The sequence below is a fragment of the Populus nigra genome, chromosome 9, assembly GCF_951802175.1.
Source record: "Populus nigra chromosome 9, ddPopNigr1.1, whole genome shotgun sequence".
Lineage (NCBI taxonomy): Eukaryota > Viridiplantae > Streptophyta > Magnoliopsida > Malpighiales > Salicaceae > Populus > Populus nigra.
In genome coordinates, this window is record NC_084860.1 from 313,989 (window position 1) to 458,167 (window position 144,179).

The window sequence follows — 144,179 nt, forward strand, 5'->3', positions numbered from 1 at the left end:
TGGACTTTTTAGTGTACTGATCCATCTCTTGTCATAGGAAGAGTTGCGATTTCAAATAGCTGAAAAATGTTTGGTCCTCGAGCCACCACAACAGCAAACAGTCCCTGAGTCCACTGAGCTTTCATTTGTTTTAAAAAAATAATCTAAGCTACTTTTATAAAGAATTCAATCCATTGTTCACATCATAGTCATCATGTAATTAGCTATACCTCTCATTGTCATACATTAATATGACATGTAACCAATAGTTACTTATACTTAGTTTTATTATATTCATATAAATATATATTTATTATTAATAAAAACTTAATTTATTTTTAATAGTTGTATAATATTAGATTAATGAATCTAGAGCAAAGATAAAAGATAAAGTTCACGAGATAAAAATATTTTGCAAAGAAAATTATAATAATTATGAGATTTCTTATTACATCAAAACATTGTTCTTAAAATATTCTTGGTCGATACTCTTTTAAATACTGAACATTTATTAGAGTCATAAAAACTGATATATAGTATATTATTTTCTTTATGAAAAGAAGAAAACAGTTGTTTTCATAATCTGAAATATAAGAGATACCTAAAACTAATATGTAGGTGTTTGTCATAAGACATGTATACTAAACTGACCTGCATGAGAAATTACATATGAAGAAATCATTTATGTTTATGGAAAGGCTCACGTAACGGTCGTGTAAGTGATCCTCACACTACCAGAAAATTGGCGGATACAAACGGAAACATCGATAGATTTTTTTCTATCGGTATTTTGTGGTGATATTTACTGATTGAATTTTTCCATCACTAACCCCATCGGTAAACATCGATAAAAATATATCATCGGTATACACCAAGAGAATTATAGTTGGAATATAAGGAATAAAAAAAAATCCAAATAGTGTGATGACGTATAAGTTTTTATAAACACGATTACTAACAAAATTATAGTAGGATTCAAACAGGCAAACCGTACAATGATGTGGCATTGATATCGACATAATGACTGATGGAATCACCATCATAATAATTTCATCGATAACTCCATCGATAATATTTAATATATGACATCGCGCTCGACCCCCCCTCCTTCTACTTCTTCATTGTAAAATTTCTTTACAACAAAACAACCCTCCCTTCCCCACACCCCCCCCCCTTTAATCTCAACACAACTCAACATCCCATAACTTAAGTAAGCAAATCTTTTTTTTTTTTTAAAAAAAGTAAACATAATTTTAAAATGTTAATTTTTTTTGCATATTTTTGTAGTATATATATTTTATTTGGGTGTTTACTTGTTTTATTTTTTTTCTCAATCAAACTTATCATATGAATTTATGATTTGTACATGTATGATTTGATCTAGATTTTATAAAATTATATTTGTTTGTAAATTGTTGAAACCTATGTCAAATTACCGACTTAGGTGTTTTGTGGTGAAATAAATAATGACTTGTTTAACGAGTCTATTTTATATTTTATCAATTTCATTTCCAAGTTGTGATTTCCATTAATGTGTATAGATTTGTATCTACATAGATAATTGATAATGAATTAAGAGAATTATTAAAGTAGGTTGAATAATCTTGACCTAAACCAATATCTTTGCAAATTTATTTAGTTAATGTAGTTAATTAATATATGCTGTCATCATTATTTAATATAGGTTCGATAAAATATGAATGACTCTTTACAGATTATGAAGAATTCTGTCGAATGATCATGGATATTAGATCATAGATGAGTGGTACATATGCACTCTCTTATTGGCCCCACGGTCCCGAGAACAATCAGCCTCATTTTCCTCTCCCTCCTCCAACACTGTCTTTATTCTAGTTTCATTTTATTTGAACGTATAAATTTGTAATAAATATTTGGATTTTATATTAAGATAATTGATTTTTAAACACTTGAATTTTATACAAATTTAATTTTTTTGTAATTATTTTCTATTTATGTTCAATAGATTTTTTTAAAAAAATATTTTCAAATTCTTACAAACGGGGTTACCGATGGATTTATTCTGTTGGTATATTCTAAAGAGTTGGAAAAGAATTATTACAAATGCCGCTACAACTGTTACATCACCGACATAATAATTTCATCGGTATTTTTAAGAGAGTTGAAAAAGAATTACTGCAAATGCCACTGTAACTATTACATCATCGATGGAATTATTCTGTCGATATATTCTAGAGAGTTGGAAACGAATTATTGCAAATGTCATTGCAAATCAATGATGGAATTATTCCATTAGTATATTTCAACGGGTGAATATTTGTTTTGGCACTCATTGTCCGTCTATAAAGCCATTGCTTTTTTTTTTTATTAAAGATGAATTTACCGACAAACCAGAAATTACTGACAAGATTTTTCTGACGACCGGTTTCTGCTCGTGAATCCATCGATAAAATAATCACCGACGACATATCTGTGTAAATACTGACAGAATTTTCCATCGAGAAAATTGTTAAATGTGGTAATGTTAGACTTGAGATCACTAAGTCATGTTATATAGATAATATTATACTTTGATCCTATTACACGTTATCTTAATCGAGGTAACGAAATGACAGACATTGGATATAACATGAACTATATGAAGGTACATGAGTGATTAAGAAAAAATTCATCACTCCAGGTGAATTAGGGAAAATGTTCCATGTGTTTTTAAATAATATTGACTGATAAATATTTGGCCAATGTGGAATGAGATTTGAAAAGAGTTTCAAATCTTAATTATTCAAATAATCAATGACTATTATGTAGAGAACAAACATGATTTAACATGAAAGATATATTACATGCTTTAATGTTAAATCAGAATATTATTAATGAAAAGATATTAATTACATTGAAAAGCCAGTCACTGAAAGATTAAGTCAAACAACTGATGAATTTTTTTAATATTTGGGGGATTATGATATATTGCTAGATAATGCACTTGATCTTCAAATATAAATTAATCAATTTTTTAAATTAATAATAAATTAATTTGCTTAATTTATTTAATTCTATTTAATTATAACTATAATTTATATTTGGGATAATATATTAGGAACCTAATGGGTCATACATATTAAAAACCATTAGTTAGAAATAAAACTGAGATGATTTAATTAAGTATGATTTCATTAAAATATATTTTAGAAATTAAGTACTAGAATATAATTAATACAAGGATTATATTTCTAGATCTAAAAAAAATCAAGGAATTCATTGACTTAATTTCTAAAATTATCCTGAATTAATTTATGAATATTATTTAGGGAGTAAATTGATATTTTGCTTATTTTCTAGGGTTTTTCATATTTCTCTATAAATAGTAAGTTATACCTCTTATTTTTTAGAAGTTGTCTGTTAGATAGAAAAACTACGCAAATACAAAATTAGAACTAGTACTCTAAGCATAGTAATCCCTCTCCCTTAAATAGAGATTTAAGAGATTTCTCACGGTAATTTGTGCAGAATATTATTGGAAGCCGAACAATTGAAAAACTTGTGGTTTACAACAACACAACCTTTAAGAAATTATTTAAAACCGAAAAAAATTAGATCTTTAGATAGCAAATCTCTAAACAATTCTAATTTTTCTGACAGGAAAACTCTAGAATAATTTTGTTTCATAGTTTTTATTGCTGGACAGATGAGGCCTGCATGCAAATTGGTCCAGTGAATTAACTGCTTTGTTTTAGCTTCCTCTACTGTTTATATTTTGGCATGTAGATGCATGTTGTTGAACTATGATCTTCTCTCCTGTGTATTGTGTGTGTGTGTGTGTGTGTTGTTAAGGAAGAAAAATGGGAAACAAGCTTCCTTCTATCAACATGAGTGCATATTTTTAGAGGTTATTGCGAATACGTACACTAGGTAAAGTAATTTGGCAATGTATCTCTTGTCTCGATGATTTCGATGATCGAAAAGTGTTCAAGATAGAAAATGGATTGCCTTTTCGTTGTGTAACCTAACTATCAAAGATTTCAAAAATCCATTCCAATCGGATCAAGGGGCCACCACCATTGCCAAAAGTTCAAGAGAATTGTCCTCTGCTCATTGTCCTTGGACAGATTCTTGCTAGTAATGGTATCAAGATCTGGAACAATATATCACCAGCACTTGTAACTCAAAGCTCCCCACAGCTCCAAAAGATGCATGTACATGTCTTTGACTCTTTTGCCGACAGGAATATCAACGATTTCCTTTGCAAAATTCTCCATTCCTTTCACTTCCCACCTCTAGATTTCACATGTTAAGTATCCTCCAACTGTTTCAAGGACCACTTCAAGGAGAAAAAAAAAAAAACCTTTTGCTATTGCCGCGAATACCCACCAAAGGGTTCTTGAGTTAAAATCATAAAAAAAACCTTTTTAGAATTTTTTATATTTTATATGAACATATTAAAATCATAAAAAATTTATTATTTTGATGTATTTTTTAAAAGAAAAGCAATCTAAAAAACAGAAATTATAGCAGTCCCAATCGGAAATCACTAGTCCCTTGATTGAACATTGCTTGGTGATAAGCCGATATTGTTCCCTTTTTATGATATTGCCATCTTCTTTACCCATTGGCAAAATAAAGGTGTAGCAGCCCATATGCTAGTGTTCCAAAAGTGCTTTATTATGTGTGCTTGTAGTTCATCAAAAACCTCTAAACTAGAACCTTTTGTTCAAATGGATATTCCATTGCATAAAGTACAATATCCTAAATTAACTTGCTGCCCCTTTATTTTATCTTTCCATTGATGCATTGATTAAAAAAAAAAAAGGTGTAGGCTGCTAGTTTGTGTTTACATGACTTCACCTCTTATTAAAGTTTTCCTTTTTGTTTTTTAATTTTGTGAATTTGTATATTGGCATCAATGCTAAAGATGATTTATTTAGTTAGATATATATATATATATATATATATATATATATATAAATGTATCTAAAATTGTTTAAAAAGAATTTAGTTTATATTGATATTAAAAGTAGTCTATAAACACTTATCGTTGAAAAAATACAGAAGAAATAAAGTTATTGTTCAAGCTCAACCCTTGTTCTTTGTTGTTGTTAGATATTAATATAAATTATAATACCTACTAATTTAAAATTTTAGATTGAAAGAGTTTTTTAATGTGATATCAAAAAATAAAAAAATAAAAACCTTACTACCCTACATATTAAAAATAATATAATCCATACAATATATCAGAGCTTGACAATTACATTTTTTCGCCTTGTTCTCTTGTGAGTATTACTTTCACTTCGGCTACTAAGAAAAAAACAAAGAAAAGAGCAAAATGAGTAGCTTTTTCTATGCCATTCAGTCCAAATTTAGTTTATTTTTTTTAAGTTTCTTTTATAAAACATATTTGTTTTGTTTTGTTTCTTACAAAATTTAAAATGATATTATTTTAATTTAAACTGAAATAACTTATAAACATATGAATTGAGTCTTGAATTGTACGAGTTTAAATACTAAAATAAAAACATTTCATGTTACATCTTTTGTCATGGTTATGTTTTATGTATTATAGTTATTAAATCCAGACTGTCTGATGAGTCGACCCAACACCCAGTCAATCTAGCTAGTGGCTAGACCAATTCGAGTAAGGTGAAAGACTCGTAAGAGCAAAAAAAGATCAAACTCGATCGACTCGCCAAGTCGATCCAGCAAAACCTGGAAGAAACCTATTTTTTTTTAAAATTTTTTCTCGTAGCTAGAAAACCTTTTTTATATATATTTTTTAGTTGGTTATTAACCCTTTTCAAAGTTCACTATATAAATGCTAGAAGAATGTTTTATTTTTTCAATATAAGACTTAAACCCTTTTAGTATATATACTTTATGTTCACAAGAAAAAAATTAATTTTTCAATGTGGAATTTGAAACTTTTTAGTATATATATTCTATGTTCACAAGAAAAAAATTATGTTTTTTCAATATGGGATAAAACATCTTTTTGGTTTAAATATTTTAACTTAAAAGGATAATATAGTATTTTTTTTACTGTGGAATAAAAAACCTTTTGAAATAATCTTTTAAACTTCATTATTTACAACATATATAGTCTATATTCACATGGATTGTTTCTTAATTTTTTCATATAAAATATTAAAACTTCAAATATATTTTTTTAATTTTTCCGGATTGATTCGAGTTGACCAGGTCAACTTGTGTAACCCGGGACTTGGCTCCTTGACCGGGTTAACCCCGGGGTCATGTTTGATAACTATAGTATGTATTACTTTCAATTGGACGACGAGCCTGTTTGGTATTGTGGTAGCAGTTATGTTTCAAAGTGTTTTTCGCTCGAAAATGTATTGAAATAATATTTTTTTATTTTTAAAATTTTATTTTTAACTTTAGTACATAAATTTTTTTTTGAAAATACCAAAAAAAAATTGAAACAAAGAAAAAAAAATAAAAATATTTTTATAACACAAAAATAAAATACCCAAAATTGAACAAAAGTAGCTTTTTCCATGCTTCAATTACGAGAAGAGATAGCCCACGACCGATTTTGCCAAGATATTTGCAATAAGCCCAATTCATTCTCAGAATATGATCAGTTCTGTTTTCAAAACCAAGCTAGCAATATTAAAATTTTACAAATCAATATATTTTTTCAAGAACAAGGCTAGAGCCCAAATTTAGAGAGATTAATTTTCGTTAGGGGTAAAGTCATCGTCAACAACAGGTAAGGACAATTCTACCAAGGGCAGTGATAAGAGGATGAACACTAATTTGCGTAGTATGACCCAGATCAGCCAACAAATCCCACAAACATTTCCTTCATGCAACATGGATCAACTTTGTTTTTGTTGCTCTAAACATTATTAATATGTACTTTTACTCTCTTTTTTAATAACTATATAAGTTTGTTAACTTAATTTCACAAAAATAATCAACCCCAAATGTTTCTTGCTCTTTTCTAGTTGATGTTAGTTTTTGCGTTACAAATTGCTTTTTAAATTTTTTTTCATATGAAAAAATAAAAAAAAATGTTTTTAGATATTTTTTGATGATTTTAATATGCTAATGTTAGAAATTAAAAAAAATCTTAAAAACAATTATTTTAATGTATTTTCAATAAGAATGACAATTTAATCTAAACTCGATGGATACCAACCTAAATAAATAGATATTTTTTGGATAATTACCTTATATGATAGATAATGAATACGGTATAAATATTATCAAACCCGATTAAAAAATCACCCAAGCATATCCCAAAATATATATATTTATATTATATAAATATATTTGTAGAACATTTAATTTTTTAATATATTATGATATATACAAATCTCAATATTGACATAAAACACACACACACATACATACATACATACATACATACATACATACATACATACATACATACATATATATATATATATATATATATATATATATATTGAAGAATGTATATATATATATTAAATGATAAAATATAGTTTTTATTCAATAAAAACTAATATATATACACACACACTATTTTAGTTTTTATTAAATAATAAATAATGATAGATAATGATTAACCATATAAATACCAAAATCCTGATTAATAATTAATAAGGTATGAATATAAAAAAAATATGACTCACAAATACCCGTTATCATCTTTAATTTTTAATTAAAAAATATTTTTAAAAAGCTATTTTCACGGTAATACCAAACTAGAGAAGCTTTTATTGAATTCTTAGCAAGAGAAGACCACATTAATGCCGAATTAAAAAACCTTCAAATCGTTTGTAAGAAAATAAAAACCTTTAGCTTCATAGGTTTTTTTTTTAAAAAAAAGAAACGTGAACTGAGTTAATGCTGCCCAAAATAGAACATCTTCACTGTTTAAATAGCATTATAAATAGGTTTTGTTTAAAGGGTTTTCTAAAATTTGCCATAATGACATAACTAATTGAGAAAAATAAAATATTTTATTTTCATAATTAAGTGGAATAACTTGTATGATTTAATACAATTCTAATTTATTACAGTTAATTATGAAAGTTATAACATTGTGTTTTTATTAAGTAAGGGCATATGTTAGAAATACAATTGTTTATAATTTATACAATTCTAAAATATAATTTATCCTCTTCTAAGATGGACTCGACCCACTTGGGTTCCGATGTCTAAATTAATTTAACCCTATGAACAATCAAAAGAGAAAAAAAAAAAAGTACTAACCCTCTCAAAATGAAACTGTTACTGTTATTAATGTAAGACTATAAAAATTATTGTTATGGTTTCAAAGAAAAAAATACATTATTGTTAATGTTGTCTAGAACATATAACATCATAAGTACATTAATGGCGACAAGCTGGAACATTTGATTAAGAGGTCGGTTAAGTGATTTTTGAGCTTATATAATGAGTGGCAGTTGGTAACCAGGTCTTTTCACTTTGCACCCTTCTCTCTGTGTGTCTTTGCTCTTTTGTGGAGGGAGAGAATAGTGTGTGTCATTGCATAGAATGAACACTTGTACAACACCACTTGCATTTGTTTTTTGAACCAAAACATATTCTGGGTTGTCTCTAAATTTGGTTTAGAGCCTCATTTTTTTATGAAGTTTTAATCTTTTTGGTTTTGTGTGTGTAAGTTAAAAAGTAGAACAGAATGTCAGTGAAGGGTAGAGGAGGAGTTGGAGTAGGAGAGATGGGTTCAAGGAATGTAGTAGTGTCAAGGAATTTGGCACTTTTGCTTTGTTTTAGTAGCTTCTTTGCTGGGATATTGTTCACTAACAGGTAAGTTTTTATTAATGGGCTCTTATTGCTTTCTTCAAAGTTGTAAACTTTGGTGGTTGTTTTGATTGTATGATGCATTTTAACTCAACTGGGTTTCACTGAATTCTGAGAAATATGTGATCTTTGAGAGAGATATTGAAATAAGTGAGGCTCTTTGACTGATTTCTTGGAGTTTTAATTTGCAGTATTGTCATTGATTTTCGAAGCTAAGTGTCTTAAGACAGAAGATGAATGTTGTAGAACAAATTGTTTAGTAATTTACTCTTCTGTTCTTGATTTTTGGATATTGTGGAATCAAATGGCAGCCATGATTATCTTTTTATTTTTTTTGGAAAATATGTCTCCACCGACACTATCTTCACCTTGGAAACAGAAAACTGTGAAGGTGTGCTGTCGTTTCTTTCTTTATTTTCCTTTACATAAACTAATGTCTAATGGTGTAGGGCTGGTTTCAATTGCACTTTTTATTCTATGTTTTGAGCCACATAATTGATAATTCCATATATAGCACTATTGTTGGTGCCAAGTGGTAGCAAGCTTCATTTATTATATTTTGGCAGACATTTGAAGTTGTATTTATTTTTTGTATTTACTTTTTTTTTTTTTGGTTTTGGACTTCTTTAATACAAGTTGAGGTGAATGATATGTCATATATATGTATATGTATGGATGTATGTATGTGTATGTATGTATGTATTTATTAATCAAGAAATATTGTACCAGGACATGGACAGAGCCTGAAAGAACAAATTTAGAATCTGAGGCTTGTGATCAGAAGCTTGTAAGTGCATACCAGGCTTTTATCTAAATCTCACTTTAAAGCATATGGATAAAGCTTAAGCTTAGTGTTGTGTTGGACCATGTGGCATGGAGTGAATTCAGAATGCAGAATGACTATTTGGTTGCCAATGAATAAATTCGTATAACTAAATTTTTTCTGTGGTTGATCAATAATTTCTTCGAATTAAGAATTTAATTGTTTAATTTGACTATGGTTTGTCTTATCATAAAAAGCCGTTTTCTTATATATAAAACTTTTGATTTGTGCTTGCAAAAGTGGTGGACAAAAGAAGCAGTTTTCTTCAAAAGTGTATTTTTGATTTGTCTGCAGACATGGTGGAAGAATATATTGTTGCATGTTAGTTTTGATATCGGTGCAGTTTTTTTTTTTTTTTTCATTTTTTCAAGCAAAGATTAGAATTTGCTGTGTGCATGTTTCTGGAAATCTATTTTTCTGCGTAACTAGCTTTCCTATGATCAGATTTAGCTATGCTTTTTCTATCAAGCCATTGCAATTGACATGCCAATTATAGTATTTGCTCTGATTTTTTGCCTTTATCAGGAGGTTGGAAATCACATATCCAATTACAGTCTAGGGCAAATTTCAAGTACTCAGAATGATATCAGGTAAGCTCTGCTGATACATGTTGTGTTGTGTTTTTACATATACGAGGGTGTCGTTACCCTTCCATTGACCTAAATTCAAATCCTAATGCTGTATTCTGAAAGCAGTACACTCAATAGTAAAATTTCAAGTATAGAGATGAAATTAGCAGCTGCCAAGGCAGAGCAGCAATCTTTGTCGAGTGCTGATGCTGCATCAGGAAACTTGAAAAGAAAATACTTTATGGTAATTGGAATCAATACAGCTTTTAGCAGTCGGAAGCGGAGGGATTCAGTCCGTGCAACTTGGATGCCACAAGGTGAATTGACTGGGCCGTTATTTGTTCATATGCTATTCCAGTTGTAAATTTTGCAGTTAAAGTATGACTAATGGGTTCCATATTTCGAAATTTTAACTAGGTGAGGAAAGGAAGAAGTTGGAGGAGAAGGGTATAGTCATACGCTTTGTTATAGGTCACAGGTGAGATTTTATACCTATCTTGTTGCTAGTGTTATTTGGTGGTGTGCTGGATTTTCTTAGAAAGTTTCTGCCCCTTATCCATCCTTTCATCTACTATGTATGCAGTCCGTGGTTCTAGCAAGGGAGTACAAGTTTGATTATATCATAGTAGACAGATCTCAAAACTGATGCATTGATGAATGCAGGACTTTGTTTCAAAAGCCAGGAATCTTGAAAGATTTGAAAACTTGTGGATAAAATAATTGCAATGTCATGAGAAGGTGTCGATGTATGTGAAAGTGAGGAACTATTTGTCTGGTCATGTTATGAAAAAACCCACAGCTAAGAGCTCGATGAACCTTTTCGTCAATGTTTACCTCAACAAATAGTCACAATAGGTTAAGAGTTTGTATGCACGCCAACCTTAGCTATCACTAGTCCCTGCATGATATGATTAATGACTTGCTTAATGAGATCTGGTGGCTTATGTACATATATTTATTACATTCTTGATTGCTGAGTCCACTATTCATGCTAGATGGCAGTACATTATGTGGCTGTGGAGTATGGATTTATAGAACAACTGTTAACTGGTTTTTCCCATAGTTCAACCGCCGGTGGCATTCTGGACAAAGCTATTGAAGCAGAGGAAATGATGCATGGAGATTTCTTGAGGCTGGTGATGCTCTTGTCTTAATGGTTTTACATTTAATTCATTTCCTAGCCATTACATTATCTCTGCACTTCCGATGGTTCAAAAATAGGTCTAATCATTATGTTTTAACAGGAACATGTTGAGGGCTACCTAGAATTATCGGCCAAGACAAAGACTTACTTTAGAACTGCTGTTGCTTTGTGGGATGCCGACTTCTATGTCAAAGTTGACGATGATGTTCATGTGAATTTAGGTAAAACGAATTTTCATCTTTTCTTGCATGTTTAATTTGTAGATCTTGTATGCAATGTCTCTTTCTACCCCGCCAAGCACCCTCACTAATATGGAGAATTGGAGAAAATGACATCAACACTCTAGAGATGAGTGCCTGTGAATTTTCCAAGTACCATGTTTGTCACTTTTCTCCTATCTGATTGAGTTCTTATACTGTGAAATTGATGTAGCAACGCTTGGCACAATCTTAGCTGGACACAAAAAAAAACCTCGGGTTTATGTTGGCTGTATGAAGTCTGGTCCTGTGCTTTCTAAAAAGTAAGCTGAATGGCCTGAGCTTTTTGAATTACCTCAATATTAGATAGGTATGATTTATGATGTTTCCATGAAACAGGGGTGTGAGATATTATGAACCAGAGTATTGGAAATTTGGAGAAGCTGGGAACAAGTATTTCCGACACGCTACTGGACAACTTTATGCTATATCAAAGGATCTGGCAACCTATATATCAGTAAACCAGTGAGTCTGCACTCCAGTCATATAGGTTTTTTGGTTTACAGAAAAATTTAAATTCCCTTATGAGTAATGATTGAATGAGCTGAAACATTTATTGTTTAATCCAGTTTATTACCAGGAAACTGGAACGAGGGGTTCTAATTCCGGCTCCACATATTTGATTCCTTATAGATTGTGAGCTTTCTTTCGCTAAATATGCACTTAAATTGTCTTTTAATCTTATCTTTCAGGCACATCTTGCATAAATATGTCAATGAAGATGTTTCTCTGGGATCTTGGTTTATTGGCCTAGATGTGGAGCATGTTGATGATAAGAGACTTTGTTGTGGCACCCCACCAGGTAAATGTGAAATTGCTAGCCTTACATGTTTATTATTATTTATTTGGTTTTCACATGGGAAAATGGAAAATCACTCCGGTCAATGATAGGCTAAAAGGAAGATAGCAACACCTGAATATGTGTAAAATTTCCATGCCTCTATGGACAGATTCATTTCTGCAACACCCAAATTGACATCATGCTTCTCTGTTGAACTTAATTACCTGGTTAATGTTAAAGGTTTTTCCTACTATCTGTGAGTTATAAACAGACATATTCAGGATTCTTTCAGGGTAATTATCCTTTAACCAAACGGAATATATTGATTAAAAGAGTGCGGATATAGCATACAAGTATAAATACTTACAGAGTTAATGATGTGATTTGTTACTGCAGATTGTGAGTGGAAGGCTCATCTAGGCAGCACTTGTGCTGTTTCGTTTGATTGGAAATGTAGCGGGATTTGCAGGTCTGTTGAAAGAATGATGGAAGTTCACAAGACTTGTGGTGAAGATGTGAATGCTCTAGAGCACGCAAGCTTCTAACATAACAGACACCTTTCCTCCAAACTCAGAAAGGGCAACTGGGGAAAGTAGGTTGTAGAGATGCATGTGACATACTAACAGAAATCATAGATTTACAGTGAAAGAGAATAGAGATCCTTGCTGCTTTAAGGGCCCTTGTCAACAGGCGACCAGCCCCAGATGGTGGTAAGACAGTCAGAGGAGAGGGCTGTAACAATCGTTCTTTGAATGGTTGGAGGGCTGTGTTTGGTGGTTCTCTGCCATGATTATTAATACCAAACGTTTATGTTAGAAAATCTACATGGACAGCTTTTACTTATATTTTGCTTAACAGATCAATATAATATACATCAGGTATTTTTTTTCTTGTATCATGTATGGTTTTCACTTTTTAGTATCCCTTTCTTTTCATGCTCAAGTTACATTCTGTAGGTCACACGGATCTTTATTGCGTTTGTTAGGATCTAGGAAAGAAAAGATAGACATGGAAATAGAAAAGAAAGAAGCATGTTCGGTTGAAGGGTTGACGAGACGAGGATGAAGGTCTAATTAAAATAAACTTCTCTACAACAATGGTAGAGTAAATTTTTATCTTTTTAAAATAAAAGTTCAGGAAAAAAAAACATTACTAAATACTGATTGCTAATGGCAATGAGAAGAAGCTAGTCATCGAACTTGGTCACATTATGTTTACCATATCCAAGCTAATGAATATGAGAATGCTTCCAGGTCAAATGGTGAGTTTCAGCTTTGAAACAATTAGGCACCTACAGGCTACAGAAACGAGTCGGCAACCCTTGTTTGTTTGATAACCTAATAGGACCAGAGAGGAGAAAGCAAATCCCTTCAGTACCCCTACTATCACCTAGAATAACAGTTGAATGCAACACTGTCTTCCCCTTTCAATAGTCTTTATCTCCCTTTAGACCTCTGCTAAGAACCCTCAGTTGTCAATGAAATTAAAGAGAGTGACAGAGAAAGTGATGAAGAATCCCATGGATCATATTGACTCAGGAAAGTAGAAGTAAAACTCAAGGACAAAATTATTGCAAGGCACGTTTTCAAAGTCTACAGGGACACAAAATACTAGCACTTGTCGCCATAGGTGACTTGGAAGTTCTGTGTAGTGACAATTTTCACCTCCCTGACATTATGTGCTCATAGGGCCATGGGTGGGTGTTGAGTCTGCGAACTGTTCATAGTGTGCTTCAAAATATAATTAATAACATCAAAGGATGCATGAATACACTCAATTCATTAGTGTCCTATATACTACCAACTACAAAGTTAATATAATTCGTTAAAACTCATTCGAGATTCATGTTTTAGAAAGAATAACATGCCGTTCACATAGAAATCTTAGCTAGAATTCCATGTGTTTAAGATTTTTCTTTCATTTCCCCTCTGAAAACACACGGGAAAATGTTGACTATCTTCGTTTCAATGGGATAAACAGTTGACCTATAGTAACTCGAATGAAGAAATATTTGCCGCATGAATTATACACTTCGAAGAAAAACTATATTTTCGAAATATTTTTACAATGTAAACCTAGGGAGTTAGATGGTTTTGCAAGGAATTTGAAAAGGAGGGAGGAAAATACTGCAATTGTTCAACTTTTGGGTATCATAGCGTCTTGCACATTTGGAAAGTTGTTATTATTATATTCAAACTTTAAAATTGCTTTAAATTAATGAATCTTGCTATCTACTAAAACCATTTTGTCAAAACAAAAAGGAGTGATGGTACTCTACAATGGAACGAACCACTTGTAAAAGAAAGAATATAATTATTAATTTCTGGTCTAGTCCTTACCTACCACAAAAAAAAAATCTCATTTATTTTGATGATTTGGTTGCTCAATGATCATGGTTTCTTTAAAGCCAAAGAAAAGGCAAATTTACTGGTAAGAAAAAGGGAAAAAATCCAAAAGATTATATCAAACCATCCAAATACATATAATTTGTACAGATTAATCTTGCCAATCAAGTGTCTTGCTGGATTCACTTAATTTTCTGCATGGAAACATGGCCCAGATAGCATAACAAGATGTTGCAACGAACAGTATTATTGTTAACAATGAACTTATAACTCGATTAAATCCCATGCCCCCTCTAGTATAAAGGTATTGGGATCGAGATATTTTAAACAATTAAATTGTGAAAAAATTATGAAGAAAATGTTTTAACTAATGACAAGTTTAATATATACACAAACTATTGCTTTGCATTTTAAATCACACAATAATCTGTCTTGGAATAAGAAATTTAGACATGAGAATATGTTAGAGACGAGGAAACAATTTGAAGAGGAGATCAGAGTTAAGAATCATACCTTCCAAGTACATCACATTTTTTTTTCCCGGAGGAACATATACGTGATATTGGCACGGCTCAATCAAACAATAGAGCTCTATGCTTATGGAGCATTACTATCTGATTGAACCGCACCAATATCTCGTTATATATAATTATGTTGACAAGTTTTATAGTAGTACATAATTTCAAGAGAAAAACTAACCACACCAATAAAACTTAGTTCATAAAGAAACAAACATAAGTACATGCAACACCAGGCCCTAAAAATTCCCAAGAATTGAAGGAATAAAGAGATGGTTTCAGGTGAAATGTATATACCAAGAAAAGGGTTTTAAGAGAGCTTTCAAGTGACTCCATATAGAGATAGAAAAATCAAGGGAGTAGGGAAAAGAAACTATGAAGGAAGAGAAAATGGGATTTTGTTTCCTGCAAGGTAAAGAAATGTTCCATGACTCTGAGATTGTAATTCATTACTTAATGTGTATGTCTGTGTCTGTGAGAGAAAGAGAGATGAGAAGAAGGGATGTATAGGCAAGAAGTTAGCAATAAATTCACTGACAACCCAACAACAAAAAAAAGAAGGTGAGCATATTAAATTTAAAGCTTATACGAACGATGCAAAAAGCACTCTGAGGTCCCTTGAGCTTTCAATTTGTATTTATGACTTGTGAAAGAGAGCTTGAAAGAGAGGGCATGTTGCCATTGGGATGGTGCCACCGGTCATCATTTTGAATTTTAAAAAAGCAAAGCAAAGCAAATCTTTTGGTGGTGAAAATTTCTGGGTTAAGTGTAGTCTAGCTAGTTGATTTTTTACGAAACAAAATTGATAGCAAAGTTGGTTTGAAAATAATAATAATAAAAAAAAAACATGAAAACTTCTTTTGTAAGAAAAGTGTCGTAAAATGCCTGAATTTTGATGGAAAAATAATAGTGAAGTTTGATGCCATCTTCTGTATGGCTTGCGTCTCTAAGAGATTTGTGTTTGTCTTGAAACAATATGAATTGTCGAACTCAAAGGCATATGATTTAATTACTAATATGAATTGTCGAACTCAAAGGCACATGATTTAACGAAGCATGAATTAATTACTAATATGAATTGTCGAACTCAGAGGCATATGCTTGTCCTGGAGCCTATGTCATTGGATTAATTAATACTTACTCTATGCAACATGTAATTAATTTAATCTTGTAATTAACAGAATCCTAGCATGTATATTTATAAATACATATTGAAATTTTCAATGAGAATCAAAACAAAATCTAGCATATATACTAATCATATAAAATAATTATTAACTTTGAAATGATATAAATTCACAAGTAAAATACTTACTTATTGAAACACTTAAATCAGATTAAGATGAAAATTATTATCATCAAGAATAAATAATTTATTTTTAAGATTTTATTACTTTTTTCTTGGTATAAATATAGTTAATGCAATCAGCTTCACACGATTTCAAAAATATTATTTTATGTAGCTACACTACTAAATAAGGTTCACAAACTCTAAGATATAAGACTTAATATCTCTCTATAATAAATAAAATCTAGGCTCCGAGTGTAGGAGAAATACTTGCTAAGAAATAAAGGAGGTAATTAGAAATTTGAAGTGAATAAGAGTCTCAAAATATGTTTAAAGCAATATATCTTCATTCTCTTTTTATAATGGATCTTGAAATCAAAACTAATGTAAAATTAATTATGGTAATTGCTAGAATTAATTTTCAATGTTTTCCTTTAATTACCCATCATAAAAAAAATTAACCTCATAATATTTTAGTTAAATTCTATAAATTTAACCTAACAGTCTTTTAACTTTAAAATTTGTCCATTTATTCATAAAAAATTATTCAAGTTAAAAAAAATAATTTATTCAAACTCCTTTTATTTATGGGTTGGATGTATAAATGGGCTAATAAAAAATAATTCTTTATTGTCCAACAAATTATTTTATAATAAATTCAAATTCAAAATATGTTAATAAAAAACAAATTCAAACACAGGACCCAAGACCTATGCCTATACCAAACCACACCAAGCCAAAGCTTACGTGTGGCTTGAGCCTAAAGCCACTTTGCTTAGGCTCATTTGTACCTCTTTTCAGTTTCTATTAAATAAACTACAAAATACTTTTGTATTTTTTTTATGTGTGATATACAGAGGGTTTTAAGTTCAATAAGAATTATCAGTAAAAGATTCTTTAAAATTAATTTTACATTCACCTATAGTTTATTTAATTCTTGTTAATATTTTGTGTTAAAGAACTTTTGTTGAATAATCATTTCCAACAAATTTTAACATAAAAAATAAGTGAAATCCACTTTTAATTTGGCCACATTATTGATAAAGTGTTATTGAGTGTCTTTTTGACAATGTTTAGTGGCATATCAACAAGTTTATTTTTTAAGATTTTTATCTTCTTCTTCAATTATAAAATCCACACCTTTTAATTTAAATCAATGATTGAGATTCTAATTCACATATGAATAGTGGGTACTTATTCAAAAACATAATATGAGAATTTATTAGAATTTGATAAAATCATACTATGTTCTTTATAATTTTAAAAACATAAAAGAATCTTAATATTTTTTTATAAATTCTTTTTTTTCAAATAAAAAATGGTATGTTAGAGAATAATATAAATCATATCTTGAAACCTCACCTAACAGTTTAAGCTACTGGTTGAGATAGTTCTTTGATATGGTATCAGAGCCTTGATGACCAAGCGGTTACAAGTTCAAATCTCATCATCCTCATTTATTTGATAAAAACAATTAAGTATAAGATAATGTAGGCTCGTGTAAGTTTCAAGCCTGATATGTTTTCACTTGAGGAGTATATTAGAAAATAATATAAATCATATCTTGTAACTTTACTTAACAGTTTAAGTTATTGGATTGTTGAGATGATTTTTTGACATAATAAGACTTTCTTATTCTAATTTAGATGAGAAAAATTAAACCGTTAGTTTTTTTTATTGTTTTTTTTCTATTGTTGCTCATTAATAAACCCATTTGGAGTCCAATTGGGAAATTATAATTTTCAAATTTGAAGATATATGCTCTTTTTTCCACTATAGACTCTTGGATATATCTTCAGAAATTCCAAAATATATATATATATATATATATATATATATATATATATATATAATTACCCTTTTAATGGATCAAAACTCCAAAAACTAATGAAATTACATCAGAACTACAAAATTAAAAATTAAAAAAATATATATATCTATAATTATTTTGGACATCAAACAACATTAGGTTTTATGATAAATCACTAATTTTTGGATGACTGATAAAGATAAAAAGAGAAGAAAAGAAGAAGAGAAAATGATATTTATAATGTATAATGTATTTGCATGAGTAAAAAAAGAGAAATTAAGTAAATTAATTATAATTTTAATAAGCCTTGTTATGGTCTTGTTTGATTACGTGGAAGAAGTAGAAAAACAAGAGGGGCAAATAAGGGGAATCATTGAAAACTAAACTTATTTGACCATTTGCTCTTGTAGAATTTAGTATTTTGATTTTAAGTAAAATAAATTAAAAGTTTTCATTATAGCTATAAAACTTGATCAAACTCTAACCAAAGGTTGATGGGTTGACCCGGATCTAATGGGTTTTTTTTTAATGAAACAATATTATTAATTTTTAAGAAAAAGCAAAAAATAAAATGATATGTTTTAGATAAAAAGAAAATCTTTGATCAAGTCTCTGCTAGAGAATAATATAAATTATATCTTGGACCTAACCTAATAACTTAAGCTATTGGGTTGAAATGGTTCTTTGACTTGGTATTAGAGGCTTAACGATCAAGCGGTCACAAGTTCAAATCTCATTATTTTCATTTATTTAATAAAAATTTATATTAATGTATAAAAATTCAGGAAAATAGTATTTTTTATTGAATGGATGTTTTAGAACATTGAGATACTTGACTCAATTGCACTCATAGTTAATGAATTAGGACATAAAATTAAAGATATTGAGGATTAAAATTAGCAACCTAACCAAAAGCGAAAATATAAAAGCTAGCTAAAATCATTTATGAGTATAATGCAATAGCCTTTCGCAAATTCATGTATTTTGACCAACTAAATTGAAGAAAAAAAAAAGCGTTTGTTATGTGGTGCACCGCATAAAAATCAACAATTTTTTAATTTTTTTTATATGGTACACGGCGTACAAACAATCAAACCTTAAATTGCACAGCTCCCATACAAGAATCCTTTATTATAGTAGACATTAAGGTCATGCTCCAAGTGAAGTGAGCTTTAAACATTTATTAGGAATAAAATCCATTCACACATTGTAGACTATACTCGATCCACAGCTAAAATTTTGTGGAGAAATCAGGCATGTAAATTACGAGAAATAAAGACACAACTTACAGCAACTTGTAGATAAAAGTATTTTTTAACCTCAAAATAATGTTAATAAATGGTTCATAGGATAAAGCTAGCTCTAACTTGACATAATAGACTCAAACTTGATAAATAAAACTTAACACATTAAAAATCTAAAATAACTAAAATAAAATATAACCCAAATAACTCTTAAATAATCTAAAGTTGTTTGGGTGTGCAATAACTTTTATTTCTAAATGTTTTTTAAAATATGTATTTGCATTGAAAAAAATATTAAATTGAAGTTTTTAAGTGCTTTTTTTAATGAATTCAATGATTTAATATAAAAAATATTTTAATGTTTTTTTTTAAAAAAACATACTTTTAAAAAACCCACGGTGGGAAATCAAGGATGTGATATAGCACAATTGTCCCCTTTGAGAACCATTATTTTGAAGGGGACAAATGTCGATATTGCCTTGGGACAAGGATTGATTTAATTATTCAAGTTGTTTATAACACTTAAGGAATCATAGGTTAGTTTTGGATTCATATTCTACATTCGCTAGGATTGAGCTCTAAATTATATTATACGTATGTTGAACAAGTCCAAACACTAAAAACCTCAACCACTCAAATATTAGGGTCTTAAGGACAATTGGGGCCTAAAAGCTTGATGCATATTGGTATAGTGATTACACACATCTTTTTGCTGCTAACGGTTAGACTCTGCAATTGAAATGAATTTCGACCTAATTTGATCTTAGACAAGCTACTTAGTTCTTGATTACTATATATATATATATATTGATTACAATTTTTTTGTTCTTAGAATCCGTTTGGATATGCAGATGTGACTACAGTTGTACTCTACTGGTGTTTTCAAATGAAAAATATCAACAGTACTGCAGTCGTGCTCGTCACTTAAGAGCTTTAACCCCTGCAAAGATTCAAACTCAAATGACAGCATGCATGGGCACACTTACAATGCAATGATAAATTCATCAGCATTCAGCCAATGATGGTAGAGCAATTTGTTGGATTAGATCGAAAGTCGAGAGGTGAAAAGGAGTTACAGTTGGGCATGAACCGAAGCATTTGAGACTGAAGATTTTTCTAGCATGGGGTCTCCTAGAGGAAGACCTTACCGGTCAGCATTCCCATAACGTTAGATATGCATTAATTTCACTTCTTGCTAATGTCAGAACCCATGGTCTACAAAGATTTGAATGCTTGGAGCTTGTTCCCCGGTAAAATAAAATAAATGTTCAATTTAATATTGCGGTATATTGTTTTTTAAAATATTTTTTTATTTAAAAGTATTTTAAAATAATATATTATTTTATTTTAAAATTTATTTTATACATTAGTATATCAAAATAATTTTTTAAAAAAACAATCTGCAATTAAAAATAATTTAAAATTTTTTAAAGTTATAATTAAAAGTGGAGAAGGAAATCACAAAAGTGAGGATCACCGTTCCATAATGCGAATATGGAAACATAAGTATTGTCAATAGCCACAAAATCCCAACTTTGTTATGTTGTCTGAGCTAATGTTGTTTTTAGGGGTTCACCAAGTAGTTGTTTTGGGAGATAGAATTAAACTAGTTAGACTGTCCGTGGTGTTTTGGTGCTTAATATTGTCTATTATGTCTCAATATCACAGCTCCGGTGACTTTTGATATTTGTTTTCATTGTGTTCTGCAGATTTATTTATTTTTATCTTATTTCACATTTAACATGCGTTGTTATCATCCTGCTTGCAGAAGAAGAAAGAAGAAAGAAGAAAGAGGATGAATATCTTTGATGAAGAAGACGACGTCTTACCTTAGACCAAAATCCAGCCCCATCACTATCAAACATCAAATGCAAGTAAAATTGTATTGTCTTCTCCGATTTAATTTACCATGTTTTACCACATTTCCTTGATAATATGCACATATGAAATAAGCCATAAAATTCAGTTAAATCCAAGCAGGATTAATTTGGGGTTAAACTTTGTGGTATTACATGGACAGGTAGTAGGTACATATAGCCAACAAGCCGAATCTAGCCCTTGTCTCCCAAGTCCCACCAAAAATTGCCCTGTGTCTAAGATCTGCTGTCCTTCTCCCGATGTGAATTAATGGCTGTCTTTTCCTAGCTTTCCCTTACGGTAAGGTAATAAAATTAAGCAAGCCCCACTTTAATCAATGTTTTCACGTGAAAACCCTGCAGCAACATATTTCATCTCCATCTTGGTGCACAAAACCCTACTGTATGTATATCATGATCAATTCATCCTCTCTAACATTCTTCTAATGACTTATTAACTGACAATATCCCCTGACTACATGTCTAATCCTTAAGAGTCAATGCCCTACTTAGGATCTTAATTATTAAGAAAAGCACAACATTAACCACCCAAAAATTCATGACCATATTGATCATTAAATGCCTCAATTAAGCTTGTTAGAATACAAAAGAAAAGATAAACGAGCAAACCCCATTTTCTTCGATGTAATTCCTCAACCTCCATGATGGTTTTGTAGCCTTAAAGTTGTCCATGCTATCAAGAGACAAGGAGTCCTACTGGTGCCAAATATGTAATGAGCTTAGTGTTATTGATACTTGCCGTATTTCTGCCAGCATAGTAACATAATGATGCACCTCCTCATTATGTAGAGCCTAGACCTTTGTTCTCTAGCCATAAGCACCCATATATCTTTTCCTCAAGCTTGAAGAAGTCTGATCATGATCTCCACTACTGTGTCCTCCTTGTGTTGATGATGATGATGAAATAACACTGACCCATATTCCAATTTTTTACCACAATTAAGGAGCCACGAGCTAGAGGGAAACTCTAGTAAAGAAGATGAGAGATTTGTGCGGGCTTGAAGGGGTTAGTAGATGCTCTTTTTTTTATGTTACCTAGATGGACCACTTCCACAAATCTCTTGGTATCTGGTCTGTCCTCAAAACAGGACTAGAATAGAGACTTTATGAAGAGAGAAGAAGAGATGTAGGAGATGCCAATGCCTAGAATACTAATGTATATGTTGAGATGAAATTTTGGACTGTTTACACACATTTCTTTATTTTCTGCTGAAGTGTACTAGACTAGACCAAGCTTTTGTTTGTATACAATGCAATATTTAATGTTGTTAGGTACATAGCAATGGACAAGTTGAGATCATGTACATTCCTATTTCAAATCCTATAAAACTCTAAATTCTTTGTAGATGTAAAATTAAATGTGATTTATTGGGCTTGCTATGCATTTGTTGCCCAATCTGATGTACACATCCTGAGCAGCCCAAAACTGTGATTGAATATAGGGGTGGGGCTTCATAGAAGTTTGAATTTGAGAGCAAAGATAGGACTTTTTGTAGGCTTATAGTTGAGGGAATTTGTAAGTAACATTTCAAATGATGCATGTGCTTTATTGAAAAGAAAAAAAAACTGTCATATTTTCTTGACATTTATTATTGTTTTTTCTTTGAAATCCATTTACATGTTATCATTGTTTTATATAATTTAACAAACTTCACAATAAATCAAAAAATGTTTCTTTCACTTTATTTTTTTTGCTCAATAACATTGTGAATTCGGACAATATCAACTTTTTTTTTAGTTACAATTTGATCCTTCCACAAATATATTGCAAAATCAAACACTCATCAAGTGTTGGGATGTATTTTTGACACCTCAAGAATCCAAACTCAAATTTATCAAGACTAATCATTAAGCTCAATATTAAATCGATTCAATATGAAAGGATCAAATTAAAAAAAAATCAAGCATTATGTAAATTCACAATGTCATTAGATGAGGAATACAGAGGAAGGAATAATATTTGACCTAACTCTAATTACAACTTTTAAAATAAATTGAGATGAGTTCGGTAGAATTGAACATAAACTTCATACTATTTTTAACTCATCTTTAATCTAGAAAGTAAAAATATTAATGTGAAAGCTATCTTCTTCCTTGCTTTAGAAGAAAAATTAAGTAACTCAACACTTATAATGCTAAGAAAACTAAGATACACTTTTCTTTTCCTTGTGCAATAACTTAATTAAGTATTAAAGGATAACATTAATTTTTTTTTTTGCCTTTGATAGCAAAGACATCTTCATTAAAACTAAATCTCAAGTCTTATGCATATCATTTATGTCCCAATCACCATAATCATGAAATTATTCCTTTTCCATACTTCAATTGTATTAAAATCCCAAATATCAAAGAAGGAACAAATTTACCCTTGCACGTCTAAAGGTTATAAGTAATATTAGCTTTTCTTTTTCTTGGGTCATATATAGCAATAACTATCTGAATTAGAGCTCTAATGGCTGTTAACTTATTATATGTTTGGTAATACATATTAATTTTAAAAAATATTTTTCAATGAAAAATATATTAAAATGATAATTTTTTTTAAAAAAATATTTTTAACATTAGCATATCAAAAATATTTAAAAAATATTAATTTAATATATTTTTAAATAAAAAAACTTTAAAAACACATATTGTAACAAAAAATAATTTCTCATGTTGATCAATAAAATTCTTTAGTAGGCTAAACCAAGCCCAACTAACATGCACTTGCTGCCTCAAACCAGAATTCTTTCTTGACAAGCAGGCAACCCAAGTATTGTTTGTGATCCAATACAATCTTCCTAAGACACTTCTTGTACCAAACCAATAGGTTTCTTGCTGGCTTCAAATTAAAACCCTAACAAGTTACCTCAAGTCCTCAACCTCTTCCTCCCATAATTTATATATATATAAACAAACATAAAAACACACTCTTTTAAAACAAAGACACCGAATCATTCTCTCTTTGATATTGACCCCTTTAAGGTTCTTGTTGTCTTTTCTTAAGCTTCGCTTAGATCGATCAATCAAACCTCAAACCACCTTCAATTAATCTTTGTTTTTTTTTCTCTCTGTTAGGTGTGTTGTAAAGTTTGAAACTTTATCTGGGTTCATTGTTTTTGATACAAGATTGAAACTTTTTATTGTTTTTGATAAAAAGATTGGAACTTTTCTGTGGGTTTTAGTGAAAGAGAGGATTTTAATGATGTTTTGGTGTTTGAAATTTGCAGTGAATTATAAAAGTTCCAGTCTTGATACAACCACCATGGCTAAAAGTTCATTCAAGCTTGATCATGCTTTGGGTTAGTTTTTTTTTTTTGTGAATTTCATCGGTTGTTTTGTTTATTTTTGATTGAATTGTCAAGACCCATATCTTTGTTTTCATCAATTTTATTGAATATACATTTTGGTAGTTTGAAATTTGTGTTTTTATGAGTTTTTTGAGGAGTTGTGGAAGATATTGTTAATTAGAATTGTTGCAATTGTGAAGGGAAAAAAAAAGCTTGATGATCTTATTTTTAGTAATTTGCTCTTTATGTTTTGAATTGTGAGTAATTTGGGATGTTTGAATTTCAACTTACTGTTTTGATGATCTTGTTTGCTTGTTCATGCTGTGATTTCTTGTTAGGTAGGTATTTAGTTTGATATATGCAGATAAGATAGGCTTATTTTTGGAAAGAGAATCTGGGGCTTAATCTGGTTTTGTCTTTGGTGACATTTCAGTGTGATGTATAAAAGAGTATTTATTTTCATAATGAAACTGTTGGACTTGATACAGTTTGATATGAAGAGCTCAGATGTGTGTTTATTTTGGTACGAGACTCATATGAGTTTGCAATGTGCTAATGTGGTCAGGGAATTTCGCTAATTTCATTGTTTCCAAGTATTCTGTCTTTTGTCTCATCTATGCTTTTCTTTGATGACATGGAAGAAATCAACTTTATAATGAGATTTGAATTTTGTGACTGATTGTAATCAATTGGTTGGATTTGTTAAAAATAACAAAATAAATGTCACCTTTTCTTTTTCCTTCTTGTTAGCATGTAGATCCTATATAAAATCGTCTACCTTGCATCTAAAATTTTGTCTTACTTCAGAGAGGAGGCAAGCAGAAGCTTCTCGCATCAGAGAGAAACATCCTGATAGAGTACCCGTAAGAATATCATCTGGCTATGAAGATTCTTTAGATTCAAGTAATTCTGGCAATACATTCCCTTCTAACCAGGCATGTGGTGCACTGTGCAGGTGATTGTGGAAAAGGCTGGGAGGAGTGATGTCCCTGACATTGATAAGAAGAAGTTAGCTCCATGTTCTCTTATATTCTGTTCAATTTCATATGTTCTTACAAATTTAAGTTGCAGAACAATGATATCTTACTTTAAGGAGCTCCTATTAGATATTAGTTAACCACTACGATCTTTTTAGACATCACTTTGTTCTTTTTCAAAATATTTTGTTGGCTATTTGTTGGTCATAAGTTGGTATTATGACTTTGTAATTTCTGCTAAAGACCTCCCAGGATCCATCTTGGAAAAGCTACTGGATTATCTCTCAATATGGGTGGCCGATAAAACAATCCTTGAAGAAGACACGATGTCGAAACACACATTTCCATAGAATGCTGTACATATAAAAATTAGAAATCGTTGATGAAAATGACGGGGGTGCATTGGGATATGGGATAGGGTAGGTCAACCCAAAAAAATCAGCGGTATAGGTAATAGGTATTAGGAAAGCTAAGGAAAATAATGAGGCTCTTATCATGAAGCTAGGATGGGGTTTATTAGCACAACCGGATAAACTTGGGTGCAGATTTTGAAAGGAAAGTATGCTCGAGTATTTAGCAGCATTAATGATGCACTTCTGACTGAAGTTCTGTAGACCAGAAAGAAGATTTCATTTTTTACTCAATACTCCTTTCGGTTCTAATTACCTCTCTGTTGTTGTAAATTCAGATATCTGGTGCCAGCTGATTTAACTGTGGGTCAGTTTGTTTATGTTGTCCGAAAAAGGATCAAGCTCAGTCCTGAAAAGGCTATATTTGTCTTTGTAAAGAACACTCTGCCTCCCACTGGTGAGTAGTACTCTGTAATATTCAAGTTGGAAGACTTCTGTGAATTATGTTTGTAATTTTCCTTTCCTTTTTGCAGCTACATTGATGTCTGTACTCTACGAGGAAAACAAGGATGAAGATGGTTTTCTTTACATGACATACAGCGGGGAGAATACCTTTGGATTTCACTAGATTGTGTCGTCAATTTGTGTAAATGAATCCTGGAAGATGTATATTATCAGTATTCAACATAAGCTCTGGCTTTTCTATCTTTAGTTTTGAGTCATGCCATTGGGTGGATAATGGGAGTTATTTGATCTATGAAATGGAATTGAATGGATGGCATGGCATCATTGCACATATAATGAAAATTGAATGGATGAATAGATTCAATTTGTTAGTGCTGCTTTTCCACTTTGCTTTATGTTTTCTTGTTTTTTTGTGCTAGTTGCTTTGGAAGCATATCTGTTTTCGAGATTGTTTGATCTTTTGCTTGGTGTTCAAGGATACAAAGTGAAACTTGTTCTTGATTCTCCTCGAAGCAATAACAGGTGCTGAACAACTTATAAACATGGTGTTCAAATCATCAAGCTATCAAGTTACCAGAAGAGGATAACCTCGCAGAGTAAAAAAAAAAAAAATCAAAGCTTTCCGGTCAAATAAACATGAGAAGATGAAATGAAAAAAAAAAGAAAAAAAGCCAGCCTGTTTAACTAGCATAGCTTGTTAGAATGGAGTAATTTTATAGAAAGTAATTAAAAAAAAATTATAAAACTTAATTTTTAAACTAGCACAATGCATGAAATAAAAAAAAATATATTTCAAAAAAACTACTAAAAAAAATTGGGTCAACATGATAATTTCATAGAAAGAAAAATATAAAAAATTAAGATCAATTTCACAAATCTAATAATAAAAGATAAAATTAAAAAAAAATTAAAATAAGGATCTAAAAAAGGTAAGGTAACCAAGGTAACTTTTTAAATCTGTGACTTGGGTTATGACTCTGTGATTACTTTATAAAAAGCAAACTGGAAAAAAATAATGAAGTTTAATTAACAATCAATCTAATGATGAGGATTGAAATTAAAAAATAAAATCCAATTAAAAAAAGAATATAAAATAAAACAAATAACAATAAAAAGAATCAAAACTAAATTTGATATAAAAACAAAATGGAAGGACATTGTGGTATTTTTTATAGAATTTGCATGAAAAACAAAGTGATGAGAGAGAAAGGAGAGAAGAGAAGGGAAAAAAGAAAAAGAAAAATGAACCTCTTCGCATGACCACTTTATATACAACTGCACTAACTACTAGGCCCTGCTGAGACGCATCCAACGCCACTAAGAAAGGCAACATTCTGACACCATAAGATGGTGCATGCCCCATTTGATCGCAATGACATCCTTCATACACAATGCACGTGCCAACCATTTTGTCATTTTCTATTGTCCTAGTTCCTGTAATTGTTTAAGTTTATTTTTGATCTTTTAAGTCTTAATTGTTTTAGATTAATAAAATTGATGTTTATTTTGTGAAATGGAGCATCAATTGCATTAGAAGTCTTCCTTAACATTGCATGATCCCTTATATCTGGACAATATTCAAGAAATATTATTAAGCCCAAAACTCAAATAAATTCAATGTTAAAAGATTAAATTGAAAAAAAAATGACTGAAAAGATAAATGGGGTTGATATATATTTTCTTTGCCCTGCAATTAATTCTCTATTCTTTGAAGAAAAAAAGGCTAGATATTTGTCTATTATTTAATTTTAATTCTTATAAATAATAAAATTTAATTTAATTTTTTTAAAATTAAGCATCAATCTATCACCTTTTTTTAAAAAAATCTTAAGAACCCTACTTAGAGTCAATTAAATCAAACTACCAAGTCTAATCTGAATTTAAGCCAATTTAAAATGATGAATTCAAATAGCCAAATAAACTCTAGTGATGGAAAAAAAAAAGCATGTGGCACTATCACAATCCATTGCAGTGTGAATAGTGTTTCCATAAAAAAAAAACTATTGTAATTGTAATTACCATAGTTTTCCAAAAGTAGTGGTTGGTTTCATGGTGTGTGTTAAGTTTTTTGGATGCCGCAATGGGGGAAACACATAAGATACTTGTATGGAATGCAAAATGTTGCTTGCTTTGGGTGCTGATCTTGTTTATTTTTTTAGCCTGCAAGCTTTCTAACAACCTCTTAGACTGATAAACATGCAAAATACAAAAGAGGGAAGAAAAAGGAAGGATTAATAGCATCCCAAAACATTATCTGCCGGAAATCATCTGATGTTGCAAGTATAACAGGCATGAGGCCAATTTCTTTACATGTCATTCAGAAGATTATTTTTTCTGGCATTTACTTTTAACCCATTTGAAGCTGTTGGATGCTCCACTTTTGAGCTTTTGAGCTCCAGACATAGCAGCTGCTTTGGCTTTGTTTAATCCCCCTTTGGCATCTACCTTCTTCTTGTTGCCGGTATGTTGCTTGGTCCCAGTGTAATTGTCATCTTCCATTGAACCAATACCTCCTGCACCCCATTGATCTGCCCAGCTTGGGGCCTCACTTGCCATTGTTTCTTCTTTTCCTTCAATAAATCCAAGAATACAAGAGCAAAGCCATTGATTAGTAACCTATATTGCATACATCGAAAGGAAAGCATAGATCCAAATAGCCCATAAGAACAGGATAAGTAAAGGATCAAGAGAACTGGTCACATTTGCAAGAATTTCAAGGGAAGCATTGAGAAAAGCCATTGTTCATTAATATGTAGCGTTTAAGATCATATTCAAATGCATGGAGGGGACCTAAACTTTTGTCATTTTATGGAGGCAAAGGAACAGATCCAAACCATGAACATCTTAATTCAATATTAAAAACAAAACACAATCAAAGAGAAGATGAAGATATTGCATATAATTAGGTGGGTGAAAGAGAAAGAGTAGGGTTTACCTTGTGGTGATAAGCTTTGGTGAGACAGAGAACCTTGATGGAAGAGTTGATGGAAAATGATTAAGGACTCAAGAACCTTTAAGCTAATGAAAAAGAAGAAAGCTGCCTATTGATAGGCTGTCTTTAACTCCATTCTATGCTTTAAAAAAGAGACTTCCCAACCTACTTTTTCTTTCCTATCTTTGGCATCCAACCACCATTACATTTTAATGCTCTTTCTTTCTAGACTTCCAGTTATGTCCACTTGCAAATTTTAAATGCTAAGTTCATGTATTCCATGTCACTTCCCATTGGCTTTTACTTATAGTTGTTCATCCTTATATAATACACAAGATTAATCAGGAAAACTTCCAATTTAAACCTTTGAGCCAAGTTTCAAGTTGAATCAAAAAATATATTGATTTGGTAAAATTCAGTTGATGCATGACCTGATTAAACCTAGTCTAAACTTAAATGAGTCAAAAAAAAGTTTTTTTTTTAATAAAAAGAATGAAACAATATTGTTTTAATAAAAATAATTAATTCAAATTGACCTGATAATTCGATTTTTTTTTCTAGTTATTCTTCAAATCAAGTTTAACAAATACATGCAACAACATGTAATTAGACATGCATAAATTAATACATAATTACATGTTGGTGTTTTTCATTCTATGTAGACTTGTGTGCTTATTTTGACATATTTAAAATACATAATTACATGTTGATGTTTTTCATTCTATTTAGACTTGTGTGTTGAATCTTTAATTTGAGTTGAAGCATAGCATGATCTTGTAAATTAATTTTAATTATAAATTTGTCAACTTCTTATTTATTTATTTTATTTATTTTATGCTTCAATTAATCTATTGTTAGAGAATAATATAAATCATATCCTGGGACCTCACCTAATAGCTTAAGCTTTTAGGTGAGATGGTTCTTTGACATGGTATCAGAGCCTTGATGACTAAGTGGTCTCGAGTTCGAATCTCATCATCCCTATTTATTTGATAAAAATTAAGCACAAGGTAATATGGGTCTATGCAAGTTTCAAGCCCAAAAAGCTTTCATTTGAGAGGGTGTGTTAGAGAATAATATAAATCATATCCTGAGACCTCACCTAATAGCTTAAGCTTCTAGATGAGATGATTTTTTAATATCTATTGAGATTTTTAACATTTCTCATTGAGCCTACCATGCCATAACTTTAATCCACCTTGAACATATCATGGTCACGAGAGTCTTAGGTGGGAGCACTTCGTGCTAATCTTCTCTTTTTATGTGTTCAAGAAATGCTTCTCCTTGTTATTATCACTTATTATTTTGTATAATTGCTCTCTTATAAATGGATTGTTCTTGTACCATTTAATTTGTCTTTAGTTCTTCGGTGATGTTAAAGAGCATCTCCATAACATAATAATACGAAAAATTAAGACAAAAATTAGTATACAAAAAGAAATTAACAAAATCTTTTACAATAATTTTGGCTATTGGCTATGATGATTAAGTTGCTACTAGATGTAAGCCTTTTTATTATTATTATTATTATTATTATTATTATTATTATCCGCTTCTATTTAATTATATAATGATCTAGTAGAAACATTTTATAAAAAATTAAGATTCTCTCAGTTCAATAATTATTTTATAAAAAAATTACTTCTATTTGTAACAGTTTTTACAATATGAAGACCAATTTCTAGTTAAATCTCAAAGATCATATATTTATAATTAGTACAAGAATTTCTTATCGTTTTTTATTCATAAAAATTTCTCAAGAACTTTTATATTATTTTTCATTTACTTTCTTATGTGATAGGGATTTGCTTCCTACTTGTATCAATGACGTTTTTCAAAGAATAGGATTTTGCTTTCTACTTTTATGATTTTTATACTAAAATTATCATATAAAAATCTAGCAAATTATATAAAAGTGTGTGTATAATTTATTATTTTAGTTTTTTTTTAATTAAGAGACTCAGATTCTCACCTTGTAAATTAAGAATGTAATTAAAGAGACTCTTAAAATATGTAATTATTACTTTAATTAGAATAAAATGATTTGTAGAGATTTACCTACCTTGTAAAACTTTCTAACCTTTGGTTTGGAGCCTATAAAAGGTCAATGAGCTCGTTATTCTAATCGGGACTCAAGTTGTCTTTGTAGTGTTTTCACCGGAAGTAAGCCTCTTTTCCTTTGTTGATCCTTCTGTTAAATCCATTTCTAATCACTTTCTTGGTATAGATTTAATAGAAAGGATGATCAAAGGAAAAGAGGCTTACCTCCAGGTGAAAACACTACAAATGCAGCTTCAGTTGACACTCAAATTCATAGTTTCAAAAGTATTTATGTTACAAATATGTGTTTGTGCGAGCGCACGCGATTTTTCTAAACCCAAACACAATATCAAACAAGCACGCCGATCGATGAAGAAAATATCAAATGGTGAAGGATAAGTTGAAAGAAAATGAGAGCAAGGATTGATGGGACGATCTTGTTGAGGAGCTTAACTTTCATGAGAAAAAGTTCTATGGTGCTACACATAATCTTGTGCAGGAGATCGAGTCATGAAGAACATCACTAATGGATCCAGCTCTTCTTCACATTCTGAGCAAATGAACAATCCCTTTACTTTTATTTGTAAATCGCAAAGAATTTTCTTCTTGGCTTTCCTTCTAGACGTGTGAAGTTTTAAATAAATATTTTCTGTATTTATGCTATGATTAATGGTATTCTTATTTAATTACCCCTAATTAAGTCATCTCATTATCTTTAGAGAGAGAGAGAGAAAACTTGTTGTCGTCGTCTATTGTGAATATTTGAGAAAAACTATGGCTATAGCCTATAAGAGTATCCTATCACTCGGTTCAATGTTCATTGAAATTAAGCTACACGGGTAAAATAATAATTAATGTATTAAAATTGATATGATGTTTGTTTTTATTTTAAATAATATTTTGGTTCTTCTAAATCATTTAAATTTCTCAAAATTGATATGATAAGTCATTTTGTTTATGTGGCACTCTTAATTAATTTTTTTCTATTTATTGTAAGAACATGATTCTAACAACTCACTATATTCAATGATTACAGTACAAATGAACTCATTTGACTAACAATTAAGAAGAAAATTAATTTGTCATTGTTTTTATCTATATTTTTTTATATAAAAAGAACATAAACATAACAATTGAGTTATAGCTCACAAAAGATTTGTTTGCAAATATTATATATATATATATATATATATATATATATATATATATATATATTACTATAACATTATTATTCAATTAGCAGTTTAACCTTGTGTTTTATAAAATATTTTTTTTTAAAGTAGCTATTGCAATAGTGATGGTAAAGTTTTTGTAATAGAAACATGTACAAGAATACATATGATTTAAATCATTTCATAAATGGTAGAATGTTGGGTTTTTATTGTTATTGATTGGTTGAAAGTTTTTCTACTGTTTTTATTAATTACTTCATTATTTTTTAATATCCATAAATGAATTCAAATAATAGTTAAGAAGACTTTAAGTTATTTAACAAACAACATACTTTATTTTTTACAAAATATATTTTATTAATAATACAGATCAAACAAATAAACCATTATCTTTGTTGTATAATAATACAAAAAACTAAGATACGAGTTAAATTTTTATCTTGTAAAAACAAAATTGATAAAATCCTTTCCAATAATTTTGATTGTTGGCTATGATGATTAAGACACTATTTAGTATTGTAGTAATTTTTGTTATCTAACCAATTATGAAGAAAAAACCGTTTAACCTATACTTTTTGCAATGAGCCCCATATATAATTGCGTTGCAATCCTTTATTTTGTAGAAGTTAAAATATCCTTTTTATTTATGGAGACTTGTTTTTTATTTATTTTATGTACAAAAATATATCTCATAATAATTTTAACTAAATATATATTAGTACTGTTATTATCTATTTTTGAGATTCTATATAACCAGAAAATAAAAAATTAACTAGAAAGGAAAAGAGAAAATATTAAAAAATCAAAAAAATATAGAAAAAAAAAACAAAAAGATACATCAGTGAGAAGAATATACTAGAACGTTCAAGAAATTAATAAAAACTAATTAAGAAAGATCAAACATAGAAGATAAAAAACAAATTACAGTGTATTTTCTACTATTAAAAATCCTATTAATAAAAATATTTAATTTGATAAGAAAAATTAAAAATTGAATGTTTTTCACATGTTAAAATTAATATATACAAAAGGTCTTAATTAAAAGAGGTGAAGTTTCTTTATGATGAGCCAGGCACACAGGCCGAGAGCATGAATTATTTTGTTTTATTTTATTTTTCCTGGCATTTTACACCTTAGCTTCTTTTTTTTTTGTTTAACACATTTTCAGTCCCTCAAATTAAAAACAAAAGTGTTCATCATTTGTTATTCAATGATCCATTTTTTATTTATTTAACTTGAAAAAAAAACCTCCTTTTAGGTATATATTAATTTGCTATCCTAATTCATATGTCTGTTCTAAATATTTTTTTAAAAAAAAAATATTTATTTCATACAAAAAAATCCCACAAGCAGTATAAATAAAATAAAAAAATATTTTGCGTAAAATATAAACCTCCCTTAAATGCAAAAGGGGGCCAGTAATAGCTGGCTGATCTGGTTCCCCTTACAGTGAGTGCATGGCATGGAAGAAAGTGAAATCAATTAGGGTTTGGTCTAGGCTAATGGAGACGTATTGTTCCACTGTTGTGGGTTGCTGCTGCTTACGGTCACGACAAGGGGAAAAATGCTGCTAATCATTTTTTCATCAGCTTCCTCGAGTTTACCTGAAAAATTAACTTCTAAACAGTCAGCTATTTTTATTTTTTTTAATTTTAATTTGGAATTATATATTTTAATAAGATAAGAAGAGTGTCCAATGACTGTCCCCATCTGGAAATTATAGTCAACTGGATTAGTGATAGAGTGCCCAATTACAGAATGACAACTCATCCTCAATTCTCTTTTTTTCTGCCCTTGATTGTCTTTCTAACTGTTGGCTTTGCTCATTAGTCACACAACTGATAAAATTGCAGAGACTAGAAACAAGGCTATTTGTATGGGATTTATCAACACTTATCAGGAGTCACCTGACCTGTATATATATCAAAACTAATATTTTTATTATTTTTTTTTTAAAAAAAGTTTTTGTTTTAATAAATATACTTCGCTAACTTCCTGAAGGGCTTAATTCTGATTAAAAAAAGAGAGCAATTTCTCACAAATAGCTTACCAGTAGAGAGCTAAATGTTCCCGATCGAATTAAAGTCTGAATCTTGCTGAATATAATTCATGTTTACTTGAGGAATTATTATCATCACAATCATTAGCTTGCAGATAGCAATTGTAACTTAGAGTTTTTATATGATATTTCTATTCAGTAAAATATATATATATATATATATGCTTGTTGTCCTTCCTGTATTGATTTTATTCGTAGAATACATGCATTTAGTTATAATCGGTGTAGAATTCATGACTGTAAAACTGGGTCCAAATCAACCATATTGTTCGAAGAAAGTAGCAAGAAGGGCCCAAGAAGAGATCGGAAGCTTAAAAGGCAAAAATGGCAGATAGCTGGCTCTGGTTTTCCTTACAGTGTATGGTAAGGCATGAAAGGGAGTGAAATCCGTTAAGATTTTGGTGTAGGTTCGTGCAGACAGGCTCCACTGTCGTTGGTTGCTTATGGTCACGACAAATTAAGGAATGCTTAGAGACTCTTCTTTTTTAATCATTTCAGGCACAACATAATCTTGATGTGCTTCAAATCAAGTGTAGTTTAAGCTTTAAGATTAATTGTTCACTTGCTGTCCTCGTCTCAGGATTAGTCATTTTAATTAACAGTTCGTTTAATTAACGCCACGATCAGACACACTTAAGATAAAAGAAATATTTTATCTTAAATGTTTAATGTTTGTAAGTATGAATTTTTATTATATAATAAATTAAGTTTATATGGATCGGCTCTCATAGTTGTTTTTTTTTAAATTATTATATAAATATTTATAATATACACTTGACACTTAGTAATTTATCAATGAGATTATTATTTTTTTAGTTTATTTCTTTTAGTTTTTATAATTAATTAATTTAAAAAAAAAAACATGCCAGAAACATATTTTTTTTCTTTTGTTTTTTCTTTTAATTCTTTCAAAGGTTTAGAGAATTTAGTTATTTAATAAATGTATTCTTTCTATGTGGAACAAATAAATACTTCAAAAATAGTATTTTCGCACTTCTAAACTAGCTTTTTATTTGGTTCTTTTTATATTATTATATAAATATAATAATATAGAGAGAATTGACGAGTAAATTATTTTAAAAATTGAATTTATTATTCAATATCAATATTGCTCAATTTACCAATATTGCTCAATTTATATTAAATATGTGTTTGATATAGTGATGCAAAGCATCTTGTAAAAATGTTTTTTGTTTAAAAATATATCAAAATAATTTTTTTTAATATTTTTTTATATTAATACATCAAAATCATGACAAAAAACTAAAACAATATCAATTTAATATTTTTTCATTTGAAACATATTCTTAAAACACAATAAAAAATAAAAATTACTATATTTTCAAACACTCACTTAGCCTCACATGTGTTAGATTTATAATTATAAGCCTTGATTCGGTGTGTAGCTCAAGGTCCAAATAGTGAGTTAGTTAGATCGACTTAGTTTTTGAAAAAAACTAATTCTAAATTTATCTCTAATTTGAAGGATATTTCAATTGTACTTTTGAAATTCGGCCCAACAAGTTAATTTGAGGCTGGAACTAGGCTGGTTAAAGAAAAAATAAGAAAAATTATAATTCGGTTGACCCGACAAAACTATGTCAAAAACCCGATTACAATTTGTTAACTTTTATTTTTATTATTAAAATAATATTATTTTAATTTTTTAAAAAATAAAAATTAATCTGACCGATCAAAACTCAAAACTCAACTCACGTGAAGTTTAAAAATTATGTTTCCAATACATATAAGAGAGAAAGGGTCGCCAGCCAGTTCAAATGTTGTGAAAAAAGGGCATCTTTTATCATTAGATCATAATTTCAAAAGCTCAGTCATTCGGTCAAAAATCAGTCCCTCTTATTTGAAAAGGAGAAAAAAAATCAAAAATAAAAAAAAAGGAAGGGAAGAAAAACCATTACTGACAGGGAAAGTAAACATCCACAGACTCCTTCCTCTTCCAGCTCCCTGCTGTCTGTTGTCTGTCTCCGGCGTAAGCCAGAGAGCATCAAGAAAAGTCGAGCCACAGACAAGATTCCGTGCATCTTCCCTCTCCTCTCTTTTACACTGCCTCCAATAAAACCATACCACACTCTTTCTAAAATATCTCGTACTCTGTGTGGCCAAGTTCTTCGGGTACGATTAAGGAGAAAATTTGTTCCTTTTTTTTATAGCATCAATACAATAAAGTTTTATAAAAAACAATGAAAATATCAGAAAAGAAACATTCAAAAATATAAAAGAATATTGAATTTAAATTTATTTTCGACATGTAAGTAATTTACTAGCTTGTGATTAGATTTAATTTCAATACATACAAATTAAATGAAAACAACACCTCAAACTCCCTCCTCATTATATATAAATTTAATTTTCCATCCAATTTGAAATTCTTTTTTGTTTAGTAAGAGACATTTCTAAATTAGTAAGAGACAATTATTTATTATTATTAATTTAGTAAGAGACATTTCTAAATTAGTAAGAGACAATTATTTATTATTATTAATTTAGTAAGAGACATTTCTAAATTAGTAAGAGACAATTATTTATTATTATTAATTTAGTAAGAGACATTTCTAAATTAGTAAGAGAGAATTATTTATTATTATTAATTTAGTAAGAGACAATTCTACCCTGCCCCCAATCCTTCTCCTTGCCTCCATAACATTCTTTCACCAGTCAAAAAGAAGACAGAACACAGACACATGCTGTCTACTTCCCTCTCCTTCTCTCATCACTTTTCTCTCTAACAAGACCAAAACTAGACGATGTCTAGATCCTCTTCAACGTCGTCGTCCTCCTCAGCAACGACACCGTCTCCTTCAATAAAACCCGAATCCTACTCTCACAGTCCAGTCCACTACGCCGTCATACTGGGCGACCACACAACCCTAACCCGCCTCCTCTCCACTCTCCCCAAACTCACTGATCCCACCAAAATCCACACCGAGTCAAACTCACTGAATCAAGAGCAACTCGCAGACAAAATCTCCTCTCTCGTCGACCGCCGTGATGTCCCTTACCGAGAAACGCCTCTCCACCTCGCTGTCCGCTTAAATGACCTCTTCGCCGCCAAATCCCTCGCAGCTGCTGGCGCTGACGTGTCCTTACAGAATTCCGCTGGTTGGAACCCTCTCCAGGAGGCATTATGTCGCAGGTACTCAGAAATCGCTCTCATTCTCCTCCGCCTCCACCACCGCTCCGCCTGGTCCAAGTGGCGCCGCCGCTTGCCTCGCCTCACTGCCGTGCTCCGCCGCATGCGTGACTTCTACATGGAAATCTCCTTCCACTTTGAAAGCTCAGTCATTCCTTTCGTAAACAAACTCGCTCCATCAGACACTTACAAGATTTGGAAACGTGATGCTAATCTCCGCGCCGATACTACCTTAGCCGGATTCGACGGCTTGAAAATCCAGCGTGCCGATCAAAGCTTCCTCTTCCTCGGCGACGGCGACCAAGCTCACTCCATTCCTCCTGGTTCTCTCTTAGTTCTCAACCACGATGAACGTAAAATCTTTGACGCATTCGAATCCGCCGGAGCGGCGATGAGCGAGTCCGACATCGCTGGATTCTGCTCCCAAAGTAGCGTTTACCGTCCCGGCATGGATGTCACTAAAGCCGAATTAATAAGCCGAACGAACTGGAGACGACAAGAGAAAACAGAATCTGTTGGCGAATGGAAAGCTAAAGTTTACGAATTAAACAACGTCGTTTTTAGCTTCCGATCTCGGAAAGTAATCGAAAGCGACGTCGCAGGAAGCGAACAGGTCTTACCATTAGAGCTTGACGAAGATGATGACGGCTTCTTAGTAGCTGAAAATCCTAGCTTTCTCAATTTCGAGTTTAACAATGGAAATGAGAGTAAAAGGAGGCACAGTAGTTTTGTGAGGGAGGAGAGGGAGTTTGTGAGTGTAGGGAGGAAGAGTGTAGATATTTATCCGTCGTCAACGGTTACGGAGAGGAGGAGAGTGGTGGCGGTGCCGGAAAAGGTAAAGGAGAAAGAGTATGTGAAGAGTTTGAAGCCGTCAGTTTGGCTAACGGAACAGTTTCCGTTAAAGATTGAGGAGTTATTGCCGTTACTTGATATTTTGGCGAATAAAGTGAAAGCCGTTAGGAGGATGCGTGAACTGCTGACTACAAAGTTTCCGGCGGGAACTTTCCCGGTTAAGGTAAATTAATTAGTTAATTAATTGCGTATTTAGGTGGTGATTTTTGGATTAGTGTTTTGTGTGTCGTTTGGGGTTCTGTTTGACTGTTGGATTCTGTCGTTTCACTGGTATTTAAATTTCTGTTAGACTTCCGTGCAGTGCCGTGGTTCAAAGCTACGGAGATTTGTGGACCCCTCATGCAAGTAATTTTAGTGGGGTCCTTCGTTTTGTGTTTTTCTTTTTTATTCATTTGACTTCTGATGTGTGAGATTAAATAAACTTGGAAAAGGATTACTTTGGTAATTAAATAATAATCATATAAGTTTCAAATTATATTATCAAAACGATCAATGAACTTGTGCATCCATTATTGTTCTATGGATTTCTGTGTGGTGTTGTAGTCCAAACCTATAGAGATTTGTTGACTTATTTTTTACTCTCGGGTTTTGACATGGTCATTATTGATTGATGAAGTCCATAGAATTAATTATACCATGTTAATTCTAAATTGATTTTAAAGTTAATAAAGTTAACTCTAGATATTCAATTCTAAATTAATTTTTTATAATTTTCGAATCTGGTTAGGGGTCGAGTATAGTACCGGTTCCAAGTCGGACCCGACATGGGATTCGTGGGACCCATTTTGTGTTTTTGATACAAGCTAGGGAGAAGAAAAGGGATGTGTGCGATGAGTGGAGAAGAAACTTTTGTGAGGAATGTAAGGTGGGGTTGGGGGCTTTTAATGGTCGGTGATGTGACGTGGGATACTGTGATCAGTATGTGACCTGATCAACGATGATGGTGTATGGGAAGGGGACCCAAAAGATCCGGTGTTTTCCTTTTCTTGGGAAGCAGGGAATGGAGCGGGGGCCAGAGGGGACCACATGTTTGCTCCCTTCTGTATCTCCTCTGCTCTGATTTCTTTTCTTGACTAAAAAAAAATAGTACCGCCCTCATTCTGCCACGTCTGACATGGCAAGATCAAGGGCTTGATGAAGTGCTTGAGTAATTTCAGATGCTTGACGGGGAACAAGTTTTATTGATTTGATTTGGTGAGTTATAAATGTGTTAACAATGGTGGTGGTGGTTGGTGTTTTTGTGGATGCAGGTGGCGATTCCGGTGGTCCCAACGGTGAGGGTGGTGATAACGTTCACTAAGTTTGTTGAGCTCCCACCTGTTGAACAATTCTACACTCCACTTTCTAGTCCAAGACTTTTTGGTGGTCATGAAGGAAGTAGAGTAGGATCATCAGATGAATCAGACAAACATTATCCATCATTGTCATCGTCCTCCTCAACGTCGTCGACCACATGGTTACAGCGAAACAGCAGCCAATCGGCGAGCAAGCAGCACCGGCATAGTTCTTCAGTATCGGGGCAGCAGCAGCTGCTGCTACAAGGTGACCCTTTTGCCATACCAAGTGGATATACATGGACAAGTGTTGATGAGAAGTCGACCAAAATGAAGAAATCCAAGTCCACAAGGAAATCCAAGTAAAGATGGCTACTATAGGGCAAAGGCAAATGAGGGATTTAATTAGGGCAAAAGGAGTCAGGAGATTGGTTGGTGGTGATTAATTAATTACTTCCGTGGATCTTTGAACTTGCAAATATATATAATGTAGATATCTCCATGCTATTTAATCATATTGAGCCTTTCATGTGTGGTTTATGACAGTTTTTGACAACATTATGATTAGAAGATTAACTAATTAATTACTACAAGTCCTGGTTTTTGTCCCAAATCTTGTTGATTTTCATTGCTTTTTTGAATTAGATCATGTTGTTAATTTTACCATCAATTTCATGACCTTGAGCTAGCTAAGGCCAAGCTGTAAGAGATGCTAGTTGGCTTCAATTTTTTTAATTTTTTTTAAGTTTCTGTTTTCTGCTCATACTAGAATATTATCCATGAAATTCACCTAAAAGGTGGCGGGAATTTGATGATGAGGGTTGAAAAACAGTGGGACGTTCTTACATCATGACAATCATTAACAGCAGTAAACATGAAAGCTACCTATATCCCTTGGTTGAAAAACAGTGGGACGTTCTTACATCATGACAATCATTAACAGCAGTAAACATGAAAGCTACCTATATCCCTTGCTTGATATGGGGCATGTTGATCCTGTTCAGAAATGGCAGGAGCCATTATTATTGCTGAGAAACAACTGCCTCTTTATTCTTTTTACAGTAACTCAATGTGGTACCCATGCAAAGGCAGTCCCAGGTCTGTAACCACAGTTATGGTTGCGGAGATTTATGTGTTCTAAAGTTTAGATTACTGGACTGTCGAGATCACTAAATCAATTTATATTAATTATTTTTATTTAAAATAATATTTATAGTTTTGACCAGGTTAATCAATTAAAAATCATTATACTATGCTATTAGAGTTTGACTGACTAAATATAAAATCGGTTCAAAATGAAACCTGATCCATGTCAAGCTCCGAATCACCGAGTCACTAAATGGACCAGCAAGGCTAACAGTATTCGTTTCAGTGTGCTCTCCTGTCAAAGCAGGGTATTGCCTCAATCAGTCTATAAATTAACTGGTACTATTAATTTAGCACAACTTTTTGTTCATAAGTAACTGGGATTATGCTACAAAGCTAATCATTTTTCACTTGTGCCCATGCTAATAATTAATGGACCTCATTTGATGGCTAGTCTGGAAAAGATAAATGTAAAACTTGATCATCATCATGCTTCCCTTTCACTGCTAATTATCAAGTTCAAGTGGGACACAATCTTTTCATGTTCTTTTCTTTTGGTTGCCAATGGTACAAGGCTTTAGATGCACAAAAAACTGTGACAATCTGAGCTTAATATATTTCTATGCTAAGCAGGTGTACTAGCTAGGCATGAAATGATTAGTGGGGCTAGGTTAAGAAGAACAGTCTCTAACCATTAATTCCATTGTCGTGACCTTAAGCAGCCAACAACAGTGAAACATGTCTGCAGCAACCTAGACCTAATCTAAACACATTTCACTTCCTTACAAGCCATACCCTCACTAAGGGGAACCAAAGCCAGCTCTAAACCCTTTTCTTTTCCTTCAAGTTTCTTCTATCTTCTTGGACCCTTCGTCGTCCTCTTAATTTCCTCCTGCATGGCGCCTAGCTGTTGTCATGCCTAGTCATACAGTAAATGTGGCTGGTATTTTTTTCGGATTCCATTTTCAAGTCTTGGTATCAATGTTAGATGGCTTGCAGCTTTGACGATGAACTTTGAATCAATTAGCATGGTGTGTACGTATAACCTTTCCGCAAGGCCGCAACCTATGCCAATGTTGCCATCAGGGAGGATCGAGCTGTTTACCATTACGTGTGATCACCATGAAGACAATGAGCCCACGCCCGTGTTAGCATATCATGTTCACTTTCTTTTTTCTCAATAGTCGTCCATGAGTGGAGGATTTTTATCACTATATGATAATAACAAAAAAAAAAAAACTTTAAATACTTTCCCTGATGATTAACTATAATTTATAGTCGATAATTTTAGAAAAAAAACTGCTAGTGGAAAGCAAAAACCTGTTCTTTAACAAGAATTATGATAATTTTTATTTTTATTTTACTAAAACTCAATTGCATCTAGTTAAATGCCAAAAAAGAAAATAGTACAGTGGGGGTTTGTTATCATTTTTCTTTCCCTTTTTGGAATGGAAGAAATTATTTGTGAACAATTTCTGTGTACAAATGGTAGAACTCCATGGAGGGACAAAAGAGATAGGCCTGTAGGCCCGATGATGTCTGTTTTTTCTAGGTTCAGGCCAGGCCTTGTAATAGTTTTAGAACCCACCTGCGTTTTTTTGGGGGCCATGGGTCTTTTTGAATCCTAACGTCATAAAATGGGCCTTGTAATGAACACAAAGACAAACACATGAAAGATTTCAGTAAATTCATAGGTTTTTAATGAGTTAAAGGGAAATCAAATTATTTTTAAATGATTTAACTTTTTGAAGTACATCAAATCCTTGACTATTATGCTAACTTAGACTAATTAAAGAATATGATTGAAATCTATTGGTGTGTTAAGGATCTAATTGAGATGGAAACTATGGACTGGGAACTTTTTTAAGGCTTGCCCTTGAAGTTTCTAGTGTGCCATATATACCGCTAAATTTTTTGTCGGCGACAATGAATGATGATATTGTCTACTTGCCATGTACGTACAATATCTTCATCGTTGTGGAAATTATGTGACAACGAAATTTCAACCATACTAGAATTGACCTTAGCTAGAATCTATAGTGTTTCTTTCCTTATAGCTGCTTAACCCAACATGTCATTTGACACATGGGGTCCAAGGTAGTTGCCAATCTTGTCTAGAATTATCTCTCCAAGAGATTTCTAGCAGCTGCCACATAAATTTGGATGCTTGCTTGTCAGGAATTCTAGCTTGTACATAAATGGAGATGGACAGAGAAATTGTGTCTCCAAATCAAGAACTCAAAGAAGAAAAAACCCTACTCGATCTAAAGAATTCGTTTTCGACATAGTTTAAGAGCTCAAATATTGCCACAGCTAGCTTCTTATCGATGGCTTTGTTGCCCGGTTTCTTTAGTTGCTTCTCGGATTTTGGCAGGATTGCATGTGAAGGAGAGGGATGTTCAGAAAGAAGATTGAACAAAGAGGACGAGGTTAACGAAGACAAGTCCATGAAGAAGAACAAGTCGACTAGCAAAAGCCGCTCTCCAATTCCTGTGGCATATTTTCCTCTTGGAACAAGATTCTCTCACTTATGAGATCACGAGCATTTTAGCTAGCTAGGGCACATAAAACTAAAGATCATTTAACATGTATAATATATAATAGCTCCTGTTTCTTATATAGTAATTTACTAATAAATTACATATTAGAGTCCGATTTTGTAAGTGAATTCTTTTTATTTTCCTTCTTTGAATCTTCAAGGTAATCCTTGCAGACAGATTTTGTGATATAGTATTACTTCCAATCTTGTATTAAAGTCAAAGTAAAGAAAATACACTTGATGACCAAATAGTCAATAAAATTTAGCAAGAGACTAGATCATATGATTCAGTAATAATAAATAGCCAGACAATTACCTCAGACAGGATTGGCTAAGAGAGCAGCTTTAGGTGTAAGATATCCCTTCAACTTGAAGCCCACAGATTGAAAAAGAAGAAAATGATGCTCCGAATTCCCCTCTTCTTAGGATAACATCATGCTTGCAATCATCATTAATTTTCTACTCTATGCCCTACCTCCTAGCTATCACTCTTCTTAGATCAACTTCCTTTTCTTTTTCCCATGAACTTTTCAACACCTACCTCTTCAAGAAAATACAACTAGGTTAGGTGGAGGACTTAATGCAACATCCAAAATTAGAAAATAAATAGAATTAGCTAGCATGAGGATTTGATTCAACTACCTGAGGAAATATGTGGTTTGTGAAGGGAAGCTGTGACCGGGACACTCTTTGTTTTTTTATAGAAAATTCTTGTACATATATTATAATCCTCCCACAGATTCTCCTGTAAACAGACTAGTAGACGACTCTATCACATTGTGGGATGATCGGCAGATGGGTGAAAAATGGTGCAGTGTTTAACATAATCAAAGAATTTAGTTGACTAATTAATAACTATAATTGCATGTCCTCCACATAAATTTTCATTTGGGTATCAAGATTTGAATTTTAACTTAATTGTATTAATTAAATACATCGAGAATCATATGCGGAAAAATATTACAGTGTCTCATACACTAACTCTAAGGTCACTAGCTAGCTAGCTCGATATATTATTGCAGGTATATGATATTGTGGGATGATTGGCAAATGAGGAGACAAAGGATCGATGTAGTGATCGATATAATAATCAAAGGAATCTAATTGACTCCCTATGATATGTCCTCATCGTACATTATATATATATATATATATATATATATATATATATATTATTATTATTATTATTATTATTATTATTGGCTTTAGCTAAATTAATTACTACTGCCTATGAAAGGTGCATATGCACCCAACTTTCTCGGCATTCTTTATAAGACCAAGACAGGTGTGTGTGTTTTTGGTAGAGTGTGTTTTTTATAAATATTTATTAATTAAAAATATATTAAGATAATTTTTTAATTTTTAATATTAAAAAAAATGAATTTAATATCTAAAAAAACACAATAAAACGATTTGAGTCTATTCGAGTTAACTAGCAAAACATGTGACCCAAGTCATAAGATCAAGATAATCTCATAAAAAACAAACCAAAATAAATTATGAAGGTTAATTCCCAATTAATTGAATGTTGAAAGATGAAATTGAAAAAAAAACTTGTCAATTGAAAAGGCACAAAAAACACTCGAGTCAAACGAGTTAACCCGCTAAACTATGACACGAGTTATGAGACCAAGCTAACCATGTATAAATCAAATCATAATAAATTATGAAACTCAATTTTCAATAAACTAAATGTTAAAGTATGAAATTAGAAAAAAGAAATATAGATTTAGAGAAAAAAAAAATACTATTGAAATGAATAGTATTTTGTGAGGGGATGAACAATAGTAAAAACATAAAAAACTATTTTTTTATTTTTTAAAATTTATTTTTAATATTAATACATTAAAATAATAAAATAATAATATAAAACTAAAATTTGTTTTAGACAAGTTTCCATAATGTTAGGACGAAAGTGCAAAACACCACTTTATAGTATAATAACGAGTTGCTTTCATCTATCACCAACTTTCCAAGTAAGCCGAGCAATCCAGTGACTGCAGTGGGGTTTCAGAGGACAAATAGCCAGCTCAGTGTACTATAAAGAATCTACACAAAACCAATAGAGCAATTCCATGTCATTGTGTACCCTGTCCTTCCCTTCCTGTCTTGCCTTAACATGGAGATTGATCTTATCTGGTAAGAAGATTCTGCTTCCCAGAGCCAAATCTAGCCATTTTTGGTTGCCAGAAAGTAAAATTGCAGGCCTTTTGGCCCTACCAAAGTGAAAAATGCATGATAACAGTGAGTCCCTTACTTCTGTCATGTTTTTTTAATTCATTCAAAACATATTAAATAATTATTTTATATCTTTAATATCAAGACGTTGGAACATTTGAGATATAAACAATTGCCCCAAATGCAACATCGTTCTTCACATATAGTAATCAAAACATACAAGGAAGAAAACTCTCAAATTGGGATATCACTAAACCACTAACCGAAACCTAATTACTATCACACTAAATTAGGGAAACAAAGTTGTTTTTATTTTTTTAATATGTTACACCTATGATTTTAGCCTTAAATAACTTTGATTTCAAGTGATGAAAAACTAGTTCCTATGGTTTAAAATGCTTAGCAATACCCTAGAATGATTGAAAGAATCAAAGAAAAGAAAAAGGGTGCATTCTAGTTTTATTTATCATTATGGTTTTATCAATGTCATTTCCCTGTCCTCCATAAGTTTAAAATTTCCCAATCTTACCTCTACAGTTTTCAAAATTCTTCAATTGTGTTTTTTACAACGAAATTATTATAATAAATCTCTCTTTTCATCATGTTTTTGTTACCTTTTCTCCCATTCTTTCCTCTCGAATCCCCATGAACCTATAATATTTCACAAAAACACTTAGCAGCCTAAGAAAACTCAAAATCCAAATATATATATATATATATATATATATATATATATATATATATATAAATGGAATTGTTAAGGGGGAAACATGCTGACATAATACACTTGGGAGTTGGGACCTGCTAGAAAGGTAATATTGGTAATATTTAATCAATAGGTACTAAAGTGAAACATTGATAAATCTTCAAGGGTAGAAATAACGTTTTCCCCACCACAAGTTAGAAGTTAGAACCACCTCTCACCCTCTTCTATGGTAATACCTGTAAGAGATTGAGTTTACTTGTAAATGCATACTAGAGACATTGAAAGCAAGTAAACACATTTATTTCTCATTCAATGCTGTCTCTTTAGTGCCTCTTCCTCTTGTAAAGCCTTTTCTCTTTTGTAATTCTTTTTAATTCTTCTCTCTCTCTAGAATCTGTGGAAACGTGTAGCCAAAATTCTGGCTCACCTACCTCACTAACAATCCCTTGTATCCCTTGTAAAGACCCTTGTTTTTTTTGTTGTCAAATTCTTTTTGTGAAATAACAAAAAGTGAAAAAGATCACTTCTTTTCTTGATTTTCATTACATAGAGAGACCATAGAATTGTGGGTTTCTGTTGTATGGTTTTTTTGGGTTAGTGGGGTCCATTTATTTGAGTCTCCTTGACAAATGTTGTAGGAGATTTCACCAAAACTCACCTCCAACAACCCCATCACCAACAACCCTTCTCTTATGTTTTCTTAATACCTTGTTGGTGAGGTTGTTTTGTTTTGGTTTGGTTTTGATTTTGGTTTACATTTGCATATACATTGTGAAAGTTGCAATCTTTTTTACTCTTTAATGGCTTTAAGGGCTGCTTCTCCCATCTGGATTAGCCCTTTAAGGCCTCATTCTAAAGTGGGCGTGTCAGATTTGGGGTTGAGGAGATGTGTGGATTTGAGGTGCTATTGGGATCTTGAGAGGCTTCGTAAATGGGAATGTTGTTGTTTAAGTGTTTTGGCTCAAAAAGCTATCACTCCTGTTGAAGATGAGAAGCCTTCAGCTCCTCAGGTGGATGCCTCTGGGGCAACTGATCAGGTTCAGGACACTCAGTCCAGAGGGTTTCACAAGGATTTGAACCTTCTTCCTAGTGAGTTATTATATATTCATTCACTGTTTTTGAAGTTAAGCTGTTTATTCTTCTTGGATTGTTATATAGTGAATTAATGTTTTAAATTTACTAGCTTTGTATGCTGTAGAATAGCAAAACAGCCTGCTTTAGTGTAAAACAGGACCTTGATTCACCGGTGGATTACTAATTTATGTGCGTCTGTAGTTGAATATTCAATTTGGTTTGGACTTGAAAACCAAAACATAATCAATTGGTTGGCAATGCAGATTGATTTTCGGTTCTGTTCTATAGTTTTTGTGGTCCTTAGCCATTGTTATTGTGGTTATAGCTGGGATGAATTTATCTTATTTAGCTGATAGAATCAATTGTGTGTTTCCATTTATATTTGGAAGATAACTAGTGATTTGAAGCTATTAGGATGATTTTGAATGTTTGATCAATTTATGGGAAGAAGATTAATTCAGAATCTTGAAATGCAATATATGATGGTGATTGTGTTGGATGCTTATAGAGGGCATGCATTCAGGCATTTTTAGGTTTATATTACAAGAAGAATTTGTTGAGAATTTGTATTTCCATAGAAGAAGATTTATTCAGAATCTGGAAATGCCATATAAGATGCGATCAAGTTGGATGCTCATAATGTGCATGCATTCAGGCATTTCTAGGTTTGTGGAAGAAGATTTTGTTGAAAATTTAAAAATTCTATATAGGGTGCTAGCCCTGTTGCAGATGCTCGTCGAGTGCATGTAGTTGAGCATTTCCTGGGTTAATTTTCGTGTTCTGAATGCATAATTGGTCTAAGGATTGATCTTTCTAGCAGTAATTAATTTTATTCCTTTTCAATCATTAATTTGAAATCAGTGGTTTCCATTATTTGTATCAGTTTGTCCACTAGTCTGGGTATGATCTTTTGGAGGTTTGTGATGGATATTATTCATACTTGCAAGCTTCAAACCACGTGATGGATAATTACCATGTCGCCTGTTAAGTTAGTCAAAGCAATAACAATGCATTGTGCTAGTGCAATAATGACAAAGAAAATCTATTAAGCTGGTGTCAATTTCCAAAACTCCAAAAAATGTTCTTTGATCCATTTTGCATTTTTGCTATGTATTGTAGAACCGTTGTCCGCTACAGATCTTTCTTCTTCTCCTGGAAATGGTGCACAAGTACGGGTAGCTTATCAGGTAACCACTTGGATATTCTTCTCCCAAACATCCATGTCTTTTGTGCTATTCTTATGTTTGCTTTGATGCCCACTTTTAGGGGATGCCGGGTGCATACAGTGAGGCTGCTGCGCTAAAAGCATATCCAAAGTGCGAAACTGTTCCATGTGATCAGTTTGAAGCTGCTTTCAAGGTTCATAAATTTCTTATGCATCACTTTTCTTTGTTAAACTAAGCTACAAATGATTGTCACCAATATTTTTCTGTGCTCAATTGACCAGGCAGTTGAACTCTGGTTAGTGGATAAAGCAGTCCTCCCCATTGAGAATTCAGTGGGTGGCAGCATCCACCGTAATTATGATTTACTCCTTCGTCATAGGCTTCATATAGTAGGGGAGGTGCAGATGGTAGTTAACCATTGCCTTTTGGGATTGCCTGGTGTACCAAAGGAGGAGTTGAAACGTGTTTTGAGCCACCCCCAGGTTAGTTGTACTCAGAGTTCTGCTCTCGCTCTTACATTTTTATTAGGTCCACATAGTTTTTATGAGTAGATCTTATATGAATGTTAGACAAGGGAATAAATACCCAGTTTATTGATTTACTCTTCTGGAAATGGTGTTTTTTTTGCTTGCATGAGACAGTAAATGGAGATAGGCTTCTCCAGAGTGTTTGATCTAATGAAGAGCAATATCATGATTTGCCTTGAGAAGTGCATCCGATTACATACAAAATTTTAATTTTGTTGATATTGTTAGTGTCATTACCATTATTGTTTTCCTTTACAAGTATAACTAACGATTTTCTGGATAAAGAGATACTAAATGATTTGGAAAGCCAAAATTTGCATGCAGGAATTTATTGGAAGTTTGTTTTAGATTAGGAGACACTCTCCAATGAATGCTTGTACGAATTTTGGTTTGTTTTAGAAAACATCTACTGATGTATACCATGAGATCCAGCTGTTAGATATAAACACTCATCAATTTGTGGTCAAAGTGCTTGGGAAATTTCATTTATTGCTAAAAACTCTGGAGCTGATTCCATTATGGTAAATTGTTTCTAACCTTGTATAACACCTATTAACTAGTGCTAATCCAGCCAATGTAGGGTCATTTTAGTGTGATCTAATTACTTTCTCAACTTTTGATTCTTGACATTTCGAGCATTTGATCTTTAAACTTTATATGAGACCGACTAATGATGCTTGGACTTGATGGTTAAATTCAAAAGTAGTAAAGTACATATGATGCTCTATTAAAAGATATTCTAACTTGTAGGCACTTGCTCAATGTGAGATGACTTTGACCAAATTAGGTATCATCAGAGTTAGTGCTGATGATTCTGCAGGTGCTGCTCAGGTAATTTTCAGATCCTTTAAATCTTGTTTTGACTAAGCTTGAATCATGCTATAGATTGTCTGTGTACTAAATGTTAAAATATTCGGGGACAGATGGTTGTGGCAAATGGGGAAAGAGATACTGGAGCAATAGCTAGCGCTCGTGCAGCAGACATCTATGGGCTTAACATTCTATTGGAAAAAATCCAGGTAAGGCTTCTCCTTTAAGTTTCCCATGACTGTTTATTGCATGAATTTTAAAATTACGTACTTTCCTCATACTGAACTTAATTTAGCCTGATTTTGTTCACTTACACATGTTAGGATGATGATGATAATATTACCCGCTTTTTGATACTTGCAAGAGAACCTATGATTCCTGGAAGTAACAGGCCCCATAAGGTACTCTTATTCACCTCCCAGTCCTGTATACTTTCTTTTAACATATCAACAAGAAATTTGTTATAAACATTTGTTACCGAGTCATGATTTTTCCCCATCTTAGACAAGCATTGTTTTCACTCTCGAAGAAGGTCCTGGCATGCTGTTTAAAGCTCTAGCAGTGTTTGCTTTGAGGGACATCAACTTGACAAAGGTAATTTTTCTAATAGCTAACATATTTTCCCCCTTAATTGTGTCCAAAAAACCAATTTCTTTTTCTTTTTGACCAACTTTCAGATAGAGAGTCGCCCTCAAAGAAAGCGTCCATTACGGGTTGTTGATGACTCTAACAAGGGAAGTGCCAGGTTAGTGCTAACCTTTTTGATGAAGGTTTGCAAGTTGTGAGGTTGGACGTGAGCTAACCTACTATTTATATCTGGCAGTCGATTCTGTTGATGAAAATCAATGCATTTTAAGATGAATGATTTGGAAAAACCATCAAATAAAATTGAAAAGGAGAATAACACTAGAAAAATATTTGGAGAAATAGGTAGTTAATAGCAAAACTAGGAAGTAAAAAATGTATATACTTTGGGTCAATGGAGCTTTGTAAATTATGAAGAATACCTGCTGAAAGACCCGAGAGAGAGAGATGTAAAATGCAATGGTTACGTATTACCATGCGCTTTCCTATATTTAATGCACCTGTAATGATCAAGATGATGACTGGAAAGGATTTTTGCTTTATATGGAAAAATGCTGCCAAGAACCCTGTTCTTCTATCAAGCAAATAGAACCATGGTTAGAATTGAGTGAGATAATTTCTCAAAGCACTCTTTTATGTCTTTGGTATGAAGAAGATGAGATAAACCATTTCATGAAACATTCGGAATGGAAGTCTTGTGCTTTGTCATTGTTCAGAAAGCTTGTCATTTTTCAGAAAGTGTATATATTTTTCTGTTTTCTTATCATCAAGACTTGAGACATTTCCATGCTCAATTCAGAGCTGAAAATATACTGTTCATCTCCATTTACCTTTGCACCATAAGTTTTGCATTATTGTCCACATGCAAAATATAGACTTCACTTAACTGAAACTAAAATGAATTTTTGGTGAATCTCAGTTTCTCATTTCTTTCGAAGGCCTCTGCAGCTAAATGGTCTATGCTGTCTTCTGTAGTTTCAAATGTAAATACCATTTCTTGAATTCTGGATTCTGTGTAATAGTGATGATGTATTTCTGGTGACAGGTACTTCGATTACCTTTTCTACATTGACTTTGACGCTTCCATGGCTGAACCTCGGGCCCAGCATGCTTTGGCACATTTGCAGGTCAGTGAGTCGTCTTAAAATTTCCTGACACTTTTGAGAAAAACCATCCTTGTTATATTTCAGAAGCGAACCCCTGACTATATGTTTCTTCTTCAAGCTTCTACTTAGTATAATTCTGCCTTTTGAATGTACTCTCTGATATATTGCCTATTTTTTCTTTCACATACCCTAAACCTTAAGCCAGAACTTGTTAACTGCAATTGGATTTATTTTGGATTTTATTTATCTTCGCCCAGGAATTTGCAAGATTTCTTCGTGTTCTTGGCTGCTATCCAACAGATGCAACTCTTTAGGTGGTAACTGAACCTGCAATGAAGAGATTATGATTTAGCTTTTATCACCGTACATATGCATGCTGCTGATAAATCTGAAGGAAGAGAGATAACTGGGATATGTTGAAGACATGTTGAAGAGAGATTACTGGGATATGGTGAAGACATGTTGATGAGATGTTTGTTTCTCTTCGGCATGATCTCTCTTTCCATTTTCAATTTTCTCTTTCAAAATTCTTGCAAAATTGAGGTTTCTTGGTGTAGGTTGTAACAATTGATGCCTAAATGGTCTCCGAGGACATTCCCTCGGTTTCTTGAAATAATTAGTGCATGAGAGGTGTAAGCCGCCGCTGCCGCCCCCCTCCCCCATCTTCTTTCCCCTGCCCTCCTCTATTTTTGGACCTGCAAGATTTAATAACATGGTCTTCAAAGCATTGATAGTTTTAGCCATGCTTTCTCTTGTGAATGATCATCTCTTCCCATTATTTACTATCAAATGTTGAAGGACAGACTGATGATAAATGCATCTATTAGAGCAAATATAAACAAGTAGGCTCCCTCCCTCTATCCACTCCCCACCAACGGGAACCATAAGCCTTGTCATTGTTTGATTCAAAGTTGCAATGGTTTTATCAGAGATTTTAAAGGAAAGAAATTAATTGTGGTTAGAGAATATATTAGTATCTTTAGCACATTTTATCTGCAGTGTGTTGTCTGAATGTGGTTTAAAAGTTTTTATGGGTTTTTAATTGGTAGTCTTTTATGATTTAGAATGAAGATTTATTAGTGTGAATAAATCTAGTTTTTCAAATTTATTATAGGTTCATGTGTCCAAATGAATTCTTATAAAAAGAATTCATGTAGGTGTCCTGGCATAACTTGTGTGTCATGGTAAAAAATACTTCTAATTAAAATCGGTGAATATTCAGAATAATTTTAAAAATTTCTTAGTTAATTCATGATATTTAAATATTAGTCTATTTGTAGGTTTAATATTTATACTAGAATATTTACCATTAATTCTCAGGAATTAAGATTTTATAAATTATTGAAATATTGATTAAATTCTCATGAATTCAATAAAATCGATTGTTAAATCCAAAATGCATGGTAAGAAAAATAAAACATACCATGTATTATTTTATTTTTTTAAAAATAAAATATAATTTTTATATTTTTGAGAGACTTGATCGTATTTAACAAACAAAAAAAATATTTTTTATATTACTATTATTATTTTTTGTATTTTTATATTTATTTATTATTTTTTATATTTTTTTTGCAAGGCTATATTTGGCACAAAAAAAAAGATTTCTTGAAATAAAACTAACCAAAACAAGTATAAGGAGTGTTTGTCAAATACCACCATAAGCCAAAGAAAACAAAAAAATATGACAAACCAAACAAGGCCTATAACTGACCTGACTGGGTTGCCTCAAGTGGGTTGACTCGACATAGTTAACCCGAATATGTTGACCTGAATGGGTTAACTCGACAACAAACTAAAATAAAGATCCAAAACCAAAACAGATTCAACATAACAAAAACATAAAAACTAAAAAATTCCTTAAGGAAAACATATCAAACACAAACAAAATAAAAAACACGAAGAACATTCAAATTTAAACCAAGCAACATGAATACTAATCCAAACCAGATCTTAAGCAATAAAAAGTAAGGTTTTGTGCACAACCAAGCATAGATCAAGAATTAAATGTCAGTATGAATTAAAGTCTGCTTTGATTATTACTCAAATAGTATGATTTTTTGTCAAGAATGGGTTTTGATTCAAAACCGAAATCCTAAGATTAAAACCCATAAAAACATGTTATTGATGCTTGAAAGTCCTAGACTATTTACTAATAATGATATACGAACTTACAGAAACCAGAATTGAATCAAAACAAGCACTAAAATTAGAACTCACACAAATATTCTTCAAATGAACATGAAAAACATGAACCCAGGATCCCAGAAAACCCAGAAAAACAATGTCAATCCCAAAATAGTCATTTAAAGCCTTTAAAATATGTTTTCTTCATTCCAACAAACCACAATATTAATGACAAACATAATTGAAACAAAATAGACTAACAAAAACAAGAAAAACATGCTTAAATCTTCATTCTTGAAATTGCCAACTCAAAACAAAAGGCATGCTTAAACAATTTAGGTTTTAAAATTGATATTTTGACATTCTATAAGGCTAAACCACAACTCAAGAACTTGGAACCATGCATTAATTAAACAAAAAAATCATCTCGCTGCGCTATATTTGACAGATTTCAAATCTAACAAATATGTAAACATAACGTACTAATTCAATTAATATAGCAGACATGATGGACTCCACTTTCAAAGTTTGTAAGTGTATACCTTCTAAGCTTGAAATCTTCAAATAAGAATTGATTTCTATTGTTGCCTTCCTTTCTTCTTGTCATAACTCAATTTTGGGTTATTCCCCAAAATTTAATTTTTTTCAAAATAAAAATTAAAAAAATAAAATAAAAGCTAGTAACGTGGAGAAAGTAGGTCGGGAAATCAAGCAGAAATTTTTAGAGGAAATTAAAGACCTAATTGTACCCCTATTAGGCCCCAAAATAGAGAGAAAATGCAAATTCAAGGTCAAATTAAATGATTATTGAGCGAATTTGCATAAAAATTAAGTCTAAAGATATAATTAAATTTTTAATAGGCCAATTTGATTTAATCATGGACCAAATTGAATTTTAATTGTGTTTAAAAAATAATTTGGGTCTAATTGAAGGATTTAATTTAGCGCAAGGGCTTAATTATGCTTTAAATGGGTCAAATTAATTTTATTCGAGGCTTAGATTGTAAAAAATTAAGTTTGCGAGCCTAATTTGAGCTTAATTGAGAAGATTGAAATTTTAAGAGACCGAATTTAATTTTGAACAAGTTAATTGATTGAAATTAGGGGCCAAATTGCAAGAAAATTAAAGTTTTGGGGTCAATTAGGGGTTAAATTGATAAAGTTCATAGCCAAGGACCAATCTGCAAAAGATGCCAAACTTTAGGGGCTTAATTGACAAAAACTGGGGGTGAAATTGAAAGTTTAATGGTCATTTAGGGTTTAAATTGCATAAATCCGAGACCAAGGACCATTATGCAAAAGGCGTGTAAATACGAGGGCTGAAGTTGAAGTTCTGCAGGGGCCTAATTGCATTAAATAAAAAATTTATAGTTAATTAGGGGTTCAATTGAAACCAATTGAAAGCTGGAGGACTAAATTGAAAATAACTAAAAATCCCTAATGGAATCCAAAACAGCGTCGTTTTGAATATATATAAAAAAACACCAGACGATGCATCGTCTAGTCACTGTTCATTATCTTCCCTGATTTTGCCCGAGAATGCTACCCGGGTGACTAATTTTCAGGTGCATTTAATGCTTCATTTCTTCATCAAATCTAACAAAACATGCACGCAAATGATCCCCTGCAGTTGCTTTACAACCCCAACTGAACATTTCAGTTTGAATGGCACCGACCTAAATAACCCAACTCAGACAGTCTTTTTCTACAGATTGAACAGCTCACGATGCACACTTTGAGCCAACGGTTGGGATTCTTCCCAACTGAATCAAGGGCTGAAATTTTCCCAAGTGTAGATAAGATTGCCCTCTTCCACCGCCTATAAATAGAGGCGAAGTTAATGGCCTGAGAGAGGAGAAATTCAAGTCCAAAGTCGGCAAAAAAACCAGCCATTTTCTCGGTTTCTGTAATTTTTCTCTCTTTCCTCTCCCTCTCTCTCCATCATGGCCTTCAGCCACCACCATTCCTACCCCGAACATTAGCTCCGCCACAAGAAGCCAGCACAACCACTAACCAGTCACCAAGTAACCATCGCGACTCTCTCCCTCTTCTCCTTCCAGCCTTTCTCTCTCCTCCACAACGTTTTCTTCTTCCTCCCATAGCCGATGTCGGCCTCCACCGTTGCAACTGCCATCAAAGACATTGTCCTCTCCACCAACACGACCACAGACCCTCACCACCTCAGGTGGTTCTCCATCCCTGGCTTGCATTAACCCTCCTTGTGCTTCCTGATGCGGTCGCTACATGCAGAATTCATTCTGCATGTAGCGACCAAAATAATTAGCTTCACACCTTGGGCCGGACCAGTTCTGGCCCAGCCCAAATGGTTGGACCGGGTTAGGCCTGGCCTAAAAAAATTAAACAAATTCAAAAAATCCTTTTAAAAAAATTGTGATTTTCAAAAATATTTTTCTACCAATTTTTTATAATATCGGGTTGTATATTTACACTATAAAATACAAATTCAATATTAAAATACTCGTTTTTCTCTGAAATATTTCAAAAAAATTTCAAAAAAAAATCTCAAAAACTTTTAAATCAATTTCCCTTTTCAAAAACAAAAAAATATTTTATTTTCATGCATACGACTAAATCCTAAAAATTTTCCAAGCATATTTTCATTAAAAGATTGCATCTTTCTCATGTTTTGAAAATTCAAAAAATGGATATTATAACCAGTTTATGATCATCTATTAAGGTTTGGCCAAAATATCAAAAACCTTTTTCCAATCTTTTTAGGGTCCAGATGTAGACTTTAATATTTGTGGGGGTGTAAAATTACACAATAAAGTACACCCTCAGGTATTAAAGATACAAGGTGTAAATAAATGTAATTCTAAAATTCAGACTTTAGAACGGTTAGGATTTAACCCAATGAGGTAGAGACTTCATGAAGAGAGATCTACCTTGAACTTGAGAAAAGACCAACAAATAGAAACCCGACTTATAAAAAAAAAACAATCAAACAACAATGCAGCTTACCTTAGGTAGGGTACACTGGGGGTGATGTGTCTTCCCCTTGCACAACCAGTCCCTTACCCAGACTCTCGTAGACCATAGGTTCCTAATGACCATAATACTAAGTGGCGACTCCTAAATATTAATCATAATTTTATGATTAAATCCCAAAAACCTTCCCAACACACAGCACCTCACACAGAAGGCACGACAAAAGCCTCCGCCATCGCTAGATGACGTCGCGTCGGCGCTCGCGCCCCCTCGACAGTTCTTATCTCCAAACTCAACAAAACAAATTGAAACCTTGAAATCTTGAATTGGATTGGATTTCTTAAACCTTAACTAAAGTTTCTTTCCTTTTCCTTTCCCTCCGGATTAAGAGCTTTTAGATGAGTTTGTTAGGGTTCTAACAAACCAAAACTAGATTGGTTTCATCACTAGATCAACGATTTTGGATTAAAATGGTTATGTAACAAATTTGAAGACCAATGTGAAGTGTTTTTGACCTTTTGATTTTGAGAGAAATATTTTAAACCCTTGATAATAACCTTCTGTAAGTGTTTTGTGTGTGAACACACAAAAAAGTTTGGTGATTTTGTGTAAATGAGTGTCTTAGTTAAGGCTGATTGAGTTGGTTAATTTCATGGCTTCATCGAAACAACTCCGACGTCGACGTTGCATGAGACCACCTGAACTTGGCAGAAGGGGTGCATATCTTTATGTTGGATCCATTCTTGCTTAATTTGAAGGTTTGTTGTTTCACATTTATTTGTTTGAAAGCGTCAACTCAATCAGAATAGAATATGAAAATGTAGTGATGACTGATCGTGAACAAGATATTGTTGAGATAATTGGAGAAAATGAGATGTAAATTTGATTTCTTGGAAATGAGGTTGTAGAAGGGGTGTTTTTCAGTTGAATGATGGTGGTTACAACCTCCAAAGTGATCAGAAATGCCACATTCATTCACCTGAAAGTGCCTACTCGATTAGAAAAATATTCACAGTACCCTGAACGGTGTTGTTTTGGCTAAACCCTACAAATTAAAGTTTTTAATTTGGGATCTAACAAACTTTAATTTTATCTCTATTCTTCTAATTTCTTTTAATTTTACCTGTAAGTCTCTTATAAACTTCTAATTTCATGCAATTTTATCTGTCAAATTCAATTGTCAACCCCAAATTTAACGTCTTTAATTAGTTATTAATTTCTAATTTGTTCAATTGAACCCCCATACTACCATCAAACTTTCAATTTTCTTCGATTTAGCCCCTGATTTCAACAAATTTAGTCATTGATTTTTGGTTTTTTATTTATTCAATTAAGTCCCTAATTTTTTATTAAACTTTAATATTTATGCAATTAAACCCGTGATTAGCTCTTAAGAATTGCAATCTTGCCCTCAGATTTTAATTTCTTTCAATTAAAACTTAAAAACTTTCAATTGAGTCCTTAAACATTCAAATTTTAAATTTTCCTCCTCAACTTGAATTTTTTTGGCTAATAAGATCTTTCTTTGTTGAGAATACGTTTAGGACCTAGTCTTTAACAATATTTTAGGTGTTCTTATATATTCTTCCAACATTTCTCAATTTTTTTAGTGTGTGTGTGTGTATATGAGAGACCCTAAAAATAAAAAACAAGAAGCCTCCTCCCAACTCCAGGAACCATGAGCCTCTTACCACCACTGCCAACATAGCAATCCCTCTCTCTCCCAATTTCACTCCACCCCAACTCCACGAAGAAGACTCCACCATGCTTCACCTATTTTCTTGGGCCTCAAAGCAGCCTAATTTCAAGTCCAGTTCTTCCATCTACAAGAAAGTTCTTCATAAACTTCGTTGTAAAGTATGTGAATTTGAAGCTGTGAAATATATAAATGAAGGTTTTTTTGTCTGACATTGATAATGATTCTTTACTTGTGCTGAAAGTTGTGTCGCGTTATACAATGAGATTCTTGAGCTTCTTGCTGTCATTGAAGTTGAATTTGGGGCATCAGAAAATACTCATTTTTATAATTTCTTGTTGAATGGAAATGGAAGCAAGTATTTGTGCAAGAAATGACATAACTTATCATACTTTGATGATTTGGTTTCGCAAAATCAAGAGGCTTGCAGAAGCAGAGGAGATCTTTGACCAGATGGAAATATAAACTTGAAAAAGGTATGAAAATATCAGATGAAAAACTTAATTCAAGTAACAACCGACAGACTAGCTCATGGCAGTCAATAATACTACTATCATCAGTAGATGAAATACACACCATCCACACCAAGATGAATGCAGTGAGAGAAGATTTGAGAGTAACAGTACAGAACAATAACCAGTCATGTTCTCAATAGCATGGAAGGATTTCAATTGGTTTCGCAATTGGAGTAGGCCACAATGGGAGTTCAACATGGAAGACCTTTCCGTGACAAAAGGAATCTCTCACACCTGGAATCTTACCAGCCATTTTCAACTCTTTTGTCCGCGTGTTGAATGAGATGACATAAGTTTGGAAGTGCAAGTAGACAATATTCCCATCACTTGGATGGAAACCCAGCGGTTTTAACTTGTTCTCGCTACCATCAACGATTTCCTGGACCAAGGAACTTTCAGGGATCATTGCATTGAGAGAAACATGGTCCTCCAAGCTCCATTCCCCGTTATTATAATCCTTGAGTTTCCAAATATGAAAAGTCCGATCAATGCCCACACCAACCAATTCCATCAAACATAGAAAGCCCTGACGCACCCCAAAGCATTTTCCCATTGCGGGCAACAACCTGGTTTGCATATAAGAGCAATTGATGGAAGTGAATAGCTCTGGATTGAAGGGATCATAAGCAAAAATATGCTCACGATTGCACCAAAGCAACTTCCCATTGTGTGCAACAACATCAGTAATCCACCAAAATTCGGAACCTTCGAGAACTGACCTATACCATTTTTTAGTCTCTGAACAATATGTCTTCATAATTATTTGCGTGGATTCTACTCTAGTGAAATGAACTACCCTAAATCGATATTTGCTATTAATAAAACTTTCTCCTTGACTATCTTCAAAATAGTAAGGTTCACAAACAAATCCCACCTTGTAATCATTCATGTAATCAGCTTCAAGCAAAGGGAGGGCAATCCATTGCATTGTAAATGGATTGCAGATATAATATTGCAACATTCCAATTTCAATCTTAGATACACAGCATAACATCAAGTCATTGACGATAGCTGAGACCCTAACACACCCATTTCTTTCAGGGAGATAGCTGAGCTCAAATCCACGAAATTTGAACATGGGTTCATCCGAAAATGTGAACAGGACATTCCAACTGGGTTTACTCCAGTAACTGATGAGAAGAGCTGAAGGGTTTTGCTTGTAATGATGATTGAGATGGTGGGTTATAAATCGACCAGCAAAATAAGGAGAAGATATTAGAGAATACCATTTTTTGCATACACACTTGCACAGAAACGCAGATTGAGTGGAGGGTAGCCTATGAAGAATTTCAATCAAGAGAGGTTGCAGATCATTAAGAGATAAACGGGACTGTTCTGATGAAGATGGGATATCTCTCCTTGTTCTTTTGTTGGAGCAGCATGACACAAGTGTTCGCTCTCTGCTTCTGCTTCTACTTGGCTTCTCATCATCACCGGCCATGGCTCTTCTCTGTCCTCCTGTCCTCCCGCGATCTCTCGTCTCTCTCTTTTCCTTTACACACACACAACATAACAAAATAAACTAAATGGAAAAGCGTCCAAACAACGTTTATACTGTAGCTATAAACTCGTATTCACCGTGTATTTGAATAGTAAATTTATGATTTTACCTCTCAGATCATAATCAATTGGGCTACTTAACGAGGGTATCAAAGTGTTTTTTTTTTATATTATGAACAAGTAAAAAAAAATATTCACGTAATAATTGTTTTTAGTTTTGGTATACAGAGGTATTTATGTTTTTTACTATTAAAATCACTTTGATTTTACTTTATTACTCTTGAAATAATATATATATATATATATATATAAAACATAACTTTGGTCCATGGTCATGGTTACCTTTTTCACGTTGTTTTTTTTTTTTTCTTTTTTTTTGTTACTCTTGGATCAGGGTGAGGGGCAAATTTATCATTTAATGTTTAAATAATATAAAACAATGATTATATTACAAGCATAAACAAGTGAAAAAATATTATGGTTTTTGGGTGTTGCGTGTGTTGTATGTGAAATTTTTTTCTTTAATTTTTGTGCTTAATCTTGAAAATTTTCAAAGTATCTCTTAATTTGTTTTGTCTTTGTATTTGGCCCTTATTTTTTTCCTTCAAATTTTTATCGTTCATATTTTTGTAAAGTTTTAATTTTTTAATTTTATTCTTCAATTCTAATTTTTCATTTATGGTTTTTTTATATTATGGTTCTTATTCTTTTTATTTCTAATTTTTTTATTAAACTTTTTCTTTAATTTTTATTGGTTTTCAATTTTATCTTTTAATCTAAATTTATAGTATATATATTTTTATTTTATTTTCTGATTTTATCCAGGATAATAAAATAAGACAGTATGCCTATGGAACCCCACTAAAATAAATATTTATCTAGGTTAAATTGGTCAAATCCAAAATTAAAGTAATATGTAAATTAACAAAAGCTAATATGCCTCGAAAAAAGAAGTTTATCTAGAAAAAAAAGTTATTGTCCGCTAGAATAATTTTTTATGTCATTTTATGAAATTGATTTGTCTTTTAAATTTCACATTTAATAAAACAATTATAGTTGTCATCTAATTTAGTTTTTTTATTTCAATTTTGATCATTATTTTTTTCATTGCTATTTTTTTTTAATTTTAGATCCTTTTGTATAATTGATTTTTTTTAATTCCATCCTTTAACATTTGATTGGTTGGGGATTAAACTTCATCATTTTTCTAAATAGGGTCCTTCCAGCATAATAACTCAGGTCAAAGGTGTTGTTATCTATTTTTGGGTCTCCGTAAAATAAGGAGAAAATACAAAAAAATATATTTGAAAAAAACCCAAAAAAAATAGCAGTGAGAAAAAGGATGTCATAACGCCTAGAAAATGGTCAAAGATAGATTTAAGAGGTTTGAAAATACAAAGATTGAAATTTGATAGTATATCGTTGACTGAAGAGAGCCCTATTAACAAAGAAAATTCAATTTGAGAAAGAAAAGTTCAAAATCAGATGTTTATAGAGTCAATTAAATCTTATTGAAGGTTTAATTGAATTTATGAAGGGTTTAATTGTAAGAAATTTTGATTTTAAGTCAATTTGAGCTTTAATTGGAAGAAATTAAAGTTATGTGGTCAAATTATAATTTTAGGAGCTGATTTGGTCAAATCAAGGACTTAATTGCATAATTATTGAAGTTTGGTAGCCAATTGGAAACTTAATTGAAGAAAACCGAAACCAATAACCAAACTGGAAACGACATGTAAATAGAGGGGCTGAAATTGACTGAATCGGGGATTAAATTGAAAAAATTAAAAGTTTATTGATCAATTGAGAGTCAAATTGCATAAATCCAAGATCAAAGATCAACGTTAAAAAAAACAGCCAACTTTAGAGATGACATCCGATTTTGGTGAGGACGCAGTTGAATTAATTCTTAAAATCAAAATTGCAATTAAGGATTTGATTGAACAAATCATAAAATAAGAATCGATTTGAACTTTGACACGTTTTTTACGCAATGTTTTTTAAATAAAACAACACATTTTGGGAAAAACGATGACTGTGAAAAAAAAGGCTCAAAATAGTGTCGTTTTGAACGGCACTGTGCATCCTCTTCCTTCCCCCGCATACAGACAGGGAAGAAGAAGCTTTCTTTGATATTTCCCCTGCTCTCTATTCCCGACTTGACCAAAAACTGACAAGCCATACCCCTCCACACGCCCTACAATCACGTTGAAAAAAAAAAGGGAGCCATGCCCTCTAGAGAACGCCCCATGCCACCCTACCCTGCACAATGACAAGAAAGGGCAGGGTGGCCCTCTCTCCTCCTCCCTATAAATACGGGGGAAGAGAGCAGGAAAAAGGGGGATACTGGAGTGAAAAAAAAAAGCAAAAAAAGAAAGGAAGAGGAGGGAAAGGGAAGAGAAGTGAGAAAAGAAAGAGCAACAATAGAGAGAAAGTAGAGGGAAAAAAAAGAAACAGGGGGACGATTTTGAAGAGGTTTGAAAGAGAGAATAGAAGTGAGAGAAAACAAACAGAGGGAAACAGGGGACAGTAGGGGAGAATCGAAGGCAGAAGGGAAGAACAAAAAGGAAAGGGGAAACAGAAGAGAAAGGAAACCACAACCAGGAGCCAGAAAGGAGAAGAAAAGGAAACAAAAAATAGAGGCAGAAAGAAGAAACAGAGCTATTCTATTAATAGTAGCATCACCAAGAAGAAAGAATCTACTAACAGCAGCATCACCACCGTTGCCTGGAGCCACTGACGATGAGCCATGACACCGCCACCGATATTCTTCCTGTTCACCACCAACTCAGCCACCAGCTCAGCCACCAGAGCTCCTTTTATTCTAGGTAGCACTCTCCTTCTCCTTTTATTGTTTATTTACTTACATGCAAAACGTGCACTATGCACGTTTATGTAGCAAGAAATATAATTAGTTGGTTACTGTGCATGAGCACAGTAACCGTCTAATTATAATTGAGTGGTTACTGTGCATAGCACAATAAGCAAACCATGGTTGCTTCGGGTTAGATCATCAGCCCAGCCCACATGTATGGGATGAGCCCAACCTTATATAAAGATTGTTTTGGGCCAGTCCCAACCCATTTTCATTGCGGGCTCACTCTTGCCCAGTGTCTTTTTTCCTTATTGGGCCGGTCATGGCTCACCTCCTTTGGGGAGGCTTTGCTTGATCAAGTTGGGCTCAGCCCATATAATTAGGCTGGGTCCAAACCCAATCTAATATTATAATATATAATGTTATATCTGTTATATTTTTATTTTTATCTTTTAAAAAAAAACCCAAGGAAATTTCACAAAAATTTACAAAATTCTTTAAAAAAATTATGGTTTTCAGTATATTTTTTTCATCATTTTGGATTAATGTTGGTTGACATTTTTATACTATAAAAATGCAAATCCAGTATTAAAATACCTGTTTTTTTTATTGAAATGTTGCAAAGAAAAAAGTATTGTTTTCATGTATACGATCAAGTATCTCAAAGATAAAAAAAAATTATATCATATTTTCATACACCAAAAATTCAAAAAATATGTTTTAGCATGTATTTTAGTTTCAATAACTAGTTTATTAAAGTCATGAAAACTAGGTTAATTATTTCAAAAATTCCAAAACATTTTGTTTCTTTTTAATATTTGTGATTATTAACTTACACGTTAGACATTCTCGATATTAAAAAGATAGTTTTTTTTTATTGACGTTAGAATAATTAGGTTTTACCCAACAAGATAAAGATCTCCTTATCGAGGAAGAATTATCTTAAACCATAACTTGACCAATAATTAAAAAACACAACAAGACTTTAGTTTTTTACCAAACAATTAAACAATGCAGCCTACCTTAGATAAAGTGTATTTGGGGTGTTAATATTTTCTCTTTACGCAAATAGTTCTTGTGCACGATCTCTGAGACCAATTAGGGTTCCTGGTAACCAAAGTATTAGGTGGCGACTCTCATTCCCCTATTCAACTAATAAAAGACAGGAATTTCTTCTCTTTTCCATTTCCATATTTGCCAGATAAATACGAAGAGTGAATAATCGCTGAGACGCTGCATACTTGCGACAAAAGGTTTGAAAAGTTAACATGGGTTGACATCGTTTTTTTTTAATTTTTCTTTTCTGATTTCATCATTAGATATTGTTTTTCTTAAAAAAATTAAAATTCATGATTTTTTTTATTTTTCTATCAAGTTATTTTGATCTTATAACTTGAGTTATGAGTTTGATTGATTAACATGAGTTGACTCGGCTTTTTTTATATTGTTCTTTTATTTTTTTTTAAAAAAAAATTAATCCTTTTTTAAACACAATTTTTTTCAGGAAAAAAAATGAAGCCATGCGGCATAACGTGACTCCAGGTCTAGTTAGTTTGTATATTCTCTTCAAGTATTTTTGTTATTTTTTTTTAAGAATTCATCCTTATTTTTTATATATATATATATATATATATAATATAATATAATATAATAATTTAAGCACCTTTACCTTTAATGACCTTTGACATAATTCATTAATTTTAAAATTATTTTATAGAATTAATTTAAAATTTTAAAAATAAAAAATTATCATAATTCTAATTCTTTGTATAGAAAGTTTTGTGTTTCGAATAAAAAAACCTGGTAGCTTTACCATATATTTATTTTGTCTACAAAAACACTAATGGTCTTACAAGTTTTCTTTTAATAAATATAAAACCAAAATTTAGGAGAATTAAAATTATGAAATTGAATTTTCAAGTTATTTAATTTATGTTTGTAACTTAAATTAATTATATAAAAAATTTTAAAAATTAAGGTTGAAATTTATTAAAATTGAAGATACTTGAGATTTGTTTTATTAATTTAATATGCATCCTCTCACGATTTACTGTGAATTCAAGCTCAAACTTTATTTCTCTTCGAATGAATTTTTTTATGACCAAATTGATAGTCAATTGTTTTTGATTCGCTGACACAGAGCTAAAATAAAAGAAGAAGAATCAAAGTAAAAATAAACAATGAAAATAAAAAAGGTGGTTTCAAAATTATCGCAAAAAATTTACTTTATCTCTACTTTTCAAATGATAATTTTTCAATCTTTTTAGATTCTAAAATATCAATTTTGATTCAAAATTTTATCTTTTTTATTTTTTAGTCCCTGATTTGAGAAATAAATAAGAGAAAGTCACCAAATTTTGATAATAAAAAAAAGTTATTAGGTTAATACTGATTTCGACCTTAAAAAAAATCAATTTTGGTGTTAATAAATTCTATTCAATAAAAAAAAATTTCATTATTTTGTTTTTTAGCCTTCTTATCATCCGAGTTATATCTAATATTAAATTTTTTTTTGAAATAGGGTGATTTTAGGTTTTTGAACCAAGTTTTATATTATTTGATATCATAAATGAGTTTATCAAAATATTTAAAATATATTCTAGATGTAAATATAGGTTAAAAAATAAATTTTAAAACATAAAATATATCGACCTTCATTTTTGGGCTACCCTTTAGTCTTTGGAATTTGGGACATAAACAACAGGTTATCTACATTTTTGTTTTCAATAAAGATTGAATAAAACATCATCCGCCCCTTAATATTAGAGGAAAAATAGAAATGGTTCGTGTGCCAAGCCTTTTTTTTATGGGTCAGGCATATAGGTAGGCCCACATACTTGCCTAATTGTTAATTTTTTGTCATAATGTTTTAATGCATTCTTAGCTTCTTAATTGTTTTTTAAAATAATTGTTTGTTATTTAAAGGTCTCTATATTTATTTGATTAGAAAAAACTCTTTGTTATTTAACTTTAGAAAATAGGTTGTTTTTTTTCAATCCCAAGTGCTTGTCCTGTTTTATTTTTTTAATTTTTTATTTGATTAGAAAAAACTCTTTGTTATTTAACTTTAGAAAATACGTTTTTTTTTTCAATCCCATGTGCTTGTCTTGTTTTTTTTTTATATATATATACAGAAAGAGTTCTATGTGCCTTATTTTTCTGTAATTAAATGAAAAATAATTAAAAGAATAAAAATTATTAACAAATTATTTTTTAAAAAAATTATATATATAAAAAATTATATATATAAAAAAATTAATTTTTAACAAATTAATTTTAAATCTTTTTAAAAACACGGGTTGACTCGAGTTTTCAAACACTGCAACATTGATAGAGAGAGAAAGACAAAGATATTGCAAACTTAGCTATGAGAATGAATATCGAATTCCTTACACTTTTTGGCATAGTTTTGAAACTCGGCCTGACCCGACGGGTCGATCCAAGGTTAGAACCGGACTGGGTTGATGAAAAAATAGAAAAAATCATGATTCGGTGTGACCCGGATGACCCAAGAAATTGACCCAGCGACCCTGTCAAAACTCAGTTGCAACTCATTGATTTTTATTTTTTTTACTAAAACAACATCGTTTTGAATTTTTTTAAAAATAAAAATTAACCTAACTAACCTAATAACTCAATTAAAACCTGAAATCTAGACTTTAAACCGGCCGGCCGATCCTGGTTTAGAAACTATGTTTTTTGGCCACTTCCGATAAATTATTTGTGCTACTTGCAACTTAACTGATGCAGCACACGGCACGCAGGGCCCATGTAAAGAAGATTTCTCTTCTCTCGTACACGTGGATACTTCGGGCATCCACGAAGGTCAACGTCTTCTCCACTCGCACGCTTTTTCACTTATTAGACATACAGCTAAGCAGGAGACTCATAAAGTTTCACAAAGACAAACTGAAAACTAACCTGAAATTAATGTCGGCAAACTTAGAAATTATTTATAAAATAGATATATAAAATTGATATTAATTAAAAAAATTGAGGTAAGACGATGTTTAATCTAGTAAGTTAAGTCAAACACTTGGGCCATCAAGAAAGGGCGCCTCCAAGATTTGATCCATGCACGGCCTATAATTATTATTATTTTAAGTTAGTGGGGTTATTTGCCTTAATTTTTTGGTAAGAAAATAAACAATTTATCATCTAAAATTCCCTAGATTTTAGTCACTATGATGGCTAGAAAAGTTTATATTATTTTCATTCACTCATTTTCAACCCATTTGTTTACTTAAAATATCTAGAAAACATCGTAGAAACTTTGCTAAACTAATTGATGACCTCTAAAAACGTAAAACACCGCCTTAAAATCTAAAATCAACCTGAAAACAAAATTTTTCCCTAGCTTGGATCTATTATTTTAGACACTTTTAAAGTAGAAAAAACTAATTTGAACTCCTCTTATTATATAAAACTATTTGACACGAAATCAATCGTTTTGGTGGCGGAAATAATTATTAATGACAACTTTCTTTCTCTATGCTAGAATCTAGTGAGCCCTTCTCTCTTCTCCCACCCAAAAAAACTGAAACATGAAGAAAATAAAGTTTGATACTGAAATTGAATTTTCAGAAATTAAAGTGACCAGCTACTTAATAGCTAAAAAAGATGAGGTCTAAAATGAAGTTTCCAAAAAAATTTCAAAGTCATCACCTATTTTATCAATTTATTTTTTTCAAGATTATCCCCGCGAGTATTTCCTACCAAATTAGTTTAACCCAAGTAGATCTTGTTTGTTTCTATCTCAATATTAGATAAAAATATCATTCAATTCATGGTTAAAATTATTTTTTTAGAAGATATGTTACCGATATCTAGACAATTTTTTTTTGCACTCAAATGTTTTTTTTACTTTGCCTCGCAGCATAGCGTGGGTTAATAGGCTAGTTTATCTCTATACTTTATCTATATTTGAACTTTTATTTATGTATTTTCCATTACCTTTTCTTATCATCAACTTCAAAGTTATGCTTTTTTTTTTAGTCTAAAACTTACACTAGGTTTTTTTTCAGGTTTTACACTAAAAGGCCTTATCTTTGTTTCATTCTTCGAATCATACTAGATCCCTACCTCCACAGTACTCCGAGTCGGACCAAACTTTTTTTTTTATATAAGAAAAATATTTAAATGTTGTTATTGTATTTTTTTAGAAAAAAATAAAATTACATGAAAATTGACCTGATATGATATGATATGATTGACTTTACAAATAAAAAAACATCATGAATTACTGATAAAAATATTGTTTCACTAAAAAATAAAGGTAATGTTTTTAAAAAATATTGAAAAGACAACATATTAGATATATTCGAATCAACATTGGTTAACCTGTCTAATCAGCTACTTAGGTCATGAGGCCTTAATAACCCTATAGAAAAAAAAATAATTTTTTTTTTATTAAACTCAATTCTCAATTAGCTCAATGTTGAAGGGTAAAATTAAAAAAAATCAACTAAAAAAAAAGTCAAGTCAATTCGGGTTAATTTTCCAAACCTAAGTTATGAGATCATAATAACCTTATAGAAAGAAAATAAAATAAAATTATGAAACTCAATTCCCAATAAATCTAATGTTGAAAGATGAAATTAAAAAAAAATCAATAAAAAACATAATAAACCATCCTAGTCAACTGACCAAACTCATAATCCGAGTCATAAGACAAAGATAACATCATAAAATACAAACCAAAATATTTATGAATCCTAATTCTCAATCAACCCCAATATTAAAGGTTGAAATTGAAAAACAAATTCAACTTAAAAAAGAAAGAAAAAAACTCGAGTCTATCGACCTAACTCATAACCTGGATCATAAGATCGTAATAATCATATGAAAAGAAAGTAAAAAAATGAAGCTCAATTACCTATCAACCTAATATTGAAATATTAAATTGAAAAAAAAATAAAACAAAAAAATAATTTGAGTCAACCTCAATTGATCTACCAAACCCTGGTTAGGAGATCAACATAACTCTATAGAAAGCAAATAAAAAAAATTATAAAGTCTAATTCTCAATCAACCAAATATTGAAGGATGAAATTGAAAAAAAAATCAAAGAAAAAAAGATAGAAAAAACCTGAGTAAACTAGTCTAATTTGCAAACTCGCGACTTGGGTAATGATATCTTGATAAACTTATAAAAAATACAAAAATATTATAAAGTTAGGTATCTAGTAAAGCAAATGTCAATGTTTTTTTTTTTATCATATGTTAATGTAATAAACAATTGAAACCTATATCTATTTAACTACAATCTTTCTACGAGTTAAATTCTAAAAAAAAATTATTTGGTAACAAAAACGCTTGGAATGTGTTTGTTGGGACGCCTAATGAAGTTAACAATTAAGGATAATTATTAGTATTTCTTAGAGAAAAAAAACGTGGGAGGTCAATAGTATTTTAAGGTGTTTAAAATTTAACCTTTAAAAGGTGTAAATTAGGGTTGGGGAAGGGTATTTTAACCTTTGAAATGAGGGGTAAGAGAATTTTTATTTTACGCCTTTTCTCTCTCATTCTCAGACTAATAAACATATTTTATTTAAAAAATGTTAAATGCTAATAAATTTAACATTATGTGGACATCTTTTTCCTTAAACCTAGAGAATGTGATTTTCTTTTAAAATGAAGAGAATCTATCATTTTATATAATAGTTTTTAAACCCTACCGGATCCAAGGCCCAGGCTTTGGGTTTTGATCGGGTCATCAGGTCATCTAGATCGATTCTTTTTTTTTTTTTAATTCAAACGATGTCGTTTTAGTAAAAAAAAATCAATAGGTTGCAACCGGGTTTTTGAATGGATCACCGGGTCAACCCGTCAAATCACGCCGGGTTTTCTTTTCCTATTTTTTCTTCAACCCGGTTCTAGCCCTGGGTCGGCCGAGTCCCGAGTCGACTCGCCGGGCTGAATTTCAAAACTATGTTTCATAGTGACTGGGAATGTTAGGTTTTTTTTTTAAAAAAAACTTAATTGCTCCTATTTTTTATTTTAAAAAGATAAACATACCCTTATTTTTACCAATATATAATACACTTGTTATAGTCTTCTAGCTTATTTCAACAACAACTAACATGTATTTTAATGGCTTTTATTATATTAGAAAAATTATTGTTATTATAATATATGTATCATGTATTTTGTTGGTAGATGTATTATTTTACTTGGTTATTTTATTTTATTTTTATAATTTTAGATTTATTATTGGGTTAGACTTTAGCCATGAGATTATAATAGTAAATTTGCTGGAATTCATCATGAATTTCCTGCATAAATCAAATTTAATGAAGACATATTATTAATTTTTTTTTTATTTTCAATCAAATACAAATATTACATTCCCAATATCAAACACCTTCTAATTATATAGCACTTTAATATACAAAATCTAATATTCATTTATATTTAATTATAATTAATGAGCTCCACTAATATATTTGATTTTTACTCTCCTATCAAACAACTTTTTCATCCTTAAATGTTATTTTTATAACAATTAATCATATAATAATTGATCCATATTATCTTAACCAGAGCCGGTATTTTATTTCCTGTGTTAAATGTATGATTAATTACAAATTATGTTTTTTTTTTTTTGTGCAGCTTACCCTGTAATCAGTTGAGACTAACTTTCCTACTAAAGCACATTAATACTCCTAAATGATTATTTAATTAAATTAATTAAAAGAATAAAACTGATAGGATTTAAATGCATGGACATTTCATTTATTGATGATTCTCCTTGTGCAATCTCTTAGTTTAAAGAATTAATAAAAAATAATTTCTATTATTATTAATATTCCATTAGCTATTATAAATCAAGAATTAAATATAATAAAATCAAGAGTTATTTAAAATTAATTTTTTATTTATCTATAATTTATTTAAATCATATTAAATATTTTTTATTTAAATTTCTATTATTATTATTATTAACATTTCATTAATTTTTTATTTATCTATAATTTATACCATGCGCTTTCCACGCTCCAGTCATCCTTGGAGTCATATTTGTTCTCGTGGGTTGCCGCCATTATTATCCATATTGGATAAATTTTTTCTGCTTCAAAGTTTTATTGCTTTTTACGCAATTAAATATATTTTTTAAAATTTCAATAATATCATTTCAATTTAAAAACACTTCTAAACATTATTAAAATAATATTTTTTTTTATTTTTATTTGATGTATCTTCGGCTTCTCTGTCTATGCCTCGTCACTTCGTGCATGTGGCTTTGACGTTGAAGCCCCAAACCTCCCAGCTTCTCATAGAAACTCGGCGCCTGTTGTTTTGATAATAAAGTCTACACATGAAGTGGTTAATTATATGATATATGATGTTGTATAAGTCGGCGCCTTTTGCCCCTTTATAGGAGGAGAAATTGACTACGCGAATCAATTGAATTTTCTTCGACAGAGACTCTTCTCTGGATATACTTCTGTGCATGTCATATAATTACTATTCGGATGTCGGATTCCAAGAAAACTAAAAAAATATCCGTAGCCAAGAAATTAGGTAAGGACCTGCAGGACCTGGCGACATTGCCCAGTTGATTTTGTATAAATGTGATCACAGCCTCTTCTACTTCCATACCGCTATCCCCACAAAACAAATTCCTAATAATTAGGCAAAAACCCTTCTTAACTTCTTTTATACCTTTTTCTCAGCCCTTTTAATTTACTAGAAATGGAGGCGGTGGCAATGGAAAAATCAGTGTCCAAGAGTGATGCAACAAATGATCGAATGGAATTTCCGAAGAAAAGCCTAAAGAACTTCCCCATCCCTGCTGGTCAAAATTATTTCAATTTTGTTGCAGTGGACACGCTAGGCCGGCGATGGGGATTCAAGGTCTCCATTCGCAACGTGGGAAAACATAAGAAACCTTGGATGTCTGGCCAATGGAGGAGGTATGCTCAAGAGAAAGGGTTGAAGAAAGGAGATAGAGTTAAGTTGATAATGCAAGTGGAGGGAAATGGTCTCAGGAGTTATCGTATCACGGCTGAAAGAAACCTGACGATGCGCATCTGGATACCGGTTGAAGAGTTTGCAAGATAGAGATGGGAATACCTAATTAAGGTGAGCTAAATCTGTGGTTAATTTCTTATAAAAAATGAAGACAAACAAATTGCCCCTTTCTTTCATGGCGTTTAGTCTTGGTATTAAGTGAAAAAGCCTAGTGGCTTCGCACCTTGCATCCTTTGTAGTTGTTTGCACCATTAATCACTAGTTCCTGTACTTTGTTTATAGGACTGTTGACTTACCAGTATACGGTGGGCTCTTGTGTTTTAATATCCGTTTTTTCTTTTATATGAAAGCGGCATATGCTACCCATGATCAGTTTTTTAGCTTGTAAGTCCATCTTTGTATAAAATATCTTGGTGTTTTTTAATTTAATTCTATTCTAAATTTCTTATAAGCATTGGAAGATTGTTGAGAATTATAAGACAAGCTCACCAAGAAATTATGCTAAACTTTTATATTAGAGCGAACTTCGACCGCAATGGATAGATCCACACCTGACAAAATCGAGGAGGATCCAAACCTCGAAAGATACATGTTAAAAAATCATCTCAATCTAATAGATTAAATTTTCAGGTAATATTCAAGATATAATTTATATTATTATTTAACACATCCTTTCAAGTAAAAACTCTTTGAACTTGAAACTTGTGTAAGCCCACTTTACCTTATGCTTAATTTTTATCAAATAAATAGGGATGATGAGATTCGAACTCATGACTGCTTGGTCATCAAAGCTTTGATACCATGTTAAAAAATCATTTCAACCTAATAACTTAAATTTTTAAATAAAATTCAAGATATGATTTATATTATTTTTTAACAATATCCTTATAAAAAATAAAAAAAAATGTTTAGAGTTTCTTATAATAATATAACAATTATAATATTTTTGGCCATTTTCCCTTTCGACAAATCATACATGCACGGGCCGCAATCTGCTTTCTTCTCTCACACGGATGGCTGTGCTAAAGAGTAGACACATACCTGAACCAACTTCTTCTGACAGATTTTGCTTTCCTAGGATATTTTAATCAGCCATCCAGACTTTCAGGTTTGTATGATATTATTAAATTTAATAGCTGAAATCGTGTTTTATTCATCTTATATATTACTGATCTTTTAATTATTACTTATTTATCTAATTTGAGATTAGTAGTTTTGACAAGGCATCGATCTAATTTAAATAATTCCATCGCAGTAAAACATGCATCAAAGTTCACAATTAATTTACATCAAATTGATGTTCTTTACCTGCGAGAAAAAAAAGAAAGAACATATCTCGTTTTCTTTTATTGAGAAATAGAACATAACCTGTGAATCATGGTGGACCAAGTGAATGCTAGGTTTTATACCAACTGAAATCTTCTCTCTCTCTTTCTATAAAAAGCTAAAAGAGTTATTTATTTGTTTTTGTATTTCAAAAATATTTTTAAAAAAATTTAAATTTTTATTTTTTTATTAACTTTAAATTAATATGTTTTTAGTATTTTCAAATTATTCTGATACGCTGATATCAAAAATAATTTTTTAAAAATAAAAAAATATTATTGATATGCATTTTGATATGAAAAGTTATTTGAAAAATAACTGTAACCCTACACTGCCAAACAAGCTAATAATATTCACGTGAATTTTAACCTAATTTTATAACTACAGGGGAAGTGATTTTTTTCTTATAAATAAAAATTAGAAGATACAAGAATCATCCTTGCTTAAAAGGATTCATTGGATGGCCTTGGAACCATAGGATGAGGGCGTTTCTTAGGAACCGTATGAAAAGAAAGGTTAATAGCTTCCTGCCAATTTATCATATTTTTTTGGTATAAAAAGAAATGATTTTCTGCTGCTAAATCTAGTTCATATATAAAAAGAAATGATTTTACGTAGATCATAAAGATTTTCATGGAGAATCCAAACCATAGCCAGTGATCTTCACATGAAATTATATAGAGCAAGCAATTTCAAAATTGATGCAACCAATTTCAAGTCAATAATGTTTCCAACCCACACCGAATGGGTAAAATCTTCGAGAAACAATCGAGTCAATAATGTCCGGCCAGCCAGCAAAGCAAGAGAGTAGTGGCAGAGAGAAATTAAAAGAATCATTAAAGCAATTTTTGTTCTCTTATTTCAACCACCACTCTACTTCGACAACTGATCAGACAGGTGCGACAGCTGATTTCATAATCCGACGTTTTATGCATGATTTCACCTTTTGGTATGCAAATGTAAGCATAGCACTTACCTCCACATTTGTCATCCCCGGCTCGGGAACTGAACCAATTTAGAGTTTGGATAGCGTTAATCTGAATTAATTTTAAAATGAATTTTTTTAAAATAATTTAAATAATGTTATTTTAAAAAAATTAAAATTAAAATATTCATTAAGTCAGATTAATTATTCTATTACATTGTGATATAATAATTCATAACACAAGTTTAATTAGTTAACTAGAATGAATTTCAATCAATCTAATATAATATTTTTTTAATATTTTTTTTATTTAATATATCACCACCATCTAGTATTTTTTTAAAAAATTCAATGAGTCCATTTTTGCTTCGCTTCCATGAATATTTTCCCTCTTAAAAAGCACACCATTAATATCAGATCTTTTTGTCGTTAAAAAAAAATTATAGAGCGAGCCAAATTCTAGCAAAATAAATATTAGAATGTCCAGGACTAAAAGCATCTGGATAAGTTAAATGAAAAGCTATATATTAAAAAATATTATTTTAGTTTTTTTATATTTAATTTTCACACTCCCAAAAAAAATGTTAAATAAAATGCTAAAATGTCTTTTCTCTACCACAAATGCTATTTCTATATATCTATTTAAAGAGCCAAAACCAACAAAGTGGGGTCATTAAAAAATAAACCAATTAAATGTAGTCATGTGGAAAAAAAATAACATCAAATTTATTAATAAATAATAAAATACTTGTTTTTTCTACTCCAATGTAAATGACTTTTCAAATAATTTTTTTTAATTGAAATAGATATGATAAAAAAACTATATTTATATTATTTAAAATGATATTTCATCAATTTAGTTTTTTTTTGTACTGGAGATGCTCAAAGCAAGAGCCCACAAGCCAGAGGGGATCTCAGAATACCAAGATCGATGTTGTCTGGGCAACATTCTTTTAGACCAATATATATATAGACCCTTGTTACGTAATGCTTAAAACTTAAGTATAGCTAGAGCCTGGATATAGCTGATCATTTTCTACTTTCGATAATTCCAGTTTAGCTGTTTTAGCTACAATGTCAGCAAGTCTTATTGCTTTGATTCACTCGTCGTTCACAACAACAAACCCACCCAGATAAACCTAAAAGAAGTATAAAAAGTATCAGACGAAAAACTTAATTCAATTAACAACCGAACAGGCTAGCTCATGACAGTCAATTATATTAATATCATCAGTAGGTGTAATACATACTAACAACACAGAGATGAATGCGGTAGAGAAGTTTCGAGAGGAGAACAGACAGTACAGAACAATAACCATTCGTGTTCTCAATAGCATGGAAGGATTTCAAACGGCTTCGCAATTGGAGAAGGCCACAATGGGAAGAGATTTTTGTTAGAAAATAATATAAATCATATCCTGGGATCTTATTTAAAAGTTTAAGTTATTGGGTTGAGATGGTTCTTTGACATGATATCAGAGCCTTGATGACCAAAGGGTTTCGAGTTCGAATCTCACTATCCTTATTTATTTGATAAAAATTAAACACAAAGTAAAATGAGCCTGTGCAAGTTTCGAGCCCAAAAGGTTTTTACTTGAGAGAGTGTGTTAGAGAATAATATAAATCATATCCTGAAACCTCATCTAAAAGTTTAAGCTATTAGATTGAGATGGTTCTTTAACCCTTCCAACCCACGAACAAAATTGGTTTCACCTGGAATCTTACCAGCTATTTTCAACAGGTTTGTCTGACATGGCAAGAGATTGGGGCATAATGCTGTCATGGCAAAATGGCGTGATCTCCGGCTATCGGGACGGCTTACGTGGAGATGTGTTGGATTACATGTCGAGTCAAATCGGGTCAGGTCTGAGCATTCGAGCAAAGAAGACAAAGCTAAAGTGGCTTGCACAAGGAGGCGCGTGAGGAGTGCATGGGCAGAATAGGGAAAGGTGCATGACGGCACACTTGTATCACTCTGATCTCTGTTTTGCACGTGGTTTTCACCATTATGCTCAGGAATCAACCCTCGTAAAGTCAGTGGTTTGTTTCCTTTCCTCAAAGGAGTATTATTCACCTATAAAAGGACACCAACAAGAACAAGGAAAGGGAGGGGAAAAAAGAAAGAAGGAAGGAAAGACAGAGTGGAAGAGAAGAGGTTGGTGACAAGAAGAAGAAAAGAAAGATCAAAGCAACAGAAACCCTGTACTGCTACAGTTTCTTTTCTATCTATCATCAGGTCTGTGCAAGTCATTTTATCTCTTTCATTCAACAAAATTGTAAGAACCATGATCAGAATTACCTTGATTTTCTCTCTTTGTATATCGATCTGTTAGCTGAATAGTGTAGTGAGATGATAGTCCCATATCACCACCACCATGAATGTTTTGAGGATACATGTAATCTTACGAGTCCCATCGTTGAATGCAAGAACATGAAAATGTTCTTGGAGTTCAAGGCCAGAGTCATGCCCTTTTCCAAGTAGAATAACTGTCTCCATTCAAGGATTGTGGAATCAAGATCGTTCCCGGATGATCTAAATGATGAGTGAAATAAGGACTTGAGAGGTTTGCATAGAAGAGATTGGGATGTGATAATAGATCAGGATTTTTAATCAAGCTCTAATACCATGTAAAATTAAGAAGTGAAGGAGATTGAATCTGCTGGAATGAATAATGTATTATTGATCTCTTCATGTATTTATACAAGCAGGGTTCCAGACTTTCCTTTTTATTAGGAATCAATTGAGGTTATCTCCCTATAAGTTAGGCCTTACAATAGAGAAGTAAATACGTACAGATTATCTATTCCTAATGTAGAGATTGTGGAATTCCTAACAGAATGCAAGAACATGGTGTACGGGTTTTGCTCATCTTATTGAAGTTTTCTTTCAGCACTGATTGCCACAGAACTTGTAAGGAGAACTTTGAAGTCTTAAGATTGTAAGAAACCCTCACCTACGGTATGCTAGAGTAAATTGAAGTTTTGACGCATCCCTTCCTTAAATCCAATGTTGACATCTGCAGTATGCAAGAGTACATTAAAAGGAAAAGCAGTTCTCGTACTTTAGTCTTGTATCTTGAAGAGGGATTTTTCTCTCACTTTTATTTAGAAGCGATAGGGGGTCACTTTGGGTCTCTTCATACACACGGGTGAGAAAAAAAAACCAAAAAATTAATTAAATTAAAAAAATTATAAAAAAAATTATAAAAAAAACTAATTAAACTGATTAGAATTTTTTAAAAAAACCAACCCGTTCGGTTTTATAAGCTTGAAACTGAAAAAACCGAACCCAAACAAAAAAACCGGAAAAAAACCAAGTTAAACCGGAAAAAACCAAGCCAAACAAGAAAAAACTGAACCAAACCGAAAAAACTGAGCCAAACCGGTTTGAACCAGTTTTTTTTTCAAAATAACCGGACAGAACCAAAACAAGTCGGTTTGAACCGGTTTCGGTTTTTTTATAAATAATACCAGTTTATTTACTTTTTTTTAATAAAAACTAAATCAAACCGAAAATAATCACCTCTACCTCTAGTAATATTAGTCATATAGTCATGTGTGGGATGAGGGGAAAAAATTAAGCTTTAAATAATAAAAGTTGTGGTTCTGATATGGTTTAGAAATCCTTGGATTGAAAGTAAGGAAGGGACTGGTAAAGGACTTGGTTGAATGCAAGAACAAGACTCACGGGCGGGTTATATTCACCCATTGAAGCTTCTTTTTCTTTTTCTTTTTTTCTTCTCAAGGAAGTTAACGGTGGTTATATTACAGGATTGCATTGCTAAGAAGTCCAGGTGTAATAAAAAAGAAAGTCGGAAAAATAGATGGAAGACAAATTAATGCTGGGCAAATTCTTAGAAGTTGATTTGTTTGATCTCCGAAGCACGAATATGTGCTCTTATAAGTTAATTTTTTAAAAGAAATCCGGTTAATAAAAAAAATATAAGTCTCTTAATTTTACTCAATATATATTTTGGTGATGTCCACACAACAGATAAAATAGATTAAATGAAGATGAATGGCGCTCTTATTTCATTTATAGAAAACCCAAGCCAGAACACAGAACCCAGTACGGATCTTATAACTATGATTATTATTAGCACAAGGCTGAAGAGGAACCAGAGGAGGCAGGAAACTGATAATAACCATGCAAGTCAGAAATGCCACTCAAAAACACAACATTTTCTCTCAGTTCGAAGTAGCAGCAGATTCATTCATCTCAAGTGGACACAAGCAACAGCCACATCGAAACAGGGATTACTGGCTGCTATGGATAAAAATACAAACACCGAATTACTTATTCTTCATATATCGGTAGCTAAAGGGCCCAGAATCCTCTGTTTGAGCAATTACCCGTGCAGTTCTTTGAGAAAGTCTTCATTGTCAACCAGAACCTGCAGTTACAGAGTAAACAGCAATAATAACTAGGATGCTTAGGAGGCAAACTCAGAAATGCAGAATCTATGTTTAACAGATCTATTTAACACATCCTTTGGCCAACAATATCTATTTCTCCTATCACCCGGTAAGACTAGCAAGTCTAGCTTTTGAAACTCCAAGGGATATAAACTAAATTAATTTTCCCACGTGCAGTTACACTTGATTCTTTTATGACTCGAAAGTCTTGTTTTCTCAACTCAAAGAGCAAGCAGATTATCAGTCAGAAAATTTTAGTGTGGATAAGATACCATTTTGTCCAGAATTTTTCTGATTGTATATAACATTTTAGTTAATAAATTGAAAACAAAAATGAAATCAGATATCCCTTTCCAGCCAATTTTAACAATTAGACAAATGTAATAGAATACTAGAAAGCAGAGAAGTATGCAACATCTTATTTAACTTAGAACCCAAAATTTATTAGAGAAAACTTACAGTTTTCCAGCCATCTGGATCTAGAAAAGAGGTAATTTTGGTGTTGATTCCAGGAATTGGTCCAGGTTGACGGGTTATCTTGCCACCGAGCTCTTGTATTACAACGTTGACAACCTCACCACTTTTGTACACATCATCAGTACCGATTGCAACCTATAATGAATACCAGATCCATCAGTGTTCAAGCAGAGGAAATGTCAAGGTGATAGGATAGTTGAAAGAATGAATTTAACTCACCTGCGCATATGCATTTCCTTTGGTGTATTCAGTCACTCCATAATTGTACGTCAATTCTAGGACAGTCGTCTTGTCTTCATCATCATAGCCAATCATGGCCAGAGTATACTGTGATGTGCAATCAACAAGGTGAGGGAACTCAATAGCCTCATCTATATCTCAAAGAATATTAGTACACGTAAAACTAAATATATGAATCAAATCATTAAAGAGAACATTTCACCTTGTGCTCAGGTCTGTCAATCTTCCTTAATAGCTTCATCCCCAAGGCCTGCACAGAAGGAAAAACCAAAGCTTAGTTCAAATATGTTGTTTTCGGTCATTGCTAGTTCCATGATGCCCGCAACATTGTAGCCTCACAAACATATAGAACTAGACTTGACTGATTTACTGAACAGAAGGGGCAATCATAAATTCCTAAAGACCAGACAAGTTTAAAATTCAACCAAGTTCTGTTATTAAAGAGTCAGGTTCAAATTAATCAATTTGAGATTTAAAAACAACCAATCATATCAACCCAAAAATGGTATTCGGTTTAAGTTCAACTGTTCCAAGTTCTTCAGTTTTTGCTTCTACCAAATCAATTCTTGCCTATAGTTATTTTCTTTATAACCATCCTGAAGATGAGCTCTCACCTGATTGCTAATTACATGGAAACCAATTAATAGCACAGATAAAACGCGTTCTTTTCTGCAGATGCTAAAATATTGTCATTAAATATTTTCTCTCGCCTACTTAATAATTGCTCCTGCCATTACCATCTCAGATCAAACAAAATTCACACATACGATCAGTACTACCTTTTCATAGAACTTGATAGAGCGATCAAGATCTCCTACACGAAGCATTACTTGGCACAGGGGCTCAGGAGTTGGACCTCTTTGGATAAGCTCAAAAATGTAACCATCAGGATCCTTCACAAAGGCGATGACAGATGTACCACCTTTGACAGGACCAGGCTCCCTAGTAATGTTGCCACCAATGGCCCGAAGTTTCTCCACCAGCTTGTAAACCTAAAAGACCATGAAACACAATTTATTCATGGCACCAAGGAGGGGATAAAAAAACATCAGCTTAAAAACCTACAAACATAGCATGACACTTACATCCTCAGTTGCAATTGCAAAATGCCCAAAGCCAGTTCCAATATCATATGAAGTGACTCCATAATCTGTAAATTATCAACCAAGTACATAAATTCCCAGTGCCACACAAGGGAGAGGATTGAAAGATTTCAGTCAATTTTTTGTTGCGCAATGATATGATTAAAAAGATTTTTCATGCAAAACCTACTCATTTCTAACCCCTTCACTACTTTCCAACATCACAAACACATTAACAATTGTGGCATGGAAGTAAAATCCATATAACCATCACAGTAACAGTAATGCTTCACTCCTTGGATACAGAAATCAATCCCTATCCAATAGCACAAAGATATCTAATATGGATAACCATTACACGTAGATCTCATTCCACACCACAAAAATTCTTAGCTTATTATCATCTTCTTCAAAGAAGATCAACATGCTAGAAAATAATAAAGGTGAAAGGTAGCTAGCAAATACACAAGTAATTAGTGAACAACACGTACAAAAAACATAAATTTCAATTATAAAAGAATAAAATTTATAAAAAGTTTGAAAAACAGAAACAATGACCCATTTGAATCTGAAGAATCCACTATTCATTAAACAACATAAAGAGATTCTCTGCAGCATAACCCCTTTTATTATACTACACGATACCAATGTCTACCATTGATCCATTTTTTCCTATGTGATTTACCATTCACCAACTAAAAAATACGTAAATAACCAGTGAATTCACACACGAAAACAAAATTAAAGAAAAAGGGATACGATTTTGAGAGGAACATACTGTAAGTCAACTCGACAACAAAATTTGACTCTTCAGGTCCAAACCCAAGAAATGCATTGGAGTATTTCTCTTCTGGTATATCCCTTTGCCTCAATAACTTCATTCCAAATCCTTCTGTATAAAACCTTCACCAACAGCACAAAAACAAACAAATCAAAATCCAAACTTTATATTAAATGCCTACTGAATGCCACAATATAACACCATTGAGTACTAAATCGCAAATACATATTTGCAAAATCACACATGACAAAACTCCCAAGCATTTCAAACTCTTAGGTTTAAATTGCAGAAAACAAACAAACCAGGACATAAAACTTCAGACTTCCTACATGTGCGTATTTAATTCTACCTAAATTAGAAAACACCAAAATTTAATGTATATATATGAAAAATCACACATATTGTAAAAAGGAGAAAAAAAAACTAATGCACAGTAATTACACCAAAATTTAAAAAACAAATCACAAAATATGCAGAAAATCACACAAATTGCAAAAGAAAACATTAAAAAAATAACTATGAATTTAGTAAAAATCACATAAATTCCAAAACAAACAAAAATAAAAATAAAAACTGAAACTTCATAATCAACGCAAAGTTAATTACAAATAAATTCACAAAAATAAATAACAAAATATGAAGAAAATCACATAAATTACAAAACATTAAGAAAATCGAAAAAGAAATACAAAAACAAAACCTCACTCACTTAATGGTACGTTCAAGATCACCGACGCGATACACAGCATGAAATAACCTACGCTTGTCCTTCTTCGGCCATTCTAGCAACTCCGCATTAGGCTCCACTGCTTTCGCTGCCTCCTCAGCCATACCGTAATACTTGAAATCAGAAATTCAGCTTCGTCTCTATTCACAAATTACAGAAAATCATCATGAAAAATTTGGGGTTTCGAAACCCTAATTTTAGAAATAATGAGAGAGAAAGAGAGAAGTTACCAGAGAGAGTAGGGGTCCTCAAGTGATCACTGTGAAAATGAACCGGGGCGGGCTTTTAAGGAGTAACTGTGGAACGAACCTGGACGGGTTTTTAAAGGCACGAGGATCACGTTTGTTTAGGATGACGGGGCTGTTACTGTGTCATGTTGTTGCTGTTTGCACGTGATGGGTTGGGTCTGTCTTAAGGACGTGTGGCTGTCAGGTTAGTGGTGGACAGCTGGAATTGTCAGAGTACGGACAACATGAGAGATTCTAAATTTAGTGGATTTGATAGTGTCACGTGATTTAGAAAGATTTTGCTTTTTTTTTTAGGGGGTTATATTATTTATTTTACTTTTTTTCTTTTCTGTCCTAATGATGCAAATGCATGAACTTTGCCACCCCTAATCTTGTTTTAATAATATATCAATAAAATGGGTTCTATTGGGCTTGAGGAATCGGGAAAGGTTTAGATTTTTAGGTGTGTATGGGTCATGAAGTGATGAACAAGTATGGATCCATTTACTGGGTTTATTTCTGAGATATAGAGGGTTTTGAATCGGGAAAAATTGCAGTTGCTCTATGCAAAAAGCATTTGGGTTTGATACCTCTGAAATTTATTGGCGTCACCTGTCTTGGTAACCCAAATCAACGCAAAGTTTTGATTGTCTCACTGGTTTTGAGACAGTAAAATTAGGGTTCTGGAAGATATCAGAACATTAACTCAACATGAAAACAGTGCTGTTGAGCTTGGCTGCTGGGGTGTGGAGAGGATTTCATTTCTTTTGGGGTGGCCTTTCCTAGTTTTAACAGTGGGTTATTGCCATGCCAATCTGCTGTGGCTTTCAACCAAAGACAGACCGTTAAACTGGGTTTCTCTGGAAAATGTTTATGTTTTTTATACTTCTGAAACAGCTTGAGCCTTGAGAATAGCCAACTTATGCAAAAATGCAGAAGAGTAAAACTTTCCCCCCAAGTTTTTGTTCCCCGGACCACCCTTGTGGGACAGTAGCTGGGGAATGTCCTATTCTCTTTCTAGACTAAATGTCACTCATATCAGGTGCAAATCCCAGCCCAAGGTCTTGTTCAAGTCCAAGTCCTATACTTTCAGGAACAAGAAGGCTATCACCAGCTAACAGCATCAGATTCTCACCACCTATGCAGCTGCATGAACATGACAATCCGAGAAGGCTACACTTTTTACAAGGTTTGCTAAGTTCCTATCCAATATGGTTACGCGCAAGCTGCACATACAAGGTTAGAATGAATATGGCAACTAAAATATCACTCATATCAGGTGCAATCTTCAAGTTTAACTCCCAATCAATCCCGTGCTTTCTGGAATAAAGCGGGAAACACCAGCAAACAGCCTTGAATTCCCATCATCTCCACAACCTCATGAACCTGGAAATCAGATGGGTTACACTTTTTGCAAAGTTTGCCAAGTGCCTTCCCAGAGTCTTTCCAACTACAGGAAGCACATGAGGGGTGGAAAACACCGGGTCAAACTGCAGGAGCTGAAATTCAAGGACCACTTAGAAGATCAAAAGCAGGACGATGAAGTCAAAACTTGCCAAGAAAGGTGGCAGATGCAGTGAGATAGCACAGCGGAGATATTGGTGCAAACTGTGTAATATTTGGTGCACAACGAAGGGAGAAAGCATATCCTTAACCCCATGAAATTGAGAAAAAGAGGGCAATGCTTAGTCGTAAAGAAATGGATGGAATGTGATATCCTGATGTCTCAACCGGAGTAAGAATACGGACAAGCAAAATCTAGATTTTATTCTCCAACTTTTACTAATCTAATGTAGCTATTGCTAGTCGGATTTATAAGAAGTTTAGAGTTCCAACAATCTGGAAGGCTTCTAACTTTTTAATCACTGGTACGACTTGCTAGTAGCTGCATCCTTGTAGAACAGAGTTTCTATTTCAAAGGAAATGGATTGCTTGATGGCTGACACCGTCTTTTAGATGTGTCAGCCAGTTTTGTTGGCTATTTGTTTTTGTTTAACACAACAGAGAAGGAAGCTGTTTTCCTATATCCGACGCAATCTTGAGAAGGCATATAAATCAAATTTAAATGGGAGGCCATCTTCATCTTCCATTTTGAGAAGACATATATCAAGCATTTTTTTTTGGAAAATATCCTACACGGTCTCATTCTTGCTCATGGCAACAAGGAAACTTCTAATTTTTCATATTTTAGTCCATGCCCAGCACCAATTCTTGTCAAGTGGGAGTAGCAATGCTGCAAACCCGCAAGATTACTCCTTCAGTCTCTTACCTCATTGATCCATTCAAATCTGCTCCACTACCCTGAAAAACTTGATATTATAGTCCAACCTTACTATTAAGATTTTTTTAGTTTTAAAGATTATTTTTTAAATATATTTTTTGATCGTTTTAATGTGCTGATATTAAAAATAAATTTTAAAAAATAAAATAAATTATTTTAATGCATTTCTAAGAAAAAATACTTTGAAAAACAATATTTACCACACTTCCAAACAATTCATATCTTATTCAGGTCCCATGGAAGATCTTGCAAAATCCCTAATTATACTTCAAGAAATGGATTGTTTCTAGGGATTATGCCAGCAGCATATGATCATACCTTCAACAGCAAATGAAACTACATATATATCTCTTGATATTAAATCCTTGAACTTTGAAACTATATATATCTCTTGATATTAAATCCTTGAACTTACTATGTCTCGACACCTTCCTTGCATCAGGATTTGTAGTGTTTAAATCTGTCTTTCATACCATAAATGTTCCTCTTTGTTTTAAGATAGGAAGAATCTCAAGTCATTTAAACATTCCAAACCCTGCAACAATCCATACTAGGGCAAACTTTTGTGTTTTGAATGAATACTTCGATTAGTTATAAACTAACTGTAGAAGGGAAAAGATCTCATATGCAAAGCAGGATTAACATGCATTTCTAGGCAGTCCCAATGCAGAATGAAGTCTGAACCTCTCTGTCTCAAGAATGCAATTACCAAGTAAAACCTAACTTGGATTAGATCATCTCTCATAGTGAATGAACATCATTCACAAGTAATAACAAGACAGTGTAGGTTGTATAAATCATGGAAGGCAAGGAAAGTGCAGCTCCTGGTATGCCAGATGGCTGTAAAAACATCACAAAGCACAAGGTTCAAGGTTTAATCAAGAAAAATCTGAGAATAGAGAAACTAAATTGCAAAAAGAACAGGTAATTCCAATGCACAATGCCTAACTTATGGAAATTCTAAGGCAGAGAAGACAATAAAAAAACAAATGAAAATGCAGAGCCATTGTGATTTAAAATGTAGAAGAGTTTACAACTGATGAAAGATTCAGTTTTTCATTGTAAAATTTCAATATCTGGGTAGATTCAGAATGGTGATTTATGAACATCTGCCGGAACTTATTTTCAGGTGTGTAGAAGAACGCAGTGCTTCTGAAACTCTTCTCAACCAAGCCTTTAGAAACTAGAAATTGCAATAACAAAGCCCTTGGAACAAGCCTTTTGTCCAGGCTATACGATGGTATAGTTGGGTTTTTGGCAAGATAGGAAGACTCCCAACCCAATTGGTTGACAAAAAGATCCATCACTGCCGTGATCTTCTCTTCAGATAAGCTCATAAACCAAGGATTCTTTACAAATGCTGCAAGAATTTCTTCTTGAGACAAACCCCATCTCCTATACACATCAAGCTTTTTTTCCCATGTGGATGCGGTCATGGACCTCAGCAACACAATTGCTACAACAAATTGACTCTTGGAAGGATGAAATCCCATTAGACTTGCTTTCCGAACAAGCCTTTTGAAATTCTCCAGATTCGAAAGCATAATACCAGGCTTTATCCGAACTGATAGAGCAATATTCTTCATAGGGACTCCATTTTCTAACAAAATATCAACAATACGTGCGGCCTTTTCAAGACCAGCATCTAGAAGGCGCGGGTCAAGTTTGACTGCTTTGATAGCCATGGCATCAGATTGGAGCAAATTTTCAAAGAAATCAAAAGCAGGGACTAACTTGTTTTCAAAGCTAATTCTCAAAATCCACGGATAGGTTGATATAATTTTGACAACATCAGGGCTTGAAAACCCTTTAGAATGGAAAAATCCAAGCTTGGGCAAGAGTGTTCTGTGAGGTTTACACAAAAGCACTCTAGGCCATCTCCTCACAAGGTTCAAAATATGGGCCTTTGAGAAGCCATGGTTCTTGAAAATCTCAAGAACAGAATCAGCATTACCTGGGGTTTCAAAATGAACCTGTTTAGAAACTTCTAAAGCAGGTTTTAGAGAGAACCCACAAATGTTCATAAGGTATGATACTGTAAAGGAGTGTTCTTTTACATCATCTGAATTCACAGATGAAATGTTTCTGAGGCATGATAATATTGAAGGGTTTTCAAGAAAATAGTGTAATTCTTGATGAACTGATGAACTAGGTCTAATGGAGCATCCTAACCCCAAGCTTTTGCAGAGAAACCTAAACATTGGGAGCTGACGTTTGAAGAAGAACTAGCAAATGAAATGCTACTTACCTCTGCTTGAAGATCATTCCATGAAAGCAACTGTTAAACCCTAGCAAGATAACCAGTAGAGAGGCTGCACAGGGAAGGAGACCTAACCGAGAACGAGGTTGTCTTATTTTTGTGGGCTTCTTTGCTTGCTTTTAGAGTTTCCTGGACCAATGGCTTGCAACTTCGCATGGACTATAGATAGTTATGTTATTGGGCTTTAGTCTTCGAGGTTATGCATATCACATGCTATGAAATTAGAAAAACAGAGCTAGAAAACTATTATCCATCTCCATCTCTATTTTTTTTTCTTCGAGAAGTTGAAAGAAATGAAAAGCAAGTTGATTTGAATTGTCACTTGTCTTTTAAATTTCATCAGATTTTATCATGAAGTTCAATAATTATATATAATCCAATTAAATGTAATCGTTTACCAGTTGGTTTCCCAAAAGAAATTGCTTATTAAAATCAATTATGTATTTATAGGGTGGCTGAAATCTTAGAAAGGGCACTTCCTCGTAAGCTATCCGAGCTCTTTTCTTTCCACTCATCAATATAAAAATATAACAAAAAATATGAAATCAAAGATAAGTATACATAAGGTTAGGAATACATAATTAATACATCAAGAGAGTATACATAATTAATACATAAAGAGAACATATTTCTTCAGGAAACACATTTATTGGAAGGAGCAACCATGAATTTCAAATGAAACTAGTCTCATCTTTTAAAAAGATATGAAGATACCTGGATAAGAAAAAAATATATATTTTAAAAGCCAAAATAGAATGTATATATCTAGAATAAAGAGAGCAGAAACTTTATATTGATTTTTCTGGTTTCTACATGTGAGAATGAAGGCACTTTATTTATACATAGGGTTAGGAATACATAATTAATTCAAAATTATGTAGAACTAATTTAAGACAATTCATTGAATTTGCATAATCAATGAATCTGAGAGGTTCAATGGAACCGAATTAATTCAAAATTAAATAATCAAATCAAATAACTTTTCAAAGATCAATGCCATGAAATCTTTGTTTAAAGATTGATGACACTTTGATAAATAGTTTAAGAAAATTAAATACATTTTAGGCCATGTTTGTTTGTAGAAAAATAGTTTTTTTTTTTTTTAAAAAAAAAAAAGTGGTTTTCTTGGAAAGTGAATTCTGAGAAAGTAAATTATTTTTCGATGTTTGGTAGAGTCATAAAAAATAAGTTGGAAAACATTTTCTAGTGTTTAGTTATGTTATGGAAAATGAGCTGGAAAACAACTTATTAATGTTTTATTTTTTTTCATGTTTATTAAAATAATAAGATACAAATCTTACAAATTTAAAAGTTGAATGAGAATGGAATTGAAAAAATCTAATTTCACAAATTATCTCAAAAAAAATAAATAATAATCAAAATAATAAAGATCAAATCTAATAGATAAAAAAAAATTAAAAGATGATGAAATTAAAATAATAATAATTACAATTTCATAAATTATTTTAAATAAAATAAGTAACAATCAAAAGAATAAGGACTAAATTTGATAGATAAAAAATTTCAATTAAAAAAATGATAAGAAAAAAGTAAATAACAATTATAAAAATAAGGACCAAAGTTAATATAAAAATTAAATTAAATCAAATTTTAAGGAATGAAATTGAAAAAAAATATTCAAACAAAATATATAGCAATAAAAAGTTTGAGGATCAAATTTGACATAATCAGCAAATAATATGATATTTCTAAATTTTTCATAACTTCTGAAAAGTATTTTCCATCCAAAATAAAATAAAAATATTTTTTTGAAAATCAAGCTAAATTTTTCTTTCACATGAAAATATTTTTCATTAATTAATTTTTTAATAATAAACAAATATAAAAAAATTTTAAAATTAATTTTCTAAAAATCATTTTTCAAGATACAAACGACATAGTGTAGATAATATATCCACCGGTTCTCACTAGAAAAGGAATTTACCTTTGTAACCTATAAATTAAATACAATTTATTGCTATCTGCACTGAATGTCTCGAATCTTGCAACATGCGAACGATCGATGACAGCCTGTGGTTCTTCACATTTTGACCTTGATGCTTGTCTTTTTTGGCAGCTAGCACAGCCTACCGTAAGGTATTTGAGACTGACAATGGCTCTGGAAAATATTTAAAGTGTGGCTGAGAGTGTCATAATTTAGTATAATAATTTGCTTTCGACCCAACAAAAAATATAAATAAATAAAATACATTACTTCGGTTTTTTTTTTAACTTCGATTTTTGTGGGATAATTCGTGTTCTTATATACATTTTTTTGTTTATAAATATTATTAGAGGTATGTTCATTTTCTTCACTTTCTAATGTCAAACTTTTTACACTTACATATAGAAGAATTTATTTTAATTTGATATTTGAATTTATGTAAATTTTAAACCCAAATATTTTTATGTAATGGAATGTTTAGAAAATAGTATTAATCCAACATGTGGGCCATCTTCTAATCTAAAATCTTAGTTTGAACGGATGCTAGAATTTGACAGGAGTCGGTTGCTCTTTTGTCTCATCAAAAACCAAAACAAAAAAAAATTAATGTTTGATTAGCCGACAATACATGAGATTCTTTTTGGCAATGACATTTTCAGGTTAGTTTTCAGTCTTTATTGTACTTTATTAGTGCAAGAAAGATAACTTATAGTATCTTCAAATTAGAAATTGATTCAATGATTTTTTTAATTATTTTTTTAGTTTATATTAAAGAATAATATAAATTATATTTTAAAACTTTACCTAATAGCTTAAGTTATTGGGTTACAATGTTCTTTAACATGATATTAAAATCTTAATAACCAAACGGTCATAAATTTAAATCTAACTATCCTAATTTATTTGATAAAAATTAAGTATAAGATAGTATAAGTCTATGCAAGTTTTAAGGTAAAAAAACTTTTACTTGAAGGGATGTGTTAGAGAATAATATAAATTATATTTTGAAATCTTACCTAACAATTTAAATTATTGAATTGAGATGATTTTTTAATAATTTAATTTATTAAATCAAATTTTTAAGTTAATTTTAGAGTGATTTTTACAAATATTCGGTATAATCTAATTATTTTTCTAAGCCGGAGTACATTACAGACTGCTGAGCTAGGTGGTCTGATATTTCAAATTGCCTTTGCTTTTCTTTTCTTTGAACTTTCTAAATACAATATAGAAGGCCCATTGTCACGCAGCAATTAAGAAAAGTTAGATGTATACGAGCGACAATCACCCTATAATGACGAGATAAGTTTCTCTCTTGTTTTTTAAAATATTTTTTATTTTAAAATATAATAAAATAATATTTTTTTATTTTTAAAAATTTATTTTTAATATTAACACATCAAAACGATTTAAAACATATAAAAAAATTGATTTTTTTAAAAATACGGGTTGACTCATATTTCCAAACACTCACTCTAATATCCGTACGACAAATTGATTGCACTTTTGGCCATCATGTGACATTCTTTTTGGCAACGACCTTAAGTTCAGGTTATCTTTGTCAAACTTATGAGATTCACAATTTGTTTCCAAGATCACTTACAGTTTCTTGCTATCTGCATTTTATGTCTTCAATCTAGCAATATGCGAACGATCGATGGAAGGCTAAATGCAAGAGTCTAGACAGCCTACGAATGTTGGGGTGTGGATCTTCACATTTTGACCTTGATGCTGGCCTTTTTGGCAGCTAGCTCAGCCTAACATTAAAATTTCCAATAGTATAACCACCCCAATTCTCTTGCCCTGTTTGCCCGCCACAAGAAGGTTTTAAAGCTTAATCGTTTAGAATTTGTCTTCAATACTGATTGAAATGATATCACAAGGTCAGAAAATGGCACTTTGGGTGTTTTAAGGATAATTTCGCGGCAGTCAAGTGTCAGACATAAAGTATTTTCATCTGGTCTTGGTAAGGACCAAATTCATAATAAAATAAACGAGGCTTAGATTGAGAAGTTGAAGATACATCAAATGTATAACACACCAGTACTACTGTCAAAATGAAAGCTCCATACATATATAAAAAGCTAGCTAGCAGCCTCTACACTCCTCTCTTGCTACCCATGGAGCCATGAGCTAGCTAGAAAGGATTAATTCGTATGAGAGGGTACGCTGCATAAAAAAGCAAATACAAGGAACAAAAACATAATATGTAAATCACACAACACAGGACAATTAAAAACACCTAGCACATTACTAAGAACACCTTGCTAGAAAAACAGTCACTAACACGCATACTGCAAGCATAATATATTTTACCAATAGGCAAAGATAAGTCCCCTATTGGACAGGGGCCCAAACATTGAATATCATGTGTTCAGTTCTGATTTCGTAGCTCACTTCATCATCTTCACCTACTTCCCTAGTCAGAACGATCCTGTCTCCGACTCGAAGGCCCTTCTCTTGCACAAGTGACAACCACTCTCCAGTGATGGCTGGTTTTGGATGGCCTTGAGTCCGAGTAGAAAGCTTAAGATTCCAGAGTTTCCCAAGAGTATCTCGTGCATCAAAACGTATTGAAGCTTGGCCCTCGGACAATACTGGAAAGGCCCAAAGATAGACGGTTTTCTAGGTCTGTGCCCGTTAGGATTTTGGGAACGTTTGGAAACGCGGCTGTGGCTGCGTTCTTAAAAAATTTGAATTTTTTTTTATTAAAATTTAATATAGTTTATATGTTTTAGATCGTTTTGATGTGTTGATATCAAAAATGATTTTTAAAAAATAAAAAAAAATCATTAACATGTATTTTGGCACGAAAAGTTATTTGAAAAACATTCGCAATTACACTGCCAAACACGCTCTTTATGTATGAGCTCCGCCATTGATGCTAGAAATGGATTTCAAGAGCACTAATCAGGTTTTTTAACAGGCTGAGAAACAGATGAATGTTGGAGGGCTAGCAATTAGAGCATTTTTATAGGTGTAGTGATTGCACGTTCACAGGCAACTCTTGTTCATTATCGTTCGATAACATCATCCTAGATTGTGTTTTTTTTGTCACATTAGGTGGTATGGTTGGCAAGGTATTCCATGGTCAAAAAGTTAATCGAAGATGTGATTATTTCTGATCTTTGACAAATTACGACAAATGCAATGATTTGAGTTTCTTGGTAATCATTTGTCCAATGTGCAATCCCAGTTGATTTGGAAGTTGCATAAACGTTTTAATTTTAAATCTTTTTAACTTTTTAAAAGAAGAATATTATTAGAGATCTCATTATAAGCAAATCATTTTTAGCTTAGAAATTGGATGTAGTTGTAATTGTTGAAATGTGTACTAACTTTTTAAAATTATAAAAATCACAAGATTTTTTAAAACAATTCAAGGAAATGATTTATTTATTATATAATAATATATTTGATCTATTTTTCTTTCTTCGTATATCGATTATAAATTATCAAAACTATAAGAGGCATCGGTGATTCATTGTGAAACAAAATTCAATGTATCATGAATTGCTACAAAATGTTGATAATTTTGTTCTCCACAGTATCCAATGAAGCATTAATTAGGGGCCAAATTCATCTTTTAATTAGGTTCATTTGGCATTACTAAATTTATCGTGGTTAAATCAGCTATTTTATTTTTTAAGAGTAAAAAATCTAAATTATCCCTAAAAAAAAACCACTCTTTATTTTTTTCTGTTATTATCACATAGGTTGATAATTTACCAAATTTAAATATTATTAAAAAATAATTATCACATCCGTTGCACACATCAGCCTTGGGTGCGTCTACAGGTTTTGGACTGCATGTATGACATAATCCTTTGGCCAAATACCCTAGATTTCAAAGTGTCGTTGAAAAGTGCTTTGCTCCTGCTCCATATTTGGGCGATGTGTGTGACTAATAGACTGCAGGTTTGTCGTATGTTAAACCTTTTTATTTTTCAGACCAACCATTCAACTTGATTTTTCTCTGAATTTAATTCATATTTTTTAGTTACTATTTGTTTTATTTGAAATAATTTATAAAATTAAAATGTTTTTTCAATTTCATCATTCTTTTATTTTTTTCACCTCAAACTTAGAACTTATTTTTTTAATTGCTATTTTTTTATCATTTTCTTCATTTATTTTATTTTTCAATTAATCCCTCATTCTATTATTTCATTTACTATTAATACTAGATTAATTCTTCATTCTTTTGACTGCTACTATTTTTCAATGTTACCCCTTATTATTTATTTCAATTGATTTTTGTACCAGATTTGATCCTCATTTATTTGATCGCTATTTTTTTTATTTTTTTATTTTTGATGGTTGAGAATTTTGCTTTGTGATTTTTTTACATCTATCTTCTATGGGATAACCCGGTCTCATGATTCGAGACACGAGTTTAGAAGATTTTACCCATTTAACTAAGTTTTTTTTAATTTTTAATTTTAATTTCATTATTCAATATTATATTATCAGTTTGTTGAGTTAAATGAGTTCAATCAAGTTTTTTTTTACTTTTTTTTTATTGATTTTCTGCAGTTTTGCCTTTTATTATTATTTTTGGCCTAAGAATTGACCAGCATTGTTTCTATTTAGTTTATTTTATAAGGTGTCATCCCACCCTTATAAATTGGCCATGTATTTAGCATACTCAATAAAGTTAATTTTTTGTTTTTTTTAATTTGAATAAAAAATATCTCAATGTTTTAGAAATATTAGCTTCGATCCCTGTACGGATATGGAGATTGATAGAAGAATGTATCTCAAAATTATTTGTAGAGAATTTTTATTTTCTCTTTAATTTGTAAAATATTATTTTTAATTCGATTCAATTGTTCATTTGGTATTGTTTAATAAAATTACAGCATCCTAAATTGTTTGAATTAATCTTTTTCATCCTAAATTGTTTTAAAAGGGGTTTTTTTGTTTTTGTCTTGTGATGGAATTAAAAATGTTTCACACTTTGTAATATATTGAGTGACAAGATATTGAATGGTCAAAAAGTTAGTCGAAGATGTGACTTGTCTATGTACGTATTATATGTCGAACCATAATATAGTGGTAAGCTAATGTAATCGATTATTTCTGATCTTTCACAGTACTGAATACAACATAGAAGGCCATCGTCGCTCGAAAATTAAGAAAAGTTACCTGTAAACGAGCGACAATCACCCTAATATCAGAAGATAAGTTTACAAACACTTGTATCTTTTTCTCTCTCAATCCCATGCGCTTACTTACGACCAAGGTCTATTTCCAGCTGGCGACAGACCAGCTTTGTTGATTGGAGTTCTAAAGAGAATTCATCAACCTTTTCTTTTTTAAAAAATTAATCCTCGTTATCGTTTAGATGTTGGCAGCTTCAAATCCCTGTCCGAAATGTGGTGTGTGTTAGATTATACCATGGACATCGTTCGAAAATCCCCGTATTCAAAGAGAAAATTAGAGAGAGAGAGAGAATCTTCACCCACCAAGAGAACTTAATCGATTTCGTAAGTTTGTGTGCATAATGTGTCAGACTCTCTTTGAATTGTTTTATATCAGTTGGACTGAAAGTAATCTTAATCACGAGTATACAAATAATTAATAAATTAGTCGTTCTTCAAATAAATTAAAAAGAGAAACATTGGTCAAATCACATGTCTAGCTACAAATTTAGCTACATTAGGCTTTTAATTCAATTGGGAAAATATTTTAATCGGAGAATACATTGAGATCATTTTCTCAATTCAATGTCTTCCTTAACTATCAAAGAAGAAGAAGAAGAAGACAATAGCAAAGATATTTTATTTCTTTGTTACCATCTTAAGTACATTGAATAGAATAAAACTATTTTTTAACCTTATTTAATCTTGAGTTTTTTACTTGAATGGTAATTTGTCTTAGTAACAATGTTTTTTAAGTCAACTAGTTATAAATCCTATCATCTTATTCTATTTTAATTAAAATATAATTCAAGATATAGCACTGGCTTCCACAATAAAAAAGTATTTAGGATACCATTTTCAACATTGGATCAATCATTGTCAATGCAGTCCTAGTGTAATAAAACAATTAAACGAGAATCCATCAATGTCATTTCCGAACTTGGATTTTTTTTTTATTCTTTCTTCTTCTTTTTTCCCTTCGGATTATTTGGGGATTTTCGAACGATATCCAGAGAACAAGCTCGACAAGCAACCCAAAAACACAAGTGAATGCGGCCAGATGAGGACTTAGACCTCCAACATTGCCCACTGATCAGTATAAATAACGACACTAGCTCTTCTATTTTCATACCAAAATCCCTACAAAAGATTCCATATCATTTGGCAAATAGATTTCTAATTTTCTTTTATAAATTTTTCTCAGCCCTTTTAATTTGCTAGAAATGGAGCAGGTGGCAATGGAAAAATCATTGTCCAAGAGTGATGCAACAAATAATCGAATGGAACTTCCGATGGAAAGCCTTGGAAATTTCCCCATCCCTGATGGTCAAAATTATTTCGAATTTGTTGCAATGGACACGGGAGACCAGCCATGGGAATTCAAGGTCTCCATTCGCAACGAGGGAAGATATAAGAAACCTTGGATGTCTGGCCAATGGGGGAGCTATGCTCATGAGAAAGGGTTGAAGAAAGGAGATAGAGTTAAGTTGATTATGCAAGTGGAGGGAAATGTTGTCAGGAGTTATCGTATTACGGCTGAAAGAAACCTGACGATGCGCATCTGGATTCCAGTTGAAGAGTTTGCAAACTAAAAATGGAAATACGTTAAGGTGTGTTATATGTCTTGATTATAAGATCGAAATGTTGCCCCTTTCTTCCTTGATGTTAAGTCTTGTTGTTGTAATTTTGGTATTAAGTTAATTAGCCTAGTGGCTTTGTACGTTTTATCCTTCGTAGTTGTTTGCACCATTAATCACTGGTTCCTGTACTTTATGTGCTGTGAAGACTTACCAGTACATGGTGGTATGTTGTGTATTAATTCCCGTTTTTTCTTTTATAAGAAAAGGGCATGCTGTTATGAGTTTTTTTGGCTTGTAATTCTATCTTTGTGGGTAATTTTGGTGTTTTTTTTTCTCAATTTGTTTTAAGCATTGTGAGACCATGACATCAACTGGAACTCCCTAAAATTAAAGGGGAAAGATATATATAAAGAAAAATTAGAAATCGTTACCAAGTAATTAAAAAACCCGGAGATCCTAGTTCATGTCAAGAAAAAATAGAAATCATCATCAGTAATTAAAGAAACTAGGATTTTAAAATGTACATTGCACAAACTGCTGAGCTAGGTGGTCTGATATTTCAAATTACCTTTGCTTTTCTTTTCTTCGAACTTTTTGAATACAATATAGAAGAATCCCATTGTCACGCGACAATTAAGAAAAGTTTGATGTAAACGAGCGACAATGACTCTATCATGACGAGATAAGCTTGCAAACTCTTCTATCTCTGTTTTTTTTTAAATGTCTTCTATCCCTACGTGACAAATCGGTTGCACTCTTGGCTCATAAAAACCGAACAAGAAAAGATAAATTAATGTTTGATAAAGGCGGCCAACAAATAACATTCTTTTTGGCGACGACATTAATTTCAGGTTATCTTTGTCAAGCTTTATGAATCCAAGAAAGATTATTACCAAACCAATTCCAACTCCTTTTAATTATTGGGAGAGCATGGCAGATATATGGTCACTTTTGGTAAGCGAACGTCAGCTCTAGCCAGTGTCCAAGGAGATTAAACATTAATCTTTCCATTTATTTCTCGACTGCTCAAATAAACGACCAGACTTGCACGACCAAGATTAGTGACACTTTGATTAATAGCTTAAGAAAATTAAATACATTTTAGTCTAAAAAATATATCCACCGGTTCTCACTAGAAAAAGAATTTACCTATGCAAGCTATTGTTTCCAAGATCACTGAAAGTTTCTAGCTATCTGCACTTTATGTCTTGAATCTTGCAAGATGCGAACGATCGATGAAAGGCTAAATGCAAGAGTCTACACAGCCTGCGAGTGTTGGGATGTGGGTCTTCACATTTTGACCTTAATGCTTGCCTTTTTGTCAGCTAGCTCAGCCTAACATAAAAATTTCCAAAAGTAGAACAACCCCAAATCTCTTGCCCTTTTTGCCGACCACAAAAAGGTTTTAAAGCTTGATCGTTTAGAATGTCTTTAATACTGATTGAAATGATATCACAAGGTTAGCAATGAATTTTGCGGCAGTCAAATGTCAGACATAAAGTATTTTCATTTGGTCTTGGTAAGGAACAAATTCATTATAAAATAAACGGGATTTATATCCTATTTGTTTGCTGGAAAGTAATTTTTTTTTTGAAAAGTGAATTATTTTCTGATATTTGGTAGTGTAATAAAAAATAAGTTAGAAAACACTTTCCAATGTTTGGTTATGTCATGAAAAATGAGTTGGAAAATAACTTATTAATGTTTTATTTTTCTCAAGTTTATTAAAATAATGCAGAACAAATCTTACAAATTAAAAAGTTGAATGAGAATGAAATTGAAAAAAAATATAATTTCATAAATTATCTAAAATAAAATAAATAATAATCAAAATAATAGATATCAAATCTAAAAAATAAAAAAAATGAAAGATGAAGAAATTAAAATAATAATAATTAACATTTCATAAATTATTTCAAATAAAATAAGTAACAATTAAAAGAATGAGGACCAAATTTGATAGATAAAAAATTTCAATAAAAAAATGATAAGGAAAAAGCAAATAACAATTATAAAAATGAGGACCAAAGTTAATATAAAAATTAAATTTTAAGATATAAAATTAAAAAATAAATATTCAAAACAAAATATATATAGCAATCAAAAGTTTGAGGACCAAATTTGTTATAATCAACAAATAATATGACATTTCTAAATTTTTCACAACTTCCGGAAAGTGTTTTCCACCCAAATTTTTCAGGAAAACACTTTCCTGGAAACCAAGCTAAATTTTTCTTTGACTGGAAAGTGTTTTTTGTTGACTAACTTTTCTAATGGCAAAAAACACAGGAAAATTTAGAAAATAATTTCCTGAAAATTATTTTTTAGAAAACAAATAGAGAATTTGAAGATACATCAAATATATAACACATCAGTACTACGGACAAAATGAAAGCTCCATGTATCGTGAATTGCTACAATATGTTGATATTTTTGCTGGGAGGAAGAGAAAGGAACAACTATATTCTGATAAATAAAATGAAAAACTCATCTTTTCATATAGGTAATTATGTCCCTATTTATATAAATACAAGAAGTGGTTACCTCATTTAATAACCCTAAATACTTGGATCAGACTTATAGTACATAGACGAACCAGACCTAATCCAATAACCAACAATCAGAATTAAATTAGCCATCTTATTTTTTAAGAGTGAAAAAATTGAATTACTTTTAAAAAGCAACAAAAAAAAAACTCATATCCAGGGCTACATGGTCTTTTAAATTTTTTAAAAACAGTAAAATAAAAAAATTATCATTGAAAGTAAAAACTCCTTAAACTATTGTCAAGGACTTTTTATCTTATGATTATGTTTTTTTTTTCTTGTTATTATCACATTGGCTAAGGGGTGATTTGATAATTTATCAAATTTAAATATTATTTTAAAAAATAATTATTGCGTGCATTGCATACGTTAGCCTTGAGTGCGTATGCAGGTTTGGAATGACGCGTATGACATCACCCTTTGACCAAATACCTTAGATTTCAAAGTGGTGTTGAAAAATGCTTGGCGGCCGCTCCATGTTTAGGCAGTGCGTGTGGTCAATGGACCACAAGTTTGTCATGTGCAAAACCTTTCTATTTTTCAAACCCACCCTTTAACTTGGTTTTTCTTCGAATTTAGTCCTTGATTTTTTTAGTTACTATTTGTTTTATTTGAAATAATTTATAAAATTAGAATGTTTTTTCAATTTCATCATTCTTCTATTTTTTCACCTACCAAACTTAGTCCTTATTTTTTTAATTGCTAATTTTTTTTATCATTTTCTTCATTTATTTTATTTTTCAATTAATCCCTCATTCTGTTATTTCATTTAATATTAATACTAGATTAATTCTTCGTTCTTTTGACTGCTACTTTCTTTTTTATCATTTTCTTAATTTATTTTATTTTTCAATATTACCCCTTATTATTTTATTTCAATTGATTTTTATACAGATTTGGTTCTCATTTATTTAATTACTATTTATTTTATTTTTAAATTTTTGATAATTGAAAATTTTGCTTTGTGATTTTTTCATGTCTATCTTCTATGGTGTAACCTGGTCTTATGATTCGAGACATGAGCTTAAAAGATTTGCCCCATTTAATTTAGATTTTTTTAATTTTTAATTTTAATTTTATCATTCAATATTATATTATTAGGTCGTTGAGTTAAATGGGTTGAATCAAATTTTTCTTACTTTTCTTTATTTTTCTGCAGTTTTGCCTTTTATTATTATTTTTGGCCTAAGAATTGACCTGCATTGTTTCTATTTAGTTTATTTTTATAAACTGTCATCCCACCCTTATAAATTGGCCATGTATTTAGCATACTGAATAAAGTTAATTTTTTTTAATTTAAATAAAAAATATCTCAATGTTTTAGAATTAGCTTCGATCCCGATCCCTGTACAGTTATGGAGATTGATAGAAGAATGTTGGATGTGTTCCCTGCTCAAATGTAGGCCACGAGATGAAAGGAAGATGTATATTTTTATGTTTTGGAAATGTATCTCAAAATCATTTGTAGAGAATTTTTATTTTCTCTTTAATTTGTAAAATATTATATTTAATTCGATTCAATTGGTCATTTGGTATTGTTTAATAAAATAACTTGTTCTTTATCATGCGATAACAGCATCCTAAATTGTTTGAATTAATCTTTTTCATCCTAAATTGTTTTAAAAGGGTTTTTTTTTTATGGTATTGTGATGGAATTAAAAATGTTTCACACTTTGTAATATGAGTGACAAGATACTGAATGGTCAAAAAGTTAGTCGAAGATGTGACTTGTCTATGTATTATCTATCGAACCATAATATAGTGGTGAGCTAATTATGTAATCGATTATATGGTCAAAAAGTTAGTCGAAGATGTGACTTTGTCTATGTATTATCTATCGAACCATAATATAGTGGTGAGCTAATTATGTAGTCGAAGATGTGACTTGTCTATGTATTATCTATCGAACCATAACTTGGCGATCTTTCACAGAACTGAATACAATATAGAAGGCCATCGTCGCTCGACAATTAAGAAAAGTTACCTGTAAACGAGCGACAATCACCCTAATATCACAAGATAAGTTTACAAACACACTTGTATCTTTTTCTCTCTTAATCACATGCGCTCGCTTACCTACGACCAAGGCCTATATCCTGGCGACCGACCAGCTTTGTTGATTGGATCAGCTCTAAAGAGAATTCATCAACGTCCTTTTCTTTTTTAAAAAATTATCCTCTTTATCGTTTAGATGTAATCATCATCGTCCGAGAAATTAATTAATGGAGCAATTAATGTTGGCAGCTTCAAATCCCTGTCCGAAATGTGGTGTGTGCTAGATTATACTATGGATATCGTTCGAAAATCCCCGTATTCAAAGAGAAAATTAGAGAGAGAGAGAGAGAGAGAGAGAGAGCAAACAAAAATAAAAAAAAACTTCACCCACCATGAGAACTTAATCGATTTCGAAAGTTTGTGAGCATAATGTGTTAGACTCTCTTTGAATTATTTTATATCACTTGGACTGAAAGTAGTCTTTATCACGAGTATACAAATAATTAATTAATTGGTTCGTTCTTCAAATAAATTAAAAGAGAAACATTGGTCAAATCACATGTCTATGTTCTTAACCAATTAATTAATTATTAGCCTACAAATTAGCTACATTAGGCTTTTAATTCAATTGATAAAATATTTTAATCGGAGAATATATTGAGAACATTTTCTCAATTCAATTTAATGTCTTCCTTAACTATCAATTGAAGGCATTCCTTAATTAATATTTCAAGTCAGATATCATCATTTACATAAATTCTACAGATCATTATCAATTAAATTATTTTGAAAAAAAAAATCTTATAAGACATTAGAATGACAAGATGGTCTAAGCAAGCTAAGTGATCCACGTGTACGAGAGAAGAGAAATCCTATGCCCTGCGTGCCATGTGCAGCATAAGTTAATTTGCAAGTTGCACAAATAATTAATCGGAAATGGCCAAAAAGCGATTGGGACTGCCTCGTCCTTTCGCTTTTTTAAAAACAATAAAATAATAAAACTACCCATGATAGAAAAAAAATCATAAACTTGTTGTCATGTATTTTTATTATGTTTTTTTTTTTTATCACATGAGCTACGGAGTAATTCGATAGTTTATTATATTAAAATATTATTAAAAATTGGTGGCTAACATGTGCATTATATAAGTTAGTGCTTGGGTGTGTTCATGGGTCTTGGACGACATGTTTTGCATTACCTCTTAGCCAAATAGCCTAGATTCTAGGACAGTGTTAGAAAGTGCCCAACGTCCCCTTTATGTTTTGGCGACACGTGTGATTAATAGATCATCAAGGTTTTTTTTTTTTTTTTTTTATAATAGAAATCAGTTGCAATTTTGGTTTGTAAAAGACAACATTAATTTCAGGTTAGTTTTCAGGTTATCTTTGTCAAACTTTACGAGTCCGAGAAAGATTATTACCAAACCACTCCCAACTCCTTTTAATTATTGGCAGATATATGATCACTTTTGGTAAGCAAAAGTCATAAACGACCAAACTCGCAGGGCTTTTTTTTTTTAGGGAGTTGGTGTGATATATCATTTTCTTAATTTCTACAAAGTTATCTTGCTTCCAAACGTAAGTAGAATCAGTTAATTTAATATAATTTATATTATTTTTTAATATAATCCTTAAAATAAAAGTTTTTTAATGCTCAGAACTTGAATAGATTAATTAATCTAAAAAACAATTATATAATGAGTAAATATCGGATGTATTATTAAAAAACCAACTCAACTAAAAAAAATATAATTTTTTAAATAAGACCCCAAATTTAAATTATTCTCTACTAGTGATTATGGACCAACATATGCAACTAATCAAGCATTTAAAGTGGCATTAACCAAACTTACAACCAATTTCTTTCTAAACCACTCTTATTAACAGATATTAGAAGCAAATTAAAATAGACACTGTATGAAATCTATAAAAACAACACCTTCCAAGGGTCTAAAATCCAAATTTATAAAGATATTAAAATCCAAAATCTCAACAAGAGAGACAAGAGGACGACATTTTGCACATTGTCGTCGCACCACAATTAAGAAAAGTTACATTGGAGCGAGCGGCAATCACCGGCCTAATATCGCACGAAAGGCAGATCCTGAATTTCTTGGTCAGGTTTCGGAAGCAAATACCCGCTGAAGTGTGCATAAGATGATACTAACTTTACGAACTTAGGAGTGAGTTGGTGTGATATGATTTTTATTCTTTATAACAAAATCAGATCATATTTAATTGTCAAAGACCAATGATAGTTGATTGCTTTTCATGAACGAGTACTCACATCTCCCTTTTTATCTTCACCTATCATCCACTTTTTAAACATGCCTTTTAGCTTTAATCAATATCAAAATATAAAATAATTTTCCAAGTCAAATGATCGGAAGTATCACTAGTGCCGGCCTTTTGAATATTCTAGCATTGCACGCATCATATATCACAATCTAGAAGGCTAAGCTTTTTTTATTAGAGTAAATTTATTTGGCATATTTAAATAGATTGATGCCCACAGCATCTCCAGGTCAGTGTAGAAATATTTGTGCAAAAACCAACAATCTATAAATCAAAAAAGGTCTCATACCCAAATTCCTACATTCCTTGTTAAACACAATTGGGCAATGGTCTGAAAGACTCCTATTTATCCTAAAAATATATGATGAGAAAACGCTAGCATAACATCTAGGCGATCAAAACATTTATCTATGCAACTCATTGAAGATCCTTTAAAGCATGTATTTCGTTGGCCATGCTCAAGGATTTAATATAAAAAAATTATTTATATCTATGAAAAAACTCAAATGATTATTGTTTAAATGATACTTAGACTTGAGATAACCAAGTTATCTTATATAAAAAAAATTATGTTTTGATCTTGACTATACATTATCAAATATCACAAATGAGCAGATATTTAATGTAATATAAATTATATGAAAGTATTTAAGTGATTAAAAAAGAATTCATCAAGTGAATTAAAAAAAATATTTTATATGTTCTCAAATTTTTAAATCTTATTCAAAATATCAATAATTATAGTATTGAGAACAAATATGAATTGACAAGTGCAAACAAACTCCATGCTCAAATATCATACTCGAATCATTCTAAATAAAAAAGAATAATATTTACATTAAGAAACCGCTTATTGAAAGACTAAATCAAACTACATATGACTTTTCTAATATTTAAAAGATCATGACACATTGATAGATGCTATATTTAATATTTAAATATAAATCAATCAATTTATTGAATCAATAATAAGTTAAATATTCAATTTATTTAATCATTTTCAATAAGAATTTTAATTTATATTTGGAAAAACATATTAGAAACCTTATAAATCACAAGCATGAAGAATAATTAGAAATAAATTAAACAAAGATGATTAACTAAATATAACTTAATTGTAAATAAGTTTTATAAATTGAGGACTAGAGTGTAATATAATTCTAGACTTAAAAAAATAAAGTGAGGACTTGATTGCATACGTTTCTAATAAATCTCTTGAAATAAAATATATGATTTTTTTAGAAAGTAAAGTGATATTTTGTCACTAATAGAGATATTAGGTTTTTTCTATAAATAAAATATTATGTATTATATTGGTATGTATAAGACATAAGAGTTCAAATCATAGAAATACAAGTAGATCAATGGTTCACGCTACGCTACAAGTTGTATCAATTTTTTTTAACCTAAAGAAAAACATCTAAGCATTGCTAATGTGTTTTCTAATACAAAAATAAATGCATTCATGAACTCAATACATTATGCATATTGGATAACATCTTTTTAAAATATTAAAATGGTGGCATATTGGATGCAATTTGTTTTTTTTTAATATTGAGACAACGATATATTAAATCTACTCAATTTAATTTATCAAATATGTTACCCAGGTCATAAGACTGTAGTAATCCAATAGAAAAAAAAAAGATTATAAAGATCAATTATTAACCAATAAAATAATGACTGATGAAATTGAAAAAAAAAAATTAGAAAAGGAACAAAAACAACTATATGTGTCAACTCAGGTTAACCTGTTGAACCTACAATCCAGGTCATGAGATCGAGATAACATTATAGAAATAAAATTAAAAAAATACTATGAACAATTTTCAACTAACTCGATATTTTTGAATGATGAAATAAAATAAATTAATTAGAAAAGGAACAAAAAAATAACTAAGTCAACCTCGGCTAGCATATTAAACTTATGGTTTAGGTTGTAAGACTGATGTCACTTCATGAGACTAAGATAACTCTATCGAAAACAAATTGAAAAACATTATGAAGCTTAATTCTTAAACAATCTAATATTGAAGGATAAAATTAGAAAAAAAAATTTAATTTATTGGATGGTGAAATTGGAAAAAAATATATATTCAATTAAAAAAGGATAAAAAAATAAATTAAGTCAACCTTGGTTAACCTTTCAAACCTGTGATCCAGATCATGATATTAGGATAACCTTATAGAAAAAAATTGAAAAAAATTATGATGTTCAATTAAAATTATTCAATTAAAAAAACCATTAAAAACTAAACAAAGTCAACTCAGGTTAACCTAATAAACTTATGACTTGGTTCATGAGACCAGGAAAATACCATATAATCCAAATAAAAAAATATTAAAAAACCTAATTACCAACCAACTTAATTTTAAAGGATGAAATTGAAAAAAAAATCAATTAAAAAAATAGCCCAAAAAAACCGACCTGAGTTAATTTAGATTAACTTATTCAGATTAACTTTTTAAACTCATAGCCTAGGTTATGAGATCTAGATAAATTCATAGAAAGAAAATCAAAAACAAATTATGAAGCTACACTTCCAACTAATATAATTTCGAAGGTTAAAATCGAGGAAAAAAAACTAAATTCATTAGACAAATATATAACCTAACAAAAAAATTAACGAAACACAATTCCCTAAACAACCTAATATTAAAAAATAAAATTGAAAAAAAATAAAGAAAAAGAATTGAATTATTGAAAGGTGAAATTGAAGAAAAAAATGCATATCATTATTTCAAATAAATAATATTTTGTTAATAAAGTAGATCTAAGGACAATGAAGAAAAAACAAAGAAGGAGTAAGCACTTAAAGCATAGTAATTCTCTTTTTTAAAAGTGTTGAGGAGAAATTTTTTTTTTTATGGTAATTCGTGTGCTTTATTGTTAAAGATTGAATGATTAGATGATTTATGTTTTAAAAAATTGATCAAACGCTAGAAGAAAGAATTAATCTTCAAGAAATCTTTGCAAAAACCCTAAACAACTATATGTTGTCTAATTAGATCCATAAAATTTTGAAGGTTTTTTAAAATATCATTCATGTATTTTAAAAAACCCAACAATGATAGTAGAGCTATCTTTAAACAAGTAGAGTTATTAATTGCATATTTTGATTTTTATTAATTTTAATCACAAATTATTCTTACATGAAAAATCATTTTTTTCTAAAATTTTTTTTTCTTTTGTAAAAAATAAATAGAGACAGGAGATAATATAAATTATGCTTTTAAAATTTCAACTTGATTCGACAATTAAATTAAAATTTATGTATTTAAAAAAGATTGGGGATATGTGCTAGTTTTCTATTAGTTTTAATTTTTTTTTTAAAATGTTATTAAAATTTATTTCCAGTTTTTTAATTTATTTATTGCTATAAATTATTTTATTTATTTAATTTAAAAAAAATTAATTTTATACTTAAAAGATAAAAAAAACAATATATTTTTTTTAATTTTATACTTTTTAGCTAGATTTGTTGTGTGGACCGAATCAATAATAATAAAAAAAAGTCCCTGGCTTGTGTCACTGGAGGAGACATAACCTGACCAACCGACCAATAAGATGTGAATGGCGGAGCCCACATCCACCAAATATTGTCGAGCGATGATTAACAAAACATTACATGTAAACTTTCGATCACCACCTTAACATCACACTATGATTAAGACTTCTCTAATTTTTTAATTCTCAGATGTTCATATGATCTTTACTATATATATATATATATATATATATATATATATATATATATATATATATATATATCATTATCTTGCTTGAACTCTCACACCACTAACCCTGCTTTGAACTTTAATCCTTCGAACCATTTGCTCAACCCGTTTGATTGTAACAAAAAATGGAGGTGATGAACAAAATACTATCCGAGAGCGATGCAACAAATAAGCGACTCGAATTTCCGGCTAGGAGTCTCTCAGCCTTCCCCATGCCAGATGGTCAGAACTCGGTCCAATTTGTGGCATTTGACATGCAAGAACAGCAATGGAGTCTTAAGGTCTCCATCCGCAATGAAGGTAGGTATCCGAAACCTTGGCTAAAGGGCGAATGGCATGACTATGTTCATCAGAAAGGGCTCCAGAAAGGAGATAAAGTTATCTTGACTAGGGATGAGGAAGCGAATGGCGAAATAATTTATCGTATCAGAGCTGAAAGAAAGCATTTCGGTTTCTGGTATTCAATTGATGATCAGCAGTAATAGCTCTCCATAAATCGAAGCATGAGGCTGGGCTCATGTTTAGTGTGGCAGGCAAGCAGAAACTTTTGGATCTGTCTGAAGTTCACTCTGGTTGTTTTATGACTGAGGTCAAAATAGAATATGTGTCTGTCTTGAAGAAGGTAAGTCCTAGCTAGTCGTAAGAACAATTGTCCCTATAAATTTGTTTCCTTCAGTACTCTGCCTTGGTGTTCTGTCATTGTATTATTTTGTTTTGGGTATTATGCTTATTTATGTGAGGTATGCTTTGTGTCTGTTGGAGTGGATACAGTTCCAACATCTTTGATTAGGTTTGTTCTACTACCTTTGTAGACATCCCCAACAAGGATGATTCTTGTATCTTCACTTCGAATTTATATTATATAAAAGAAATTCTTGTATGTGTGTATGGTTTTTAGCTTCCGGCAATTTCTCATATTTTTGGGAAAAAAAAACATTTTTTTGCCTCTAAATCTAGTTTCAACTTCTATTTCTCATGTTTTTTTTTTTTCAATTGTATCTTGGTGGCATTTGGTTGTCCCAAGTCACGTATTATCTAATCCATATGCCAACTCTTGGCTTTCATATAAGATTTAATCCATCACAACTTTTGATTTATATGTGTTAGGTCAATTTTATATGGATTAACAAAATAATATAAATGTTATATAAAGATAAGAATATACCACTCAGGCACTCACCATAATTTTTAAGCATTTAGTTAAAGGTAATGTTGATTGTTACTTCTTGTGAACACCCATTAGGTCAAAGATAATGTTGATTGGTTTCTCTTATGAATATCCATTAAGTCAAAGAAATTGTTGGTTAGCGATAGTCCTAATGTCGGCTAAGACGGCGGATCCAACATGCTTCAGTACCTCAACTTTGTTGCTTATACAAGGACAGTCAAACTTTAGAGTATGACTAGGTTTGATTGATTTTTTTAGGTTCATGTATATCTGAACAGTCCAACATAGTTCAGACATATATGCTAGTCTTCAATAATATTGTTTGAGTGAAGAACATTTTAGAGTATGCACAACTCTTTATCATCAACCTCATGAGACTATCACTTGACAAAGATACATATGATCTGTTTTGAGGTATATAATTGTGGCCTTACATAACTTTTGAGGGAGTTGGTCTGATTTCAATCTCGAATTTTAGGACAAAATCTGATCCAACTGAAAAGACTAGTTATATTTCAAATTAGCCTGCTTTTCTTTTCTTTGAACTTCTCAACTATATCAATCTAGAAGAACATTTTCACGCACCAATTAGCAAAAGTTATCTTTAAAAGTGACAGCCACCCTAACATCATAAGCAACATATAAATTATGTAAGATTAGCCGCAATCGATGTGAGATTGAGCAAATTTATATTTTCATTTAACTAAGACTATTTATTATTTGTTTGCCAGTTTGCCATCTTTTTGATGGCTTTGGAATCTTAATAAAATCTCTTTGATTACTATATAAAAAATAAAAATAAAAACTAATTGGATGGTATATAATCACGGAATTATATTAGAAGTGAACATCAATAGGTTTGGTTAGGTTGGATAAAAGAATCCAATCAAATTAAAATATTTTTATAAAACATTAAATCAAACTGAACTAAATGAAAAAAATTAAAATCATTGGCGTGGTTTGCTTTAACTTTTATGAAAATTGAGTAAGTTCAAATTAATTAAAAAAGAAGTGGGCTATTTTCATCAATTTCTCTTTTTGAGACAAAAAAAAATGGGTCGTTTAGTGTAGTTGATTATATATAATCTTAGTTTTTTTATTTTATTTCTTGTTTTTTTAAAATTTAAAATTAAGATTGAACTAAAATGATTTTTTTTCTTAAAAAATTGTATATTTAAAATTAGTTTGATTTCTCAAATCGAATTTTTAAGTTAATTTTAGATTGATTTTTACAAATATTAGGTATAATCTAGTTATTACACGAACTGCTGAACCAAGTGGTCTGAACTTTATGGATACAATAGAGAAGGCCCATTGTCACGCAACAATTAAGAAAAGTTAGATGTAAACGAGCGACAATCACTCTATCACGACAAGATAAGTTTGCAAACTCTTTAAAAACCCTCTATCGCTATCTCTATCTCTTTAAATCTCATGTCCGTACGTGACAAATCGGTTGCACTTTTGGCTTCTAAAAAACAAAAGACAAAAGATAGATTAATGTTTGATAAGGCGGCCAACAAATAACATTCTTTCAGGTTGTATAATTTCAGGTTATCTTTGTCAAACTTTACGAGTCCAAGAAAGAATATCACCAAACCACTTCCAACTGCTTTCAATTATTAGGAGATATATGTTCACTTTTGGTAAGCAAACGTCAGCTCTAGCCAGTGTCCAAGGAGATGAAACATTAATAAGAAAAGTTACATTGGAGCGAGCGGCAATCACCCTAATATCGCACGATAAGTTTGCAAACTCTTCTATCCTTTTCTCTTTGAAGCTCATGTGCCTGCTTACCATTTTTTAAATTAATAAAAAACAAATAGCCACTATACGACAAGAGATCTATATCCTAGCAAGCAGCGTCGTTGATGTTTTCGAACGATATCCACAGCTCAAGCTCGACAAGCAACCAAAAAATACAAGTGAATGCGGCCAGATAGGGACTTGGACCTTCCAACATTGCCCCATTGATCAGTATAAATAAAGATCACTACCTCTTCTATTTTCATACCAAAATCCCTACAAAAGATTCCATATCATTTGCAAATAGATTTCTAATTTTCTTTAATAAATTTTTCTCAGCCCTTTTAATTTACTAGAAATGGAGGAGGTGGCAATGGAAAAATCAGTGTCCAAGAGTGATGCAACAAATAATCGAATGGAACTTCCGATGGAAAGCCTAGGGAACTTCCCCATCCCTGCTGGTCAAAATTATTTCGAATTTGTTGCAATGGACACGGAAGACCGGCCATGGGAATTCAAGGTCTCCATTCGCAACGAGGGAAAATATAAGAAGCCTTGGATGTCTGGCCACTGGGGGAGCTATGTTCATGAGAAAGGGTTGAAGAAAGGAGATAGAGTTAAGTTGATTAGGCAAGTGGAGGGAAATGTTGTCAGGAGTTATCGTATCACGGCCGAAAGAAACCTGGCGATGGGCATCTGGATTCCAGTTGAAGATTTTGCAAGCTAAAAATGGAAATACTTAAGGTGTGTTATATCCTTTGTAGTTGCTTGCACCATTAATCACTGGTTCCTGTACTTTATGTTTTGTGTAGACTTACCAGTACATGGTGGTCTGTCGTGTATTAATTTCCGTTTTTTTTTTCTTTTATAAGAAAAGGGCATGCTATTATGAGTTTTTTGGCTTGTAATTCTATCTTTGTGGGTAATTTTGGTGTCTTTTTTTTCCAATTTTTTTTAAGTATTATGACACCATGACATCAACTAGAACTTTCTGAAATTAAAGAGCTACTTATGTTTAATAAAAGAACAACATTACTTTTATTGTATAATTTCTTAAAGAAATATTTTACTATATATTTTTCTTTTAGATTTATCTATAATTATTATTACGCTTTGATATCATAATAACCTTTAAAAATTATATATAAAAAACATCTAACATGTTTATTTTCTTAAGGATTCGCAACTCGAATGTGTTACCGACATGTAGGGCCCGAGCTTTTATTTCGCTTTCTTTCTTTCAGAATTTCAAGTTGGAAAAGCCACTCTTTATGGAACAAGATAGTATTAATTAAATCATTTAGGTGGTGGTCTAGTGGTAAGAGCTTGAGACTAAAAGGTTTGCTCCCTCTCAGGTCTCAGATTCGAACCCTGTTGTTGCTCATATGATAGCCACTGGAGACTTACATTGTCGTTAACTTCAGGGCCTGTGGGATTAGTCGAGGTGCGCGCAAGCTGGCCCGGACACTCACGATAATAAAAAAAAAAAGAAAAAAAGAAAAAAAAAGATAGTATTAATTAATGCTGGATCGTTAATATCCATCAGACTTATGGCTATTGAAGACTTGGCAGACGTTAATTTGGAAGGACCCACTAATCATTTTCTTAATCCTTGAAAGCTAATATCTTTCAAAGGCTTTTATGACCGTCAACATATGAGATGCTCACGAGTTTGATTTCTATCAATTTTATTTTTTTATTTAATTAAATTAAATAAGTTTAATACAAGGTAATGGTGAGTATATCTAATATTTAAGGATAAAAAGCTTTTATTTTATGAGATGTGTTAGAAAGCTTTACGAGTCCAAGAAACATTATTACCAAACCACTTCCAACACCTTGAATTATTGGGATGTATGATCCCTTTTGGTAAGCAAAAGTCAGCTGTAGCATAGTTATTAAACTTTCCATAAAATGAGTAAACAAGATAAAAGTATTGTTATTATAGTTGGTTTGATTTGGCAAATTAATTAAATAATATACTGCCTTGAAGAATAGCCCAGTTCAAATTAAATTTATTTAAGAACTCCTTTGAATATTAATATTTTTAAATTTAACTGGCTGATAGATCAATTTATAACTTGATGTTTTAGTGAAACTTGAATAAAATTAAATGAATGTTTTTATTTTATTTTTTAAATAATATTATTTAAATTATTTTTAAAATATTATTTTAAAATTAATTCAGATTATCACGATGCAATCCAAACTCTCAATTAGTTTTAAAATATTATTGTTTTTACTGTATTAATTAATGTTGTGGTTTTAGTCCTCAAGCAAATAGGATACTCCCATGAAGCGTGCGGCTTTGCCAATGCAAATACCCTTTCTTTGTGAAGGATTTTCCAAATTGCCATCGATTTAATTATTTCCTTAATTTGGCATTAAAAATGATTGAAAGGTGAAATCATGCATAAAACGTCAGATTATGAGATCATCCATGACGTCAGATTATGAAATCAGCTGACGCACCTGTCTACCTTGAGTGGTGGCTGAAATAAGATAACAAAAACTGCTTTAATGATTCTTTTGATTTTTCAATATGATTAGTGGGTCCAAGGAGATAAAACATTAATCTTTTCATTTATTTTTCGACTACTCAAATAAACGACCAAACTCGCACGGCCTTTTCTTTAGGAGAATCAGTCAAAATTTAATATAATTTATATTATTTTTTAATATAACCTTTACAATGAGAGTTTTTTTATGCTTAAAACTTGAATAGAATTATATTTTTTGTGATATTAATTAATCTCAAATAAAAAAGAGAATGATATTAAAAAAGAGAGACAAGAGGAGATTTTGCACGTTATCGCACCCCAGTTAAAAAAAGTTACATTGGAGCGAGCGATAATCACCCCAACATCGCACGATAAGTTTGCATACTCTTCTGTCTCTCTCTCTCATGTGCCTACTTACTATTTTTTAAATTAATAAGCTCATGTGCCTACTTACCATTTTTTAAATGATTAATACTAATTTGAATTAAGGAATTAGATCTAATCAAATAATTTATTGAAAGACCGATGGCATGATATTTCTATTTAAAGAGTATTAAATATATTTTTGTCTAAAAATTTATCCCCTATTTCTCACTACAAAAAAAATTTATCGATGAAATTTCTTCTAAGATCACTGAAAGTTTCTCGCTATCTGCACTTTATGTCTTGAATTTTGCAAGATGCGAATGATCGATAATTTATTGAAAGACAGCTTTGCGAGTGTTAGGGGTGTGGGTCTTCACATTTTGACCTTGATGCTTGCCTCTTTGGCAACTAGCTTAATCATTTAGAATTTGTTTTTACGGTATTAAATTTAATAGTTTTATGGATGGAAATTTTTGTTGATATTTATATTTATAATTTATTAGTAAGTATTTTATTAATTGACTCATTAATAAAAACATTCCATTAAAAAACTCTTTCAAGTAAGTTTGGTTACATGCTCCTCTTCCTCTTCTTTTATCCACTATTCATGCAGTGAATATTGGGCCGAGTTAATTTTGACCCCATCTAAATGGTTGGGCTAAGCCAAACTCAAAAAAAAAAAAACAGAGATTTGTTGGGTTGAGATCAACCTAACAAATGTTAAGTTGAGTCTGGCCTAGTTAGCTGGGTCGGGTTAGCCTACATGTTTTATAATATTTAATTATAAAAATATAAGATTACATATTATAATATTTAATATTATATATTAAAAAAATTCAAAAATATTTTTTTAAAAAAATTCCTTTCAAAATTTTGTGATTTTCTTGCATATTTTTCTGCTTATTTTGCTTAATATTATGTTATATTTTTGTTGAGATACAAACTTGATATTAAAATACTTGGTTTTCTCTGAAATATTTCTAAAACATTTCAAAACTTTCAAAAAAAAAATTAAAACTTTTGAATTAATCTCTTTTTTTATTAATATTTTTCATGCATATAACCAAATCCTAAAATTTTCCAAACATATTTTCTTAAAGAGATAAAAATTGTATCTTTCTCATGTTTTAAAAATAAAAAAAATGGATATCATAAACAACTAATGATTATCTATTAAGATTTGATCAAAATATCAAAAACACTTTACCAATCTTTTTTTTAGGATCTAGATATAGACTTTAATATTTATGGAGTGTAAAATTACATAATAAAATACACCATCAAATATTAAAGATATAAGGTATAAAATAAATACGATAATAAAATTCAAACTTTAAAATGATTATGATTAAACCCGATGAGGTAGAGACTCTCTCATGAAGAAAGATCTACCTTAAACCTTAGACGAGACCAACAAATATAAATCCAACCTAGAAAAATAATCAAACAACAATGCAACTTACCTTAGGTATGGTGCACTAGGGGTGACTTATCTTTCTTTGCATAACTAGTCTCTTACGTAGACTATAGGTTTCTAGCAACCATAATATAAAGTGGCAACTCCTGAACTTTAATCATAATTTTATGATTAAATCTAAAAACCTTCCAAACAACACACATCTCCTCAGGAGACACAATAAACCTCGTTGTTGCCTCGACATCACGACACCCCCTTGACAACCATGACATCACGACTTAAATGAAAAGGGATTGTTAAAAAAGCTGAAAATAGAAAAATTAGAAAAATAAAGAATGACAACATATCTTAGGACGAGAAGAGAAGATGATGCTTGATTTTCAGCTCGGGTCATGAACAAAAATAAAAAAATGAAGAAGAAGAGAGAAAAGGAGAGAGGATGAAAGAAGAAGAATGAAGAAGATGAAACCTCGTCTATTGTGTCCGTGGTTTTTTACATTAGGTTTTACCGAAGAAATTCCTGATGGAATATTAAATATTAATATCTTTAAAATTTTCATTGGTGATTTCGAATGTGAAGGCAACGTAAAATTTTCAATTCATATTTTTTTTAAAGACCCCTCAAAAATATTACAAACGACTTTTTATTTTGTTGGTAATTCCATTAGTAAAAGAGTAAATAGTCAATAGTAAAAAAAAGCATTAATTACTAGTGCATTAGAATTCTCTTTCGTTAGTGATTCCGTTGGGAAAGTGTACCACGGAAAAAAAGTATTAATTATCAGTGCGTTATAATTCTCATTCCATCAGTAATTTCTAATTATCACCGTCATGAGAAGTGAATAATTATAGTCCAAATCATTCTTGGATATAACTAAACTTTCCAAACTTGATTTTTGATATGTAAAACTTAATTATTGGTTCAACTTCGCTCTCAAACTATATATTTTTTTTATTGTTTTAATTTTAATTTTTTTTTGCATTTTTAATGATTTTTTTCTAACTTAATTTAACACATAAAATCAATAAAAGTGACATAAATAATAAAATGATTAGAATTGATTAAATTTACTGAAAATGCATATATTTTTTTTAAAAAAATTCTATTTTTATTCGAAAAGTAAATGGTTAAAAATTGAGTTATAATATATTTTTAAGGTATATAATGTTGCGCTTACATTACACAAACTTTCGAGTGAGATGGTCTGATATTCATTTCGAATCTCATGACAAAATCTGATCAAACTGAAAGACTAGTGATAATTTGCTTTGAACTTCTCAACTTTGCAAACCAACCTGAAAATATGATATTGGTCAATGTAAATTTAAATTTTAAAAAACTTTTATTAGATAGTAATATAAAGTGATCACTAAAGTTCATCTAATAATTTAAGCTTATTTTTTTTGAAATAGTTATTTAATAATAATATAAAAACCTTATCTATAAGATTAATGGAATAGACTTTGATGGTGTTTAAGAGTATGATAAAAGTTATTTTTAAAATATATTTTTTAAATGAATTAAAATAATATATTTTTATATATTTTAAGAAATAAATTTTAATATTATCACATGAAATCGATGAAGAAGCGCTAAAAAACTAAATTAAAACAAAAAAAATCAAAAAGAAATTTAATTTAAAATAAAAACTATCATTTTAATTTTCAGAAGTGTAACTTGTCTATGTATTCGTATCTTGTGATATTAGGGTGATTGTCGAAGATGTGACTTCGTCTATGTGTTATATGTCGAACCATAATATATATAGTGGTGAGCTAATAATGTACGCAATCGATTATTTCTGATCTTTCACAGTACTGAATACAATAATATAGGAGGCCATCATCGCTCGACAATATTTAAGAGAAGTTACCTGTAAACGAGCGACAATCACCCTAGTATCCCTTTCTCTCTCGATCCCATGCGCTCGCTTACTTACGACCAAGGCCTATATCCAGCTCGCGACCGACCAGCTTTGTTGATTGGAGGTCTAAAGAGAATTCATCAACCTTTTATTTTTTAAAAAATTATCCTCGTTATCGTTTAGATGTAATCATCATATCGTCCAAGAAAAATGTTGGCAGCTTCAAATCCCTGTCCGAAATGTGGTATGTGCTAGATTATGCTATGGATATCGTGCGAAAAGCCCCCCGTATTCGAAGAGAAAATTAGAGAGAGAGAGAGAGAGCAAAAAAAATATTAAAATCTTCAGCCACCATGAGAACTTAATGGATTTCGTAAGTTTGTGAATTGTTTTCTATCACTTGGACTGAAAGTAGTCTTAATCACGAGTATACAAATAATTAATTAATTGGTTCGTTCTTCAAATAAATTAAAAGAGAAACATTGGTCAAATCACATGTCTATGTTCTTAACCAATTAATTAATTATTAGCCTACAAATTAGCTACATTAGGCTTTTAATTCAACTGATAAAATATTTTAATCGGAGAATATATTGAGAACATTTTCTCAATTCAATTTAATGTCTTCCTTAACTATCAATTCAAGGCCTTCCTTAATTAATATTTCAAGTCAGATATATTCAAGGCCTTACATAAATTCTACAGATCATTATCAATTAAATTATTTTTAAAAAAATCTTATTAGACAGGTTCTCTTTGACTTTTTTTCTTAGGAAATGAGAGTGGCAAACCTTACGAATCATAAGACAGCTAAGTGATCCACGAGTACGAAAAAAGAGAAAGCCTATGCCATGCGTGCCCTGTGCAGCATAAGTTAATTTGCAAGTTGCGCAAATAATTAGGACGTGTTAGTCTGATTAAAAATGTGACATGTAATTATTTTTTAAAATATTTTTATTTAAAAATATATTAAAATAATATTTTTTTTAAAAAAAATTATTTTTTACATCAGCGCATCAAAATGATATGAAAACACTAAAAAGATATTAATTTAAAATAAAAAAATTTAAAATTTTAATTTTTTTTAAAATACAAAAATAAATAGAGTTTTTATGAGTCTTTAACGACATGTTTTACATTATTTATTAGCCAATAGCCTAGATTCTAGGACAATGTTAGAAAGTGTCTAACGTCACTCTTTATGTTTTGGCAACACATGTGGTTAATAGATCATCAATGTTTTTTTTTTTTTCTCAATTCTTGCACTAAATCTAGTCATAGAGAAATTTAATTAAATTTTTAAATGAAGTTTTTAACACGAATTTATCGATTAGAATGCTAAAATATAATAGAAATCAGTTGCAATATTGGTTTGTAAAAGACAACATAAAAAATAAAAAATAAAAGAAAAATTGAGGCTCGATTAGCCGCCAATATATAAGATTCTCTCTCACAATGACTTTTCAATCACTTACGGTAAGAGAACGTCGGCACTGGCCAGTGTCTAAGGAGATGATGAAACATTAATCGGTTTGGTTAGGTTGGATATAATCGGTTAGTCGCGCGACCATTAAGAAAAGTTAGATGTAAACGAGCGACAGTCACCCTAACCTGACTAGATAAGAAAAGGCGGCCGACATTAATTTCAGGTTATCTCTGTCAAACTTCACGAGTCCAAGAAAGATTATTACCAAACCACTTCCAACTCGAACTAGTAATTATTGGCAGATATATGATCACTCTTGGTAAGCAAAAGTCAGCTTACTTTTCGACTACTCAAATAAACGACCCAACTCGCACGGCCTTTTTTTAAGGGAGGTGGTGTGATATATCATTTTCTTAATTTCGTACAGAGTTATCTTGCTTTCAAATCCAAATACAAGTAGAATCAATCAATTTAATATAATTTATATTATTTTTTAATATAATCCTTAAATAAAAATTTTTTATTGCTTAGAACTTGAATAGAACCCTACCATTTTATGATATTAATTAATCTCAAATAAAAAAAAAAGTTTAAGACATTCTAACTCATAATGATGTGATGAATAAATCTTTTATATATTATTAAAAAATCATCTCAATTAAAAAAATATAAATTTTTAAATGAGACCCCAAATTTAAATTATTCTCTATTAGTGATCATAGACCAACACATGCAACTAATCAAGCATTTAAAGTGGCATTAATCAAACTCACAACCAATTTCTTTCTAAACCACTCTTATCAACCTGTGTTTTTACTTACATATTTTATCTAATGAGTTAATTTACAAGTTGTAAAAATAATTAAATTTGAAATGCTTTAGGTAAAGAAGTCTTCAATTTCTTATTAAATTTAAGAACAAATATTATCAGATATTAGAAGCAAATTAAAATAGACACTGTATGAAATCTATAAAAACAACACCTTCCAAGGGTCTAAAATCCAAATTTATAATGATATTAAAATCCAAAATCTCAACATGAGAGACAAGAGAGATGCCTTTTGGCAACGACATTTTCAGGTTAGTTTTCGGTCTATCTTTGTTGTACTTTATTAGTGCAAGAAAGATAACTTATAACATCTTCAAATTAGAAATTGATTCAATGATTTTTTTTTATGGTTGGAATTCGGAGATTTTTTTTAATCAAGAACTAAAAAACTTTGGACACATAATCTACGGCATTTTGATTCATGTTCGAAGATCTAAGTGTAGTTTTCACGTATAATCTACAAACATGATATCTTTTTAATTTTGATCTGTATTATTTTAATTTCACCATTATATCAGAAATTTAAATTAATTTATTTTTAATTGGAATTAAATCATTTAAAATAAAACTTTGAAAGCTAAAATGAATAATAAAAAAACACACAGTGCCATCAATGTGTTCCGTGTGTATATGAACAGTGCTGTTTCCATGATGCTGAACCCATGCGTTTTGGTTTTTCTTTATCTAATTAGAATGAGAAGATGCTCTAAGCAAGCTAAGTGATCCACATGTACGAGGGCATGAGAAATCCTATGTCATGCGTGCTATGTGCAAGGTTCACTTTTTTTTTTTTTTAATGAATATGAGAAAAAATCTGATTATAATCTTGTCATAATTAAAATATATATATACGCACACATAGGCCCAAGTTTTTATTTCGCTTTCTTTCTTTCAGTACTTCTAGTTGACATCCATCAGACTTATAAAAAATAGTTATTAAACTCGGTCTAAGAGTTGATCTAATTAAGAAGTCTGGTCTCGAATTTTATGGGTTAACCTGAAAAAATTTTAAAAAATTAAAGTTTTAATATTTCATATAAAAAAATTCATGTAAATATAAGTTATATATATTGTAAATAGTGAAGTTTAAAAAAATATTTTAAAAAGTTTTTTTTATCTCATATTAAAAAGATATTATGTTAAACTTTTAAGTTGAAGTATTTAAATTAAAAAAGTTTTTTATCCCACATCGAAAAAACATAATTTTTTTCTTGGAAACATAGAGTATATATACTAATAAGTTTCAAATCCCACATTTAAAAAACATAACTTCTTTCATGAATACATAGAGTATATATACGAAAGGGTTTCAAATCTCACATTGAGAAAATATTATGTTATCCTTTTAAGTTAAAATATTTAAACCAAAAGGTTTTTTTATCCCACATTAAAAAAACATAATTTTTTTTTGGAACATAGAGTATATATACTAAAGGGTTTCAAATCCCACATTGAAAAAATATAACTTTTTTCATAGGAACATAGAGCATATATACGAAAGGACTTCAAATTCCACATTGAAAAGATATTTGTTATCCTTTTAAGTTGAAGTATTTAAACCAAAAAGTTTTCTATACCACATTGAAAAAACATGATTTTTTTCAAGAGAACATAGAGTATATATACTAATGGGTTTCAAATCCCACATTGAAAAAACATAAATTTTTTCATGGGAACAAATAGTTTATATACGAAAGGGCTTCAAATCCCATATTGAAAAGATATTATGTTATCCTTTTTAGTTGAAATATTTAAATCAAAAGGTTTTTTTATCCCACATTGGAAAAACATAATTTTTTTTCTTGAGAACATAAAGTATATATACTAAAGGGTTTCAAATCTCACATTGAAAAGATATTATGTTATTCTTTTTAAGTTGAAGTATTTAAACCAAAAGATTTTTTTATCCTACATTGAAAAAACATAATTTTTTTCTTAGAAACATAGAGTATATATAGTTATATACTAATGGGTTTCAAATCCCATATTTTTTTTTTTAAAAAAAGGGTCTCGTCCGGGTTCGCCCGGGTCATGGGTCGACCCGCCTGGTGGCCCGGGTTTGACCGGGCTGTTGTCCTAGTCGGTATTTTAGTAAACTCGAACCGGTCCAGCCATCGGGTCGACTCACCAGGCCAGTCTGGGTTTAATAACACTGTTATGGAAGACTTGGTAGACTTATGGAGGGACCCACTCTTCATTTCTTAATTCTAGAAAGCTAATTCTATCAATTTTATTTTCTTATTTAATTAAATTAAATAATTTTAATACAATGTAATGTTGAGTATTTAATTAAGGTTAAAAAGCTTTTATTTGATAAGATGTGTTAGAGAATTATATAAAATTATTTATTAAACTTCAAATTACATCTCAAACTTTTGATTTGAAATAATTATTTAAGAATAATATTAATATTTTATTCAAAGATCAAGAGTAGAAAATTTAGTCTCAATTCACACATATCTTTTGCATTCTAACTAAATCTTCTTTTATGTCTATAATTATTATTTTTAATTGATTCAATTTGTCTTGGGATTTTGTTCTATAAGATTTATTATTTAAGGATGAAATAAGTTTATAATAAAATAACTGAGGCATAATATAAAGAAGTTGAAGATACATCATGTGAAGCCAGCTGCATTGTTGGCAAAGTCAACAATGTTAGGCACCAAATTGGTGCTGCAAATTCAACAATGTTGGGCACCAATTTGGTGCCACTTGCAGCACCAATTGGTGCCCCTTTGTCCTTTGCTTGGATGCTTGCCTATAAATAGACAGTGCATCCAAGCTTATTTTGCACATCACAAGAGAGGAAGAGATGAGTGAGAGAGGGAAAGTAAGCCCACAAAATTGTAAGGTGTTTGTGAGAGAGTAAGTGATGTGTTTTCTCCTATTAATAGAGAGATTTCAGTTGTTCTCCTATTAGTAGAGAGAGGTTGTAATTCCCACATTACTTAGTAAAATTCTTCTATACTTGCCCGTGGACGTAGCCAAATTGGGTGAACCATGTAAATTCTTGTGTGTCTAATTTTTCATTTTATCTTGTCCCTTATCTTTTATCTTGTCGGGTTTGCATGCCAGTATCCTAACAGTGGTATCAGAGCCTGCCTGGTTGGTGTTGTTAATACACAAAAGTTATTCGTGTATACGGTTACTATTCACGTCTACGGCACTATTCACCTATACAGCACTATTCATCCATACAGTACTGTTCATATATGTTACTGTTGGCGTATATAGAAAGTCAGTGCAGTGATTAAATACAGTCTAGGAAGTTCTGTCTAAGAAGATTGGGTTTTAAGCGGGATCGTTTGTGACCCCTCCAATCTTTCCTAGGAACTTACTTAGTGAAGTATTATTCACACGATACTATTTCTATATACGTTACAGTTTTGTGAAACGGTGATAGCTGAATAGATCACGGTGAATAAAATGGCAGCAAAGTACGAGATTGAAAGGTTCAATGGGAGCAATTTCTCACTCTGGAAAATGAGAATTAAGTCAATCTTAAGGAAAGACAATTGCTTAGCAGCAATTAGGGATCGACCCGCAGAGATCACTGATAATGCAAAATGGAATGAGATGGATGGCAATGCTATTGCTAACATACACTTAGCATTAGCCGATGAAGTATTATCAAGTGTAGCGGAGAAGAAAACAGCTAAGGAGATATGGGAGACTCTAACAAAGCTATATGAGTCCAAGTCTTTGCACAATAAGATTTTCTTAAAGCGGAGACTTTATACCCTTCGAATGGCAGAAACCACGGCGGTGACTGACCATATCAACACAATAAGAACTCTATTTTCACAACTCACTACGTTGGGTCAACACATAGAGGAAAGTGAACGTGCAGAGCTTCTACTTCAAAGTCTTCCAGATTCGTATAATCAGCTCATTATCAACTTGACCTATAATATCCTCACAGACTATTTAGTCTTTGATGATGTTGCAGCCGCCATCTTGGAAGAAGAAAATAGGCGCAAAAATAAAGGAGACATAAATAGTTCAAACCAAACAGAGGCATTGTTGGTGTCAAGATGGAGATCGACGGAGCGTGGCTCCAGTGGGAGTCAAAGGCAAGGAAGGTCTAAATCAAGAAGTAAGAAGACTATGAAATGCTACAACTGTAGCAGAAAAGGGCACTTCAAAAAGGATTGTTGGTTTAAAAAGGGTATAGAGAATACTGCAGAGTCATCAAAACCTCAAGGATGTGTCGCAAGCACCTCAGAAGATGGAGAGGTTTTATATAGTGAAGCAGTGACAGTCTCTACAGATAGAGAAGAGCTCACTGAGGTCTGGCTAATGGATTCAGGAGCAACATAGCATATGACTCCTAATCGAGATTGGTTCCATACATATGAACCCATCTCTGAAGGCTCAGTGTTCATGACTGATAATCATGCTTTAAAGATTGTTGGCATTGACACCATCAAATTAAAGATGTATGATGGCTTAATTCGTATTATTTCAGGAGTGCAACATGTGAAAGACTTGAAGAAGAATCTTTTGTCTGTAGGACAATTTGATAGTCTTAGCTGTAAGATCCGAACAGACAATGGAATAATGAAAATTATCAAAGGAGCGCTGGTGGTTTTAAAGGTGAGAAAAACAGTTGCAAACATGTTTGTATTAATGGGAGAAACACATCATGGGACAGAAGCGTCAATCGCATCAGCCAGTCCTGCAGAAGAGAAGACGATGATGTGGCATCAAAAACTAGGTCACATGTCAGAGAAAGGTTTAAAGGTTCTCTCTGATCAGAAGTTACTCCCTGGGCTTACAAAGGTTACTTTACCTTTTTGTGAGCACTGTGTTACAAGTAAACAACACAGGTTGAAGTTTGGCACATCAACAACTAAGAGCAAATGCATCTTAGACCTGATTCACTCTGATGTTTGGCAAGCACCGGTTGTATCCTTGGGAGGAGCAAGATACTTTGTATCATTCATAGATGACTTCTCCAGGAGATGTTGGGTGTATCCAATTAGAAGGAAGGCAGATGTGTTCGCAGTCTTTAAAACTTTCAAAGCGCGGGTGGAACTTGAATCTGAAAAGAAGATCAAGTGTTTGAGGACTGACAATGGAGGAGAATATACCAGTGATGAATTTGATAACTTCTGTCAACATGAAGGTATCAAAAGGCAGTTCACAACGGCATACACTCCACAACAAAATGGAGTGGCAGAGCGGATGAACAGAACTCTATTAGAAAGAACAAAAGCAATGTTGAAGGCTGCAGGTCTAGGAAAGTCATTTTGGGCAGAAGCAGTCAATACCGCTTGTTATGTGATAAATCAATCTCCATCAACTGTAATTGAGCTGAAGACACCGATGGAGATGTGGACTGGAAAACCAGCGGATTATTCTCGATTGCATATATTTGGAAGTCCTGTGTATGTGATGTACAATACACAAGAAGTTAGCAAGCTCGATTCAAAATCCAGAAAATGTATATTCTTGGGATATGCTGATGGAGTTAAAGGGTATCGCCTGTGGGATCCCACTGCCCACAAGGTAGTCATCAGCAGAGATGTTATATTTGTAAAAGATAAAATGCAAATGGAAGAAAATAATAGCATTTTAAAGGAGACTACAGAAGTCCAGATGGAAAATACTCAGAATCATACTTCTTCTGAAGATGCACCAGAGCATGAAGAACAACAACAAATAGAGTCTGAAACTCTTGAAGTTCGACGATCAACTCGTGAAAGAAGACCACTGGCTTGGCACTCAGAATATGTTACTGAGAGCAACATTGCATATTGTCTTCTAACAGAGGATGGAGAGCCATCAACTTTTCATGAGGCTATCAAAAGCACAGATGCATCTATGTGGATGACAGTAATGCAAGAGGAGATTGAAGCTCTACACAAGAATAACACTTGGGATCTTGTTCCGCTACCACAAGGGAGAAAGGCCATTGGGAACAAATGGGTTTACAAGATAAAGCGTGATGGCAATGATCAAGTAGAATGGTATCGTGCAAGATTGGTGGTGAAAGGATATGCTCAGAAAGAAGGAATAAACTTCAATGAGATATTTTTCCGGTGGTACGACTTACTACAATCAGAGTAGTCTTGGCAATGTGTGCTATATTTGATCTTCACTTAGAGCAGTTAGATGTGAAAACTGCATTTCTTCATGGAGAACTTGAAGAAGAAATTTATATGCTCCAACCAGAGGGTTTTGCTGAAACAGGCAAGGAAAACTTGGTTTGCAGGTTGAACAAATCTCTATACGGTTTCAAACAGGCGCTGAGGTGTTGGTACAAGAGATTTGATTCCTTCATAATTAGCCTTGGATACAACAGACTCAGTTCAGACCATTGTACGTATTACAAGAGGTTTGAAGAAGATTTCATCATTTTGTTGTTGTACGTGGATGACATGTTGGTGATAAGCCCCAACAAAGATCGAGTCCAAGAATTGAAGGCACAGTTGGCTAGGGAGTTTGATATGAAGGACTTGGGACCAGCAAACAAGATTTTAGGGATGCAAATTCACCAAGACAGAAAGTAAGAGGAAGATTTGGCTTTCTCAGAAGAATTATTTGAAGAAGATCTTGCGACGCTTCAACATGCAAGATTGTAAGTCAATTTCCACCCCACTTCCTGTTAACTTCAAATTATCCTCAAGTATGTCTCCTAGCAATGAAGCAGAGAGGATGGAGATGTCTCGAGTACCGCATGCATCAGCAGTGGGAAGTTTAATGTTTGCCATGATATGTACAAGACCAGACATTGCATAAGTAGTGGGAGCAGCTAGTCGATATATGGCAAATCCTGGTAGAGAGCATTGGAATACTATTAAGAGGATCTTGAGATACATCAAGGGTACCTCAGATGCTGCATTATGTTATGGAGGATCAGAATTTACGGTCAGAGGTTATGTTGACTCAGATTTTACTGGTGACCTTGAGAAAAGAAAATCCATTATAGGCTATATGTTCAAAATTACAGGAGGAGCTGTGAGCTGGGTCTCTAAACTTCAAACTGTTGTAGCATTGTCCACAACAGAAGCTGAGTACATGGCAGCTACACAAGCTTGTAAAGAAGCAATATGGATAAAGAAACTTATGGAGGAGCTCGGGCACAAACAAGAGAAAATTCTTTTGTATTGTGATAGTCAAAGTGCCTTGCATATTGTAAGGAATCCAGCGTTTCATTCAAGAACAAAACACATAGATGTTCAGTATCACTTTGTTCGCGAAGTGGTGGAAGATGGAAGTGTGGATTTTTAGAAGGTTCACACAAAGGAAAACCCAGCAGATGCTTTGACTAAACCGGTCAACACTGATAAGTATATATGGTGTAAATCCTCTTATAGCCTAGCAGAAACGTAAGCAGCATGAAGATGGCAAGTATAGAAAGGATAGAAGAATCACAAATGATTAAGTGTGAAGACTTGATTCACTCATCAAAGTCTTCAAGTGGGAGACTGTGAAGCCAGCTGCATTGTTGGCAAAGTCAACAATGTTAGGCACCAAATTGGTGCTGCAAATTCAACAATGTTGGGCACCAATTCGGTGCCACTTACAACGCCAATTGGTGCCCCTTTGTCCTTTGCTTGGATGCTTGCCTAAAAATAGGCAGTGCATTTAAGCTTATTTTGCACATCACAAGAGAGGAAGAGAGGAGTGAGAGAGGGAAAGTAAGCCCACAAAATTGTAAGGTGTTTGTAAGAGAGTAAGTGAGGTGTTTTCTCCTATTAATAGAGAGATTTCAGTTGTTCTCCTATTAGTAGAGAGAGGTTATAATTCTCACATTACTTAGTAAAATCCTTCTATACTTGCCCGTGGACGTAGCCAAATTGGGTGAACCACGTAAATTCTTGTGTGTCTAATTTCTCATTTTATCTTGTCCGTTACCTTTTATCTTGTCGGGTTTGCATGCTAGTATTCTAACACATCAAATATTTAACACCACAACTGACAAAAGAAAGCTCCATGCATATATAAAAAGCTAGCAGCCTCTATACTCTTCTCATGCTAGCTATGGAACCAGAAGCAAGCAAACATAACATGTAAATCAGAGCACTTAGGAGTAAGTTGGTGTGATATGATTTTTATTCTTTATAACAAAATCAGATCATATGTAATTGTCAAAGACCAATGATAGTTGATTGCTTTTCATAAACAAGTACTCACATCTCTCTTTTTATCTTCACCTATCATCCACTTTTTAAACATGTCTTTTAGCTTTAATCAATATCAAAATATAAAATAATTTTCCAAGTCAAATGATCGGAAGTATCACTAGTGCCAGACTTTTGAATATTCTAGCATTGCACGCATCATATATATATATACCATGATCACAATCTAAAAGCTGGTCAGTGTTGTGAGATGAATAACAAAAATTGACATGTAAACGTTCGATCACCACTTTAACATCACGCTATGATTAAGACTTCTCTAATTTTTTAACTCTCAGATGTTCATATGATCATTACTATATATATGTATCACTATCTTGCTTGAACTCTCACACCACTAACCCTTCTTTGAACTTTAATCCTTCAAAACATTTGCTCAACCCGTTTGATTGTAACGAAAAATGGAGGTGATGAACAAAATACTCTCCGAGAGCGACGCAAAAAAAAAGCGACTCGAATTTCCGGCTAGGAGTCTCTCGGCCTTCCCCAAGCCAGTGGTCAGAACTCGGTCCAATTTGTGGCATTTGACATGAACGAACAACAATAGAGTCTTAAGGTCTCCATCCGCAATGAAGGTAAGTATTCGAAACCTTGGCTAAAGGGCGAATGGGATGACTATGTTCATCAAAAAGGGCTCAAGAAAGGAGATAAAGTTATCTTGACAATGCATGAGGAAGAGAATGGCGAAAGAATTTATCGTATCAGAGCTGAAAGAAAGCATTTCGGTTTCTGGTATTCAATTGATGATCAACAGTAATAGCTCTTCATAAATCGAAGCATGAGGTTGGGCTCATGTTTAGTGTGGCAGGCAAGCAGAAACTATCTTTTGGAGGTGTTCGTAGTCCACTCTGGTTGTGTAATGAGTTAGGTCAAAATAGAATATGTGTCTGTCTTGCAGAAGGTAAGTCCTAGCTAGTCGTCAGAACAAATGTCCCTATGAATTCGTTTCCTTCAGTACTCTGCCTTGGTGTTCTGTCATTGTTGTATTTTGTTTTGGGTATTATGCTTATTTATGTGAGGTATGCTTTGTGTTTATTGGAGTGGATACAGTTCCAACATCTTTGATTAGGTTTGTTCTTCTGCCTTTGTAGACTTCCCCAACAAGGATGATTCTTGTATCTTCACTTCGAATTTATATTATATAAAAGAAATTCTTGTATGTGTGTATGGTTTTTAGCTTCCGGCAATTTATCATATTTTTGGGTAAAAAAAACATTTTTTGCCTCTAAATCTAGTTTCAACTTCTATTTCTCATGTTTTTTTTCTTCTAATTGTATCTTGCTGGCATTTGGTTGTCCCAAGTCACACATACAAGAATTTGGTTAAGGGTAATGTTGATTGTTACTTCTTGTGAACACCCATTAGGATAAAGATAATGTTGATTGGTTTCTCTTATGAATATCCATTAAGTCAAAGAAATTGTTGGTTAGCAATGGTACTAATGTCGGCTAAGACGGCGGATCCAACATAATTCAGTGCTTCAACTTTGTTGCTTATTCAAGAACAGTCAAACTTCAGAGTATGACAGCCACCCTAACATCATAAGCAACATATAAATTATGTAAGATTAGCCGCAGTCGATGTAAGATTTGAGCTAATTTTCTTCTTATTGACAATGACTTCTCAGTTAGTTTTCAGTTTATCTTTTCCAAGAAAGATATATAGAATCATAAACGATCTTTAATTCAAGTGTACAGGGAGATGACATTTAATTTTTCGACACTCTAATAAATACAAACTAATTGGATATCTTTTTCTTCATTACATACATATTTGGATATTATAAAGCAGGTTCTTGAACTGGTTAGGTATTGGATGATTCATGTCGACAAATAGTAATTAGATCGATGTTAATTTAGTAAAATAATACTGTGGAAGAAAAAATTTAAAATCGATAAATTAAGGCTATAAAATATTATGGGGTATGTGGCAAGTTAGAAATAAATTGGTGTTTGAGGATCAATTACAATATTAAGATTCTACCTTTAAATTAATTTTATATCATCTTGCTCTATCTTGGAAGACTATAAAGCTAACTTTATTTGTATAGGTTTGGATCTATTTAGAGGACCAAAAATCTACTTGGTTTCAGTTATTTTATATTTTCATTTAACTAAGACTATTTATTATTTGTTTGCCAGTTTGTCATCTTCTTGATGGCTTTGGAATCTTAATAAAATCTCTTTGATTTGGTATATAAATTAGTTATGTGTGTTTGACACTGTATTTTAAAAGTGTTTTTAAAAAAAATTTAAATTTTTTTGTTTTAAATTAATATATTTTTTATGTTTTTAAATCATTTTGATGTGCTAATCTCAAAAAATAATTTTTAAAAATAAAAAAAATATTATTGGCATATTTTTCTGAGTGAAAAGTACTTTAAAAAACAACCGTAACTACACTCCCAAACACGCTACGGATTTATATTAGAAGTGAACATCAATAGGTTTGGTTAGGTTGGATAAAAGAATCCAATCAAATTGAAATATTTTTATAAAATATTAAATCAAACTGAAATAAATAAATAAAAATTAAAATCATTAGTGTGGTTTGATTTAACTTTTATAAAAATTGAATAAGTTTAAATTAATTTAAAAAATAGGCTATTTTCATCAATTTCTTTTTTTGAGACAAAAAAGAAGTCGTTTAGTGTAGTTGATTATAATAATCTCAGTTTTTCTAGTTTTATTTTTTGTTTTCTTGTTTATAAAATTTAAAATTAAAATCGAATTGAAATGATTTTTTTCTTAAAAATTGTGAAATTATTTTTTTAGTTTGATTTCTCAACTTGAAATTTTAAGTTAATTTTAGATTGAATTTTATAAATATTAGGTATAATCTAGTTATTTTTCTAAGCCGGAGTACATTACACGAACCATAGTTTTTAAACCCGACCCGGTGGCCGGTCCGGTCAAAGGCCTGAGTTTCGGGTTTTGACCGGGTCATTGGGTCGGCCAGGTCAATTTTTATTTTTTTTTAATTCAAAACGGCGTCGTTTTAGTAAAATAAAAAAAAGAGTCAACGGGTTGCAACCGTGTTTTTTACCAGATTTTATCGGGTCAACCAGGTCGCCGGGTCTACCTGCTAGGTCACATCGAGTCATGACTTTTTTTATTTTTTGTTAAACTCTGCCCGATTCTAATTTTAGATCAGCCGGGTTTTGAGTCAACCCACTAAACCAAATTGGATTTCAAAACTTTAAAACGAACAGATGAGCTAGGTGGTCTGATATTTCAGATCACCTTTCCTTTCTTTGCTTTTCTTTTCTTTTCTTTTGAACTTTTTGAATACAATATAGAAGGCCCATTGTCACGCGACAATTAAGAAAAAAGTTAGATGTAAACGAGCGACAATCACTCTATCATGACAAGATAAGCCTGCAAACTCTTCTATCTCTATCTCTTTGAATCTCATGTCCGTACGTGCAAATCGGTAGCCCTTTTGGCTCCTAAAAAACAAAAGACAAAAGATAGATTAATGTTTGATAAGGCAGACCACCTAGCTAGTGTTGCCGACAAATACATTCTTTTTGGCGACGACATTGATTTCAGGTTATCTTTGTCAAACTTTACGAGTCCAAGAAAGAATATCACCAAACCACTTACAACTGCTTTCAATTATTGGGAGATATATGTTCACTTTTGGTAAGCAAACGTCAGCTCCAGCCAGTGTCCAAGGAGATGAAACATTAAATCTTTCCATTTATCTTTGACCTACTCAAATGAACGACCAGACTTGCTCGTTCTTTTCTTTAGGGAGTTGGTGTGATATCATTTTCTTAATTTCGGACAGAGTTATCTTGCTTCGAAAGACCAGTAGTAGAATCAATCAGATTAATATAATTAATATTATTTTTTTAATATATTATCATCTTATGTTATTAATTAATCTCAAATAAAATAAAAAATGAAACTTGTGAGATGCGAATATGTAATTATATGATGATCAAAATTCTAATATATTATTAAAAGAATATCTCAACTTAAAAGCTTGATTTTTTTAAATAAAACCTTAAATTTAAATTATTTTTTAATAGTAATCGTAGACCAATATATCCCACTAATCAAGCATTTAAAGTGGCATTAATCAAGCTTACAATCAATCAATTTCTTATTAAATTTAAGAACAAATATTATCAGATATTAGAAGCAAATTAAAATAGACTCTGTATGAAATCTATAAAAACAACACCTTCCAAGGGTCTAAAATCCAAATTTATAATGATATTAAAATCCAAAATCTCAACATGAGAGACAAGAGGACGATATTTTGCACATTGGAGCGAGCGGCAATCACCCTAATATCGCACGATAAGTTTGCAAACTCTTCTATCCTTTTGTCTTTGAAGCTCATGTGCCTACTTACCATTATTTAAATTAATAAAAAACAAATATCCACTATACGACAAGAGATCTATATCCTGGCAATCAACGTCGTTGATGTTTTTCTTAAAAGAAGAAAATGGATTGGAGTTCCAATAAAAAAATCATCAAAGTTTTAAGAAAATAATAAGAATTCATCGATAAGGGTTGTTTTAAAAAAATAATAATCAATTTTTTGAAATTACAGATGGATATAAAAAGATGTTGGTCGTGATCCCTGCTAAAGCAAAAATTACAAATTAATTAGACAATAATTTTGAAAGGTCTAAAATCCTACTAGCAATCTACCATGATTTTTTAATCTATTGATCAAATATCATAGTATCTTAAGAAATAAATCCCATGTAATTAATTACCAGTCCACTCATTAATTAAAATTAGTATTAGTCAATTATCAGACAACATGGTCATGATATGATTTGATGTATAAACTTTTCAGAAGTGCAGCTAAATGTACATGTGTCACATGATAATTGATTAATACTAATTTGAATTAAGGAATTAGATCTAATCAAACAATTTATTGAAAGATCGATGGCATGATATTTCTATTTAAAGAGTTTTTTATATATATATATATATAATGCTTAACTAGACGCCATCATAAGCAACATATACAACATATATTTTTTATATATGCATAAGACCCCGGTTTTTCTTTTCCTTTCTTTCTTCCAGTTTTTTAAGTTGGAAAAGTCTGTCAGTTTTGTAACGTGTCTGTTTATGTATCTTTTCAACTACCACTAGAATAATATAGAATTGATACAGGATCATTGACATTTATTCAAACACTTAGAAGGTCTACCATCACACTTTACGCTATAAGGACCCACTCTTTATTTCTTAATTGAAAAATAATATATTTCAAAGGTTTGGGAGTCCGGGGCCTGGAGTCAGGCAGATCCTGACTTTCTTGGTCAGGTTTCGTAAGCAAATACCTGCTCAAGTGTGCATAAGATGATATACTTAATTAGTGTGAACTTGAAAGAACTTAGGAGTGAGTTGGTGTGGTATGATTTTTATTCTTTATAACAAAATCAGATCACAAGTGTCAAAGACCAATATGATAGTTTAATGTTTGTAGTTTTTTAAAAATAAAAATAAAAAAATGATAGTTGATTGTTAATGTTCAGAAATGAGTCACATCTTCTCCCTTTTTATATTCACCGATCATCCACTTTATAAACATGCCTTTTAGCTTTAGTCAATATCAAAATATAGAACAATTTTCCAAGTTAAATGATCGGAAGTATCTCTAGTACCCTTCTGAACATTCTTGCATTGCATGCATCGTTATGATCACAATCTAAAATCTGGTCAGTGTAGTGCGATGATTAACAAAAATTGACATGTAAACGTTCGATCACCACCTTAACATCACGCTATGATTAAGACTTCTCTAATTTTTTAACTCTCAGATGTTCATATGATCATTACTATATATATGTATCACTATCTTGCTTGAACTCTCACACCACTAACCCTTCTTTGAACTTTAATCCTTCAAACCATTTGCTCAACCCGTTTGATTGTAACGAAAAATGGAGGTGATGAACAAAATACTCTCCGAGAGCGACGCAAAAAACAAGCGACTCGAATTTCCGGCTAGGAGTCTCTCGGCCTTCCCCATGCCAGATGGTCAGAACTCGGTCCAATTTGTGGCATTTGACATGAACGAACAGCAATGGAGTCTTAAGGTCTCCATCCGCAATGAAGGTAAGTATTCGAAACCTTGGCTAAAGGGTGAATGGGATGACTATGTTCATCAGAAAGGGCTCAAGAAAGGAGATAAAGTTATCTTGACAATGCATGAGGAAGAGAATGGCGAAAGAATTTATCGTATCAGAGCTGAAAGAAAGCATTTCGGTTTCTGGTATTCAATTGATGATCAGCAGTAATAGCTCTCCATAAATCGAAGCATGAGGCTGGGCTCATGTTTAGTGTGACAGGAAAGGAGAAACTATCTCTTGGAGGTGTCCGTAGTCCACTCTGGTTGTGTAACGAGTTGAGTCAAAATACAATATGTGTCTGTCTTGAAGAAGGTAAGTCCTAGCTAGTCGTAAGAACTATTGTCCCTGTGAATTTGTTGCCTGCGGTCTGCCTTGGTGTTCTTTCATTGTTGTATTTTATTTTATTGTATTGTATTATGCTTAGATAGTTGCTATGTGCTTTGTGTCTGTTGGGGTTGTTACCAGTTCCTCCATATTCTCTTGTTAGGCTTGTTCTACTGCCTCTGTAGACAGCTCGAACAGGGATGATTCTTGTATCTTTACTTCTAATTATTATATATATATATATTAAAAAAAAGGGTCTTGTATGTATGTATGCTTTTTTGTTCCCGTGCAATTTCTCATATTTTTGGGTAAAAAAAAAACAGATTTTCTGCTGCTAAATCTAGTTTCTTTCCAGTTAATTTTATCTTGCCAATTGTTGGCTTCCGTGTAAGATTTAATCCATCACAACCTTTAATATCTATATGTTAGAACCATCAATCCTATATGAAATGACTGAATAATATAAGAGTGACATATAAAATGGAGAATATACCATCACCCACCGTAAGTCTTGAGCCATTAAGTATAATCCAGACTCAAATACCAAATTCAATACTATAAGATTCATGTTACAATGCTATATACTTTGTTTTTTAGCTCAAACTTTACCCATCAATGATGTGATGAATAAAATGCTGATTGGTACTTAATTCCTATGAGCATCCATTAGGTCAATGATAATATTGATTGGTACGTTTCTTGTGAATATGAATATCCATAAGGTCAATGATCAAGATTTAATCTAATGTTAATTGTTGGTTAGCAATAGTCCTTGTCACACCCGACATCATGACGACCTTAAAAATTTTCTAATTTCATGAAAAGAATGGATTTCTAGCATTTTTAGCATTTTTTTCTTTGATGGGAAACAATTTTGTTTATGGAGTCGCCACCTAATATTATGGTCACTAGGAACCGTAACTGGTCAACAGAGATTCTATGGTTCGGGATTGGTTACATACAAAAAAGATATTATAACTCTTTAAACGTTCTGCCTGAAGCAGATTGCATTACTGGTTTTATCTTAATTTGGTAAATGTTTGTTAATTTATGCTATGATGATTTGCTTATAATATTCATAACTCTGGTGCCAGTGAATATTCAACTACAGATACTTCCAACTCTAGTGTTGATAAATATTACGTAGTTATAAAATAAAATAAATTTAAATCCGTATTTTTATTTCTAACTCTAGAAATAGTGAATAAAAACAAAAATAAAATTTATTTTTATGCATACATATATTTTTTTATGTAGCTAAATAAAATAAAATAAATTTAAATTAATATTTTTATTCCTAACTCTGGTGTTAGTGAATAAATTAATAAATTTATATTATTTTTTATTTATGTATACATATATTTATTATTTTTTTTATTTTTTATTTTTAAAAAGCTAGACCCAGCTCAATTTATATAAGCCGGACTAGACCTACTAGCCCGGTCTAGTCACTGCGCCGAGCTAGTGTCCTCGCTAGGCAAAATAACAGCACGCATGACGCGTGCGGTATGGTAAAAGGGTTAATTATAATTCAAAGCTACAATGTCTAATGAATTAAATTGCAGAATGGGAAAGGATGAACTTACCTGGTCTGGTGTGCTTGACGACGAAGACGAAGTTCCGGGTGATTAGTGCGCACTGGTTAGGCAACGCCTCGTTCTTCCCTTCTGTCCTCCTTTGCTTTCTCTCCTGGTCTTGGTTTCTTTTCTCTCTGGGTTCTCTCTCTCTAAAATTATGAATTTGTTTTCTTCGTGCTCTGTTTTTTTTTCTCTGTTTGCCCAAGTTCCTCTTCTCAGTTCGTCCTTCCTGACTCTCCTTCTTCGTCTGTGTATTTGTTCCTCTGTGTTCTTTCTTTACTTCCGCTCATCGTCGCTGTGTTTTTTTTTGTTTCGGTTCGTGCTCTGCCTCTCCGTTTTTTCTCCGGTTCTCCCCTGTTTCGTTCCTTTTTTTTCCGTTGCCTCTGCTCTGCCTTTTATAGAGCCAGAGAGCTTGCCAAAACCAGTCCCTGTTACAGTCCTGCATTTACAGGACTTTTAATCAATCCACGATCGGGATCGTGGGAAAAAGATGTGGTCCATGAACGGATCGAATTGCTGCAGTTTTCCCTGTTGAATAGGCTTTCTCCGCGCGAAATCAAAGGGATAGTGAACAGCTCTTCAAAACGGCGCCGTTTGTGTCCATGGGAATGACTATGTTTCACTTTGGTCCCTGAACTTATGAAAGTTATCAATTAGGTCCCTGATTCCATTACTTAAATAATTCCAAGTCCAATTAAGTCCCTACACTTCTGGATTATGTTGTCTTGGCCCAAATTTCAATTTATTCCTCATTTTTATCATTTTATATTTTTTTTAATAAAATAAAAGGAGTAAAAAATTAGGTTATGAGAATCCTAATATCTAATGTCGGCTAATTAAGAATCTTAGAAGATGGGGGATCAAACATGCTTCAGTACTTCAATTTTGTTTCTTATTCAAGAACAGTCAAACTTTATTCTTTCTGTTGATATATTGTTCACATGTGAAGAAGTCTGGAAATATATATATATATATATATATATATATATATATATAGATGCTGGATTTTCCTAAAATCCTATAACTCTTATTGGACATTGCACTTAAAATAATAGGGAAAATATTATTTTAAGTGTAGGATTATTATTTTAAGTGCAATGTCCATTTTTTGAGATGGTGGAACTTGGTTGAGGAATCAATTAGGACCACCAGAAGAGGGTGGATATGGTGATTTTGAGATGTCCATTTTTTACACCAACACATCTAATTCTGCAAGATGTCCTAATAATATCTACCTATAAAAGAGGATGGAGTACCAATTAGTTTTCTTGGCAAGTTCGTCTTCAATGATTCTTATAATTTGGGTCCTTCTTTGTTTTCACAGATGTGGAGTGTATTGCCGTCCCATGTCGGTTTTGGGGGCTGCTAATTCTTGTTTGCGTTTCCCTTATTTTCTCCGAGTTTAGTTTGATTTCTTGGTCAATTTGAGTTTCTCTTAGACTGTGTTTGATATAATTGAATATACTCGGGTATAAAATCTAACTATTTTTGGCTTTTCATGAAAAGAGAGTGTGCAGTAAAAAAAAAACAAAGAGAGAGAAAAGAGAGGGTCCTGCGAAAAGATTGAGGAATAAACAGTGGCTTGGTATAAAATCTAACTATTTTTTGGCTTTTAATTAAAAAAAGAATATTCGCTTGGTATAAAATCTAACTATTTTTGTTGGATTTTTATGGAAAGATAGAACATAGAAAACTAGAGAGAGAAGAAGAAAAAGAGCAAACCAAGAATTATTAATTAAATAATAATTTTTATATTGTTTGTTTCTCAATTATTTATTAAAAGCAATATAACTCTCATAAGTATTTTTCAGATGAGAAGATTAATTAGGGTTTTATTTATATTGTATGTATGATCATTTTATACTAAAAAAAATTATGTTAATTTAAATATAAAGAAATTATATATAAATTAAAATTAAAATATTATTTTATCTTTAATAAATAAAACAAAATAAAATATATTTTTTAATAAATATCATATCAATGATTCGCATAAAATAGGTCACTTTTTTAAACGAACGTCAAACAATCAATCTCTCCAGTTCCATCAAGAAGTGTTAATGACATATATATATATATATATATACATATCAATGATTCGCATAAAATAGGTCACTTTTTTAAACGAACGTCAAACAATCAATCTCTCCACACATGTTCCATCAAGAAGTGTTAATGACATATATATATATATATATATATATATATATATTTTGTCATAGTCGATTATATTATAAACTAAAGTGTTAATGATATTATATATACACAAACAAGAATCTCGTAATCATAACTATTTGAATTTGAGCATGAGAAATATATAGAAATAGAAGAAGAAAGCAGACTGTGGGATCTGTATTTGTTTTCTTTCTGAGTGCATCCTTCGAGGTTTCTTATATATAGTTTGGGTCCTCCTTGGTTTCTTCGTGGTTTCTTATCCTTGGAATCTATTCATTGCCGTCCATTTTTGGTTTAATTTGGAAGGATTATCTCCGAGTTTTGCATAGTTTCTTGATCTAGCTATTAGAGCTTCTCTTATAATTAATAATAATCTTCCATTGTATATAAAAAAAATAAAAAATAAAAAACACCAAAATTATTTTTTTTAACCCACAAAGATAGAATTACAAGCTAAAAACCTCACACTAGAATTCCCTTTTTTATTTAAAAGAAAAACGGAAATTAATTCACAAGAACCAGCCACGTACTGGTAAGTGAATACTACACGTTAAGTACAGGAACTAGTGATTAGTGGAGCAATGTTGGCAGGTCCAAGTCCCTCAAACTAACGAGCCCTTTCTTTACTAAAGTTAACAAGCCCATTTCTTTATGAATAATAATAATAATAATAATAAAAAGAAATAAAGACACAGGAACCAACGTACAATGCTGGTATACCTATGCTACACATGAAGTAGAACAAGCCCCGGTGTACGGAACTAGTCACACACATTATAATCCAAGACAATGGTGCAAACATCTCCAAGGGACACAAGGCACAGAGTATATAAGCAAATTAAATACCAAAATAACAAGAAGGATTGAGCATCAAAGCAGGTAGAGGCAACAATTCTCAAAGGGACAATTACCTTCCGCACAATATCTAGACACGTACAGCACACATTAAAAAAAAATATTAATTTCCATTTCTAGCATGCCACTCTTCAATTGGAACCCACATGCCCATTGCTATGTTTCTTTCAGCTTTAATTTGATAGTTTCTTACTCCATTCTCTTGCATAGCCATAGTTAACTTCACTCTATCTCCTTGCCTAAGCTTTTTCTCACGAGCATAAATCCCCCACTGACCATGTATCCATGGTTTTCGATACCTTGTCGGACGAATAGAGATTTTGAGACTCCATGACTTGCCTAGAACGTCCAATGCTTCAAAAACGAATGACCTGCTATAAGCAGAAATGGGGAACCCTCCTAGACTCCTGGATGGGAATTCGAGTCGATCATTGGTCGCATCACTTTTTGATAGCACCTTGTTCATTACCTCCAGCGGATCCATTATTTTTAGTGAAACTAACTGCACTGAATTATAAATGAGCATGGTGAATGCCTTATATACTGGTTCCGAGAAAAACAATTTAGGGCTTATCGAACTTATTCAGCTGTTTGTTTTTGCTTTGTTGAGCATGTGTACCATCGTTCCGAACTGTCCTCTTTCTGTACTTTTTTTTTTTTTTTTACGAAGACTAGGGATTCTAAAATGAAACAAGAATGGAAAGGCGAGCCTAGCTTGATCAAACGAAATGATAACGGCTTGTCCAAGTCTGAAAATGATGACTTAAGATGAAAGTGACCTTGATAACAAATGCAGATTAATTAATTTGTCTTAAATTTTTTGTGACTCCAATTATTACGTAGGATGCATAGTATTCTATTTTTGACATAAAAATAATTATTTTTATTGTATTACTTCTTAATTGATAAAATTTTATAAGATTTGAGAATTTTATTTAATTAGACAAGTGGTTTATTAAGGAATTAATAATAACTTTAAGATTCTATTTTTTACCTATTTTGTTTTTTCATTGAGTATCATTAGGATTTTTTTAGTTTTCTTATTTAAATGGTTATAACAAGACAAGAAAACTTTAATAAATAAAAATTAAATATTTTGAATGCTTCTTTATAATGATGTTAATTTTAATTTATATTAACCATTATTAATTTTTGTTATATGTCGTGTGAATTAATATCAGAATAAATTGATTTATTTGATGAACAAAAATATTGGTAACATCTTCATACCCCGATGATAATGGAATGGGAACCATCTAGGGCGATGTAAAGACTCGAGAGGTTGCTCGGAGAACCATATTGTAAAGATTTAATTGGCTGGATCAACTGCAAAAGGGAGGCACAAACAAAGATTGTGATGAGGAGAGAGACATATCTAGACACCTACCGTGTCTTCAATTCCTCAGGCAAACCACACCCAAATCCATTCATATAAACTCATATAAGGATCATGTCAATGGAAAAGTGGTATTTATGACAAGCAGAGAACTGAAGATTTGGTTTGCAATCAACCTTTTTGTTGGTGCATTTCTATTTTTCAATAAAATTCCTTTTTTGATAGATTTTTTTTTAAAAAAATATTTATTAGAATACAGTTGTTGTATTTTTAATTGAAGAAATTTTCTTTTTATTAGAAGGTAGGATTTGCAAGACTCAAATTTATTCAAGGTGCTGAAGATTAGTGGAATAATATTGTAGAAGATAGAGTTCGTGGCCTATACTTTCATCATGAAAAACTATGAGAAAATTATTAGTTTTGAACTTTGTACAAGATAATTATGAAATAATTTTATCCTAGACATATATATAAAAGTAATTAAATTATCATTACTTGTCTTCTATTTAACCTTCTCAAATCACAAGGATGCAAAGCACAGAGGAATGCTATTACAAATCCACAAGGATGCCATACCATAAAAAGAAGCAAAAGAGTAACAATTATCGATCATAATCCTTTGAGGAGTTGCTATAGAAAGAAAAAAAATGATTCTGAAGAAGCCCTTGATCAGAAATCACATAAGCCATAGAAAATTCTTCCTATTAAAGAATCAGAATAAATTGATGCAAAAGACACTGAAGATTCAATAGAGTAAAAAATAATCAATATATAAACCAAGGTCAGCAAACACAGAACAAAAAAGAAACAGAAGGAACAGACGAGAGGAGATCGGTCAGCCTGCACACCATCATCGGCTTATTCTCTAGCAGACCAGTTAAGTATCACTTCTCTCTTTCCCCGTCTTGAAACATTAAATCATGTGTCACTGTGCATTGCAATTTTTTTTTTTAGTTTAACGTGGATGTTCGGACCAGCTTGCGCGCACCTCGACTAATCCTACGGGCCCTGAAGTTAACGACCATGTAAGCCTCCAGTGGCCATCATATGAGCAACCACAGGGCTCGGACCTGAGACCACAGAGGGAGCAAACCTCTTGGTCCCAAACTCTTACAACTGGGCCACCACCTAGATGGTTGCATTACAATTTTAATTACTCTTGTCATTAAGTCATTTTGCATACTTGCGTGAATAATTCATCCAAGTTTGCAGTTAAAAACCAACCGGATGGCCCGTGATCTGGTTGGATTGGGTTAGATTCATCCTAAATAAATTAAAAAAAATAAAAGCTAAGGTTAGGATGGGCCTCAGGCTCAATTGGCACAATCTATTTTAAACTAAGGGTGTATTTGACAAAACATCCTTATGCCTTATCCTTTTTATTCCATCCCTTTTGATTTTGATATCTAACTAAACAAATTTTTTTAAATTTATTTATAGATCCCTTCTATTTTTTGGGAATTTCATTATATAATTGATTTGTGAATTTTTACTGTGAAATATAAATCCAGTATACAATACATTTTTTTTCCTTAAAAAAATAAACAAATATTTATGTATTGATTTAAATTCATTTTATTGATTTATTCACTGACGCCAGAGTCAGGAATACCATATGTTTTTTTTACTACGTAATATTTACCTATGTCAGAGTTGAAAATATCTGTAATTGAATATTCACTTACTCTAGAGTCAAGAATATTATAAACAAATCATTGGTAGTGTAAACCAACAAACCTTTAGCAATTTAAGACAAAATTAACAATATAGCTTATTTCAGGTAGAATGCTTAGGTGGTGATAATATCTTTCCTTTTCCATAATCAGTCTCATGACATAGAATTTATATTGACTAGTTAGGGTTCCTAGTGACTATAATATTAGATAACGACTCCTTAAATAAGACTTTTCCCATAAAAAAAAAGATGCTAGAAATATATATATTTTTAAAAGGTTGTTGTGATGACATGTATAATACCGAGTACAAATATTTTTATATCTTCAAAGAATAAGATCAATTCTATCAAGAAAATTAAGTGATCAAAGTCATTTTTTAAAATCAAATGAGGTCAAATATCAATATCACAAAATTTCCGAGCTCGTGTATATGGATATCTTTAAGCAAAACAAATATCAAAATCAAGTCTATAAGGCCTCGAAAGATTTCATTAAAAGGAAGGTCACAAAGTAGTGAAAAGTGTGGAAGTTTTTTCAAGAAACCCAGCAATTTCTGCCGGCAATTTAACTATTTCGATTGGACCACTCAAAGGATTTAGCAAGTGATTAATCAGACCACTAGATATATATACCGAAATAACTAAGCTACAAAACCAGCACTCTGTTTTTGGTCACCCTCAAATTTTACCATGGGAAGGCTTGATTTTGGCCTCTGTGATCTGCTAGGCTGTGTAAGCTCTGCAAGTGCAAGGCTTGATTTGGTTAAGGTCCAACTGACCCCTCTGATTACTAAGTGAATCTTTAACAGTAAAATAATAATATTTTTTTAGAGTTATGCCATAGCTTTGTACCTTTACCTTATACGTTCTTATTTTGGACTCGAAGTGTTTTTCTCTGTCCCTTTTCAACTATTCTCATATTGAGCTATGCTAATATACTTTTGGGCATGGTTATAAGAATTCTCTCAAGACTCGGATGGGAAGTTAGTCGAATCAATTTACAGATAGATGAATTAATTTATTTTTTTATTAAAATAATATCATTTCATGTTTTTTTAAATAAAATAATTTTATTTTTATTTTAAAAAAATATAAATCCAAATAAAACTCAATCCAAATTAAATTTTAAATTAAAGAGTAATCACATGGTTTTAGTACAATGTTTTAACTATATTTTGGATCTATATAAAATATGTTTTCTTATTTGAGAAGAAGAAAATAGGTTCTCATGCTTTTATTCTTAAAAAGAAAGGGAATTCTTTCAGGTTAATTGGAAAATTAATTTATTAAACCGATTTTTGTTCAAATTGTAACAAATATAATAAATTTAGAAAAATACTACTAGTGATGAATTTTCGGGTCCACTGTCGGTTCCAGGCAGAAGCAGAGAGGCAACTTGCAAGAAGGAAGCTGAAAAGAAAAGAGAGAGAAATAAGGGAAAACAAAAATCCTTTCCATGTTATTTGCTCAATTCACCATTCATTTTGTGTCTGCTTGCAGATTGCTAGAAGATCATCATGGATGCTTTAGTAGTATCTCCCCTTTTACAAGTTGTGTTTGATAAGTTGGCTCTTGTGATCACCAGAAAGTCAACGACTCGAGGAGAGTACGAGAAGGAGATGCAAAAGCTGCAGGATAGGCTTCCCATAATTCAAGCTGTGATCGAAGATGCAGAGGAGAGACAACATGGAGATAAGAAGATCAAGATTTGGCTGCAAAAACTTAAAGATGTGGCCTCTGATGCAGAAGATTTATTGGACATGATCCATGCTCGAGTTTTGTGCTCGAAAGTGACCGCTTCACATATTCTCCGAGTTACGACATGGGAATACTCGGAAAAGGAAAGCTTCTGGCAGAGGAATTTGGTGAGCTGATGAATAGAAAGGTACGGTTGGCTTCTCATATTGTTGAATCAATTCCAAATCATTTCATAAACTTGCGCCAGCTGAGAGATATTAGGGAGAGATTGGATGATATATCGAAGGAGATGGGTGAGTTCCAACTTAAGGAAGTTCTCATGTCGAGACTACCACAGACCGGTAATAGAGAAGGGAGAGAAACTGGAGCTCACATAGTTGAGTCTGAAGTTTGTGGTAGAAAAGAGGATGTCGAAAAGGTTGTGAAAATGTTATTGGGATCTAATACTGATGTCAGGGTGATTTCAATAATTGGGATTGGAGGTATTGGAAAAACAACCGTTGCTCAATTGCCTACAATGATGAGAGAGTGAAGAAGCATTTTTATTTGAAGATTTGGATCTCGCTATATGATGATTTCAATCCTAGGAAGATTATGAGTGAAATGTTGGATTATGCTGTGAAGGGCAAGTATTATTCGATGTCCCAGATGGGTTTACTGCAGTCACAATTGAGGAAAGCATTGTACGGAAAAAATATCTCCTTGTGTTGAATGATGTTTGGAATGAGGATCCAGATGAATGGGATAAAGTAAGGAATCTGCTAGGGGATGGTACAAATGGAAACAAAGTTATTGTCACCAGCCGGAGCCGGAAAGTTGCATCTATAATGGGCAGTAGCCCTGCTTACCATTTGGAAGCCCTGTCGAGGATGATTGTTGGACCTTGTTCAAGCAGCGAGCCTTTCCTGATGGAGATGAAAATGGTTTTCCAAACTTAATACCTGTTGGAAAACAGATCATTGACAAGTGCAAAGGAGTGCCTTTGGCAGCCAAAGTTCTTGGAATCTTAATGCGGTTCAAACGCGAAGAAAGTGAGTGGTTGAGGGTGCAAGGGAGCGAATTATGGAATAATGATGGAGGGGAGAATAAAATACTACTGGTCCTAAAGTTGAGTTTCGATCATCTGCCATCACATTTAAAGAGATGCTTTGCTTTTTGTGCGGTTTTTCCGAAGAAATTTGAAATATGCAAGGAAAAGTTGATCCATCAATGGATTGCCGGGGGCTTAGCTCAACGTTCTGCTCATGATCGGGTGTCCAAACCTGAAGACATCGGCTCCGACTATCTCAATGATCTGCTAAGGATGTTGACGCAGCAAGAAAATTAACAGAGGGATCCTCATGTTCACCCTCAAAAGTTTATCTGGAATCCACCAGAAAATGAGAGAATATCTCAAACTGTATTGAATATTTGGAATACAAAAGTGAGAGTAAGGCAACGCTTACGTTGTGTATTTATTCTACTTGAAACATGCATGATTAATTATACTTATTGAATGCCATTTAAATCTCCGCGTACAATACTCGTGACCTTTTCGTCTTCACTGTGCACTTATCAATTTGTGTTTTAAATTTCCCTGCCAAGCGTTCTGCATCAGACTCCTCCACTTTGAAAGAACTCGCCTCTGAGTTATCTTCAGAATAAAGAGCTTCATCTTCATGATACTCATACAAATCTGTAACATTAAAAGTGCTTGAAATTCCCATAGATGCAGGCAGGTCAATAACATAGGCATTATCATTGATCTTCCTTAAAATCTTATAAGGTCCATACTTGCGCGGCTTCAGCTTGCTGTAGGTTCCAACAGGGAATCGCTCTTTTCTGAGAAAAATCATCACATAATCTCCTTCATTGAAAACTTTAGCCCGCCTATGCTTGTCTGCAGCAGCTTTGTACCTAGCATTGGTTTTTTCCAGCTTATCTCACACTTCTTCTTTAACCTCAATAACGTCTTTAGCCATATGCTGAGCGCCTATGCTAACTCCATGAGCTTTGGGAAGTTTTACCAAGTCAACGACATGGTTAGGAACTGAGGTATATACCAAAGAGAAAGGAGACTTTCCTGTGGCACTATGAACTGCATTATTGTAAGCAAACTCTACTTGCGGCAAGGCATTGTCCCACTTCTTTGATTTATCAATACATACACTTCGAATCATGTTGCCAAGCGTTCTATTAGTCACCTCTGTCTGGCCATCTGTTTGTGGATGTGTTGTACTGCTACGCTTCAATGTAGTACCGAAAAGCTTCCATAAAGTAATCCAGAAATGACTAAGAAATTTGGTGTCACGATCGGATGTAATAGTTTTGGGTACACCATGCAAACGCACCACCTCCCTGAAAAATAGTTTGGCTATATGAGTAGCGTCAGAAGTCTTTCTACAAGCTATAAAATGTGTCATCTTAGAGAACCTGTCAACCACAACAAACACAGAATCGACCCCACTTTGGGTTCGAGGAAGCCCCAACACAAAATCCATGGACAAGTCTTGCCAAATATCGCTAGGAACCGGTAAAGGCATATAAAATCCAGTATTTTAAGTTTGTCCCTTTGACACCTGACAAACATAGCAGTTTCTCACAATTTTGCCAACGTCCTTCTTCAACTGAGGCAAAAAATAACGTTCCTCAACTCCTGCAATGGTTTTGTCTCTTCCTAGGTGCCCGCTCAAACCGCCTCCATGAATATCTC

General features: G+C 31.8%; 8 protein-coding genes across 10 annotated transcripts; 5 read left to right on the plus strand and 3 right to left on the minus strand.

Annotated features, from left to right (window-relative positions):
• The first annotated feature begins 8,200 nt into the window (after positions 1-8,200).
• On the plus strand, positions 8,201-13,196 carry LOC133703099 (probable beta-1,3-galactosyltransferase 3). 2 transcript variants are annotated; one of them, XM_062127523.1, is made up of 11 exons: positions 8,201-8,733; positions 9,457-9,514; positions 10,079-10,140; positions 10,246-10,436; positions 10,537-10,597; positions 11,183-11,255; positions 11,364-11,484; positions 11,696-11,783; positions 11,860-11,985; positions 12,213-12,322; positions 12,698-13,196. In XM_062127523.1, the coding sequence occupies exons 1-11, from the start codon at positions 8,606-8,608 to the stop codon at positions 12,844-12,846; spliced, it is 1,167 nt and encodes a 388-aa protein (XP_061983507.1). In that variant the 5' UTR covers positions 8,201-8,605; the 3' UTR covers positions 12,847-13,196. The 2 variants fall into 2 exon arrangements, with proteins under 2 accessions (XP_061983507.1, XP_061983506.1); XM_062127522.1 differs by having other exon boundaries at positions 8,203-8,733; positions 10,076-10,140.
• A 10,942-nt stretch (positions 13,197-24,138) lies between these two features.
• On the plus strand, positions 24,139-26,818 carry LOC133703095 (autophagy-related protein 8B-like). 2 transcript variants are annotated; one of them, XM_062127517.1, is made up of 6 exons: positions 24,139-24,443; positions 24,596-24,667; positions 25,463-25,518; positions 25,611-25,663; positions 26,321-26,439; positions 26,516-26,818. In XM_062127517.1, exons 2-6 carry the CDS (start codon positions 24,631-24,633, stop codon positions 26,608-26,610), a joined length of 360 nt encoding a protein of 119 aa, XP_061983501.1. In that variant the 5' UTR covers positions 24,139-24,443; positions 24,596-24,630; the 3' UTR covers positions 26,611-26,818. The 2 variants fall into 2 exon arrangements, with proteins under 2 accessions (XP_061983501.1, XP_061983500.1); XM_062127516.1 differs by having other exon boundaries at positions 24,140-24,350.
• A 10,505-nt stretch (positions 26,819-37,323) lies between these two features.
• Positions 37,324-40,672, plus strand: LOC133703171 (uncharacterized). Its single transcript, XM_062127621.1, has 2 exons — positions 37,324-38,816; positions 39,904-40,672. The coding sequence occupies exons 1-2, from the start codon at positions 37,416-37,418 to the stop codon at positions 40,291-40,293; spliced, it is 1,791 nt and encodes a 596-aa protein (XP_061983605.1). The 5' UTR covers positions 37,324-37,415; the 3' UTR covers positions 40,294-40,672.
• Positions 40,673-46,659: 5,987 nt separating this feature from the next.
• Positions 46,660-52,447, plus strand: LOC133702716 (arogenate dehydratase/prephenate dehydratase 1, chloroplastic-like). Its single transcript, XM_062127045.1, has 11 exons — positions 46,660-47,525; positions 48,630-48,697; positions 48,777-48,869; positions 48,958-49,158; positions 49,954-50,034; positions 50,127-50,222; positions 50,337-50,414; positions 50,518-50,607; positions 50,691-50,758; positions 51,644-51,725; positions 51,962-52,447. Exons 1-11 carry the CDS (start codon positions 47,237-47,239, stop codon positions 52,016-52,018), a joined length of 1,203 nt encoding a protein of 400 aa, XP_061983029.1. The 5' UTR covers positions 46,660-47,236; the 3' UTR covers positions 52,019-52,447.
• Positions 52,448-58,936: 6,489 nt separating this feature from the next.
• LOC133703227 (uncharacterized) lies at positions 58,937-60,500 on the minus strand. The gene is made up of 2 exons (XM_062127685.1): positions 60,218-60,500; positions 58,937-59,557 (listed from the first exon to the last, which is right to left on the minus strand). The coding sequence occupies exons 1-2, from the start codon at positions 60,430-60,432 to the stop codon at positions 59,125-59,127; spliced, it is 648 nt and encodes a 215-aa protein (XP_061983669.1). The 5' UTR covers positions 60,433-60,500; the 3' UTR covers positions 58,937-59,124.
• An 18,039-nt stretch (positions 60,501-78,539) lies between these two features.
• On the minus strand, positions 78,540-82,640 carry LOC133703677 (lactoylglutathione lyase GLX1-like). The gene is made up of 9 exons (XM_062128285.1): positions 82,484-82,640; positions 82,236-82,393; positions 81,524-81,648; positions 80,749-80,813; positions 80,443-80,655; positions 79,866-79,913; positions 79,643-79,750; positions 79,406-79,558; positions 78,540-78,924 (listed from the first exon to the last, which is right to left on the minus strand). Exons 2-9 carry the CDS (start codon positions 82,355-82,357, stop codon positions 78,880-78,882), a joined length of 879 nt encoding a protein of 292 aa, XP_061984269.1. The 5' UTR covers positions 82,358-82,393; positions 82,484-82,640; the 3' UTR covers positions 78,540-78,879.
• Positions 82,641-85,739: 3,099 nt separating this feature from the next.
• LOC133703170 (uncharacterized) lies at positions 85,740-87,016 on the minus strand. Its single transcript, XM_062127620.1, has one exon. It carries the CDS (start codon positions 86,960-86,962, stop codon positions 85,775-85,777), a length of 1,188 nt encoding a protein of 395 aa, XP_061983604.1. The 5' UTR covers positions 86,963-87,016; the 3' UTR covers positions 85,740-85,774.
• Positions 87,017-141,306: 54,290 nt separating this feature from the next.
• Positions 141,307-142,814, plus strand: LOC133703566 (putative disease resistance protein RGA3). The gene is made up of 4 exons (XM_062128165.1): positions 141,307-141,654; positions 141,735-141,969; positions 142,112-142,410; positions 142,443-142,814. The coding sequence occupies exons 1-4, from the start codon at positions 141,307-141,309 to the stop codon at positions 142,812-142,814; spliced, it is 1,254 nt and encodes a 417-aa protein (XP_061984149.1).
• The last annotated feature ends 1,365 nt before the right edge of the window (positions 142,815-144,179 follow it).

Bases quoted from the DNA above. Each gene is read 5' to 3' on its own strand.
- LOC133703171 (XM_062127621.1), top strand. From the start codon at position 37,416: ATGTCTAGATCCTCTTCAACGTCGTCGTCCTCCTCAGCAACGACACCG. The intron at 38,817-39,903 runs GTAAATTAATTA...TTGTGGATGCAG, and splicing joins CGGGAACTTTCCCGGTTAAG to GTGGCGATTCCGGTGGTCCC.
- LOC133703170 (XM_062127620.1), bottom strand. From the start codon at position 86,962: ATGTTTAGGTTTCTCTGCAAAAGCTTGGGGTTAGGATGCTCCATTAGA.
- LOC133703677 (XM_062128285.1), bottom strand. From the start codon at position 82,357: ATGGCTGAGGAGGCAGCGAAAGCAGTGGAGCCTAATGCGGAGTTGCTA. The intron at 81,649-82,235 runs GTGAGTGAGGTT...CTGTTGGTGAAG, and splicing joins GATCTTGAACGTACCATTAA to GTTTTATACAGAAGGATTTG. The intron at 80,656-80,748 runs GTAAGTGTCATG...ATGGTCTTTTAG, and splicing joins TTGCAATTGCAACTGAGGAT to GTTTACAAGCTGGTGGAGAA.
- LOC133703227 (XM_062127685.1), bottom strand. From the start codon at position 60,432: ATGGCCGGTGATGATGAGAAGCCAAGTAGAAGCAGAAGCAGAGAGCGA. The intron at 59,558-60,217 runs GTATTCTCTAAT...TATGCAAACCAG, and splicing joins AAGTGTGTATGCAAAAAATG to GTTGTTGCCCGCAATGGGAA.
- LOC133702716 (XM_062127045.1), top strand. From the start codon at position 47,237: ATGGCTTTAAGGGCTGCTTCTCCCATCTGGATTAGCCCTTTAAGGCCT. The intron at 47,526-48,629 runs GTGAGTTATTAT...TATGTATTGTAG, and splicing joins GGATTTGAACCTTCTTCCTA to AACCGTTGTCCGCTACAGAT. The intron at 49,159-49,953 runs GTTAGTTGTACT...TCTAACTTGTAG, and splicing joins GTGTTTTGAGCCACCCCCAG to GCACTTGCTCAATGTGAGAT.
- LOC133703566 (XM_062128165.1), top strand. From the start codon at position 141,307: ATGGATGCTTTAGTAGTATCTCCCCTTTTACAAGTTGTGTTTGATAAG. The intron at 141,970-142,111 runs GTATTGGAAAAA...TATGCTGTGAAG, and splicing joins TTCAATAATTGGGATTGGAG to GGCAAGTATTATTCGATGTC. The intron at 142,411-142,442 runs GTTTTCCAAACT...GTTGGAAAACAG, and splicing joins TCCTGATGGAGATGAAAATG to ATCATTGACAAGTGCAAAGG.
- LOC133703099 (XM_062127522.1), top strand. From the start codon at position 8,606: ATGTCAGTGAAGGGTAGAGGAGGAGTTGGAGTAGGAGAGATGGGTTCA. The intron at 8,734-9,456 runs GTAAGTTTTTAT...ATATTGTACCAG, and splicing joins GGGATATTGTTCACTAACAG to GACATGGACAGAGCCTGAAA. The intron at 10,141-10,245 runs GTAAGCTCTGCT...TTCTGAAAGCAG, and splicing joins AGTACTCAGAATGATATCAG to TACACTCAATAGTAAAATTT.
- LOC133703095 (XM_062127517.1), top strand. From the start codon at position 24,631: ATGGCTAAAAGTTCATTCAAGCTTGATCATGCTTTGG. The intron at 25,664-26,320 runs GTTAGCTCCATG...TTGTAAATTCAG, and splicing joins CCTGACATTGATAAGAAGAA to ATATCTGGTGCCAGCTGATT. The intron at 26,440-26,515 runs GTGAGTAGTACT...TCCTTTTTGCAG, and splicing joins GAACACTCTGCCTCCCACTG to CTACATTGATGTCTGTACTC.